Source organism: Biomphalaria glabrata, chromosome 3, assembly GCF_947242115.1.
Source record: "Biomphalaria glabrata chromosome 3, xgBioGlab47.1, whole genome shotgun sequence".
NCBI lineage: Eukaryota > Metazoa > Mollusca > Gastropoda > Planorbidae > Biomphalaria > Biomphalaria glabrata.
Window position 1 is genome coordinate 22,301,268 of NC_074713.1, and position 144,179 is coordinate 22,445,446.

The 144,179-nt window shown below is 34.1% G+C and overlaps 7 protein-coding genes and 1 long non-coding RNA gene across 14 annotated transcripts in view; 4 read left to right on the plus strand and 4 right to left on the minus strand.

Moving 5' to 3' along the window:
* Nucleotides 1-4,579: 4,579 nt before the first annotated feature.
* Nucleotides 4,580-26,593, plus strand: LOC106056886 (uncharacterized). Of its 2 annotated transcripts, none has more exons than XM_013213797.2 (7): nt 4,580-4,823; nt 13,170-13,603; nt 14,204-14,395; nt 22,125-22,268; nt 23,270-23,426; nt 23,574-23,646; nt 23,977-26,593. In XM_013213797.2, exons 2-7 carry the CDS (start codon nt 13,340-13,342, stop codon nt 24,395-24,397), a joined length of 1,251 nt encoding a protein of 416 aa, XP_013069251.2. In that variant the 5' UTR covers nt 4,580-4,823; nt 13,170-13,339; the 3' UTR covers nt 24,398-26,593. The 2 variants fall into 2 exon arrangements, with proteins under 2 accessions (XP_013069251.2, XP_013069252.2); XM_013213798.2 differs by having other exon boundaries at nt 23,574-23,642; nt 23,977-24,098.
* A 407-nt stretch (nt 26,594-27,000) lies between these two features.
* LOC106056850 (2-aminoethylphosphonate--pyruvate transaminase-like) lies at nt 27,001-33,269 on the minus strand. The gene is made up of 8 exons (XM_013213735.2): nt 32,850-33,269; nt 32,462-32,599; nt 31,755-31,855; nt 31,368-31,608; nt 30,879-31,043; nt 30,565-30,724; nt 28,686-28,846; nt 27,001-28,449 (listed from the first exon to the last, which is right to left on the minus strand). The coding sequence occupies exons 1-8, from the start codon at nt 33,028-33,030 to the stop codon at nt 28,298-28,300; spliced, it is 1,299 nt and encodes a 432-aa protein (XP_013069189.1). The 5' UTR covers nt 33,031-33,269; the 3' UTR covers nt 27,001-28,297.
* Nucleotides 33,270-37,524: 4,255 nt separating this feature from the next.
* Nucleotides 37,525-51,961, plus strand: LOC106056851 (uncharacterized). 4 transcript variants are annotated; one of them, XM_056024012.1, is made up of 4 exons: nt 37,525-37,787; nt 47,759-47,853; nt 48,065-48,292; nt 50,064-51,961. In XM_056024012.1, exon 4 carries the CDS (start codon nt 50,071-50,073, stop codon nt 51,175-51,177), a length of 1,107 nt encoding a protein of 368 aa, XP_055879987.1. In that variant the 5' UTR covers nt 37,525-37,787; nt 47,759-47,853; nt 48,065-48,292; nt 50,064-50,070; the 3' UTR covers nt 51,178-51,961. The 4 variants fall into 4 exon arrangements, with proteins under 4 accessions (XP_055879987.1, XP_013069191.2, XP_013069193.2 ...); XM_013213737.2 differs by lacking the exon at nt 48,065-48,292; XM_013213739.2 differs by lacking the exons at nt 47,759-47,853; nt 48,065-48,292 and having other exon boundaries at nt 37,525-37,815.
* A 6,205-nt stretch (nt 51,962-58,166) lies between these two features.
* Nucleotides 58,167-82,884, minus strand: LOC106056827 (serine/threonine-protein phosphatase 4 regulatory subunit 3A-like). 2 transcript variants are annotated; one of them, XM_056024009.1, is made up of 18 exons: nt 82,363-82,884; nt 80,266-80,321; nt 79,968-80,066; nt 79,429-79,881; nt 79,174-79,344; nt 78,406-78,555; nt 73,724-73,768; nt 73,498-73,614; nt 73,351-73,405; nt 70,272-70,348; nt 68,739-68,841; nt 68,401-68,559; nt 67,749-67,918; nt 67,488-67,633; nt 67,026-67,139; nt 65,163-65,356; nt 62,571-62,950; nt 58,167-61,204 (listed from the first exon to the last, which is right to left on the minus strand). In XM_056024009.1, the coding sequence occupies exons 1-18, from the start codon at nt 82,502-82,504 to the stop codon at nt 61,091-61,093; spliced, it is 2,745 nt and encodes a 914-aa protein (XP_055879984.1). In that variant the 5' UTR covers nt 82,505-82,884; the 3' UTR covers nt 58,167-61,090. The 2 variants fall into 2 exon arrangements, with proteins under 2 accessions (XP_055879984.1, XP_055879985.1); XM_056024010.1 differs by lacking the exon at nt 67,026-67,139.
* An 8,960-nt stretch (nt 82,885-91,844) lies between these two features.
* Nucleotides 91,845-115,835, plus strand: LOC106056853 (bromodomain adjacent to zinc finger domain protein 1A-like). 2 transcript variants are annotated; one of them, XM_056024013.1, is made up of 27 exons: nt 91,845-92,396; nt 93,250-93,525; nt 93,804-93,911; nt 94,432-94,536; nt 94,650-94,737; nt 102,814-103,027; nt 103,125-103,306; nt 103,453-103,548; nt 103,642-103,780; nt 104,318-104,473; nt 104,604-104,699; nt 104,789-105,013; nt 105,126-105,291; nt 105,406-105,480; nt 106,017-106,317; nt 106,687-107,061; nt 107,369-107,521; nt 107,635-107,738; nt 108,024-108,139; nt 108,268-108,339; nt 108,616-108,863; nt 109,375-109,502; nt 109,993-110,227; nt 110,935-111,043; nt 111,875-112,042; nt 112,450-112,607; nt 113,049-115,835. In XM_056024013.1, the coding sequence occupies exons 1-27, from the start codon at nt 92,284-92,286 to the stop codon at nt 113,322-113,324; spliced, it is 4,482 nt and encodes a 1,493-aa protein (XP_055879988.1). In that variant the 5' UTR covers nt 91,845-92,283; the 3' UTR covers nt 113,325-115,835. The 2 variants fall into 2 exon arrangements, with proteins under 2 accessions (XP_055879988.1, XP_013069196.2); XM_013213742.2 differs by having other exon boundaries at nt 91,847-92,396; nt 108,613-108,863.
* Nucleotides 115,836-115,912: 77 nt separating this feature from the next.
* LOC106056852 (beclin 1-associated autophagy-related key regulator-like) lies at nt 115,913-125,145 on the minus strand. Its single transcript, XM_013213740.2, has 9 exons — nt 124,822-125,145; nt 124,548-124,610; nt 124,155-124,197; nt 123,566-123,647; nt 122,495-122,876; nt 120,799-120,971; nt 119,927-120,080; nt 119,084-119,251; nt 115,913-118,763 (listed from the first exon to the last, which is right to left on the minus strand). The coding sequence occupies exons 1-9, from the start codon at nt 125,010-125,012 to the stop codon at nt 118,472-118,474; spliced, it is 1,548 nt and encodes a 515-aa protein (XP_013069194.2). The 5' UTR covers nt 125,013-125,145; the 3' UTR covers nt 115,913-118,471.
* Nucleotides 125,146-125,312: 167 nt separating this feature from the next.
* LOC106056854 (DNA annealing helicase and endonuclease ZRANB3-like) overlaps nt 125,313-144,179 on the plus strand; it is a 20,848-nt gene continuing 1,981 nt past the window's right edge. Inside the window, 18 exon segments of the mRNA XM_013213743.2 lie at nt 125,313-125,464; nt 129,438-129,456; nt 129,569-129,747; nt 130,422-130,656; nt 131,267-131,385; nt 132,258-132,303; nt 132,305-132,406; nt 133,565-133,759; nt 135,366-135,533; nt 135,642-135,713; nt 136,378-136,557; nt 137,362-137,520; nt 138,403-139,482; nt 140,197-140,327; nt 141,648-141,765; nt 142,164-142,301; nt 142,976-143,119; nt 143,809-143,912. Of these exon segments, the coding sequence (XP_013069197.2) occupies nt 125,340-125,464; nt 129,438-129,456; nt 129,569-129,747; nt 130,422-130,656; nt 131,267-131,385; nt 132,258-132,303; nt 132,305-132,406; nt 133,565-133,759; nt 135,366-135,533; nt 135,642-135,713; nt 136,378-136,557; nt 137,362-137,520; nt 138,403-139,482; nt 140,197-140,327; nt 141,648-141,765; nt 142,164-142,301; nt 142,976-143,119; nt 143,809-143,912 (3,314 nt within the window). The 5' untranslated portion in view covers nt 125,313-125,339.
* LOC106056855 (uncharacterized) lies at nt 136,551-139,854 on the minus strand. The gene is made up of 3 exons (XR_001215767.2): nt 139,731-139,854; nt 138,034-138,164; nt 136,551-137,223 (listed from the first exon to the last, which is right to left on the minus strand). It is a non-coding gene; the product is annotated as an uncharacterized LOC106056855 (long non-coding RNA).

Sequence of the window (144,179 nt, forward strand, 5' to 3'; positions counted from 1 at the left end):
ATTTTATAGTTGTACTTCCGCATATTTATATAGGTTAGTGCGGGATGGTATAAAAGTGATGTACTACATGCTGTCTTAAAACAGTTGAGTGTGCATTTGACCAGTGGTCAGTACCATATCTGTCTGTGTGACAGCTGAAGATCTTTGTGGTCTGTCGTCTATTTATATTTTTATTCTGTACCTGGGACGGCCTGCTATTATTACTGCTTTTAACTGCTGTTTTAAACTGCTTTTAGCTGCTGCAATTACTCTGCTGAAATAGCTGCTGTTGTAGATCTATTCTAATTCTAGGGAATCTAGTGTTATTTTGTTTCTGCTATTGATAGATCTAGTTTTAAAGTTTTGTTATTGTTTCTGTATATCTATTCTAATTTTAGGGAAGCTAGTGTTGTTTTGTTCCTGTAGTGACTAGTGTAGTGTTACCTTAGTGGCTTAGTTATAGTCTGTTTCTTGCTTTAGCTAGTTAGTAACTAGTTTAGTCTAGATAGTAAGTGTACTAAGGCTAAGATGTTTTAGTTGTAGTTATGGGTTGGTTGGAGAACTAGTATTAGGATATTGTAGATCTAGACTAGTTTATTGTAGTTTGTTTGTCGATCTAGGTCTAGGGTAGTAGTTGTAGTGATTTAGTTAGATAGTTGGTTTGGTTAGTTTGTTAGTGTTTGTAGTGGTGTAGATTTAGAGGGTTTTAGTTAGTTGATGGGTTCAGTAGTAGTGATTAGTCAAGTTAGTGTATATATTATATTTTATTATTGATTTATTTTTGTATGTAAATAAAGTTTCTTTTTGTTTTATTTATCGTAAACTAAAGTTTGTTATCTTGTTTTCATTTAGTTAAGTTAGTATAGTTAGTTGTCTGGTTACTTAGGTGACTCTAGCCCCTTGGTCACCATACCGAGGTGCACAGATTGAGCCCACCCAGTAGCGCAAACATCTGCCTACTGTTGGTAAATTTTAATGTTGAGCAGTAAGAATAGGTCCTTTCCCACTCGCGCCTGCCTGACCTGCTCACATTTTTGGTGTCAGAAGTGGGATCTGTGCTTGAGTGACCAGACTTGTATTTTTTTATTGGGATAGATTAGGTTTGCGTAGGAGTTTAGGCATTGATAGGCGGTATAGATAGTGTTAGTTTAGTTGTTTTTTTTTGGGTATTGTTATTGAGAGGTTAGTAGGCTTTAGTTTTGTTGAGTAGTTACGTAGATGAACAGCGAGGCAGCAGCAGAAGCAAGAATGCAGACGTCTCAGACAGTGATTGTGGTACCAAGGACAGAGATGAGTATCCGGCGCTTCCATGGCGATGGTCCTGCCAGGGAAGTTGAAGAGTTCCTTCAAAATGTTGAGAGAACTTGGAAGTCTCAACACATGGTGCATCCAGAGGAAAAATGTGCCTTCCTCTTTGCACATCTAGGTGAGGCAGTGAAGGCCGAACTTAGGTGTCACCCTCAGACGACAAGGGCATGTCCAGATGCCCTTGTACAAGTTCTACGCTCCACTTATGGAGAAAGGCGGAGCATCAACTGTCTGATTGGGCAACTGTTCAGGATAAGACAGCACCAGTATGAGTCTGTCCGCACCTACTCACACCGTCTCCTTCAGGCATTTGAAGCACTCACAGACAGGCAGAGAGCTCTATCTGAAACTCCATTCAGTGAGTCTATCCTGAGGGACCAGTTTGTAGAAAATCTCAGTGACAGGACCCTAAGGAGAGACCTGCGAGAGAGACTACTCGACAGGCCAGAAACTGAATTCCTGGCGTTAAGAGACATGGCCATTAGGTGGGCCCAGAACGAGGATGTCGCACCGCAAGTCAACGTCACATGCAGTGAGATAAAGATTGAAGGCCAGCTATCTGCGCTCTCCAAGCAAGTGGAGGAGCTTGCAGCCCAGATTGTGCTCCTACAACTTTGGGGACCACAGAACTCTAACTGTCCCCACTGCAACCACCATCAACCTGATCACATTAGCGGCAATGTGAGACAGATTACCTCACAACAGCGCGTGGAGACAAATCGCACTCTTCACCATAAGAGGCCAGCGACGAAGAACAGGAAATGCTACACATGTGGCAAACCTGGCCATCTTGCAAGAAATTGCAGGCTGCAGAACAGGTTCCAAGGTCAGCGAAAGAAGCCAAGGAACCGGGCTCACCAGCAACACCCTTCTAGAAGCAACTGCTCGAATTGTGGAAGCCGGGACCATTTCACCCGGGCTTGCCCTAATGTTGGTGCAGCAGTGAACAACATTCAGGTTGCCTCAGTTGAACAACCACAGGCAGTACAACTGCAACCTGCCCCCAAGCCAACAGAATTGTAGGTTGAGGTGCCATAGAATCCTAGGCGATCCAACACTACACCCGATTCGTTGGTTCGCAGGTGCCATCCTACAGTGGCAGAAATGATGTCGATTCATACAAAAGTTGCCTCGCCTGACACTTCCAGTAATCATGCAGAAGGAGGTAGGGAAACAAATCCTTTCCTACAGTTTCATCCGGTCCAACCAGAATCCACCTTGCTTTCGTTCCTGAGTTGCAGAGGAAAAGAAACGACCTTCTGAACATTGGATGCAGAGTTCTTGTCAAACAGAGAGTCAGAGGCCAGGGTAGAATGTTCATGCAGTATGAACCCTCGTGTTTTGTAATTACTGCAGTACCCAAGTATGCTTCTGGCTGGTACATGGTAGAAGCAGAAGATGGGAGTACATACAGATATGTACGAGAGGAGGAAATGAAGTTCGTTTCCTCCCCTTACTAGCATAATTCGTGCATTTGTTTTTTTGTTTTTTTTTGTTATTTAATATGTTGGTTGCATTCCTATGTATCAAGATGTATTTGTTTGTAGTAACTCTATGAGTACATGTTATCTACATGTGTGTTTAAAAGTTTTTTAAAGCTTAGTAGTTGCTGTACCTATTTGAGAATGTACAGAATCAAGAGTATTTTCTTGTGTTTTTAGCTGATGAAGTGTATTCTCTTTTTTTGCTTTTGTCCTTGTAAAGCAATGTAATTTAATGCATGTCATGGAGATGTATATTTTTGTGTGAAATAGATTTTAGTTTGTATTTTCTTTGATGGTAGAATATGTCAGCAGTATGTATGTAATGCATTTTAAGTAATTTGTTATTATCTTGTTTTGCGGGGACGCAAAAAATTGAAGGCGGGATGAATGTGAGCTTGTTGTGTTCGTACATTGTGTGTATGTGTTTTTGTAGTGTTTTGTTTTTTTCTGTGAATGACCTCAGACTGTACACTGTTGCCATGGTGCAGGTCGTCTCTGTTTCCTGTCGCCTGACCCTGGTCTTTCTGTCTTCACACTGTTTCTCATCTGAAAAGAGAAGACATAAGAATAGAGTGTCACTGACATAGATCTCATCAAGTTCTATTACAATGAGTGTCTCTTATTAGTTGCATTAATGTATTGATGTATAACAACAGTAACCAGTAATTAATACAAAATTCTCCTATTTAAACCTTGCAATCTATAGGCAGATGATGTTATCGTCATCTGTTTCTTTGGCCAACGGTTAACGCTCTAAAAATCTAGTCTTCATCAAGATTCGAAACCAGGACTCCAGGTTCGGAAGCCGAGCGATTAATCACTCAAACTTATTGTAATAGGAAGTGATTACGAGCCAGTAGATAATTTCCCAAATGTTAAGGCTACGTTGTCTTGGATAATGATTTTCATTGACATCATCTTAATTCCTTGTCTGCTTGAACCATTCTCCGAGTTTGGCAGGAATTCGGGTTGCTGAATCTGAAATCGATTCATTGTCATTTTTACGTACATTGGAAGTTTACACGCCTTTTTATCCACTTCAGCACACCGCTAGGACGTCCTCACCAGAACCAAAACTAGCGCTTGAATAAAACAGATTGCAACGCCAGAAGCCATCAAGATGGTTATGGTTTAATTTTTTTTTTATATATAGAAACTCTAGATATATTGCTAGTGCAGATGAAAAATGAAGCAGGCGGTTTGTTTGTTAGTTACTATGCCGCCTACATTTATTTTCTAACCTTGGGGTTTTGGTCGCTGTATTAATTAAAATAATGGACACGCAAGTCTACCTTCAGAAACATGGATTGTCAATTCAAGACTGCGCACTTTAAGGGGAAACATTAAAAACATTCTTAACTAATAGTCACACTGGGCATCATATACCCTAGCTACGCCACTGTTAAGATATTCAACGTCTACAGCAGTTTAATTGTCTGCCAGAAGTTTGGTGCTACAAATCAACGACCGTCCACAACAAGCCGTCATCTCCGGTATTTGTTTATTTTTATAAGAAACATCTGTAACATTTATAAGATCTCCAGGGAGACACCAGTCCAAACATTCAAACAAACAAACAAAAAACTTTGTCTCAAGCTTGGAATTAACGTTAGGATTTCACAATTGAACAATCAACTAAAGCAAATCCAAACATAATTACAATGATGAATCTGAACTACATGTAGTTAAGGTGGAACATATTTCATCTAGGCATTCTAGGCCCTTATGTCTTTAAGACTCTAAGATGATGTTGTCAACTACCGATTTGAAAGTTCTACAAGTTGTCTATTAACTCTCATTTTATATAAGGACAAGACTTGCACAGCTTTGTCAAATGTCATGCATTAAGTAGGGTAAAGTAGAAATTTTTTTTCCACCACACATGTTTTTACAATGTAGACCACTTTGAACACACACATAGAGAAGTGGGAAGCGTTAGTTAGGTGTGGTCAAGGGAGAAAATTCTTCAACAAAGTAAAGAATGAATCAGTCTGTGTCAATACCTATAGGCTTTAGGTAAAGCCTTTCTTTAGCATCAGGTGCTCCGAGAAGGTAAGATAATTATGACCTGATTTTGTGTTCCTCTTATTTTTTGCTTTAAAGAATTATTTTTTTTACAGAAATGCAATCAAATATAAATTCAATAGTGACCACAATTTAAAACATTTGAGTTAATAGGCCTATATATTGACCAATTAGATCTGAAGTAGGCTATATATACACGCCATAGACAACCAATGATTAAAAGTAAAGAATAATAATTACATCTTAGACAACAATGCTGGTAACCATGATATAGCCGAAACCATTTTCAAATAAAATCTATTACTTTTACAGTTTGAAGAGTTATACGAATAACCCTAATCTATATTAGTCTATAAACTATTTAAATTTGACCTAATTAAACATAAGCCTAGGCTACTATTGAGAATATAAAAATAGAAATAGATATCTATTAAAAATCCAATAACTTGATATTTTAGATCTTTCAAAGTTTTGATGTAACGGATACTCTTTTTTTACTTTCTGAAAGAGATAATAGGGGCCTATTATTTTTGTTTAAATTAAACATTCAAGCAGTTTTAAAAAAATAAAAATACACCATTTTTACAACTATTCACTATTAATAATAAAAAAAAACTCACGGGACTATTTACTAAGAGAGATGGACCTAAGCAAACGTTGTTTTTTAATTTAATAAAAATGTCTATTCTAAAATTATATATTTTATGTCATAAAAACTTCTTATAGCCTATTTTAAGCAAAATGTTTACGTTTAGTTTAAAAGAGAAAGAATCTTTTTAGTATAAGTCAAGTGTAATTTAGGCCTAAAACAAAAATTATTAAGCAGTGTTTCATATTATAAACGTGCAGTTCAATATATGCACTAAAGAAAAATCATGGACATTTAAACATTTAAACTTGCTTGAAGTCTTGAATGGAAGTTTAGCAGTTTACAAAACAATTAAATCTATACGACAATCATTCACCCTTATAAAGTTTGAATGTTTCGCCGCTTTTATAAACTTTGAATGTTTTACTGCTAGTGGAATGTTCTACTGCTATTATAAAGTTTGAATGTTTTGCTGCTAATTATTGGTCTGAAATAGTTTGAATTGGTTTGGAGACAAAGACATATTACTTAAATTGAACCAAGTAGACAACAAGGAGATATAGAAGTACAAAAAAAAAGTGGATCCAAAAACTATTAGCAAACATTAAACCAAATAATGCATCTAGATCTGGTAGTATTCCAGCTAGATTACTCAAAGAACTAAGCAATGAGCTAGCACCAGTGTTCAAAATACCTTTTCAGGCATCTCTTAACCAGGGCAGAGTACCAAGGGACTGGAAAGAAGCTAATGTCACCCCCACCCATTTAAAAAAGGAGAAAAATCTGACCCAGGAAACTAGAGACTAGTATCACCAATCAGCATCACATGTAAAATCCTAGAACACATAATATGTAGTAACATCATAAACCACTTAAACACACATAATGTCTTTACTTCATACCAACATGGCTTTAGGAAATATAGATCATGTGGAACACAACTAATAGGACTAATTGATGATTTTTCAAAAGGTTTAGATAATAGTGAGCAAATAGATATGCTATCTTATTAGATTTTTCCTAGGCTTTTGACAAAGTTCACCACCATAGTTTGCTTAAAAAAAAATAATAATTTGGCATTGATGGTCCATTGCATCAGTAGATTAAAGATTTTCTGAAAGGGAGAGAACAAATTGTAGGCTTAATAATAAATGGCTCTAAATCAACACCGATAACAGTAAACTCAGGTGTACCTTAAGGAACAGTCTTAGGTCCACTACTATTTTTAATTTAGGGCCTACATAAATGATTTACCAAATTGCATTAGTTCAGGAACAAATGTCAGATTATTTGCAGACGATTGCATAATATAGCACAATAAAAACAACACAAGATACAGACATTTTACAAAGAAAATTAGATACTTTTTAGAAATGGGAATCAAATTGGAGCATGTCTTTCCACCCAGAAAAATGCCAGTTATTAAGAGTAACAAAAACAAACTAAAACAAATTAATTCCACTTATCTTATTCATGGTAAACCAGTAACACAGACTAAAAACGCAAAATACTTAGGTGTTAGAGGCGGCCCTAACTGTGCGCGGGGCTCTGGGCGAATGCCATATGGTGGCCCAATATGTATGTATGTACCACATCACGCTAACGGGCTCGTGCTCCTCTCACGCTGTTGGCGAAAATGTTGATTCGACTTTACTCTCATCATTGAATTGTTTTTATTTCTTGCGTCTGACTCTTTGTTCATTGAATTTCACATCGTCGTTTAATTTGTAAGCAATTTCCTTTGCTGTGATCAGTGCACCAGAGAAATCGACGTTCCGGTACTTTCTAAAAAAAAGTGCAAGAAGGCCTTTGATTTGCCATATTACCACATCAAGTTGTATGTCAACAGATTGCAAAGTTTTGCTGGCAGTATTCAAAACCATTAAAATATCATAGCATAGGATTAAACCGAGAATAAGCTCGAAACATCCTTATTCAAAGTTCGCTAAACATTCGGCTTCACTTTTCACCAGTAGATTATTTGCATAGTCAGCGACAGTCAACAGTGCCTCTATGAATTCTTTCGTTTAATAGAGTAGAGTTTTATAGCTTTCGAGGCGGCACTCCGACCTTTGTTTATGACAGTGACTTTGTTGTTATAAAAGACAAGGCTAATTCCAAAATTTTCATTTTTCGGAAGACGCAGCAAAACTTTTACATATTTTCTGTATGAGATCAAAAAAAACGCCAGAGCTTGAGAGTTGCATTTAGCCATGTCTCCTACAACAAACGTCACTGCTTGAGAGTTGCATTTAGCCATGTCTTCTACAACAAACGTCACTGCTTGAGAGTTGCATTTAGCCATGTCTCCTACAACAAACGTCACAGCTTGAGAGTTGCATTTAGCCATGTCTCCTACAACAAACGTCACTGCTTGAGAGTTGCATTTAGCCATGTCTCCTGCAACAAACGTCACAGCTTGAGAGTTGCATTTAGCCATGTCTCCTACAACAAACGTCACAGCTTGAGAGTTGCATTTAGCCATGTCTCCTACAACAAACGTCACAGCTTGAGAGTTGCATTTAGCCATGTCTCCTGCAACAAACGTCACAGCTTGAGAGTTGCATTTAGCCATGTCTCCTACAACAAACGTCACAGCTTGAGAGTTGCATTTAGCCATGTCTCCTGCAACAAACGTCAAGGCTTGAGAGTTGCATTTAGCCATGTCTCCTACAACAAACGTCACAGCTTGAGAGTTGCATTTAGCCATGTCTCCTACAACAAACGTCAAGGCTTGAGAGTTGCATTTAGCCATGTCTCCTACAACAAACGTCAAGGCTTGAGAGTTGCATTTAGCGCATGTCTCCTACAACAAACGTCACAGCTTGAGAGTTGCATTTAGCCATGTCTCCTACAACAAACGTCACAGCTTGAGAGTTGCATTTAGCGCATGTCTCCTACAACAAACGTCAGATTATGGCAGCAGCACGGAGTGTAAAATGCTGGACTGCTAATGGAGTAATGTGCCCCTCGTACGTGCTGTCCCTTCATGTTCGCACCAATGTCCTATCCCTGGCTACAACAATAGGAGATGTCCAGACCAAGGTTCCCCATCACGGTGTGAAGAGCCTCTGACAAACTCTTTCCTCATGAGTTGTCAACATCTAGAAATACGATGAAATGTTCTTCACTTTAATGTCTCTATCTGATACGTCCACGTGACGCAATACCAGGGACATCTGCTTCTTGATTGATTTTATCAATAATAGTCCCTTTTATTTCTTATGCCATCAGTTCCATAAACTTGTTTTGAACCCTATGTCCGAAGTAATAGCCGTGAGCCTCGGCGTTCTTAATCAGTCGAAGATGATTAGGTCGCACTTGGCCAGCATCTCAACCAATCCTTAAATTGACCGTTGTTTGGCGCATTAAGTTTAACTGTTCTCCCATGAAATGCTTGTTATTAAGACTGCTCGCCGATGCAGATTTTCTTTTATAATTTGTTCAAGCATCATGTTATCCATTAATGATACCATTGGACATTCTCAGAGCTCAATCCAACCACGCGGACAAACACTAAACGTGATTTACAAAAACATCGTACTGCTCAAGTTTATTACAAAGATGCTACAGTGGCGTAGTTTATTTCAATGACTTTCGCAGATCCGACTTTCGGGAAGGGTTTTAAAAAATTAATGACAAAAATACTTCCGCGGTTTTTTTTTTTTTTTAGCCTCTTGGAATCGGCAAGTCATAAGATACTGTCTTTACCGAAATTGAACGGTATTTGAAACTAAATATCACGCTAAGAGCTAACATAGTAAATCGAATCATATTTAATCATATTGTATCAAAATTATCCTAGTTTATGTGAACTGATCTGGTTTTCGAAGCTGACTATGACAATGGAATCTCCGATCGCGGTCTTCCCTCAGGCGCGGGGCCTGGTTGCCCCACTTGCCACCCCCTAAGGCCGCTACTAGTTATAATAAATGAAAAACTGTCATGGAATCCCCATAATGATGAAACTATCAAAAAAATCAAACAAAGCATTAGGATTTATTAAAAGAAATTTCTATAAATCAAATAAGAACATAAAACTAAAATGTTATTTTACCTTGGTTGGGCCAATAATAAAATATGCATCCTCTGTTTGGGACCCCTCAACTCAAGAAAACATTAAGAAACTGGAACATACACAAAATAGAGCAGCGAGATTCATAACAAACGAATATTCACATTTGATTAGAGTAACACCTTTAGTAAAATCACTAAATTTAGAAAGCCTTCAGGACAGAAGACTCAAAAGTAAAGTAGACATAAAACACTGAACCATTGAACCATAATCTTCAAATACAAAAACAAAATTTAATAAAATACTCTGAAAGACACAAAGATAAAGGCACATTCCTCGTCCCATATGCTATGACAAATGTGTACAAATGCTCCTTGTTCCCTAGTGCTATAGAGCATGGAATGGGTTGCCTGAGCCAGCCATTGGTTAATTGGTTAGGACTAGGTCATTGGTTAATATGCAAGACTAAATGCATGACACTTAGGACGAAATCATCTTCTTTTTTGAAGTAAAGTCTGTATTATATAAGATAAGAAGATAAGAATGTTTCACCGCTACTATAAAATGTGAATGTTTCACCGCTATTATAAACTTTAAATGTTTCACAGCTATTATAAATTTTGAATGTTTTACTGCTATTATAAAGTTTATATGTTTCAACGCTATTGTAAAGTTAAAATGTTTCTCCATTATTATAAAGTTTGAATGTTAGAAAAATGAAAAAAGTATAACTGCCTATACATTAACACGGTTTTGGGGAAAATTTAACCAGTGAGTAAAAATGACTTTGTTTTTCGAAGCACCACAGTTTTTCCAAAGTATCAATGAATTAATGTGATAAAAGTGTTTTTATTTTTAAAAAAGCCTTACAGTTCAAACCCATAACCTCTTTTTAATTTCCTTCACACTTATCTATGCCCCAGCATCCCCACGATCTCTGTAGCATAATTTCTAGACTGCTATTTTTAGTATTCGTTGAGTCTATGAACTCTTGTGTGAGATAATTGGTGGCTCTATCCTATAGCTCTAGCTACATCAATGTGTTATTAACTTAGACAATGAAAAGCTAGTTTGCTCCATAATTGCACCCATTTTAAAATTAAACGTGTAGTTTGTGTTTTAGCTTAAAATGAAGTAAAGAACAAGAACAAGAACAAAAGATTACTTAAAAAAACAAACAAAGCTTATCTAATGTAAAAAAAAAAACACCGCTACTTACTGCCATTTAGGAATCTGAAAATAGCAGGGTTTAGCCACATGAAACAAAATTAATTAATTAGTACTAATTGATTAAATAATTGGTTAATTTTTGGATTGATTCGTGTATTGTCATCGACTATGAATAATTATGCAAAATTTCAACTTGTTCCGAGAATGGGAAGTGGGAGTAAAAATGTGTAAAAACGTAATATGGGGATTAAATCCATATATAAATCCACATCTCTCATTAAGTAGCAGTTTTTCCCTTATTTCGATTACAAACAAAATAATTACCAATAATTAATTCACTAATTAGGTTTGTTGGACTAGTCCGTTTCGTTTCTTTGATTAAAAAGTATTGGGCCGGAAGTCGCTTTTTTCCCTATATATCTTTGTATTTTTCAGTTCTCTTTTTAAATTAAACTGACATTACTATGCTATAATTTTAAGTGTACCTGATAGAGAAAAAAAATTTGCACAAAAATACGGGTAGTTGGGGTATAACCCGATAGAGGCTATAAAAAGAAAAGACATGAAACTAGCGCGTGAAACTACACATTTACAGTACTTTATTTGATGAGTATTTTACCCAAGATCTGTGTTGTTTTTTTAGGACTAGCTTATTTCATGTACCCGGCATTTTCCGATACACAATTTCATACACAAAATAATTGTTAAAAAAATTGTAGTGATTTTAAAGTTTAAATGATTACTTAAAAAGGTGTTACTCTAATCAATATTGAATATTATTTTGTTATGAATGTCACTGTTTATTTTGTGTCTGTTCTAGTTTCTTAAATTTTTCTTGAGTAAAGGGGTCGTTTTTCTCCTAATGGGTATACCTGATTTCTCCAAGCAGCCTTTGTAAAATATTGATCCTAAATAATGTTATGTTTATAAACGAAAAATCGCATGGCTGCATTATGATGAATGTACGTGTTAGTTCAATATATTTTATATTAGGCTACTAGGTAACTATAAATAACCGCATAAATAGACGTAAGTTTAATTTTTTTTTCTGTTAGATAAAGTCATATGGCAAATTTTTGTTTATATCCTAATTCTAAAAAGGAATAATAATAGAATTATACAGTAAAAATAATCACTAAGTTTTTCTTTTAATAGTTTTGAAAGTCTAACTGAGTTTGTGTTTTTGCAGATGTAGGCTACACAAGCTACACTATGAGTCAGTCCATCTCTTCTAATTGTTTAGAAATGAGTGTACAAATGTAGGCTTCTATATTTTTAGCCTGAATTTAAGAAGTTACAAACTTCAAACAACTCATATATTGCCTCTTCCATAAAACTTTGTACTTAAAAAATAAATTTATCCAATGCTCGAAATCCTGTTGTATACTTAGGCCCTATTTAAATCGATCCGGTATCAATGTATTAAGAAGCAATAACCCCGCAAAATACAATTAAATGAAAGAAGATTGAGATATACATATATTTTTGTGACGGTACGCACCGGTACGGGGTATCGGCACCTTTTTTTAATGTCGGGAAAAATGATTACTTTTCTTGTAATTCAACGTTAATTGTTAATTTATTATTAGTTGAAAGTTAGGCAATCTATCACTGAGTACCGAAGCCTCTTTTTTATTTTTACACAAAAAAAAGCACTTTATATACTTTCAGCCGACATGCCGTATTATTAAAAACACCTCTATGTGAACTTCTCAATCATCTAGAGTCTTAGACAGTCATTATTTTAGACTAGATTTAAGTAGAGTCTAGACCTACATTTAGTAGGCCTATTATTATAAAAAATAAAATAATAATCAGTCATTATAGACATCATTCGCAATTTTATTATTAGGTCTAGGCATTGAAAAGTAAATCTATTAATAAACTATAATAGATCTAAGTCTAAGTACTAACTTATTAAATAAGTCATTATAAGTAGAAGTATTATAATGAATATTGTATAGATCTAGATTGACTAGATTATAGATAGATCTATAGATAGATCTCTAGTTTAGTAGATTGAAGTATAGAGTATAGTAAACGTATTACAGTATTATTAGATCTATGTCTTATGTCTATATCTAATAGTTAAAAAACTTTAGTCTTTATTAATATCTAGACTTTTTTTCTAATAAAAACTGACTATAGACATAGCATAGACTAGACTCGGCAATCTAGTGTCAAGATAGAATCTATACTATTAATAGATCTATTCGATTTTTATATATAGATCTAGACTAGAATTAGATTATAGATCTAATTAATATACTAATGGAGAGATGATATGAGGTGTTAGCTAATAGCGTTGCACAAGAAACAAACCTGGGTTTTTCTAAACTCTAATACTTGGTATGTAATAGTAAAACAGCACCTACCTAAATAAATCGTAACTAGCAATCAAAAACCTATATTTATTGTAATATATATAGGTCTGTGGTTGTATTTTATATAGCCTTCGTAACTTCTTCGATAGAGAAATGACTTTTGTAATTTCTTTTACTGAAAATTGGGCTATTCGCGTCTGACACATATATAATTTTTATGTTCAGCAACAAACCCTATTGGTTAATTTTTTTTTCATTGTTTCATGTCTTGTCAGGTAGGCCTACAGTGAATAATTCTTTTAACTTGATCCGAGAATAGGAAATGGGATAAAAAATATGTTCAAACATTTTACCTGACAGACAGACAGGCAGACAGAGTTGATATGAGCTCTGTAATAAGAAATACGCTCATTCATTAACGAAATATCAGCAGTTGTTGTCATCGATGGAAGCACGTGATCACGATCTCTTCACTGCGTGTCGGGAGAGTTTTATTGCAAGGCTCTTCTTCCAGGAAGCCGAGGACGAAACCGATGAAACAAGAGATGAGTCTGACGACAGCGACGACTCGGACGCCACAGATTACAGCCAGCAGAGAGAATTTAATTATAATTGCATTGTTAAATCTATTCTGGCCGGAGTGGTTACCGCGACAGCGATCTTTATGGTGGTGATCATGGCAGCGAATAGAAAATCAAACTCGCCAGAGGTAAGACTAGTTAGAAGTTTATTTAGGTTAGTGACTAAAAAAATCGTGGTTTGGGTATTTAGATAAATGAAGATTAATTTTAGCTCTTCAAGTGTCAAAGGCACAAGGTTGAGGTAGGCCTACTTTTCTTTGGCACTTTTGAATCTCGAATGATAATTTTTTTCTGTGAATGGTCACACAAGAAAATCTCTGGATAAATCTAAAGCTTCCAATGAAATTAAACGAATAAAGAATAATTTAGGCTGAAAAATGATCTATTACTACAATTGTTTTCGTGTATAAATCACCAGCATTCCATACATAAGCATCATGCAGTGGGCCTTTATATAAGCTACATTTAACTAAAAAAAAAATTAAAACAAAAGTTAAGCTTCTAGATTATTTTACAAATCTAAATCCGTTTACTTACCACTATCTTTATGTGATGTCTATTATAAAAAAATGGCATAAAAGGCGCTAACTATTGACAACGGTACGAAGAGACTCCTCCTCCCCTCATCTACTCCTTGCTCACTGACCTACATTTACTTTTGCGATTTCGCGAAGTTAATATCAGAAACTGTTTTATGATTATATTGTTTTTCTCTTTTGTCACAACAGAACAGTTTCATCTCCAGAGATGGGAGCACGTCCCCCAATAGTTTGAACCATCAGTTTCTTGTCCGGGAAGTCAACTCTGAAGGCTATGTGCAGATCTTGGCAGTAAATGAAGAAATAAGCACCTACGTTATCCAGTTTAATCCTGATCTAAACAAATACTACAATGCATTTCTTGTGGTCAATTTTCAAGAGGTGTGTAAAGTAATTGTTGGAGACATTGCATTATTTCGGAAAATGCGTTAGATTAGTATACCCATAACTCATTAGCATAGTCAAGAAATGAATCAACTTAAAACATTAACGTAATTAATTACTGGTTATTATTTTGTTTTATACTCATGGGCGTAGCCAGGGGGGGTTCTTGGGGTTCAAACCCCCCCCCCCCCGAAATGAAATCCCCCCCCCCCCCCGCAGGGGGGGGGGGACGGAATTAAGTGACTGATTTTTGCTTTCATTTTGTTTATTTTAGGTGAGATTTTAATACTAAATCATCACTTACCACAGCACAGCCGAGGCAGTTTTGAGTTAAAAACCCTCTACCAGGGGGTTTTGAGATACAAATCCCTCTACCAAGGGGCTTTGAGTTTAAAAACCCCCTACAGAGGGTTTTGAATTTTAAACCCCATACCCGAGGTTTTTGCAGTTAAATCCCCCTCTTCTATAAAACAAAACAAAAAAAATGCAAACAACAATCCCCAAATTCCAACAGCACAGTTGAGGAAGATTTTGATTTTAAACCCCCCTCCAAAATTTACGATAAACCCCATCTTCAATATAAAAAAAGCAAATTACACACTCAAAATTCTATGAGCGTAGCCAAAGGGGTTTTGAGTTTAAATCCCCCTCCTCCAGATGGCTTTTTCTTTAAAGTTTAAAACCCCTCCAGATGGTTTTGAGTGTAAAATTCCCATACAGAGCGTTTAGAGTTGAAAACCTCTCTCTTCAATATTATTTTAAAGCAAACTACAGTCACCAAATTCTAAGATCGTAGCTAAATGGGGTTTTGAATTAAAAACAAAACAAAAAAACTCCAGAGATTTCTTAGTTTAAAACCCCTCAACAGATGATTTGACGAATAAACTTTCCTTTTCGATATAAAATCTAAAGCGAAATACCGGCATGTAATTACAAGATCGTAGTCAAGAAGGTTAAAGTGTGAATAGCCTTCTGCCGAAATTGAAAATCATTAAATGTGTCTCAACAAAGATGGCTAAGACAGATTTTAGAAGTCAGTCATAGAGATCGGGTCTAAATCAAAGAAATCATATGCCGAACTGGGAGTCGAATCCTTAGTAAGGTTGTGACAGAGCGTCGCATTAGGTTTTGCGGGACATGTTCTCACACAAAATGAATTACGCAAAATAAGAGTTGCGGAAACAGCTTGAAGGAAAATGCGCCGAACGGCGCGAGAGGGTCTAAGTCAGTAAGAATAGCACATTAGGTTTTTGAAATAAAACTTTTTAATAGCAAGATAATGCACTGTAGATACCTTAGAATATGCATTTTGTTGGCTTTCAATACCAGAAATAGTGCTCGGCGGCGGGGCTTCGCCCCGCGCTAGGGGAGCGCTGCGAACTACCCCAGACCCCCTTGCTAGCAAGGGCGGGGAGTCTACAATAAACAATAAACGTCTTCCAAAAGGGTCAGAATGTAATAAAGATTAATTATGTACACACACACACACACATATATATATATATATAATTTTTTCCGCGGGGGGGGGGGGTGTCGGGGGGGGGGGATTCCCCCCCCCCCCCCAAAACCCTCACCGAAAAAAAATCCTGGCTACGCCCATGATACTAATAAGGGAAATTAATAATTCACTATTCACAGATACGGCTTAATAAGTAGGGTTTCATCCCCTTAATAAATAATTGAACACTTTATTTTTCCCACACACATTCTCGGATCAAGTTGAAATTTTCAACAAATATTTATTGTACCAAACAAAACTCAATTTAAAAAATGAACCAATAATTGGTAATTAATTATTTTGTTTGATGTCGATGAAGGGAAAAAAAACCTCCATTATTGAAAGATATAGTTGTATGCGTGGAGTTCTTTCCCTTAGATTAGCTTTGTTTTTAAAAGGCTTTTTAAAATTTTGCTTGTTTTTTCCTATAGTTAATCAATACTTGTGTTTTGTTTAATAAACAATAAATAATCTATATCATCTATATCAGTGGCGTAGCTACCAATGTGCGGGTGGTGCGGGCCGCACAGGGCATCAAGTGGAGAGGGGCACCAAAATTCCCCCAGTGTGTATTAATTTCCTATTTCCCTGAGCGTTTCAGTAAAAACGACTAATTGTATGGACACGAACAAACATAAACTACTGTATTTTAAATATAACGATTTAAAAACTAGTCATGTCGCTATTTTGTTTCATCTCCTTGACTATTTCTTCAATACAATGTAAGCTATAGAACAGTTTAAATCTAATTTACTAGATTTATTTCGGACACACGGTACATGTTGTTACTACACTGATCAATGCTCTGTAATACAAAAAAAAAAGAAGAAGAAGATAGGCCATTTTTTTTTACTTTATTGTTTAGTCCATTAGTTTAATCTAGATATAGAGTCTAGAGGGTGAAAATCTGTTACATATTGCGCATGCTGTTATTGTGTATGAAATAACTGAACAATTAAAATCAACAAAGAAAGATGAGACGGTTATCATTGAATCCAGAAAAAAATGATGAGACCGACATCCTGAATGGTGAAAAAGAATACCGCAGGTTCTAGAGACTAAAGGACAGCACACAAGCATGTCTTTAGTAAACTCCTCAAAAATTCATACTGAAGAAGCTGAACCATCAGACAGTGTAAACAATACAGAAAGCAGGATAATAAACTCTAGACTGAACGACATTGGAGATTGGCCTGATGTCATCACAGATAATATTCGCATACACCTTGCCACTCAAGGATCTGAAACAGTTCAGCGTATGGACAATCAATTCAGAGAGGCGTATAGACATCAAGAATCAACAAAACAAAACAAAAGGCTAGAAAGCTTCCAAAGGCTTGGTTTTTCCGCAAATGTCAAACGGCGAGAAAGTTCTTAGAAAGTGGATGTGTTATTCGCCAAAAAAAGAATCCTTATTTTGCTTCCCCTGCATACTCTTCTCAACAAGATCAAGTACCAAATCTTCATTTAAATCCAAAGATGGATTCAATGATTGGTGGAGGTTATCCCCGAAAATAGAAAAACATGAGACCAGCAGAGCTCACATTCAGTCATCGCTTGCATGGGGGGAGCTTGAAGTTCACCTGAGAGTAGGGAACAGTATTGACAACAAGGCCCAAGATTTGATTATACAAGAGACGAAAACCTGGAGAGACTACCTGAAGAGAATCTTGGACATCATTCGTTTTCTCTCAAAGCAAAATCTGGAACTTCGTGGGCATGGCGAGCGAGCAGAAGAAGTGTTGGAAGGGCAAAATCAAGGCAATTTCTTGGAGTTAGTAAAATTACTATCAAAGTACGATCCACTCTTGAGGGAGCATGTGCTTCTAACTAAGCTTTGTTCCAGACCGAATACATACATGTCTCCACAAATACAAAATGAATGTATTACAATATTGGAGAATCACGTTAAAAACAAATCATACAGGAAGTAAAACAAGCCAAATATTTCTCTATTATTTTTGACAGTACACCTGACATCTCAAAGCTGGATCAAACTTCCCAAATTTTACGGTACGTTGTCATGAATAATGACGGGTGCAAGTTCGTGAGTCTTTTATTGACTTCATCGACACAAAGGACAAGCATGCTGCTGAAATCGCTGAGATGATTCTAGAGAAACTGCGTTCGGATGGCTTAGACATAATGGACTGCAGGGGTCAAGGCTATGATAATGCTGCGGTCATGAAAGGTCAAAACTACGGTGTCCAAAAGCGTATTCTAGAAGTCAATCCCAAAGCACTATTCATTGCCTGCTCAAACCATTCTCTGCTGCTGAAGCTGAAGTCAATTCGGTAACATTTTTTGGTACACTGGACCATTTACACGCCTTTTTCTCAACTTCAACACACCGCTGGGATATCCTCATCAAAATAATCGGAACTAGCCTTAAACGTTTAGTTGGAGCGCCAGAGGAGAAGCCGTCAAGATGGTTAGGGATAAATTTTCTAAAATTATAGAAACTCTGGAGACATTAACTAGCAGAGATGAAAATTCATCGGCTAGATCTGAAGCAGGGAGATTATTAGTTGCTATTCAGTCTTTTAATTTTTTCACCTATCTTGAATTTTGGGCTCTTGTATTAACTGAAATTAATGATACGCAAGTCTACCTTCAAAAACAAGGATTGTCTATTCGAGACTTCTCACTCAAACTAAAAAAAATTAGAGACATTTTTAAGTAGTAATCGAGTGTCCATCGCTGAAGCCAGCATTACCTTTGCCGAAAGCGTGTGCTCAGAACTGAGAATCAGTACAGAACCTCAAAAACGTATGGGCCATAAGGAAAAGATGCCTGGTGAGAAAAGTGACTACTCTGTAATTACACACAAAGAAGAGCTACGAAGGGAAATTTATTCTACCTTGGACAGAATTGTTCAAGAAATAATCACCCGATTCGAGCAACTTCATAATGAAGCAGATAGATATGAATTTTTGTCGCCTTCCCAGCAATTAAATCCTCAGGTCGAAATCAATCTCGATAGTACTCCTAGCGACATTGATAAAAACGAATTTCTGCTGGAGCGAAAGAGGCTTCAACGGTTTGTCAGAGTTTCATCAGAAGCCTCCGCACTTCCAAAACAAGGACCTGTTGAGCTTTTGAATTAAAAAAAAATATCAGCTAGATGATTCAGTCCCGAATATCGTCATCATGATTCGCATATTTTTTACTATTGCGGTAAGCGTCGCTACATGCGAGAGAAGTTTTTTCAAACTTAAACTGATCAAGAATTACTTGCGATCAACAATGACAAATTTACGACTCACTAATTTGGCCATTTTGTCCATTGAACAAGAGCTGGTGTAAAAAATTGATTTCGATAAAATTATTGATACTTTTGCCAGCAAGAAAGCGCGTAAAACTCACTTGTAGTATGTTTAAGTAAAAAGTGATGTTTTGAATTAACAATATTTGATTAATGAATACATATTATTTTGAACAAAAAAGTAAGGTTTTGCAATGTTATTATTTAGTTATCTTTTTTTTTTTTTTGGGGGGGGGGGGATCAAGATGAGGTACCGCACCAGGCATCATATACTCTAGCTACGCCACTGATCTATATATATATTTATATATAAATGTCTTGATGGCTCAACATTTTGGACACGAAGAAGTAAAGGAAAGATCATTCTTTATTTCTGCAAGTCGGACTAGAGTTACCCCACGTATTTTTTTAGTGGCGAAAAAAAAAAGGGGGGGGGAGAACAAGTAATCTACTCTGAATTCACCAGTCACTAAATAGCAGGGCCGGACAACCATGGTGGGGCCCTATGCGAAACGGATTTCGCGGGGCCAAGTTTGGGTAGGGATACGAATAATAAAAGAAAATTAAGAAGTTTGTATTAGAAAATAAATTTGTCTTTGCATTTTATTCATTCTTTACTACGAACAGAATTACTTTACGAGCCTTTCGAGTAGCGATACAGTATATACAGTATATCATAAAAATTATATTTCCTACATAGATCCCGCTCAATAGCAAGAATTACCAATATTTCTACGAGAATTGTTGAGCTCAAGTAATTCTTCATTACTTTGAGGCGCGAGAAACTTCTTTCACCAGATTCCACAATTACGGGTATTGCATAATGCCGGTTTTTTTTTTATCGCGCGTAGGATTGGCGTTTTCCATATTCAATGACATCCCAAAATAACAATTTTTGTCTATATATTTCAGGAGATATGTATGAGTTTTCAAAAGATTTTAATAATTTCCGGAGATTTGCAGGACTTTTTTGTATAATTTGCAATTTCAGATTTCCGGGTAAATCAGGAGGCCGTGGGAAATCTGTTATAAGTTATAAAATGGTTGAATTTAATAAATTACACCTAGAATTAGCGCGGGTCCTATGAAAGTGCGGGGCCCAATGCGTTCGCATAGGTTGCAGTGGCCTTAGCCCTGCAAAATAGCGGCGTATGCTACGCCGTCGGTCTACTAGCTTATATATATATATATATATATATATATATATATATATATTGTCACGTACACTGTATCTATATTTAGCCGCCCAAGGTTACCAGCCAGAACTTCAGTTAGCTCGGGAATTTCCATCACGCAACAAACGTATGTTTTGGGGTGAATGTGTTTGGTTAGAAATATTAATTATTGTACTTTGAGCTGCATTTATTGGTTGGTCTTGCAGTGTAGAGATGTTAGTCACGTGATTACGCTCTAAAGCCCGGGGAAGATTCTAGATTGCGGCAGTCTTGTGTGGAACGTGTTAGAGAATACATGTACAAGAGTTTAGTGTTAGAACTCAATTATATTATTGTGTAGATCATTTATTTTATTCAAGTACATTTAACCATTGTAATTATTTGTGAATAGCTTTTTCAAGTTTTGAATTAAAGTAATTGTTTTAGACGAAGAGAAGTTTCTTCATTGAATATATAATAATATACTTAGATCGTCTTGTCAAACAGTAACTTCTAGATGATCCTCTTATCAACCAGTAACTTCTAGATGATCCTCTTATCAATTAGCAACTTCTAGGGGATCATCTTATCAACTGACGATTTCTGAATCCTCGGCAATTACGATCGTTGATTGTGCTTCAACGTGACATCTTGACATCAAGTTTGATTGTAACATCTAGCACTATTGATGATCGTAACATATATATATATATATATATATATATATATATATATATATATATATATATATATATATATATATATATATATATATATAATTCTCTTCGTGGCCCAACCATGCGGGACACAACGAAAAAGTCATGGAGAGATAACTCTTTTATTTCTGCAAGTCGGACTAGAGTTATCCCAAGTAACTTTCGCGCGACAGAGAGTACGGCTCAGAAAAAAAGAGGGGGGGGGGACAAGTAATCTTTCTCTTTATACATTCTATATATGACTACATTTATGTGTGTATTTTTTTACACACTCCAATATATGGTGTCATTAAAATAGTTGCATGTTTTTTCTGTTGCTTTGTTCTGATTCGCCCCTTCGTATTGCCCTTCGTTTCCTAACCATGGCCACCGCTTCACATATATTTCATGAATGAGGTCTTTTCATGAAGTCGAAATTCCTGCATCAGGTAACTGTTTATTTCTATCAGTCGCATATTTCTGGAAAAATGTCATGGACGAAACTGTTGCTCTCGAACTTCGCAAGATGGCTGTAAGCATTGTTTGCGAACATTGGGAAAACAATGGCGACGCCCTGTCCGTTGTTCTTACTCACAGAAGCAGAGTCATACACTCTGCTCGACAATACGCTGCATACATGAATACTTTATGGTGGCGAGGCTGAAATTGTGGCGATGTCTGGAATACTACCCGCTATCACTATTCACTTCCGAGAACGTCCGCATAACCGTGACCCCTATATCGAAGGTGTCGGCATGACCTTCCTCGAGCTTACACTCCGAGTCAACGACTCTCCTTATCCCTGCTATTTAGCGGTCCTTTGGATCATGGCCATTACGAAGTGGTGTATGCTACGCCGCGGGTCGACTAGTAATAAATAATAAAGAGGAAATAAAAGAGCACTTTCATTTTGTTAATACCTATCCTACCTATATAAAAAGGATAAATAAATTTAACTCAAACTATTAAATACTTATTGCCGTATTTTTAATAAAATATAAGAGCACTTTCATTTTGTTAATACCTATCCTACCTATATAAACTCAAACTATTAAATACTTATTGCCGTCTTTTTATGGCACTGTTATTATAATTGTATTATTATTATTATTAGGAAATAGAAACGGTATTGATTGTTTCTAAATCAAAGAATGACTACGGCACTGATATAGAAGAAAATATCATACTATATTGTGCTGCCTCCAGATTCCAGAGACAGTTTTCTGGAAGTTTCGCCAAAGTTTCTGACATAATGAAGGTAGGAATAAAAAAAACAAAAACAATTAACTATCAATGACATTGTTTGTTTAATACGAGAGATCAATTTGTGTTATGTATGTTAGTGTGTTAAAATTAGACGTTGTCAGGACTGAGTTCTGGTCAGCCTGGGTCTCCTGTTTACTGTAGAGGAGAAGGGGGGCAATTCAGGTTGTTGATTTCAAAACTGTTATTGTTTTGGGGTTATTTTTATTTGGTGAGATGTTTTTGAAAAACATAATGTAACTCATGATAAGGAGTGTGTTTTTTGTTCCTAGTCCAGGACAGTTGGATTTTTTGGATATATATAGTCTAAGTGTAGACTCTAACTATTGTTCTGTATTATAGTGAAAATAATGTAATTAAACATGTTATATGTCGGTAAAGTGGCATTCTGAATCTTATTTATCATTGTATGTGTCATTATGGTATTGTCCAGGACTTGGGTACATTTAGCATGAAAATGAGTCTTGACAGACGTACAATTAGGTGTCTTAATTTTATGTCGTTCAGTTATCTCACCTAACTAGAAATGCCTGACTGAAATTGAATGTATGATTTTGGTTTTAATTATAATTAAAGTTCTTGTGAGATAAAGCTATATGAAGATCCCTTCTATAGTACCGGAAATAAAAAGGAACAAATTATGTTGGGCAGGTCACCTCGAAAGAATGTCAGAGAACAGAGGAGCAAAGATTGTTGACCAACAAAAACCAAAAGGCAGGCGCCCCAAAGGCAGACCACTAGTAAGGTGGCTTGATGATGTAGAGGCTGATCTACAACAGCTAGAGTCCGGGCATGGAGACGTAAAGCCCAAGATAGATCAGAATGGAAAGATGTGCTTGAACAGGCCAGAGCTAGTGCCACTGGGATGGATGATAGATTGACAATTACTTCTGCCAGAATTGTACTTTTGTCTTATAAATTATTTTTTCCTACTAGAATAACACATTTTTTTTTAGATTCAACTATGTGAAGATGTTTTAATTGAATATATCGCAGAGCTCAAAGATCAGTAGGAGAGTCAGTGGTTCTTTGGTTGAACTTGAGAGCAGCTATATTGGAGCACCATACCTACTAAGTAGATTTATGTCAAAAATTGTTAATGGTAGCTGTCAAAGGCTAAGTCAAGTAGATATGTTTTTGTGGAATCAAATGGGTTAGTGAATACGTTGTCCATCTATCTTGCCATTTAAAGTAACCATAAAATATTTGTCTCGGCATATAATGACTTTATCTAAGTCTATCATTTCAAACGTACTTGATCACTGTAAGACTTCAATTCATTACTTGTTCTTTTGAACAGATGACACACTGGCCTGTGGAGACAGAACAGTGGCTCGCACTGATTATGGACACTGTCCGGAACATCTCTGTGAGTAAGTCGATTAGACTGCTATGTATCTTGACATTCTCTTGTACATGCCGGAAATGATGTCACTTGGGTTCAAAAAAAATTAGCATGTGAATGTGAAGGGAGGGTATGAAAATTTCGAAAATGGATGTAGATCTATAGTCTGTAGGTCATTGATAACAATGTGCTACTAAAGATCAATTTAAAAAAAAAAAACTAATAAAAAGAATGCACATTTGATTACGTGTGCCATGAAATTCATAGGTTTTGTAACATGTCTATGAACAAGTTTAGATGGAGCGTTTACAATTTTAAAAAATATGTTAACTATTAATCTCTAAAATCTCTTTCGCAGGAACTATCCAGGAGTGCCAATATCACGAGGCTTAGCTTGTAACAAATTTCGCTCTTGCAATTATGTGATGGCAAACTGTGACCCTTACCTGCCCCATAAACCCCGCAGCTTTGAGAATCGGCCATATTGCGTCTGCAGAAGAACTGCTTCGGACGATGGCGCAAGACTCGAGTGCCCTCATATAGATGACGACGGCGGAGAATGCGAGATTCCCAGACGAAACTTGATGGCAGTGCAATCCGGGCTGCCTTGTCTGTGCATGTATAAGCTAAGAGTTCTCTACCCTTTTTTACATACGCCCAAAGAACAGGGAAGTGACCAGGGATTAGATGATACAGCTGACAGTAACATAATAGACTGGGTTTTCAGAGAGGAAGTAATTACAGCCCCTGCTTTAAAATTTGCACATTGTCCCTGCTGAAAACAAAAAATCTTAATATATATATATCTATTTGTACATTTTTGAATGCTTAAAAGAAAACATCTTTGTTGTACTTAGGTTAAAATTCAAAGCCTTTACCCCTTCATCACATAATGGACCTCATTCACCAATTTAGCCACGCGATTCTCTATCTCTTCTATACAAATTACGTAATACACACAGGCTGTCACGTGACAGTTTTTTTTTTTTCGTTGTTTCACGTGGCTAAATTTTATTTGTTTACGATTGGTGAATGAGGTCCATTGTTTTACTGAGATGCGATTTTAAAAAGGCATATTTTGATAATGATCATCATAGTCAAACATGGCAAAGAAAGAATTCAAACTGGACAGCCACTGTCCTATGAGCCTCTAGCTGTGCATGAAAACGAGTGAAATGACGGGAAACAACCTACTCAGTTTCTTGTGTCAATCTCATGGGGAAACAACCTACTCAGTTTCTTGTGTCAATCTCAGTGATGATTAAGTAAGCATTAGAAAAGATCTAATAGAAGGCAAGAGAGCCGCTGGCCGTCCACTTTTACGTTATACGGATTGTATGCAAACGCGACATGAAGCTCTTCAAAATTGACACTAGCAGCTGGGAAGAGGTGGCACTGGATAGATCCACATGGAGAGAGAGCATAAAGGAAGGGTCACGGATTGCAGATGTCATACACAACAGAAGTTGTAAGAAAGGTGAAAATGCAACGGCGCCTGGTGATTACATATGCCCAACTTGCGATCGCAGCTGTGTATCAAGGATTGGCTTCTTTAGTCACACAAGAAGTTGCAAAGGGAAAAGATCGTCTCTCGAGACGTAAAATGCCACAGAGAAAAGATTAAGAGAAGACCAAGTATCCTATATCACCCTAGAGATAGAGAACACATAAACAGACAAATCAACAAGGAATGATTGTGTAGACTTGGAAGAAGATAAATTCTCGATACAAGGCCTCTTTCTAAAAGTGATCAACCAGCACATACCAGTGGATTGACAGCTAGTTTACTAATTAAAATCTATTGTCAGCACACTTCTAGCGTAGACAAGAACCATACTTGTTTGCTACAATTAGTTGAAGTAATACATATATTGATATATAGGCTACATGCTTGGTACAAGTTTGGATTGAATGTAACATTGATACACTGATGTTTCGGATTTCCACTTGCACTAAAATTTTAACTGTCTTCGAGCCCAATTAAAAATGCACGTTATTATCTACACCTGGGACCTGTTTTAATACGAGGATTTATAGTTTGTAATCAAATTCTATCATTTCTTTCTTAGATTTAAAATAATACACCATACTTTATTTGTTTGAATGTCTTAAAAATACTTCATGAATTCGTTTAGTATCTAAAGGAATTAGTCGTCAGTTTCTGTCACTATATGTGATGAACTACTTTCAAAATGTATGTTTTATGGAATACGACATAGTCCGATGTTTCTCCTTTTAGGTTGATATTTTCATTACAAAGATTATTTCCTGGTGTTTCTAGCTTCAACGAGAGCATGGTGAAGTTGTTTTAGGTAATTAGACCGACTGGGAATATATTCTTTCTTTGCTCCGCATCAAATGCTTTGATTGTTGAGGATGGCATGAATCTGACTTGTTTAGCGGGCTTGGATTACAGGGAGATAGATTGTATAGATATGTGCATTTTGAGCTTCACTGTCTCTGTATGTATTCCATCTCGGAACTATGTTGTCTCATGTTCATGAGAAATATAAATGAATAATTAAAGGCTTGTGATTATTGGTAGTTAGATGTTACAATATCCCAAATGAACTGAGGTGCAGATGACCAGTAGGCTATCTGCACAATGGTTTCCAGATCAGGCAGTTCTCCGTACAGTTTTTCTTCTATAGGGATGTTAAGGGACCAGTGTCTTGTTCGGGCCTCTTGCTGGAGAATGCAGTTTTGAAGGACATGGTCGGCATTCTCCGGTGACACTCCAGAAGGGGCAATTTTCAAAAACGATGTTTTCGGCTTGAGTTTTTTTCTCTAGCATCGCGATCTTGACAGACTTCATACCGTTAACACCGATGATCAAATGATTTCTTGTTGACTTGTACTCAAGCACGTAACAGTCAAAAAGATTTCAATGTCCTGTACAATGAGTTTTGAACTTAGCTTTTTACTGAGTCATGAATTAGTCAATGCTGGGTGTGTCGATCTTAATAAGAGTAAGGATTCCCACATGTCTCATAGGCTGAGTAAAATCCAGTCTCCTTAATGGAGGTAGTCCCAGGACAGGATGCCACAATCATCAAAATGGGACACCTATCAGAACCATTATTTTTTAAATCTCTAATTTAAAATGGGTTTTATGTCAATACTTTATGCCGACTGGTTTTCAAACTTTTTTTTATTGGGATAGCTCTCTTTCAGCATACAATAAAATTTGTGAGATTTTGTTTATTTAAAGGTTGTCTCTCCAATCCCTAGCTGACATACTTCAATGAACTAGACAAGTTTTACATTACACTCCAACATGTTTGCAAATGTAAAGAGTGTCGTCTCAGAATGTTCATATTAAAAATGGGAAATAGCCACTAAATGGGCAATAATATACAAATGCAATGAACAAAACTCAGAGCATTAATAAATTATGTATTTACCCTCATATGCAGATATGGTTTTACCTTTATACATGAATGGAAAAAACAATCTTCATAGTTTGATATAAATAAAGAACATGATACCAAAAATGCAATATTTAAAAAAATGCAATATAATACTGGTCACCAGTGTGAAAATATATAACATTTTTCTAATTACACTTGAAAGTAAATGAATAGAAATCAAGTAAACTCTATAAAGGTCTAAGAATTGTTTTGTTGCTAACAATGTCCCTTCACAGACAACACACATGACCTTTATCTTGTAAAACAGATTTTTTTTTTTTTACACTTTTTCAATAGAATTCAAATCATGACGACTTATCTACATCAATCTTTATATTAATTTAACATACTTTTTCATTAAATCAGTAAGTTAGAGTGATGAAAGTAGCTAGTAAAAGCATTCCAAAATCAAGAAATAAGTCAAAACAGTTAATGAAAGGGAGGACACTAAGCCCTGAAGTAGTTTTGTTGTAAGTACTGTCCAAATTAACTCCACTAGACAGCTATAATTAGATGAAGCTTCAAGCCTACAGTATGTATAAAGCATACAATTAAATGTTATAAAATATACAACAAATATATGAACGCTGACTTTAGACCTTGCCATCATAAAAAGGTCCAACCAGTTGCCTACCGAGGAAGCTATTGTATAAAGACCATTAAATATAATGGAATCTTAGTTTCATTTCACCAAGTCTTCAACCCCTCATTGAATACACACTGATGACAACAAAATTACAAATGAAAAACTCTTAAGCAATAAAATATTACCAAGGGACTACACAGAAATGACTAAATGCAGCAGATCTTAGTAACAAAATGATGCAAATAAATTTTAGTTTCCTTTTTCACTTGATTAAATCATACAAAATACAGACAAATGTAAATTATAGTACACTGGAACAAATCTACATATCAAATAAAATGAAAAACATCAAAAAATTCTTGGTACAGATAAAATCGTTGAAGCAAATTTTCATATGTGGAAAATCGAAAATGACAGTTCGCATGATGACTTAGACATACCTGACAATAATAAAAGAACAGTTTGATTGACAAATATACATAAGAAAACTGTTCCCATCCTTTTACAAACATAAATATTGACTACAGTTAGGAAAAAAATCTTAAATGTTTTAATGAAGAAATGTTTTACAGTTTGAAATGTCAAGGTCATTTCAAGAGAATAACTTATTGTAGCACAGCGACTGGATTTCAAAGTTATTTTATCTATTTATTTGGATCAAGATTGAGCAAAGTTAAATGATGTTAATATTTGATGGGTATACTGATCTTCATGTCATGACACACTTCCCTGACTGCTTTGACCAAAGTTGTCATGTCCTCTGCATGCAGATCTCCAATGGTGCCGATCCTGAAACAGTCTGTGTCTAAGACTTTTCCGGGGTAAATCACCAGATCTATAAAAATAAAAATACATTAGGTAAATTATGTGGGCAGAAAAATTCCCAAATCAAACGTTCCTCTCCTATTTTCTTCTTTTATGTATTAGTCATTTCTCAGTACATCACCTCACAAACCCTTGAGGATGCAGCATTTCTTTGTTGTACTAATAGTGGCTGAAATTATTTCTATGAAAATGGAGGTCAAATTGTTTTTTTTTTACCCTGCAGTCAAAGAGAATAAAGTAAATCACCTTTATCATTGAGCTTGTTATAAAATGTGTTGAAATTGAAATTTGGATCCTTGGGATATAGATAGGATGTGATAATGTATCCTGCAACTTTCTCATCCAGAAGTTCCTTGAAACCAAGCTCATTCATTCCTTTTTGTAATACTGCCCTGTTGTTTTTATATCTGTCAAGTAAAGCAACAACAAACACAAAATAACATTAGCAAAGGCATTGGCAAAGGAAATAATTGCTACAAATTAAAAACTGAAGCAGATCTAACAGGCTATGTACAAAATTATGTTTGCAGATTAAAAAACATAGCAAACATAGCTTACCCTCAACCAAGAAAACACAAAGAGTCCATTTTAACATTTTTTAAAGAATGTTAGAGCAATGAATAGTGAAAAAAATCATCCATCTAATCCCAGTGGAGCTACAACCCCATTTACAATGAGGACCCCCATCCTGCTATAACATGTTTCCATTCATATCTCCAAAGCTTTTTATTTCCATCCTAAAAGTTGTAATAGATCAATTTACATGATTATTATGGGCAATTGGGGCCTCTGCTTCATGGTTTTGACAGTATCATGAATGGCATCTCATTGATTATAATATTGCATTCTAATTGCAAAGTACAACTATAACTTAGCTACCTATCAAGGTAGCCTTGAGCTGAGTTGTTTGCTGAATGCCTAAAGGCAGCAAGGAAACCTCCCAAATACTCTCTCACACCACAGCTCCACAGAAGAGATTCAACCATAGTGCACGGAGTGTGCTATAGCATGACAGATGCTCTATACAAGAGTAACTAACAAAAAAAAAAGTGTAATTATATCAGTTTGGATAAGTCATGTAATTAAATTTGTAATAGATCTAGACTAACAACAATAAAATCAGTGTGATTAGAAATATTTTTAGCAATTTATTTATGTTTAGTGCAATTTCATGCTTTTAGCTTTCTCAATAAGCTATGATCCTATCACTTGTCTGGAACAGTTGGGAAAAGGATGAGGGAATGAAGTGGGTATCTGTGTGCATGGCACCATGATTGCTTTTTAAATGCATAAAAAAAGTTCACTCAGGGCTCAAGCCTCCTAAGTGGACTAATTCAACTTATACCACATCTGTCAAGTATGATTTCTTTCCCTTGTTTGATAAACAAAATAATTAATTACCAATAGTTAATCAAATAATTGTTGGTTTTTTATATTGATTTTTGTTTTATCAGGTAAAAGAAATAATTGTGTGAAATTTCAAACTGATCCAAAATTGGGTGTGGGAGAAATAACATGTACAAACTTTATACCAGACAAAGTGAGTTGATATAAGCTTTGTAAAAAAAAAGTTAATCCAAAAAAATGCATATGTTAAACTTCTAGCAAGTGCAAAGTAAAAATTAAGATGTCAATCTGATAATAACATGTTAAAACTACAACTTTAAACCATCTATGTCTATTCAACATTCAAGTACAATGCAATGATGATTATACTAATGATACCAAATACCATCAAATCAAACTTACTAGACTTCAAGTTTTTTGGATATATGTGCAATATACAAAATAAAAGCTTTTATGGTGCTTAGACTGGGATGAAGTATGCATTCTGAAATTACTACAGATTAAATATCTGACTATGCATGCACAAGTAAAATAGCACATCCATTTATAGAAGTATGTGTAGATGGCTTGGATGCAAACTTTAATCTCAAGCTGAAGTTGCAGTAGAAATTGTTTTATAACATTCCTGAATCTATTCATCCCTAATTAGACAAAAAGTAGCTTTGATTTGGCTACATAACAAATAAAAAATGTTGCTTCAGATCTCAGATAAAAAAAATATTTTTTTGTAAGAGTTAAACAATGTTGCCAAAAGTTAAAAACAGAAGAAACCTTTTACCTTTTAGCTCTTCCTTCAACTCCACCCTCTTGTTCAAATTCAATTAAAGCTTGTTTAAAGGCAAGCATTGAATGTGTAGCAGGAGTGAACCTAAACTGATTGGTCTGGTCCAGTTGCTTCACTTGATCATAAAGGTCAAGAGCTAAACTTCGAGAATTTCCTGAGAGAAAGAAAAAAAAAGAATGCTTACATCTTGGGGTATAAATACATGAATCATTACAGTTTGCTAGTGTACATATATATGTATGTGTGTGTGTATTAAAAAAAAAAAAAGAAAATAGACAAAAATTAACAATGGAAGTTTTCAAATGTACCTTTGCAGTTGTCCATTACACTATTTCTTGCTAAAACAAAAGCAAAACCAGGGACTCCCTGAAGACATTTGTTAGCTGAACTGATCAATACATCTATACAACTTTCTTCAAAGTTTATTGGAACTGCACCAAAACTGCTCACAGCATCAACTAAGTAGATGGACTCTGGGAAGAGATACAAGTTAAAAATAGAAATAATTATACTGCTAGCAGTTTTTCTATTATTTGTTAACTTTAAAGCTTTAAATAAAATTATATTACAGTACTTTTACAACTTGAAATAGCATTATAAGATACAATTACATTTATTTCACCTACAGGAATATCAAGCCATGAGTATCATTTAGAAAAGTGTTTAAATTAAGCCTAGTTTGGATTTACAAAATACTACTATAATATACAAGTTAAAAATAGAAATAATTATAAGAAACTAGTCATTTTAACAGTCACGATGGATAAGCAACAAGTGATGCTTATACTAAAACTAACCTGGTGACAAGCTTTTAACAATATTTCCTACTTCTGCAATGGGATTGAAGACACCAGAGCTTGTCTCACTGTGAACAATTGCCACAAGGTCATACTTGGTTCGTCCACTCAAAGCATCCTCAACAACTTCTGGCTCCACTTGCCTATCTTCTCTAAAGCTCTGAACATCACAACTTATACCAGCGGCAGCACAAATCTTCGACATTCTTTTACCATAAGCTCCATTTTCAATAATCAAAGCCTGGAATATGACAAGCACATCCATATAGACACAAAATAATAATAAGGCTTGTCTTTGAGTAGACACAAAATAAACCATTTATTAATAAAACTATGAAGTGAATTTGATAAACTACATCAGACTTTTGACTTCTAATTCTTCTCTACCTTGGCTCCTTGTCTGGGCAGAACAGTTTGGAAAGACGCATCAACAGCAAATGTTCCACTACCTTGAATAGGGATGCAGCAAAAGTCTTTTTGAGATACACCTGAAATTTTAAAAAAAAATCTAAATTCACTTTCCTTTTGTTAAATGTGACATGTACAAGAAAAACTAAAACAATATTTCATAAAGCCTCCATAAACCCTACTTTATTCAGAATAGGCCACAGAAGAGTTGCATACTATGAAATGATAGAAATAGATTAATCTGAAAATTAGAATCATTGTTACTTAAGAAATACTGCTACTGAATTTCTTGTGTGCACACTTTATCAGCAATGGATTGAACTGAAAAATATAACTTTAATTTTCTATAATTTAAATAGCAGATAAATTGACAAAATATAAAAGAACTACAGTCTACAAATCATTAAAAAAAAAAAAGCCTCTCATTCTTACATCAAATGACATTTGAACCTCTATAAATTATCCAAAGCAAATGAAAAGTTCATTATTTATGTAATCACTTGTATAATGAGGGCAACAACTAATGTCTCAAATCCACTCTTTAAATTTGAATTGAAGTAGATAAGCATAACTTAAGTCACTTAAGTGTCCTGTTTTTTTAGTTGTTCATTTTAAAGCAATTTTAGACTATCAAGACAAGATGCAAGTTATAAAAAGTAATGTCCAAAGAATTATTTATAGCATACCTGCTATTTCTAAAATTTTTGATCTAATAAATTTGATGCATTCTATAAATTCTTTATCACGTGAGCCAACATCTCGTAACATAGCCTGTTTTACACTTAATGTTACACCAAGTGGTCCAGGAGTAAATAATACTTTATCTGAAAAAAAAAAAAGGTAAAACATTTTTATTACAATAGAAAATACATTAAAATTAGACCTTTAGGCCAAGATCTTGACTTAAGAAGGTTCCATCTATATAAGTATAATTCGAGTAGAATATAGTCGAATTTTATAGAATGATAGGCCTATCTTAACTATCTATAATCTAGATCTAGTATAAAGTATAGTAGAATATTGTCGCACTTACACTACAGTCTACAGTATGCACTATATTATTAGTCTAGATACCTTTTGATTGTTTTGGTCGTTGCACAGATGTTGACAACATTCTACTGTGCAGTACATTTTGATGAAAAGATGGTGAATACAGTCTTTTGGATTTTTGAAGCTGGCATTTTAAAGTCATAGACTGAACATGTGGACATCGAAGAGATTGCTTGTATACTCCAACAAACAACTTAGTTGCCATTTTTTAAATTAAATTATTAAGGCTAAGGGTAAGTAAATTAAAACTAAGACTTTTATAGACGTGGCATGTAACAACTAAGATCTAGACATCAGTCGCAGTCACTAGTCCAAAAGAACAACTAGATCTAGATCTAAATGTTGCCAAAGCTGAGCGTCTGTGGGACTGTGCTCTCGTGTTGATTGTGAAACGCGTTCAGCTTAGTTACAATGCAAGAAGGAAAAGACCAAGACATCGGTACAGATTGATCATGTGACTTATCACATGACTTGCCCAACTTTTGATATCGGCTTTTTCTTTCTATTGCTTCTGACAGTGTTATCTGGTGTGCTTGTTGTTCAAAATATATAATCCATCCAATATAAGCAATATATATCAAAGCATATTTCAACCATATGTAATTTATGTTAGATCAAAAATTATGAAACAAGAATATAAACATAATGCTAATTAATCGAGTCGAACACTAAAAAAACGGTATTTTAACTTTATTTTAAGAATACAGCTCTATTAGTTTTCACGGGAAAAAAATGACATGAGCATAGATATAGATTTAATAGATCTAATAACATCTCCCCTTTGCAAGATCCATAATTGATTTTTGCCGACCCCTTATTGGGTCACATCTTTACGACTACGGTACGTAAAATAGTTAAAAGTAGGTTAGATTTATCATATATGCCTAATGCATGCGGAAAGATACCAGATTCTAAATGTTTTTTTGAATATCGTCCATTAATTAAATAACGGTTACAATTCTACGAAACGCCAAAAGACTGCTAATTGAAAAAAAAAACAGTAAATATTTCAACAATAAATGACAATGTACTTTGCCCAATTGGTCAGTATAGTCTTACGAAAATTCCATTATTAGCATTCTTTCCTTCTCAAAGATCTAAGGCAGGAGAAGCAAGTCTAATTTGTAAATGTAAATAGAGTATGTGTGTGTGTTGGGGGGGGGGGGGTTGAGCGGTTTAGGTGTTTCCCACTTGCTGTCCATTCTCCATCGACTTCGCCAAAATAAAAAGTATGGTGGCAATATAGCCTAATTATTGTAGACTAGTATGAGAATGATATCATTTGAAACAATGTCAGTTGATATATTATTCCCCATCCCCATTTATTGTCCTATTTTACTTGGCTATTTGTAGGCCTTCTTCATATTATTATTTTACACAATCTGAAATATTTGCTTGGCATCCCCATCATAAGCAAACTGGAAAATCTGGAGGAAAAATAACAGCTTCCAAGTAGGCCTAAACTTAAAACGTTATTCTTCGTTAGTTGTAGGATTGTATCTGTAATCCTATAATAGGGTTGTAAAAGTTGGACACTGAACGCTGGTGCTAAAAGAAGAAGACAAGCTTTAAAGAGTAGGCCTCAATGTAGCATGGCAAATAAGAGAAACTACTCAATAATTTGAAGAGACAAAAGTTGAGAAGGTTCTAAGTAATCTAAGACATAAGTCATCCTGGTGTAGTGGAGGGAGCATGAAAAAAAAAAAGGGTCGTCCAAAGAAAAGCTGGCTGGACAACGTAAAACAATGGACCGGCCTCTTTTGATATCCTGCTAAGAACAGCTGCTGACCGGGACAAGTGGAGGGATTTGGTTACGTGAACTGTCACAGCACACCCTACGACGAAAGTCAAGGGACAGGTGATGATGATGATGACCCTTCTTTATAGGAACTTGACACACGTTAAGAAAAATGAAGATAGGCTTTGATCTGTCAACATGATATCCTCATTAATTCTATTCCACAAGTAGGGCCTACAGTTGAGGGTCCATTAGTGCCAATGGAAACCTACTTTTTCAAATTGTATCACATGGTTGATAATGTTGATTATTTAGAGTGCTTTCTACCTAAAACTTATCAGACTTTATCTCAGATGTATAGGTTTTTTTTTTCATTCTAGCCTGTAGACCCATCTTCTGTATCCAGTCATAGAGTCTTCTGAATTTTCCTAGAATGCTTTCTCCCAGCATCCCTAAGACGAAAGTCAATGGACAAATGATGGTGATGCAATACTCTAGTTGACTCACACTTTCTTACATACTTTTGAACTATTGGAAAACTACTAAAAATACACGAAATGTCACCCCCTTCCCAAGTCAGGTCCGCCTTCGCAACTCGGCGGTCATCGGGGATCACTCAGCTAGAAACGTCTTTTTCTAGATTGTTTTTTAATGGACCCAGTATCGAGAAAATCAATAAATTAATAAATAGATAGTTCTGTTTCATTTTGTTGGCACATATTTGAGCCGCGATGGTCGAATTGTAGACTAGTGAGCTTGATTATTGAAACGATTGCCTTAGTAAGTATTGAACATTTCAGTCCGCAGTAGGCCTACTAAGGGCTGTCACTTCTGTTAAAGTAAAGAACTAAAGGTCTTGAAAGAAACTTTTTGGAATTGTCATTCTGAACACATTACGTTTGATTACATTGATAGGACAACATTAATCAGAGACGAAGCTTTTTTTAAATTTTATTTGAGGTAAAATATAAAAGAACGATTTTTTTTGACTGACACAGACACAAAAATTCGAATTTGTGTCACTTGGAAATAAATGTAAGGCTTCAGCATCACGATTAACGTAAAAAGCATTGACCCAATCAATTACCCCGACCCTAGCTTTCACGTGATGTAAGCCTATATAGCCTGCACATGTGCCGATGTCTGACTTTTGAGGATTTTGATTTTCCGATTTAAAAAGCACATCATGTTTCTAACTTACTTCAACTCTGCATATAGATCTGCATGCTCTGCGTGTATAACTGAGTGACTTTATCAATGGCCCGATATTGATTGATGATGACATAGAGCTTATCTTCAACTTCAACGAGATTCAACTAACGGCCAGATTTGGAAGGATTACCTTTTCCTCTATGCCCTTTGAACTGAAAAGATTTCGCAATGTTAAGGATAGACTCAAGGTATTCTAAGCCTTCATATAGATCTCTAACTTTTATTCAGCGATTCTCAACTTATTTTGTGTATGTAGAAGAACGCTTAAAGTAGATATCTCATTTCCACACTACGCATGCCCCATTTCACTAATAGGCCCTATAGATTAAAAGCCTTTAAAAACATTTTTTTTCCTCTTTAGAAGTACCGGGTAAAAGTTATCTGCCTTATCCCGCAACGTAATGACAAAGAGGAACTGAGCAGGCCTACATATATGTGAGTTGTAGACCGATACAAGTTGGTCTATAACTGAGTGACTTCCTTTGGCTGGCTTCAAACAAATGTCCTTGTTTAGAATACAAAATAGTACAATTGAGATCAATGTTTCTCAAACTGTTATTAATGACGCTTCCTCTTCCCCCAAAAGTGTTCGCTTACGTCTTCCCCTTAATCAGCTGGGAGGGGCGCGTTTGGGTGAGCGCAGCAGGCTTCCCCATCAGAAAAACGGCGCCAAGCGTTTTCTGGCACTGAGCTTCATAAATTCATTATCCTGGTTTTAAGTAAATGTATCTCGCATAATAGTATTGACCTGTTTGCCTCCTTATTTATTAGACTTAATTTGATCGAGCACTTTTTTAAAAACTAGGATAAATAGTGCGCTCTGATTGAAAACACTTGCATTATTAAAAGTAAATAAAACCACTCGTTACAAAGTTTGTTTTTACGACCTATTACATAACTATTTTGTGCGTATATATATTACATATCTATTGCACAGTTTACAAGACATATAGATAGAAAATAAATAAAATCTACAGTTTTTCTTCATTAACCTATGCATTTTTTAACTTCATTACCTTTGATCCATATTGCGGTCCGCTGTAGTCCATATTAATACATTTGGTTTCCAGGAAGAAGCACTTTGAAAAATTTTAATTTTATTTTTAATTTAATCATTCAACATGTTTATATCATGGTGAGTCGGCATTATGCTTAGAATGGTAGCCTCTAGATACACAGGAAAATTCCAATTTGTAGGATCAAAAAAACATTCTAATGAAGGGTAAAAAAAATATCAGTATTGCAAGCCTTTTCCCTATTTCTCTATTTTCAATCAACAAATCAGCTCTCTTTATCTTAAGATTAAATAATGCACGAGATAATTTGAGTTGAATATACTACATCACTACACACATTGTCTTAGACCTAACCCATTACTCCCTTAGGCCTACGTGTAAGCTTAGATTACGTAAGCCAAAATAAATCAGCGATAATTTGTTTTTAAAAAAGGGAGATAAGTTGTCCGGCATTGGCGTTAGAGCAATGAATACAGAGTCAATTTAATTTATTTTTTCTAAGCCAATTAATTCTTGTAAATTGGCTTTTTTTTTCTTGAAAGAGGGTGATCATCACCTGCCTAAATAAATAAATCAACAACATGATACCACACAGGTTCTGAACTTTACAAAATGACCTTACTATTCTTCTATTATCTGAGGTTCGATCAAACGTTTCAATCGATATTAATGTTGCAAGTTTGGCCTGATCGATCACCAAGTCGTCATTCAATAGCTGTAGCTGGAGTACAGTTGTGTAAATGTTAAAGGGGGAGGAGGGGGTAATCAAAATAGGCTCTACTTGTTGTTATCGAGTCCAAGTGTCGCTGTGTTGGCACTGGCTTTGAGCTCCAAGATTGTTTTTAAATATATCAGAACCAAGACACTCGTTGAACCACAGCTCTTGCTTGACTTTGATGAATTGTTCAATTTATTTGTACAGTACACATAATTTACGTACAATTCATTTCAATTTGTAGTATTTTATGTAAGAATATTGTGTGAATATACTTTAAGGTAAGATGATCTTCAATCAATAGATCAAGTGTGTATGAAATGTACATGATAGAACTGTTAGGCTTACTTTACTAGATCTGATATTATATTTATATATAATTTAAATATATGGGGAGTTTGATAAAACTGAGTGAATCCGAGAAGAAAATATCTACGCTAATGACAATTATCATCGTATAATTAAAGATTACCATTGGGCAGGCCTGTTTTAAATAAATATTCATTAATTCGTGAAAAAGTTATTTGGGATCCCCTCCCATGAGATTAGAAAGGAAATGCGATTCGCCAAACTACCAATTTCAACTACTAATTTTAATTTTTAGTTGCTTTTACATAGCCCATCTTTCATGCTTACAGCTTAATGCACGATGGTCCAATCTCTTTTGTGGACCAGTCGGGGGGGGGGGGTAATCTGGGAGTCAGGAATCAAACTCTAGCCCCCTTGTTAGGTAGGCTCTCAGCCACACAACCCACCACTAAACTACCAATTTAACACTAGCCATTGTAGAGTCACACTATTCCAAACCGTTCCAAACTTGATCTAATTTGAACTTAGGCTGCTGGCAGATGCAATACGTAAAGGTTCGACTGATTGTTTGCATGTCGTTTTTTTAACGGTACCGAGAGGATTGAATTCGCGTTTCCAATGTGGTAGTGCTTCCACATTATATTCAGACATTTATTTAGAGTGTATGTTAGTTTATTGAATTCGCGTTTCCAATGTGGTAATGCTCCCACATTATATTCAGACATTTATTTAGAGTGTATGTTAGTTTATTGAATTAGCGTTTCTGATGTGGTAGTGCTCCCACATTATATTCAGACATTTATTTAGAGTGTATGTTAGTTTATTGAATTCGCGTTTCCAATGTGGTAATGCTCCCACATTATATTCAGACATTTATTTAGAGTGTATGTTAGTTTATTGAATTAGCGTTTCTGATGTGGTAGTGCTCCCACATTATATTCAGACATTTAGAGTGTATGTTAGTTTAAGCTAGAAACGTGTATGTTACAACAATAGAAGCCCTTCCCTTGCACAACCCTTCGTATGTTTAAAATCAACTGAAAAATCAATATTTTTAAAATCATGTTTAATTTGAAATAGTAGCCTACAATACAAAGAAATAGAAGCTGAACTATAAACTGTTACATCTTTAGAATGATAGACTAAAAGATCTACATCTGTACATACTCTATGTCTTGAACGATAGCTACACCTCTCTAATGATAAGCTGTCAGGAATAGCTTCAAATACTTCCAGTCACTAGGACAAAAAATAACACGGGCTTACATGGGGCGGTCTATAAACTCTCAGCACACCTGGAAGCAAAGAGGCCTACTTGACAAACTTGAGACTCAATTCAAACAGTTCGTTCTTATCCGACAATGCCTCGTGCCTCCCCCACTACTCCACACTGTAGGTTCCACGTGGTACACTGCAGTCAATACTGTATCATTTTTAAAAATGTCTACAAGCGTAGGTATGGTCCTACTTGCTGCTCTGTCCACATGCTTGTGTAAACTTAAAGCTTTGACATGCCCCAAGGTTAGACCAACGTAAGATATCAGATCAATTGGGCAGATATACACGTTCTTGCAAATGTCAGACGTTACAGAACAAATAAAGGTAGATTATTAAAAATTACGGATTTAGATTAGAGCCATGATCTTCAGTAAGGGGGCTAATTCGTGGCCTTTCAGTTTTACATCTAGTTAACGCTAAGTAAGAGAACTCTGAAAAACGGACGTCAGTTCCGTTAAAAATAACTGAATGAAATAATAATTGAATCACAAGCCAAAAAAAAAAAAAAAAGGAAAGAACTGCACATTTACGGCATATATCTCAATACTGTAACATTTATTTCCGTTTCTTCACCAAACACAATTAATTAATTAATTAGGCCTACCTCTAATTGATTATTTAATTTTTTTTTTGTTTCATGTGTTGTTATGGACAATGGATAATTGTGCAAAGTTTCAACCTGATCGAAGACTGTGAAGTGGAAGAACTAACGTGTCCACAGTTTTGTAACAGACAAAGTGAGCTGATAAAAGCTTTGTGAAACTACATCCCCTGTTCTAAAATACCCAACCGAATTTCTTGCCTGGGCAATAGTTTCGAGTTGAGAGTGCACTAGCATTTACCCACCGGCTACGCCCGTTAATTTGTTCTCAAGCTATATATTGTTTATTCTGCCATGGGCCCCCTGCCTTTTTAATAATAATAATATTAATGATAATAATATAATGGCCCACAAGTAAACGCTCATCCGGACATTCCTTTGGACAGCAAATTCTAGTATCTATTACGTTGATAACATGAACCACTGTCAATTAAATCTTCTTTCGTGTTTAATTAAATTAATGGCAACATTGTGTGGCGGCATAGTCACGGTTGATGGCTCAATACAATGCTTCGACCCGGCGTGGGAAGCTGGACATTTAAAAAATTCGGATGCGATTAAAATGTTCAGCCTTTCATTCTTACCGAAACCTCGGCAAAACTGAAATAACTGTACACAGATCTCTGTAATATATAGGCCTACGAACTTTGCATACAATATGCGTGTATCTTGATACTAATAGCTGCCTTCTTTTATATCCGGTATTTTGTTTTTTCGTAATATGTGAAGCAGTTTTCTTTTAAGACTCTTGTTTCAAAATCACTTTAATACAGAACGATTCATAACACTAACACTTCAAAAAAAAAGATAAAAGTTAGATCTCTAGAGAAGAGGATGTAAAGGTCGTCTCTTTTTGTGGCCCACGGTTAACGAGGTTGCCATGTGGCCAGCGCAACGACCAACCGCCTTTACTTTTCCCATAGGTACACGTTAGAGCTGACTCAGAAGCGCCCAAAGATTCCGAAATTAAAAATCCCAGTCTTCACTGGGACCACTGGCGGATCCAGGGGGACAGGGGCGGTAGGGGCGATCGCCCCCACCCCAACACTCGACCGTCCCCTCCCTTCAAAAGGGGGGGGGCGGACGAATTTTAGTAAAGAAATCACACAATTTGTAAACGAATTTTTTAGTTATGTTAATAATATATACTAATTATTTATATTTCAACCTATTTTTAGATTATTTCGACCCCCCCTAGTATGTTGGCCGATTTGGTGGGATGGGGAGGTGGCGATTCCATCAATCCCCCCCACCCCCACCATAAACTTTCGAGAGGGGGGGGGGGAGGTCCAATTGATTTGTAGAAATCACAGCTTGTTAACAGAATCAATTAATAAATCAATATAATTAAAACTTCTTATTGATATTTTAACTGATCTTTATATTATGTCGTTCTCCTGTTAGCCGATTGGGTGGGGCGGGGAGGGGGGCGCGAATACATCTACTGCCCTTCCCACCTAAACCCTTTGAGGGGGGGGGGCGGTCCTACTTTTATTTAGAAATCATTGTTTGTGAACAAAATTAGTTGAATTACTATATAATTTTTATATTATATCGCTACACTTCTGGTATCAGCCGATTCAGTGAGGTGGGGGGGGGGGGGAGCGATTGCTTCTACTGCCTTCCCCACTCTGGCGCTCTAAATATCTATATAATATAAGGTACATATTGATGTTTTAATCTATTTGTATATTATGTCACACACAGACTCTGATCTCAAATTTTATCATTAGTAAATATAAAATGAAAAAAAGGTTGTACCAGGTGGGGGGGGGGGGGGCGATTCATGCAATCGCCTTCTGCCTGTCGGACAAACCAATATTTTTTTCTTTTTGTATTTTAGTTAAGAAATTACAAAATGTAAAAAAAAAATAATATGTCACTAATTTAATTTATATATGCTATAAATTAAATTCTTATATCGAGTCGCCCACCCCCTATTCTTTAATGCAAATGCATTCATTTGCAGAAATTATAAAAAGGAGCGAGGATTAACGTTTTCACTCTACCGCCCTCTCCCCTTTCCAGACGAAAACAGGACGTTTTAAAACAGAAAAGTCAAATATAGCGACAGAGTTTATGTAATTGCACACTAATTTATCTTAGTTATTTTGTTTCGGAAAATTTAGAATTCATACGAACTTTTTCATTAGGCCTATAAGAGTAACAATTGATATGAGTTCTGATCTTCATTATTATCTTCCTAGTCACCTTTTTTCCACCCTTTACTCATACTGATATTTTTCTATTAATATATACTTGAATCCTAGAAATGCAAAAAAAAAATAATTAGGGTAGACTCTAATTGACCCACATAATTTCTCCTCCCACTTCCGTAATTTTTAATTTAGAGCTTTGAATTATAGTTTTGCAGCAAAACAAGAGTTACAAACATGCCTATTGAATAAAATATATCAATTACAAATGAGCTTTTTTTTAAAAAAAATATTTTTCGAATATTTTTTTTCGGCGGCGATCCTCACAGCCTTAATCTAAATATTTGAGGTATCTTATCTTTTCAAGGAACACATTGGTTTTATTTGAAATGTAGTAAGGGCCTAAAAATTCCTATTAGAATATTTTTCAAGTAAAACATTATTCAAAAGGTCAATAGGATGAATAATAAGCTGTATATGTCAGGAGAATGCGTTTCTGTAGTGAAGAATGCAAGAAAACGCTTTTGGCGTCGGGGGTCATGGGGACCCCTAGCTGTCAAGAGAAAGGGATCAGCATGGCTGTTACTTTTTCGCCAAAGGTTGAGAAACACTGTTTTTTTTTTTAAATTCTATATTATATATGTATGCTGTATACGCGTTTATGCTTAGGGTTAGGGTTTATTGGGCGGGGTTAAGGTTTGGAAAAATATCGTCCCCCATCCCACTCCAAAGTTCTGGATCCGCTAGTGACTGGGACCCCCCGGTTCGGAAGTCAAGCGCTTTACCACTCAGCCACCGCGCCTCAGAAGAAAAACATAATTGCGTACATTGAAATAAAAAAAACCTTCTAAACGTGTGACAATCACTTTTCATACAAAGTGCTATAGGCTACATGTTACACTATTCATTGGCCTCCTTCAGTCGTAGAACGACTATGGTTCATCACAGAGCACACTTCCTCATGTGGCTGTGGAGCCCTATTTTGGAGAGACACTCCCGTCCACAGATAGCGCAGGTTAAGGTGGCTTTTGCTTCGGTGGTAGAGGAGCTAGCCGTTTTTCGGATTGTGCGTTTTTCTTCCTGAGCTGAGACCATGTACTTTCACTGTCCATAGCTTTCTTGGTCACTGTCTCTCTCCATCTGTTGCGGTCTAGAGCTATGTCTTCCCAATTGTCAGTATTGATGTTCACTGATTTGAGGTCACGTTTTATTACATCTATGTAACGGAGGTGGGGGCGACCAGTTTTTCTTGTGCCAGTCGCGAGTTGACCATAGAGGATGACTTTCGGGATGCGCTTTTCCTCTATCCGGCGAACATGTCCAAGCCAGCGCAAACGGCGTTGTCTGAGGGCTGTAAAGGTGCTGGGAATACCTGATCGCGCAAGGATCTCAGTATTGCACACTTTTTCTTTCCATGTGACATTCAAGATCCTACGGAGACATCTCAAATGGAATGAGTTCAGTTTTCTCTCTTGCTTTGCGTAGGTGGCCCATGATTCACTGCCATACAGCAGTGTACTCATAACGCATGCCTTGTAGACTTCCATTTTGGTCACCGTAGTTAGCTTATGGTTTTCCCAAACTCTTGGTCTGAGTCTAGCGAATGTCGAGGCAGCCTTCCCTATGCGTTTTTTCATCTCCTCTTCTAGAGACAAGTCATCTGTAATTGTGGATCCCAGATAGCAAAATTCGTTTACGGCGTCCACCTTGTTATCGTCTATGAGGATGGAGGGTGGTGCTGTAGCAGGTGGTCCCATAACATTTGTTTTCTTCGTGCTAATAGTCAAGCTATATTCTTTACAGGCCTGAGAGAAGCGGGACATTAGTGACTGAAGTTCCTCTTGCGTGTGTGCCACTACCGCTGCGTCACCCGCGAATAGCATATCTCTTACGAGGGTGGCTCTGATTTTAGTTTTGGCCCTCAGTTTGGCAATATTTAGGAGTTTGCCATCAAATCTGGAATGGAGATAGATGCCTTCAGTGGATTTGTCAAACGCGTTGTGGATTAGCAGTGAAAATAGTATTCCAAAGAGGGTTGGGGCCAGGACACATCCTTGTTTAACTCCGCTGTTTATACTGAAACTTTCAGAGCTGGCACCGTTGAATTGCACTGTATCCATCATATTTTGGTGGAAAGTACTCTATAGGCTACATGTTACTCTATAGGCTACATGTTACTCTATAGACTACATGTTACACTATAGGAGGCTACATGTTACTCTATAGACTAGGTACATGTTACTCTATAGGCTACATGTTACTCTATAGGCTACATGTTACACTATAGAATACATGTTACACTATAGGCTACATGTTACTCTATAGACTAGGTACATGTTACTCTATAGGCTAAATGTTACTCTATAGACTACATGTTACACTATAGGCTACATGTTACTCTATAGACTAGGTACATGTTACTCTATAGGCTACATGTTACTCTATAGGCTACATGTTACACTATAGACTACATGTTACTCTATAGGCTACATGTTACACTATAGGCTACATGTTATATTATAGGCTAAATGATACACCATATGTTACATGTTACACTATAGGCTACATGTTATACTATAGGCTAAATGATACACTATATGCTAAATGTTACACTAATGATATTCATAGGCCCACTAGAAGTAATGTTTATATTGCACCCATGACATTTATCCAGGCTAGGCTCACTGGAAAATAAGTTTATGTAGCACTCATTGCATATATCCAGGGTACTGAAAGAATATATGTTTATATAGACTCATGGCATTTATCCAGAATATTAAAAGAAGATATGTTTATATTGCACCATGACATTTATCCAGGATAGTCTCACTGTAAAATAAGTTTATGTAGCACTCATTGCTTTTATCCAGGATAAACACACTAAAGATATGTTTAGCCTATATTGCACTCATGGCATTTTTTCAGGATACTATAAGAAGATACCGATTACCGAATGAATAGCTCTCTCTTTTGTCTGTTATAAGCCATTTTGTAAGCGCATAGGTCGACATTTTGTTTACCATGAACATTTTAACTAGTTTGACGTCATCAACATCTAGACGTCAACAGCTCTTAGGGGCCTAATAGAAAGGCTAAAAATGACGTCTAGAGTCTAGAATAATCGTAACTACCATAAGCACAGAGACCTAAAAAAAATATTAGAAAACGGAACACGATATCTGGTTCAGGGATTGTTCATCTTCATAAATTTATTCTAGTAAAACTATTACATTTGATGAATAATGCATTTAAATAAAGTATTCACTGTTCATGTGCCTTTGTTTATTGACTCGTGGGTGAAATTAAGGATTCGCAACATTTAGTCACCATAACATGACACATAAATAAGTAACAAGCAACATCTGTTTCGTCGCCTTTGTGACATCTGTAACAATAAGCTGTAGATATTTGAATTACTAAAAATCATTTGCTGTAGACATCTGTAGGAATAGGAAAATGCATGCTTCTGTTGTTATAAATTGAGAGATATGCTTTATACTTATAGGCTTAATATTTTTAAAAAATGTATTTGTAAATAATTGCTTTAATACTATATTTAAAAACAAAACATGGTTACAAAGATAATTTGTGTGGAAACACAAACTCAGAATCGCTCCACGTAGTAGTCCACTCAGGCAGGTTTCAATATATTCGGCATGAATATCAGAAGCTACGAACTACAAACTACAAACTATCAATAATCACAAACCTTCAAATTCTAGCACTGGAGACCATTAATGCCTTCAAGCCCAGTGCCATTTTTGCATAAACTGATGGGTCGGCATCGATAGATTCTGGAAGAGCAAGCTATGGATCCTACATCGAGTTTCTTAGCTCTAGTCTAAATCTTTGGACCATGTGGTAGTGTTTGCAGTTTTGATGCGGAGGCCATGGCAGTCTGTGAAGCCTTAAAAGTCATTGACTCTCAACTCGGCGAGGAACATTTGAGGGCAACACAGATTGTTGTGGTCACTAACTCAAAACCTGTACTACAGGCTTTACAAATCCCTGGACCATGCCCTCCATATCAACACTGTCATCATGGTTTCACACAACATAAAGCAACGCTAAGGCACCCCTGTTTTGCGAGAGACGGACTTAGAGACCACACAAAACTTATAGCGGTTATTCCTCCATCGTGGGCCTAAATAAATTGAATAAAATTACATAACATTGTAGGCCTAAAATGTAATACAATGATATCCACGTTTTAACCTTATTAATATGTAAAAAAAGATAAAGATACAAGCTATAGCCAGTAGGTCTAATATAATGTAAGTAAGTAAGTGAAGTTCTTCTTTCAGACCTTGTGGTCCATAGGGCAGATTGTGTCAAGGTCGTCTGTTTCTGTGGCCTACGGTTAACGAGGGTATCATGTGGCCAGCACAACGACCAACCGCCTTTACTTTTCCCCAACTAATGTCAGGTACCCATTAGAGCTGGGTTGACTCAAAGGCGTCCAAAGATCCCAAAATTAAAAATCCCAGTCTTCACCAGGATTCGAACTTATTATGTTATAAAATTTATACGCCTATGTTGTATTAGGAAACATATGTTTGTGTGTGTGTGTGTGTGTAAATCTATTAAAGTAGGCGTATTAATAAAATAAAAGTGTGTATGCCTATCTAGTGTTTTAACTTTTGTTCCATATTCTGTACCATTCACAAATGAATGGATTGAAAATGGCAAGGTACTTTAAAGGTTGTACCATATAGGACATAGAGTCATAGTATACTGTAGCTCTGTGGTTTTACCAATCTAGATCATGTTGTGCAGTGTTGCCAAGTGGGGCGTTCAATAATTTCGATGCTAATTAAAGTGTATATAGTGTGTTATTGTTGTGTGTAAGCGTGTGTGTGTGTGTGTGTGTGCACGTGTTCACAAAGTAGGACACAGCAAGCTACTGAGAGAAACAAATAGAAAGGATTTTGAAAAATATGTTAATAGGCGCTACAAATTAGAATGTTAAGGTCATTTTGTTTCTTGTATAAGTATTAAGTATAAACGCGACTTTGGAGACTTTATTTTATTTTGTTGACTGACTGATCAAGTGTAGGCTACATTTGTTTAGTTTGTATTTGTTTAGGTGTAAATTTGTTTAAGTGTAATTGTTCAAGGTTCAAGTGTATAAATGTTCAAGTCTAAATTTGTTCAGTTATTTTTTGTTGAAGTGTAAATGTATTCAAGTAGTCTTAATTTGTCCAATATGTATTTGTCCTAGTGTAAATTTGTTCGAAAGAAAATTAGTGTTTAAATGTGCATTTGTTTTAGTGTGTATATAAGCGAGGGAGACAATTAATAATTGTAAAATAAAAAAAAAGAAAATTTCTAAGACTTTATTATAATGCTAAGTAAGACAAGAATGAGAGAAATCATGCTATATGCATCTTTCTATCTATCTATCTATTTATCTATCTATCTATCTATCTATCTATCTATCTATCTATCTATCTATCTATCTGTCTGTCTGTCTGTCTGTCTGTCTGTCTGTCTATCTATCTATCTATCTATCTATCTATCTATCTATCTATCTGTCTGTCTGTCTGTCTGTCTGTCTGTCTGTCTGTCTGTCAGTCTGTATGTATGTCTATCTATCTATCTATCTATCTATCTATCTATCTATCTATCTATCTATCTATCTATCTGTCTATATTTGTGTGTGTGTAAAAATGTAAAATGCGAGTTATGTTTAGTATACACTATACAGGGACAAGAGAAAATGGTTTCGAATGAACACTGCCGCACACAGTAGGCACACACATAAACTATCCCCCCCCTCTCTCTCCCTTCATCTCTCTCTTATGCACACAATGTGGCGATAAAACAATTAGAGACACAACAAGACCCTCCAGGGGATGCTCATATATGCTTTTTATTTACCATTATCAATTTCAATTTCGTTATATAGAGCTCAGCATTCTCAAAGTACAGAGGCTACCTGGCTACGACTTATTTATGACCTAAGACTTACCAAGTTGTTAGTGACCTAAGACTTACCAACTTGTAAGTGACCTAAGACTTACCAAGTTATCAGGGATACAAAAGTTGTTAAGAGCCTTTATTAATCAATTCATTGTCTTTGCATGTCCAAACAGAATTCGTTTGAAATTGGTAAAGAAACTAGATTTAAATTCCAATTACAATTTCTACTACAATTCGAACTCTCTAAATAAAATGTTTAAAAATGTTTTACATGTTTCGAATGTTCCTTCAGAGTTAAAGATCATTTACTTACTACTCCAAACCTCCCGCAGGACGACGGGGAATGGGAGCGGGCCAGATTTGAGTCCGGGACCATCGATGTCTGAACGACAGTCCAGCGCGCAAACCGCACGACCAGGCAGCTCTAGTCCGATAACCAATGACACACACAATACTAATGGAGAAATTATATATAGATCTACTATATTTTTACAAAGCTAATATTGACTAACTCTGTCAGGTTGGTAAAAGTTTGTAGGCCTACATGTTATTTCTCCGACATCCAATCTTGAATCAAGTTCAAATTTTACACAATTATTTCTTTTACCTGACAACACAAGAATCAATAATAATAATAACAAGGTTACAAAAGACAGTTTGTGTGGAAACACAAACTCAAAATCGGCCCCCGAAGAGGTCCACCCAGGCAGTCTTCAATATTTTCAGAAAGAACATCCAAATGAAATTATATCAAAGACAAATGAGAGATAAGAATGGAGAAAGAAGGTTAACAGATCTTGTGTAGTGCCCCAACGGTCCCGCAGATCAAAGGATAGGTGTAAGTGAATGTAAAGTTAGATGTGAACCTGGCCTAACTAGTTTGTGGTCTATAGGGCAGATGATGTAAAGTTCATCTGTTTTTGTGGCCTACGGTTAGCGAGGGTGTCATGTAGCCAGCACAACGACCAACCGCCTATACTTTTCCCCAACTAATGTCAGGTACCCATTAGAGTTGAGTGGACTCAGAGGCGCCCAAAGATTCCAAAGTTGAAAAACCCAGTCTTCACCAGGATTCGAACCCGTGACCCCGTTTCGGAAGCCAAGCGCTTTACCGCTCAGCCACCGCGCCTCCCCTGGCCTAACTGATGTCTTATAATTGATCTAATTGTTTTGAAAAGGCTCAATCGCTTATTCGAATCCTAAAAAATAAAATAATTTCCGCAATAAAAAAAAAATGTTCAGATAAATGAAGTTTATAAGATTACTATTCATTTTAAATTAGGTCAAGCTTATAATGCATACTAATTAGCTTTTTCTCTTTAAAAAACTGCTTGCATAACTGATTTTAAAAATTAGATTTTTCGCTTTCAGAAAAAAAAAAGTAGCCGTTGCATCAGAACTTTGAATGGTCTAAAATATTGTGATGTCGGATTTTTAATATCTTTTCTAGTTTACGAGATCTAAACGGGACGGACGGACAGACGGACAGACATTTCGCACAAAACTAATAGCGTCTTTTCCCCTTTCGGGGGCCGCTAAAAAAGACACAAACAATTAGTTAATAAACTATTGGTAATTAATTATTTTGTTTGGTATCTCAAACAAGAGAAAGAAATTGTAGGCCTACTTGACTGAAGGGGTGGTCAAAAGTAGGGTTGCCTCACTAGCAAAGTGGTTAGCACGTCGGTCCGAGGAGGCGTAAGCTACGAGTACGAATTCTGGTCGTCCCCCTCCCCCCTCCATTTAAAAAAAATGCTTTTCAATAAGCAATTGCTGTAAAAATCCACCCAAATATCCCTTTTCTTTCTTACCCCTCCCCCCCCCCCTTCCATTTTCGCAACCGGTCCAGATAAGTGATAGGATCATAGCATGTGGCGAAAGCTAAAAGCATGAAATAGAGCTAAAAAAAAAAACAATTTGTAAAAATAATATTAATCGCACAGATTTATAGTTGTTGGTCTAGATCTATTACAAATTTAATTACTTGGCTGATCTAAACTATTTGATACACTTACACTTCGTACAAACTTTATGTTTCTCTTGTTTTTAAATACGCTTCCAGTGTTGGTAGCTTGTTGTGTTGGTAGCTTCCAGTGTTGGTAGCTTGTTGTGTTGGCTCGTGTTTAACAACTGCGAACACTGTAGATTTTGTTATTTATAGACACGAGTGAGTGTGAGTGTTCAAATAACGGTAAAAAAAAAAAATACAAATTTCTAATGTATGTTTTAGACTTAATCCTTTAACACTGTAGGCCTACATTTGTGTTAATTTTTGTTTTTAAATGTTACAGGTACCTCATGGAAGTTAACATGCCCACAGCGGATAAAAACGCTTTGATTCAACAACAGCAAGCTCTATTTAAAAAAAACCTGCTAGAAAATAGTTTAAACTATAAGCTTAAGAAACATCAAAGTAATTGCATGAGACTGAAGGAAGAACCAACTCGAACTGTAAGCACTACTTCCACTTCACTTCATCTGTTAGATGACAACCTGGCAACAGTGCAGCACTGGCCAGAGATGCAAAACAAAGACTCTATAGAAAGCAATAGTAAAGACCTTTCAACATGTCATCCATCGTCTGCTGTTTTCGGCCAAACGGAGACATCAGTTGTATTGCCTTCTCAAAGAAATGAAGATGCAATGTTGTGTCAAGATAATGCAACTTTTAAAAGTTACAACCATGCTATAGCAACACATAGGTCTAAATCGAACTTTGAGGACTTGAACATAGACAATTTTGTGGATTCAGTCGATAGAGTTAAAGTTAGAAAAAGAAATGGAGTGTTTGAACCATTTAATAAAAACCACACCAGGAAACAAAAAGTTAGTTACCCACTTTGCAGGAGACAGCCAAGTGGGAGGCATTACAAGACGTTTATTTTGACAGGGGAGACAATTACGGAAATCCAAGTGAAATCGGATGGCAGGAAAAGTAGTGACAAGAGCAAAAGAGTTGACAAACTCATTGATGAAACTGTACATCAGGAAAAAAATGATTTCGTCGACATGGATGACGAGCTCGCCTTTAGGCGTCCCGAATATATTCCGTCCAAGCGTGACATAAATAGTGTTGGCCTGACTTGGCGTTTCCCAGCCATTGATCAGGAAACTACAAAAAGAGAACTTAAAAAGCCAGTCTGGAGCTGGTTGGTGACTCAGGATAACTATTGCAACAAAATTTGTGAGAAAAAAAATCTACAGAATCAAGTTTTAGATCTAAAAGGAAGGCATTCAAAAGATATTCACCCGGTGGCCACTGCCATGAATCGCCAGGGCATCAGCACCACAAGAGTTAAGTGGGCTGTTCCTCCCTGCAGAGCTAGCACTGTGGATGTCTCTAGACTTATCATGGGTCGGCTGGAGCTTATCAAAAGACCAATGACTTGTCTTATAAATGATTGACAAGAGTGATTGACAGTCATGAGTCATGGTCATATGTTTAGGATAGACATTGTGCGTGTGTGCATGAATAGCCTATATAATAGGCGTATAAAATAGTTCTAATCTATACGATGTTTTATTATTACAAATACAAATAGGCCTAATAGTTTTGTCAACATATGCATAAAATGTATGAATCGAGATCTAGACAACATGTAGGTTTCTAAATTTAAGACTGACTGCTTAATTGATCCCTAATTGAAATGTGATTACATGGATTTTTTTTAACTAGGCTACATTAACAAAAAGAACAGACACAAGACTCAGAGATGTCCAATGACACACAGACGTCTTGATCTTTTTTCACGTTCCCAAGGAGTAAAGAATAAAAGAGTTTTTGTTGAGAAAATACAATAAACATGCATTTAGGTAACCTTGTCGGACCAAGGAAAATGACGTTTGGGCCACGAGACCTTCATAAGTTACAATAGTCTACAATAAATAAGACAACACAAAATAAGCTTAAGTTAACTATTAGTTCTCTACGAAGGCGGAAAAGAGATGAGCTGTATGTTAAGCATTAGATGATTAGATTAGGTTGTTCGCTCAAAATTGTAAACTAACAATAGACTGCAAAAAAAAACTTCTATTTTTACAAAGCTCATATCAACTCTTTCTGTCTGGTAAAAAGTTTGTACACCTTATTTCTCCGACAAACAATCTCAGATCAAGCTAAAATTTTGCACAATTATTTCTTTTACTTGACAACACAAGAATTAATTTAAAAAAAACAATTAACCAATTATTTATTTGACTATTGGTTATTAATTATTTTGTTTGATATCTCGAACAAGGAATTGAACTTGACTGAGGTGGTGGTATAAGCTGAAATAGTCCCCTTTATAGGTCGCCACTTTAAACTAAGTTAGAAACAAACAATAGATAACTATACAATCTTCTGTTTTCATACGCATCTCACTAGCAGACTGGTTAGAATGTCGGCTTGAGTCGTGAGTTTGTCCTTTTTTTTTTAAATTTTAATTTTATATACTTAAAAAAAATATTTTAAGTTTACGGTAAAATTCCCCCAGTTATCCCTTTCTTTCTCCCCCCACCCAGTTTTCTCAACTGGTCCAGATAAGTGATAGGATCATATCGTATTTGGAAAGCAAATAGCATGAAATAGCGCTAAACAAAAACAATTGGTAAAAATATTTCTAATCGCTCAGATTTATTATGTCGTGCACAAATTTATTGTTGTTGGTATAGATCTATTACTAACTTAATTTCATAACTGATCCAAACTAATTGATACGAACTACTAGGTACTATAAGGTTTGATGTTTGTTTTTAAATTATTTTTTTTAAATAAGTACTTAAATAGCTCAGTGGCAAACACGTCGGCCTTCCACCGTGTAAGCTAGAGCTCGAATTCAGACTCAAGGAAAGTTTTTAAAATTGCTTTTGAAAAGGCAGCTCGGAATGCTCTAGCAGTGCCACAATTTGGATGACACGTGACCTTGCCAACAAGTTATTGCATATGTTCTCAGATTGCCCCGCACAGCCAAGATGGGACTGATGATACTGCCATAGTCGGTCTTATTTCAGGAGACGAAACTCTGTATCGAAGCTCGATAGAAGAGTTTACAAACCGGTTCACTGACAACTTTCTAGAACTGAATGTCACAAGAACTCAAGAACTTATAATAGATTTCAGAGAAAACAAACAAATGATACACCAACTGCAGATAAACACTACACCGATACACCAAGTGAAGTCATATAAATATCTAGACGTCATTGTTGATAACGAGCTTTCGTGATAAGACCACCTTGAAACTGACAAAGAAAACAGCCCTGCGGCTATTTTTCCTATACAAACTTAGGCTAATAGCTTTAAACTTTACAAGAAGATCCTAGATAATTTTCACTGTGCGACTATGCAAAATCTGCTAACATATGGAATAACTTGTTGGCAATGCAACCTTTCATCGAAACTTTGCGCCGCTTAGAAAAGTTTATTAAAAGAAAACAAGGTTACAAAAGACAGTTTGTGTGGAAACACAAACTCAAAATCGGCCCCCGAAGTAAAATGTTTTACATAATTCGGATAATCCTTCAGAGTTGAAGATAGTTTACTTCCTAGTCCAAACCTCCCGCAGGACGACGGGGGATGGGAGCAGGCAGGGTTTGAACCTTCGATCGTCGATAAATCCAAACGACAGTCCAGCGCGCAAACCGCACGACCAGTGGTCCACCCAGGTAGGCTTCAATATTTTCAGAAAGAAAATCCGAATGAAATTATATCAAAGACAAATGAGAGATAAGAATGGAGAAAGAAGGTTAACAGATCTTGTGTAGTGCCCCAACCGTCCCGCAGATCAAAGGATACGTGAAAGTGAATGTAAAGTTAGATGTGAACCTGGCCTAACTAGTTTGTGGTCTATAGGGCAGATGATGTAAAGTTCATCTGTTTTTGTGGCCTACGGTTAGCGAGGGTGTCATGTAGCCAGCACAACGACCAACCGCCTATACTTTTCCCCAACTAATGTCAGGTACCCATTAGAGTTGAGTGGACTCAGAGGCGCCCAAAGATTCCAAAGTTGAAAAACCCAGTCTTCACCAGGATTCGAACCCGTGACCCCGTTTCGGAAGCCAAGCGCTTTACCGCTCAGCCACCGCGCCTCCCCTGGCCTAACTGATGTCTTATAATTGATCTAATTGTTTTGAAAAGGCTCAATCGCTTATTCGAATCCTAAAAAATAAAATAATTTCCGCAATAAAAAAAAAATGTTCAGATAAATGAAGTTTATAAGATTACTATTCATTTTAAATTAGGTCAAGCTTATAATGCATACTAATTAGCTTTTTCTCTTTAAAAAACTGCTTGCATAACTGATTTTAAAAATTAGATTTTTCGCTTTCAGAAAAAAAAAAGTAGCCGTTGCATCAGAACTTTGAATGGTCTAAAATATTGTGATGTCGGATTTTTAATATCTTTTCTAGTTTACGAGATCTAAACGGGACGGACGGACAGACGGACAGACATTTCGCACAAAACTAATAGCGTCTTTTCCCCTTTCGGGGGCCGCTAAAAAAGACACAAACAATTAGTTAATAAACTATTGGTAATTAATTATTTTGTTTGGTATCTCAAACAAGAGAAAGAAATTGTAGGCCTACTTGACTGAAGGGGTGGTCAAAAGTAGGGTTGCCTCACTAGCAAAGTGGTTAGCACGTCGGTCCGAGGAGGCGTAAGCTACGAGTACGAATTCTGGTCGTCCCCCTCCCCCCTCCATTTAAAAAAAATGCTTTTCAATAAGCAATTGCTGTAAAAATCCACCCAAATATCCCTTTTCTTTCTTACCCCTCCCCCCCCCCCTTCCATTTTCGCAACCGGTCCAGATAAGTGATAGGATCATAGCATGTGGCGAAAGCTAAAAGCATGAAATAGAGCTAAAAAAAAAAACAATTTGTAAAAATAATATTAATCGCACAGATTTATAGTTGTTGGTCTAGATCTATTACAAATTTAATTACTTGGCTGATCTAAACTATTTGATACACTTACACTTCGTACAAACTTTATGTTTCTCTTGTTTTTAAATACGCTTCCAGTGTTGGTAGCTTGTTGTGTTGGCTCGTGTTTAACAACTGCGAACACTGTAGATTTTGTTATTTATAGACACGAGTGAGTGTGAGTGTTCAAATAACGGTAAAAAAAAAAAATACAAATTTCTAATGTATGTTTTAGACTTAATCCTTTAACACTGTAGGCCTACATTTGTGTTAATTTTTGTTTTTAAATGTTACAGGTACCTCATGGAAGTTAACATGCCCACAGCGGATAAAAACGCTTTGATTGTGGCCTACGGTTAACGAGGGTGTCATGTAACCAGCACAACGACCAACCGCCTATGCTTTTCCCCAACTAATGTCAGGTACCCATTAGAGCTGGGTAGACTCAGAAGTTGAAAATCCCAGTCTTCACCAGGATTCGAACCCGGGACCCTCGGTTCGAACTAAATAAGTTAATTGTTTTGAAAAGGCTCAATCTCATATTCGAATCCTGAACAAAAATAAAAAAATTTCCGCTATATAGAAAAAATTCTCACGAAAATGATGTTTATAAGATTACTATTCGTCTTAAATTAGGTCTAACATATAATGCATACTAATTAGCTTTTTCTTATAAAAAAAACTGCTTGCATAATTAATTTTAAAAATTAGAATTTTCGCTTTCAGGAAAAAAAAGTACCCGTTGCATCAGAACTTTGAATGGTCTAAAATATTGTGAAGTCGGATTTTCAATATCTCTTCTAGTTTACGAGATCTAAACGGGACAGACGGACAGACATTTCGCACAAAACTAATAGCGTCTTTTCCCCTTTCGGGGGCCGCTAAAAATCACACGCACAACACTACTATATTTAAATGAACATTTTGAACAAAAATGTCTCGGAAAAATCTTGGAAAATCGGAAAGTCTTGGAAGACAACAGCCCCCCGCCCCATCATAACTACGCCAAGTCGTCGCGAAGTGGGCGACTTCTGTCAATCAAGATTAGAACCGAGCGGTACAAAAACTCGTTAGTTCCTTACTCGGTCAGACTATATCAACGCCAATTGTAGATCAGGAAACATGAAAAGGATCAAGATGTCTTTGTGTAGACGCTCAATGTTGAGTATGTTTTATTTATATGAATGTTTCTGTTGTGTTGTTTTTATTTGAGAAAAGAGTCATTGTAGACACAACAAATTTCCTTAAAGATCAATAAAACAGTCTTAGTCTTATTTGTAACTAGCCATATGTTACCCGCGGGTCTTAATTTGCGTATCACTGTCGAGAGTGTTTTGTAAAAAAAATTAAACGAAATAATAATGTTATAAGTAAAGCGAATGCGAAATGCGTGAATGTAAAAATAGTATGAATGGAGATATCAAAATAGCTAATCGACCTTATAAATCCATTTTTCAAATATAAACATTTGCTTGTAGGCCTACTTAATATTTGATTGAAATATGAAATGAATAGACTTTATTTTGTACCAGTTTATCTGTGGGATCAGGGCATTTGTCTTGGTATAGACTGCTATTGAAGAAAGTATTTTTTTTTAATTCTTATTATGTATAAATTTAATAAGTAGATCTAGACTTTTTAGATCTAGATATCTAGTATGATTTTATTATCAAATCGAACGCGAATATAATTGTTTATATAACACTAGTCGACCCACGGCGTAGCATACGCCGTTATATTGCAGGGCCGGCCTTAGGCCCCTATGTGACCGAGTGGGCCCCACACTTTTAAAGGACCCGCGCTAATTCTAGGTGTAAATTATTACATTAAACCATTTTATAACTTATAACAGAATTCCCGCAGCCTCTTGATTTACCAGGAGCTCCTTGAAATCTCCTGAAATGGCTAAATATACGAAAAAGTCATGGAAATCTCCGGAAATTATTGAAAGCTTTTGAAAACTCAAAAAAAAAAAGTTTAAAAATCCTGAAATATATGGACAAAAATTGTAATTTTGGGGCGTCATTCAAAATGGAAAACGCCAATCCTAGGCGCGATGAAAAAAAATGCGTCATGCAATACCCGTAATTGTGAAATCTGGTGAAAGAAGCTTCTCGCGCCTCAAACTAATGAAGAATTACTTGAGGTCAACAATTTTTGTAGATAGATTGAAATATTTGTTAATTCTTGCTATTGAGCGTGATCTGTGTAGGTAATAAAATTTTTACTGTATGACTTCACTAAACGCAAGGCTCGTAAAGTAGTTATGTACGTAGTAAAGAATGAATAAAATGCAAAGACAAATTCTTTAATTTCACTTATTATCCGTTTCCGTACCCAAACTTTGCCCCGCGAAATCAGTTTCGCATAGGGCCCCACAACGGTTGAGTCCGGCCCTGCTATTTAATGATGGGTGAATACAAAGTAGATTACTTGTTTCCCCCCCCCCCCCCCGCTCTTTTTCGCCGCGAAAACTACGTGGGATAGAAATAAAAAAGAGTGATCTTTCCATGACTTCTTGGTCACAACGGTTATGTCCGGCCCAGCTATTTTGTGACGGGTGAATACTACTTCTTCTCCCCCCCCCCCTTTTCCGTTTTTATTCGTAACTCTATACACCCGACTTGCAGAAATAAGAGAGTGATCTTTCCTTTACTTCTTCTTCTCGTCCAAACTCTTGAGCGACGAAGAGAATTATAAATATGGATAGATTGTTAGTTTAATTATGTAGATCTAAAATCTAAACAATTTGAATGCCTTAGTAGTCTAGTCAATAACTACAAACTTTGAGCTTATTATAGTAGGCCCCTAAATGACTAAAACCTTTGAGCTTGTGTTGACCTAGATACAGCAGTCTAGGCGCTATCATGAATGAAAATGTTTTTGTCAACACGGTTAATGTATATGTGTGCCTATGTTGTCTTTCTAGTTTATTTATACACATGAAACCATTATTTGTATAATTTAAAAAAGTAAGAACAATTATTTTCTCAGGAAAAAAAGCAAGATCGCAGAATCATCATTATTAAGAAATCTATACACCATAATTTTTTTTTTAAATAAGAAAATTGGATTCATGGCCAGACTATATATATATCAATATAGACTTCTTGTGTTAGCAACACATTAGTTACGTGGAAAAGAATACTATGTCGGAATGTCACTTTTAAAAGATATGCTAAGACATGGTGTAAAACTAAATGAAGTTCACCATGGCATTTTTCTTTTGAAATCAGTGTTTGTAGTGTCAAGGGACATGTTGAGATGAACGCCCAGTTAACTGCTAGCATGTTTCAGTGGAATTAAAATCACGCAAAATTAGCATTTAACAAACACGACTAATTGTTCCATTCAATAAGATATGGGCATTTCATGGGAACATTGGCGATAGTTTGAAATCATGTGTTCACTGCAGATGCACATTCAATCCTAAACACATTCTAGTCACGATCATTCACATAGTTACAGCAACAAAAAAATCAAAGACACCATGATAAAGAGACCATTTATTACAACAGATCTTTATACACAACTGACTTGCACAATTTCATACACGTTGGATAGTTTAAAATTTGTCAAAAACACAAGTTCATTCCACTGTTCATATAAAGAATGATAGAACAGAATTTCAATGGCTGTTTGTATGATAAAAAACAAACAAATAACATGTTTTAAATAAGACAAGTCATGTACTCATCATTCTTACATCTCTTTTATCTAACATAGTAACATGAGTTGTTTTTGTGTATACCCTCAACTTCCAAGTAAAATAGAACTCAAACACATGTAGCACATAGGCTGCTTCATCAGACATCCACCAACCTTGACTCTAGTAATACAATCAGACTTCTGACAACCTACTCTGCATGGAACAAGGATTGTCTATTTATGATACAAATCTACAAGTAACAGCTCATTCCAGCACAAACACACACACACTCACACATCTGTTACTAAGACCATTAACACTGCAACTCTGATTCGTTTAATGCTTTTTCACTTTTATTAAAAGTAACAATCTAGAAATATTTTCATATTTACATTTTCCTATGGTATGCTCTCTTGAAATGCAAGTCAAAATGAGATCTTTTTATCTAATGACCAAGCCATTCAATGGGTCAATCTGAGAAATATGGCTGCTTCAATCATCAGTAATGTTCAATAGTCTTTTGCTAACATCTTTTTTTAACAGACTACAAAAATACATTAAAACAAAAACGAATATGCACTACAATTGTCACAGAATGTTCCTATCTTAATTACACAAGACAAGCAATCATTGTTTAGTCAACTAGAAAACAAAACTGATGTACATGTTTCTGGACAGAAGAAGTCAAAGTACAAACATTGGCTCATATCACAAGTCCTACTCCTTTGAAAGGTGGTTTGAAGTCACATGAGCATGGTTGAAACCAGCCTGACAAAACACTTAAAACATGTAATGCTTAGTGATAAAAGGATGAAAACAAATGTATTGTTGGGCTTGGATTGGGAAGCTATTGATTGAACTCCAGCAGTCTTGTGTACTTTATTTAGCTCTGTGAATGTGTCAGGTCAAAACAAACAAAACCTCATGTCACTAGTTTAAAACACAGTTTGCTCTTCCTGTTTGAGAAATCTTACAGAGAGTAACTACCACTAAAAAGAAACCAAAACAAACATCAAATGTCAGCAAAAAGAAACAATAACTGTCTTGTGTTGGATGTGCAAATAGAGTATTAAAACACACTCACAAACACAATGCTGATATACACTGCATTGTGTTATTTGCATAACAAGATACCCTTACACTTTTTTTTTTCCATGGCTGAGCATAACCAGCAGGTCAGGAGTTCTTTATACAATTTCAGTCCAACAAGACTTGGCCAAAGGAGGTAGTGGGGATTGGGAGGGGAAGGGAGAAAGATCACAATCAACTGACAGCATAATTTTAGATACACATTGCTTAAGTTCATAGGATGAATAGAAACGTCTAACATGTGAATCATTACTATATAACTGAATCCAATACATATTAGGTGTTTATTAAAAAAAAATACAGCAATTATATATAAATTAATAACACTGCCAATTTTTAAAATAATTTTTCTTTTGCAGACTATGGAATTCTTTTTTTTTTTCTTCATAGAAACTGTTGCCACTGTACAATAAATAAATGAATACAATATCTTTCATAGAATGTTCCATTGTGTTTACTAGTTAACTAACTCAATGTCAAATCACCTTGTCAACAAGCTAACAAAAACTAGCATCAACTATTTTTTCTGTTCTAGTATAAAAAAAACTTTGGCTTTGGATGGGAAGAGCTCCTCATATCAGAGATGAATTTGAGCACAAACTGCAGGTTTACACCTGTTTCCTAATGCAATGTAAAGAAAAAAGTCCTTCTCCCCTGGACATTCACATCTCCTTTCACAGTAACAAGAATAACGCAATGGAGATGATCATCCCATAAACAATAACATTAAAAATAAATTAAGTTCATTTTTACAACTATAAAAAAAAAACAAAAAAAAAAAAAAAAACACTGCACAGCACTAATAAATTCAATGTGAACATTCATTATGAAGTACAAGTCAAGTGTGAGAATAGGCTTTGAACTTTCTTATTCATACTCAATTGAGTATTTCACCTAATCACTAAAACTAAATAATACAATTGTTGACTATTTACTGAGACTTAGTTTAAGGAACATAGTTTAGGAATTTAAAAAAAAAACAACCTCAGTTTTTGGAGAGAGCTGAACTTTGAAACAAATACAACGCATGATAAAACTGAACAAAACAGGACTGTGACATGTGAAGCAGACAAAGAAAATAACTTGTCAATGATTGAATTCTATCAGCAAAGTTAAAAATGATTTTTTAAAATACATTTGAGCAGTATATGACTCAAAAACTTAGAACAACAATACAAAGTGTATCTAAATAAAATGTCAAAGTTCAAAATGAATTGTTTTTTCAAAACCTGCCAAAAATATTAACCAACTTTAAATTACAATTGGGTGTGTTTGTATTTGGAGACAGGTATGAACCTCTTGTTTGTACATTCACTAAATAAGTTGGTTTGCAAACAGAATTTTAAGTTTCGTTTTGATCTTTGTAGTTAGGGTTTAGCTTTTCATTCACATTAACTTCAAGTAAGCAGATATTTCAATCAAACGCGAATGATTCTACACACAGAGCAAAGTTAAATGAACACAGAAATGAGATATCTGTGAAAAACCAACTTAAAAAAAAAAAAGGAACACACTGCATTTCTGGATGAAACAATTTTGACAGCACTGTTTCATGCACTTTTTTTTTTGATGGTTGTCGTAAAGTTCAGATGGAAGTAACATAGACCAAAAAAAAAAACTTTGTTTCATTAACAAAACAGTTAAGGACCACACTAATGAAAAATGTTTGTATAAATGTTATGTTCCCACTCTGGGTCGTTTCGGAGATGGTGCTATCACATCCTCTTCTTCATCCTCCTCCTCTTCCTCTGAATCCTCATCTGGGTAATCAACCAAACCTTTAAGACCAGGCTGAAAATAGAAAGTGGCACATTTAGATCTGGCACTAAATATTACTACAACAATCTTTAACTATCACAAATTTTCCAACTTAACCACTATCTAAAACTATAAGTATTAGCTATCTTTGCATTTCAAGTCCTTTTCACATTCTTTACTTCTATGAAACTCAATATATATGCTTTTACAAATCCCTGAACAAGAAAAACTAGAGTAGAGCAGAACATCAAGCCAAAAAAGTAAGTTTGTTGGGGGACAGTGTAATTGTGGAAAGAAATCTCTCTCTTACTGTTTCAGTGCATGGGGAAAAGCTAGAACTGATGAGCTAAAGAGCAAAGGTAACAGTATTATTTATTCTTAAGGGCTAATAGAATATATAGGCAGGTAGGGTGGCATTATTAGGTTTTCCAAAAAAAAAACCAACAACCATTTAGATATAATAAAACGGGACCTCAAATCAGTGAACATCAATACTGACCATTGGGAAGACATAGCTCTAGACCCCACCAGATGGAGAAAGCGACAAAGAAAGCTTTGGACAGTGAAAGAAAATGGGTCTCAGCTCAGGAAGAAAAACGTACAATACCAAAAATGGCCAGCTCCTCTACCACCAAAGCAAAAGCCACCTTAACCAATTATATTTGTGGATGGGAGTGTCTCTCCAAAATAGGGCTCCACAGCCACATTAGGAAGTGCGCAAAATTAATCATAATCGTTCTACGACTGAAGGAGGCCAACTATATATATAAATATATATATAATTATATACATATATATTTATATATATATATACATATATATTTATATATATATATATTTATATACATATATATTTATATACATATATATTTATAAGCTTATATAATCTTCCGATTCTTTGTAATTACTTTGCCTGGATTAGAACCAAAGTCAATTTAGTTCTAGTTTTGGCAAAAGAATTAAGTAATGTCTTGAAATTTAATTACAAAATAAAGAGCTTCCAGTAAACAATGTTTTAATCAAGCATATAAAGGCTGACCTAAATGATATTCTTGTGATTTGTAAATGAATAAAACAGAAAAAAATATTATTGTACTATAATAAAACAGAATTATTTAACCTAAAAATGAAATAGGTATATTATTTTCATAATAAATTGTTTGAATGAATAATTTTGACATGAACTTGGTGTATTTATGGTTATTTTTCTTCTTAAGAAATCTCACACTTCCTTTTTTCTGTGTGTTGTCTATTTAAGAAAGACTGAATCAATTGTTCATTCATCAACAGACACTAGAAGATAATGTTCTGTTAATTTTCTTTATTTTATCATGGAACCACATCACAACTTAATGTAAAAAGTCATGGGGGAAAAGAAGGCTTTAAGAGCTATACTTACTGCTTTTGTTGTGACTACATTATTAGAAGGCGGACTATCTGTGATTCTGGATGCTGTGGTGGTAGTGCTAGTAGTGGTTATAGCAGTCAAGGAACCAGCGTTGGACCCAGTAGATCCTTTACTGGCATGCACACTGACAGGAGATACATGAGGCGTCGGACAAAGCCGACCTGGTGAATGAGGCGACGTGGGAGGGCTACATGGTGACTCAGGTGAGTTTGGTGCAGGCGGTGACCCTCCTGGTGAGCCTGGACTATCTGGCATACTTAATAAAGAAGAAAGGGAGGAGTTGCTGCCTGTCTTGATACTGATGTTTATAGCTGACTTTGTACCACTTAGCAGCCTAGGAGGTGTTTCTACATCAAGTTGGTTGTCTTTGGCTATGAAAATAGGAGAAACAAGTTTATTTACGTTAAATAACTTTACCAACTTTAATAAAATATTAAATATATGAAAGTATTAATGTTTATTATGAATACACCTGTGCATTTCTTTTCCAACTCTCTTCAAAATTTTGATTTTAAAACTACAACCATTTGTGAATTAACATTTTTATAACAAGCAAAAAAAAAAAATATCAATTATACTTTTGCAGATATAGTGTTATAAATTCTTTTTTTGTGAGACTTTTTTTTAAACTAATTATTTTATACAGACTTACTTCTTGAAAAATAAAAATGCCCCTTTTAAGATAATTAAAATACTTTATTTTTGGGTGAGCTTCTTTATTTTTGGGTGAGCTTAAAAATTATTTTTCTAGGAGAAAACATATCTAAGTGGATCAGGTGAATTGAAAAAGAACTGGTCAACTAACTCTATTGATATAGCTGTTAAATGAAAGCTTGTTTTGCAATCTATAAGGCAAGCAGGTTAATATGAAACTGTTTCATTGTTTCACCAGACTAAAATACAATAATTTTCAGGGGGCTGGTTAAGATCAACAAACTGGGATGAAAAGGTTAATTCATTACACATTTGTGTTTTTAATAATTATATTCAAGTGTTATCAAACAAAAAAGTTTATTTAAAACAGAAATTCTTAAAGAACATGTGTGATGATGTTTTTTTTCTTTATTACTAGAAACACTTTTTTTTAATTACCAATATCACATTTTAAGGAAAACTCCTGCTCAAATGTATTTTATTTTGAATTAAAATTCAGATTACAAGATTTTAAAATGTATGGTGAGTGGAAGATAACTCTGGAAGTATAAGGCTAGAAAATCATACAAAGATTCATTTATGATGGATATTTGTTAAAAAAAAAAAAAAAAAAAAATTAATAATAATCATTGAGATACCCATGCACATGTAAGAAGATTTGACCCCCAGTGATGGGAAGAGACTTGTTAAAGTTGTAAAAACATTTTCTATACCCGCAATTTTGAACTGGCATGTTACAGCAACTTAGATAAGAAGGTATTGTTTGTAAATTTAGATGGGAGAACTTGACAGCTTTTCTTATTTTTTTGCACTTGGCATCTAGTTTTGTATCTGGTCAATGCCATCTGAACATTCAATAATACATTAATTGATTAACGTTTTTACTGGTATTGTAACAATTTCTCAATAAAACAACTATAATGAATACATGTGTTTTAACATGCTACAAAAGTATGAGCTACACTGTTTGTTTCACTGGACATTAAACTGTACATAAATGAAAAGGAATTTTACTCTGGGTCCACTAACAATGCAAAAAGCAAAGGTGAGAAAGTTGTTGAATCTACGCTGAATTCTAAGACTTAATATTTCAAAGTTTAGATCTAAATCTACAGAGATTTTAATCAGTCTAGATAAATAAGATGTCCGTATCTAGATTCTTGAATATGAATACTTTTGATCTAGATCTTGATCAAAAGGATGAAAGGTTGGCTGCTATGCGCTTTACCTTTACACTGTGGTTATGATGACCCCTCCCTTAAAAAATTTCTGATATTTTTCTGTCAGAGAAATATCAGGAAAAAAAAAAAAAAGATCAGAAAAAAAAAAAAATTCTGAAAATTCCCATCACTGGACGCATTCACTTAATGGAATGAACTATCATACTGTTTTGTTTTTTTTTAAATACCAAAAAATTATTTTAAAATATTTTTTTAAAAAATAGCCAAGATGTTATTTTGTAATTTAAAGCAGATATATTTAAATAAAAGCAGGAGTTTTCTTTCTATATGTTAAAAAATAGTTTTAATAGATAAAATAATTATAATGAACAAATAAGTAGAATATGTACGTTTTACTTGACTTTTTTAAAAACTTATTTGAGGAAAAAAAGATTTTAAAAAATTGAATTAATGTTATAAACAAGAATATTTAAAACAGGTTTAGCAGGAAAGAAAAGAAGTCCTACACAAGAAATGCGACATAGGTAAGCCATATTTTCTGGAACATTTAAGTGCACCCAAAGCACCACCAAAATGTAGCCTGACGGCAGCTGACATCTTTGCTACACTAGCTGAAAATGGCAACGTCTAATTTGTAAGCAGCAAGATAATTGTGAAATGGAAGAAAACTACTACTTAACCTAAATAAGTAACAATAAATAATAAAGCTTTTTACATAAACCTAAAAGTATCATTTTTTTGGTCTTACTTTTCTTATTCTCCCAAAGTTTATGTATATGCTCTAGGTCGGAGTCTATTTTGTTCTTAAGAAGTTCTGAAACCTGAGGTGTGCTATCATTTTCCTCATTCTCATCATCTTGGCTAAACCACATCTCTTCATCTTCATCTGGTGCTCTAGCATCTCTTCGGAATCTATTATTGCGTACTATTGAGGCTGCATGACTAAAGTAAACAAAATGAGTGATAGATTTAAGCATTATACAAGCTAAGCAAATTATCGTAAAATTATGATCAAATAAAAGATAAAACAAAGATTTTAAAGGGTGAATACATGTTTTTAAAAATGCATTTAAAATCTGGATAATAAACAAGTTAAGCAATTTAAACTGTTAATAAACTGTTAAAGGTTATACAAATCCTGAATATATAGACATGGCTAAATAAATAAAATTGACTCAACTGTAATATGAAATATTTAGAAAAAAATCTAATATAATCTAAACATTTTTATTATCTTAGACAAAATCTTCTAAGTAGGGTATTTTATTCCTAAGCATTGACTAACTAGTAAAAATGTGTCCATTCACAATAATGTGTGTTACTTAAAATTTAACCTCAGGAACACTCTACTTCAATAGAATTTTTAAAAAAACAACAACTTATGCAGGCTAAATTTTCTGAAAGGCATGTAATTTTAAGTATATGATTTAAGTCTATCAAATGATGCACTGAATTGGAAGCTCATTTAAATGACACCTAGTATGAAAAAAAAAGTTAATTTGAACAAACAAAACAAAACAAGCAAGCCAAAAGGTAAATTATATTGCTCAAAATCAAGAAAATGTGACAAGTGCACTGCACATCAGGAACTTGGCAAACTACCAGGTTAAATACCATCAGACCTGCCAATGGAAAATCTGTTTAGTGTGTATTCTAAATAGTATGTGCTACAGGGTTCATACAGACATCAAAGAGTATAACTCATATAATTCTTTAATCTGACATCCAAAGGCTTATTAAAATATTCACTATAAGGTTATGATTAGAAGTTTGCCAGAATAGACAGTTAAGAACACAAAGAGAAAAAAAACATAAAAATACTTTAAAAAAAAAAAAAAGCTTGTATGAAGTGCAATTGTATCAATCAGTTTGGATCAGTCATGTAATTAAATCGGTAATAAATCTAGACCAACAACAATATATCTGTGTAATTAATATTATTTTAACCAATTGTTTTGTTTAGTGGTTTTGTTTAGGGCTATGTTTATAAAGGGGACTAATTCAGTACTATTTCCTTCTCTTGTTCAAGATACCAAAAAATATTTTTTTAAAATTAGCAATAGTTAATTAACTAATTGTTAGTTTTTTTAATTGATACTTGTGTTGTCTGGTAAAAGACATAATTGTGCTAAATTTCAGCTTGATCTGAGATCGTTTGTCAGAGAAATAATTTGTACAAACTTTTTACAAGACAGACAAACAGAGTGAGTTGATTTAAGCTTTGTAAAAAGACTGCTGATGTGTTTTCCTAGTAGAGAAAATAAAAGAATGTCAGAAAAAAAAACATTTTTAATTTTACTTAATGCTACCTAGTCATATACTGAACATATGTAGTATTCAATATTAGAGTGTAATGAATGTTATGGGTATTTTCAGTCCAGACAAGTAAACAATATTAGTAATGTTCCAAAACATTTGAGAAACCCAGATATCATCATCATCTTCACTAACTTTTCTGGTCCTGGTCATTTATTTTTACCAACATCTTTCCAAAACCTTCGAATAACTGTATGAACCCTGCATGTGTATTAAATGTGTTTTAATAGTTTCATGGAACAGGGAATCTGAAATTCATTGACAGATCTGAAGTAGCCAAAGTGAAACCATATACCGATCACTATTTTCTTCATCAGCGTCTTCTATTTCTGGCAACACCTGAAAATCTGACCACTTTCTCTTCCCTGAGGTTTTTTTCAGTTTAATTGGTGAAACTTTTTTAAGTGAGCTATTAGAAAAAAAAAATAGAGAACACAAGTGTCAACAACCAACCACAGCAAGAAATTACTCAAATGTTTAACAGCTTAATAGCCAAGCTCACTGTTTAAGCTTTTCAAATGTATACCAGCTTTCTAGTCAGCTCACCATTTAAGCTTTTCAGATGTATACCAGCTGTTTAGCCAGATCAGTGTTTAAGTTTATCTAAGATATACCAGCTTTTTAGCCAGATCAAGTGTTTAAGCTTATCAAAGGTATACCAGCTTTTTAGTCAGATCAGTGTTTAAACATCAGGATTTTTATTTAGAACAAAAGGAAATACTCATTATAAACATGGATAAAAATGTTAAACACTGACCTTTCAAACGAATGTTTATCTCGACTTCTGTCCCTTTGTTGGTCATATCGAATCTTTAATGTTTCAAAAGTTTTGACATATTTAATTCCTTCTAAATCTTTCTGGAAAGTCTCTACAATGTATGTGCTTAATGACTTGATGTCCTCCTAATAATAAGCAGATTATGTTTAACCTATTAGTGACATATCTAACAACATTTTCTTCAAAATGCCTAAATAAAAGCCTTCCAAAAATGTCTCAATTACAAACAAAACAACTTACAACTTTGATAAATTCAAAAAGCTCAATCATAGCCGAATTTATCAGATTATAACGATCCCCATTTGCAAGAAAAGCATCCACTATTGGTCTAAATAGATTTTCTTTTATGATGTATCTATTGTAAAATTCTTCTTTCAATCCTATTATCTTCCGACAAAATCTTAAGGCACCTGAAAAAAAAAAAAATGCTAATTAGAATTTTAAAAGTTCTCTCTACAAATAGCTGAACATGTAAGATTCTTAAAATTGTTCATATATATTTTTTATTCAACTATAAGAATGTCTGTGCTCTTATACCTCATCACATTGGCAGAAAACTAGCATTTAGTAAAACACATTGTCATCTTAAAATATGTGATTTTTATTTTAATTAATGAAAGAAATTATGTTTGCAATTAAAATTATCTTTTTTTTAACATGCACAAAAGGAGTAAAACTGTTAGAATAGTTTCTCTCAAGACTAGGCTAATGTGTAACTTAGTTATTACACAAATTATTCAAGAGATGATTTATTACTTCCCTCTTACAACATCTTTTTTTTTGTATAATTAATATAAATTTCAAGATCAATAGAGTAAACTAATAAACTTTTCTTGAAAAGGCAACAATCAACAGTCATAAGAACATACACAATAAGTCAACTTTTACTCACATAGAACAAGGAAAGAGTGCCTGGATTTTAATAGCACTAGCACTCTTCGCAAAACATCTTTTGTAATAATGTAGTTTTTTATGTGGTAAGTATGGTGCTCCACACAGAATGTAAGCAATTCCAAAATAAGTCCCAAAAGCTGTGCACTTTGGTAGTCATCTGTAAAATATTTGAACAGTTCAAGGCTTATGGCAAAGTTATCTAAATATTTATCAATAAATAAAGTTACAGAAAAAGTAGAAATAAAGCAATCATTAAAATCATTAAAGTACAGTATAACTTTCTAATGTAATTTTTTTTTTTTTAACTTTTAAAGAAATATTTGTTGAAAAAATTACCCCTGCTTGGTTTATTATCTGCTGTGTTTGCAAATAAAGGTGCTGTTAGCACATGCATACTGTGTTTGTAGAAAAAACTTAAGAACTCAGATTTTTCAGTTTTCTGTATATATATAAAAAAAAAACATAAAAGTTTCACTCAATTTTTATCAATGAAAACTTAAGCCCTAACTCTCACACAGACTCACTCAACATTAATTCTCAATTTTCCCATTTCCAAACTTTCTCAAAATTAATATTGTTATGCCTCTCTCTTCTTTACTTTTTTAACCCTCCTTCTTTGGACCTTGGAATAACTAATGCCCTTTCACACTCAACGACAAAGAGATATTTTCAAGTTAACTCTCACAATGTACATTTATTTTGATTCACTTCAAGTTTTAATATTTATTATTATGATTTCATTTCTTATTCCTGTTTTTTTAACTTTAGCAGACCTACCCATCTAAAAAAAAATCTATAGATTTAACACTGATGGTTAAAATGTGTATTTTTTGGCACCTGACTGTGTAACACATGCACAATTTATTTTTGTTCAAAGTGTTTATATATTTTCAATTATTATTGGCCATCAAATTGTCACTATAGACTTAAATTTACATCCAGATCTGAGCTTAGACTAGATCGATTCTAAAAGAGTCTATTTAAATATTTAATTTTTAATAGATTTAGAATTTAGTTCTATATACAAGCTACCATCCGCTACAATACAAATTTCCATAGACTACAAGGACAGACCTAGATTAAAGATTCTAAATCTAGATCTAATTAATTATGTAGGTCTAGACGTACTAGACATAACAAATCTAGAACTCTAGATCTAGAATGTAGAGGATCTATCTACAAGGTCTAATCTATATCTAGATTTAGACTCATGTCTAAATGTTTTGTATCTAGTGCTTCTATATTTTCAAAAATTAAAATGAACTCTGGAGACTAAGGAAAATGTCAATGATTTTTTTGCATCCAAAGTTCTTTTGGGTTTTAAAATAATAATTTATTTCTAATAAACTTTTAAAATAAGTTGTGTAGCGTAGATCTAGATATTCTTTGTAATTGTCCTAAGAATTGAGTGTAAGACTCATGGAATTCTAGCCCTACAGAAGCTTGCCTCCATCGGCCTGTCTAAACAAACTTCTGTATAGATCTAAATCTAGATGCTAGATGTATTGTACTACTGCACCACTCATAGCACTCTCATTTTCTTCAGGCCAAGTGAACGATTAGGGCATAATGTCTTCACTCCACCTTTACTGTTTATTTTTTCAACATATAATGTCTTAGTATGACCCCCACGAATACTTGCAAGTTAGCTTAGAGATGAGCGAAATAAGGGGTGTATTTGGGGGAAGTTAGTTTTGGTCTGGTAACTATACACTCTAAAGCCATTACAATTTCTCTTCAGTTTGCAAGAAATAGCCATACACAATTTTTCCAAGTAGAAAAGCTAGTCAACCTATAAAACACCATCTAATATCATGATAACAATAGTGCCTTGTTTACCAAATCGTAAAATAAATAGATGCAACTTACACTAGCTGTAGCCAGCATGTTTTCTGGATCCAGAAGAAGACGCAAGATTCCTATTAACTGCACTGCTCCTCCTAATTCTAAAAATAAGAAAAACATTTTGTTTTTTTCATCTTGTTAATAATTTTTTTAAAATTAATTTAGTATGACAAATTTTTGCAACTAATATTTGGAAACATCAATAAACATTGGTGTGAATGTACATTTTGTTTTTTTAGTTATAATGTTTTGTTTGGTGTAATGCACAAATTGTAAGACAAATTTCCTTAGGGACAATAAAGATTATTATTATTATTCAGGGTTAGTAGCACTTTTCCATGACAAAATTTTAGGAGATTTTAGGAGGTTTTTTAAGGATGAAATGTATGATGTGTGTGTGTGTCCTACCCATTTGTGTGATACACAGTAAAACATGCACAAAACTAAGCATTTATCAAATCAATTATTGTTATTTGATTTTAAAAATAATAAATATCTTGCCAATATGTCCACAGAAAATGTAATGAAAGTTATCTTTTAATCAAGTAACAACTTGACTGTCATCCCAAAACCTCAAACAACCATTTTTTTTTTCAAAGATTTATTTAAAAACATTACAAATGGTTACTTTTCCATTTTTTTTTTAAATAAGAAACATTCTTAGAGATGCCTTCATAATGTGTATTCTCTGTGATGGAAATGTACATTATTAGTTCATATATGTATCTTATAGATACTAGAGTCATGGTGTGCATTTGAGGTAATGTTTTATTCTTTTATTAGCTAACTTAAATCCTTCTCATAAACAGAGCCAGTAATATATAGGGCAATATAGGTCTATTTGAATTTTGACATTTGCTTACTAAAAAATGGCTTTTGGATTGGGGGGGGGGGGGGGGGGAATTCGACCTATTCGCGTTTTTTTTTCCTAGCAGATTCTTTTTCAAGCTTATAGTTTCCCTGGCTTTTACCAGTGAAATAATTTTTACGGACTATTCACAACTGCATGCGAAATATTTTCGTTAAATCTACAGTGGATCTAGACTCTTGATCTAAGTCACTAAAATGCGCGGATTTTTTCAAGGCTGTGAGAGAATTATCTTCACTGAATTTACTGTAGATCTAGACTCTAGATCTAAGTCACTAAAATTCGCGGACTTTTCAGTACTGTGAGAGAAATATCTTCACTATATACCTATATTCTAGTGATTTAGCATAAATCTAGAGTCTAGATCAAAGTCGAGAAAATTACAGGACTTTTCACTGCTGTGTGAATATTCACTAAATTTAAATCTAGATCTAGACTCTAAAGCTAATTCGCTAAAATTCGCGGACTTTAACTCTAAGTCACTAAATTTTGCGGACTTTTCGCGGCTGTGTGTGAATTATCTTCACTAGATTCTAGTGATTTCGAGTAAATCTAGAGTCTAGATATAAGTCACTAAAATTCGCGGACTTTTCGCGGCTGTGTGCGAATTATCTTCACTAGATTCTAGTGATTTCGAGTAAATCTAGAGTCTAGATATAAGTCACTAAAATTCGCGGACTTTTCGCGGCTGTGTGCGAATTATCTTCACTGAACATACCGTAGATCTAGTGTCTAGATCTAAGTCACTAAAATTTGCGGACTTTTCGCGGCAGTATGCGAATTATCTTCGCTGGATATACGTAGATCTAGAGTCTAGATCTAAGTCACTAAATTTGCGGGCTTTTCACGGCAGTATGCGAATTATCTTCGCTGGATATACGTAGATCTAGAGTCTAGATCTAAGTCACTAAATTTGCGGGCTTTTCACTTCTTTGTGCTAATTATCTCCACTAGATTCTAAGTGATTTAGCGTAAATCTAGAATCTAGCGTATTTCTAGAGTAATCTAGACATTAGATGTATCGAGATCATTAAATTGACTAAAATTCACTAATTTTTCAGGTTAGATGCAAATTATCTTCACTAGATCTAACTTAGATCTAAATCTTAATCTAGATAGGCCTACTATTACTAGATACTAGCTAGATCTAGAAGATTTACCGACTTTCCACGCGAAGTCACTCTTACACTTACAACAAGAAGATTTTAGGTGAGGGAGGGCCTGGAGAGGTGCAGCCTACAAATTAGTCTGGTAATTGCTCTAATTATAGACAATAGTCACTACAGACTATATCTAGCGCGTCTTTAGTGGTAACAATAAATGGAAACAAACATTTCTACGCTGACTTCAGAAAAAAAAATGCCAGGTGAAATGCTTGCTTGAACCAAGGCCATCTTCAATCACGAGGTCGCGCTTCAAAAGTGGGTGAAAGGCGGTGTAGACGCGTCACTGGTCAGCTCATTAACACAGTCAGTCCGTAAGGTCATGCGATCAGAATGCATAGTTACGCTGTTGTTGTTTTTTTCCCCGCATTTTTAGCAAGAAATAAGCAAAATTATATTTAAAAAAAAAAATTGGGTAAAAATTTAAGGAGAGTGGACAAAATTTTAGGAGACTATCGGCAATTTTTAGGAGAATTTTAGGATTTTAGGAGACTTTTCATTTTTTAGGAGATTTTAGGAGTTTTTAGGAGCGCTACGAACCCTGTATTATTATAATCTATGACCATTAAATTTCTGAGTAGTGTTAGAAGAAAAAAAGAAATTAAAAAATTAATAAACAAATTAATAAATCTTTTAAAAAAATAATATAAGACAGTTTCTGATATTGAGTAATATCTTTTGTAAAGTAAAATGTCAAAATACATTAAAATACTGAAAACTTATATTAAAAACATAGACTAGTTTTCATTTGTTTAAATTATAGTTTTTATATCCTATCATATTTTGTGGTGCTATTGATAATAAATGGTAAAGAACATGGCTCCTTCAAACACCATAAAGTTTTTTTTTTTGAGAAATCCTGCTAGACAAATCTTATTTAAGTGTCTAAAAAAGTAGTCATGTGCTAGGTGAGCCACTAAAGAAGAACCGATGATTACTTTTATAACTATTAATTCTATTTATTATAAAAAGGTCATTTTAGTAGACTTAGAGAATGCTTAAAAAAAAATATATTTCTAATATAATGATCTAGTAGAGTCTCTAGTTATGTTTAATAATTTGGTGCACTAACCTGGATCTGTGTCATTGATCATCTGCTCAATGACTAAGTTGATTAAAAGATCCTCCTGTACAAATATAGAACAAAAAAAATTTATACTTAGGACTAGAAAAGAGAAAAACCCATTACAAAGAGTCGAATAGCTTTCAAGGTACTTACATCATCAACACTTATACTTTCATGTAGAATAAATTCACGAACCATGGACGGACTAAATTCAACAATGTATGAAAAGATGTCAATAGCAGCCAATTTCATTTTTTCATCATCTAATCCCTGGTAAAAAGAGTTCAAAATATTTAAGTGATACAATCAAGCATAATGAATTTTCAGAAAAAGATTTATTTAAATAATGCACAATCTAGAAGTCTGATATGTTGCTTACCAGAATAATTTCAATTGAAGACAAGATTCCCAAATTTGATAATGTCTGGGGGGAAAAAAAAGGTAAAATGTAAACACACAGCAGAACATCATAATATAAATGTTCAAAAATACATTCAATAAATTTAAATTTTACTAGCTCTTTGAGAATATTTAGTCAATCCCCCAAGCTTCAAATTTTTTTACAAGAAAAAAGTAAAGTATGGCAGAAAACAGATTTTCCATTGAGTTGATAGTTCATTATCTCTTTATATAGGCCATCCGTAGCATATTTGGTTATACTGAGGTATAGATCTATGTTTGTATAAGCTTCATTTGTAGAAATTCGTTTTTATAAAGATTTGATGCGTTTGTGAATGTCCCCAAGTATCAATATGACGACGGACAGGTTTTACTTATGGATTTATGTGATCCCGTTTGAAAAGGTAAGAAACATATTATTTTTATAATTATATGAAAAAAAATTGCTTACTTACGATTAAAAAATGGTTATTGTAAATGATTAAGAAAAAAAAACGTAAACAAAAAGATTTGTTTGCCTTAGAATTAAAAATAAATAGCCTCGATGACATTCAGCCATATTGTTCGTCGTCAGATCTCGTTTTAAGATATTTAATTATTTCCACTTAAATATTTCATATCTAGATTACTAAAGACATAATTTTAATTTAAGGAATCCTTATTCATTCATTTTAGTACTTAAAAATTATATATTTAAAAAAAACTTTTTTTTGAGCACGTTTTTTTTAACCAATTGGAAATTCGTCGTTGGAAATGGACGTGATACGCTTTTTTAAAAACTTGATTTTCAATCATTCAAGCTGAATCGCCTAGGCTGCAGCAACTATGAAATGCTATCTCAGTCTAAAGTAGCCAAAAAACATGATATTTTGAAATATTATCAACTATTTTGGTAAATATTTTACTTTAATATTAGTCAGTTGCAGATGTGAGATTGTTAGAGATGAGATCGAGGTCGACATTAGCGCACACGTGTTTACAATGGATCCTATGGAGAACACACAGTAACACTAATCTAGATCTAGTTTCCAGAAATATATGTCTAGATCTAATAGTTTCTAACTTATATCTACGTCTTAATTAATCAAAGCAAACATATTATGGATCAAATTAGATTGATTAGAATCTAGATCTATAATCTATGACTATAAAGAGCCTTGTGTTTGTTGTAAAATGTTTTACATGTTTCGGATGTTCCTTCAGAGTTGAAGATAGTTTACTTCCTAGTCCAAACCTCCCGCAGGACGACGGGGGATGGGAGCGGGCAGGGTTTGAACCCTCGACCGTTGATAAATCCGAACGACAGTCCAGCGCACAAACCGCACGACCAGGCAGCCTTTCACTCTACTAGTACTAGACCAAAACGTGTGTAGTGTGTAGATATGTAATACTCTAGATCTAGTTTACCAAACAAATCAAATCTAGTTCAATCAATGTCTTAAGTCTTAAAACGTAAAAATTAATAATCATTTAATTAATTCTGGAAATAATTGTGTACATTAGAATTGGATCTACTAGACTAGATTAAACTAGACTTCATTAAGACCTCGTACTCGCTGTACTGTCTTTCTTCAATTATCTAGACCTAGTAGATCTACCACATACTGTGACATTTTTAAAAAATTTTAATCAATTTAATGTAGATCGAGATCTAATCTAGTAAATTCTAGTTTAATTGATTTGTGATTACTAGATCTAGATTCAAGATCAAGATCTAGTCTGGTCTAGATTACTCTAGATTCTAGATCTACACATTTAGTCCTTGATCCAAAGAATTAAAAGCATTACAGTAATTAGACACTTATTAAATCTAATACATATAGAATGATGTTTTTAGATGTTTATAAGTATGAAAAGTGTTGTTCTTTATCTTTTGTCAGAAATAGAATAGATACTGATAATTAATAAACAATATCGTGCCTTAATTAATCCACCCTTCCTTGACTGTGTATTAGAATAATTAGATCTGTTGCAGATCTCTGAAATATCTTGATAATATTTCTATTATTAGATCTATAGATTTAGATCTAGATCTATAGTCTCTATATTATTCTATAAAGTCAATAAAGTCGAATACGAAGATCTAAATCATGCTATCACTATCATGGCTATCTAGGGCACAATCAAACATTCAACATTCATAGCATTGTTTTATTTACATTTAGACTAGTTACATTCTTAAAAGTTATATATAATAATCTATTAAATCCAGATCTAGATCTTTTGTAGTCTAAAATGTACTTTAAACATCAGTTAGATCTAGATCATCTAGCTTCTAAATGTAGCACAGACTCACTTTGAAGCTTTCTGATATGCATAGTAATCTTGCATTCTTAATATCATTATGATATGTAATACCATCCAAGATCTAGCTATTTACTAGACATAAGTTTTTTTTTAATAAATAACATTCTTATTTAGACTATATCTACAATGTATATCTATCTAAAATGGATAAATATAAATAATATGTCATGATATAAGAAAAAAAATTTGACTTTTTTTTTTAGAAGGGTGGGACGGGTAGGGGGCTTAGTTATTAGTCATAAATATTAAAAATAAATGTTAATTCTTTTTCTTGTAATCTTCTATAAGTATACTTACCTTGTGACACATTCTTCTTTTAATATTTTTTGTTGTTTTGTGAAATACATGGATTAAAAGACATATCTTCTGTGAGGGATGGATTTTTCATGTCGAGAGGTAAGTGCAGACCTGCCTACCAAAAAAAATCCAAATGTGTAACGCTGATGGTCAAAATGCGTATTTTGGAACCAGAATGCGTAACACTTACGAGATCCACTACTTTGTCATATATATATATATATATATATAATATTAGATCTAGACCTAGATGTCATGTTTAAATCTACAATCTAAATCTAGATCAATACGACAATAGAGATGATATCTAGACTAGATCTATGTCTATATAATGAATATAATCTACTCTAGATCTGGGCTCGAGAGTGTTACCGAAGCCGTGGATCCGCTACAAACGTAGGTCTACTCCAAACTTTCGTAGGCCTACTTTCGTAAGCCTACCTTCATCCTTGATCTATTCTATACTAAGACTAAGAATCTAGTCTAGATCCAGACTAGATGGTAGTAGATGTTATCGATCTAGATCTAATCAATCTAAATCATACTACAACTAAATTGGATCTAGATTGTTGAGTAATGTAGAGAATCATGACTAACCTAATGACTAGCTAGATCTATTCCTGTATAACAAGCTTTCTAGATCTAGAATCCAGATCTAGACTAGATATCTACAATGTCACTCAATGTGTTTTGAATCGATAGCACTTCGATATTTTTTTCTATACAAATGAATACGGGAATCAGGGATTCAACATAATTAATTTCTACTAATGAACTTACAAAAAAAAAAGTCACGTTGGTGTATCAGCTAACTGACGGTACCAACCCGCCACTCCCTCACTCTCGCGTTCTTCATTTCTAGACTAAATCTAATTGCTTTTAAGAACCAATCAACGTATAGATCTGGACACAATGTGTTCCCCCACCTTTTCTGTCCCCCTCCCCCCCCCCCCCCCCGGCCAACAAAACGGCTTAGCGTGACCTCCGTGACCGCTCGTAAGCTAGTCAAGAGAGGGGGGAAAAAAGGAAATGAAAAGCGTAACACGACGGGTTCAATGCGTATTTGCGTACTGACGGTCATTTTTGGGAGATTTTGCGTAACGAATACGCATTTTGCGTAACGGTAGGCAGGTCTGTAAGTGTGATTGACCTATTTTTTTATGGGTAAATAATTGTCTGGTGCTTATGATTTATTTTTTTTAATTCCTCTATTCTTGGGCATTAAAATTGATATATAATATGTCAAAACTTTAACTGGTTTTGTTATTAAGCATGATGATAAGGTATAATTTGCAACTTTTTTTTTTATGTGAGGGTGGGGTCTGGTTATGCTCAATTAACAGGCATAAATGTTTAAAAAAAAATTTTTTTTTTCAAATGTTCTATAAATATTCTTTACTTTGTGACACATTTTTCTGATAATAATATTGTGAATTTCATGGATTATTGGACATATCTTCTATGAGTGATGGATTTTTCATTTTTAGGAGCAAGTGTGTTTGACCCAATTTTTTAATGTTAAATAATTGTCTGCTGCTTCTGATTTTTTTTGAATTCCTCTATTCCTGGGCAATAAAAATGATATATAATATGTCAATAAAAGCCATTTTGAAATTTATAAAAAAAATAGCCCTAAAAGTAGAATGTTGAGAGCTCTATCTGTTCTATCTGTTTTCCGCCCTATCCCTTTCAGACATTTTGATCTATAAGGAAGATGAAAGCTCAACTGTTTATGTGGCCCACAATTAATGAGAAAACTGTTTGTAGAAAAATTACAATCTTAATTGACCTTCACAAAGTGTCTGGTTTCAACTGATGTTGTCTCATATATTCAGAAAAAAAAAAAAAATTAAATATATGTCTGGATATTTAAGTAAAAGGATTATTACTGGTTCATTTATGAGATGTGTGCAAATTTGTAATAATTATTTCAAGTATCTTAACACTGGGTAGGTGTTTGCTTGGACAAAGTCTACAGATTCAAAGGTATGCATATATGGCAAACATCACATTACTTTATAACAGAAAGAAGTAATGAAAATTAAAATCTGAAAATACCTTATAAAAAGACTCTCTATTTGGCTGCTGCAATGTTTGAGAAAATGTACAAAATTCTTTGAGGAATAAAACCAAATCTCTTCTGTGGTTGTCATCTGTTTCTTCACCAGTCAGTTGAGCAAACAATGTTGTTAGAAATTTGACATCATCCTGAACACCAGGATATGGATATTTGCAAATTAAACATTTGTGTCTACATTGCTTCTAAAGGTGTATGGTGACCATTTACAATAAAAGCTTTAAAGTGATAATATCATCTATTTCTACTTTTAACTGCTATTCATATTTTAACTTTATTATACCTGCCTTTTTCAACATTTTTTTTTCACACACAAGTATCAATAAATAGACAATAATTACCCCCCCCCCTTTCTTTTTTTGCTGCTAAGTGTCACTATCTAAATCCTTTAAATTATCTGTTAACACAGCCAGGTTGAAAAACGCTGATTTAAGCTAATTAAAAGATGCAATAATATCTATTTTAAATTTAAATTCATACACCAAATTATTTTTTTAAATTTCAAATGGACACTGACATAGAAAGATTTAACATAACTATTCCACTTCTTTTACCTCTATACACCATGAGAAAGTGTCATTGATTATTATCTTAATATTTATTTGATCTCTATTATTATTTATTAAGGAAAAAAAGTCTCTTAAAAGGAGGAACAGGAGAAATTAAAGGTCAAGAAACTTCAGATCCAATACAAAACATACAAATTAAATGCAAAAAGTTACATCCTATGTTTATTATCACATAATTACCTGAATCATACTGACTATTTCCACTTTGTTAAAGAAAATAAACGAAGAAAGAGATGAAAGCATGTTTTCTTCAAATACAGATGGTGTGGGTAATATGACATCCTGAATGTACTGTACTCTGTATGTTTGGTGAATTTTGGTCTCCAGTTCTGAATTGGTCATAGGTACAACCTAGCAAAGCAACAAATAAGTAAATACTTCAATAATATATTTTTTTAATTAGTTTATCAATTTTTAAAAAATTAGTAAGCTCACCTCTTTAAACTTGGCTGTGTTTCGTAAATATTCCCTGTGTTTGGTCGGTGTGGGTGACGTTGGATCATACTCCAGGATACCAATAATGTCAAATATAATATCATCCGAAAACATGATCTCAAACAAAGCATTTTTGTTGAGTAGGAATATACTTTTGAAAATTTCATACAAATGATGAAGTCCATCAATGTTTTCCAAATCTTCACACATATGAAATAAATCCACAAGTTTGCGAATATAACTCTCAGCTTCTATTGCCACTGCAAGTTTTTCCCGTCGGATGGGAGATGGCAAGACAGATGAAAATAGCTCAGCTATTTCTTCAAGTTTACTCGTTTCACAAGGAGGAAGTTCTATTGGTGGAGCAGCATCTGGCATATCATCAAATCTTTCATCTTCAGACTCCTCAACAACATCCTGTGTTATATCAACACTTGGATCTTTTCCTTGAACCTGAGAATAATTCACAAATGATAAACTTTTTTTTTTAAATCTTTCCTTTTATCAATATAAAATGTATATTTTTAGTCAATATTTACCTGACATATTTTCTCCCATATTTCATCACAACCAGCTTTTTCTTGAAAACTGAGTGCAAGATCATAATTGTCTGCCTCAGACCAGACTATAAGTGTTTCCTAAATATATTAAAATTTTTATTTTGAGTCTTGGTGGCATTTCTTAACAGATTTAACTTGTTATAATATAAATACATGAAAATTTAACATTTTAAACTTATTACATAACAAAATATTTCTAAATATACACACTCTGAAATAATAATCCAATCATCAAGAAATAAAAAAACTAATGGCATAAAATAAAAGAAAAACAAACCTGTTGCTTTTGGTAAGCCGTATCTTGTTGTATTTTAGACTCAAGTAGAATAGATCCTGACAAAAAAAATTCATGAATAAATGATTAAGATTTTAATTAGCTTGTCATACATTTAACAAAAAAATATATAGACAGCTTCTAAAGTTTTAAGCCCATATTTATTATTTTCTATATACAGTGGTAAACAAAGAGTAGAAAATACGGCTAGAAGGCACAAATGTGCCATAAGCTTAAATCCAATTAATGGCATATTATATTTGATATTCATGAGTAAGTCAATTTAACAAAATAACTGTACAATCTGATCACTATTACTTTTAAACTTTAAAAACCTATAAGAAAAACTGCAAATAAAGTTAAATTATTTCTACTTTGTCAGACCCATACCTTCTAGTGATTGGAATCAAAAACAAGTTCAAGCCTTTATAAAAGTAACAATGGGGTTGCAAGTACAGAATTTAGACTGTTGCAAGAATAATCTATGCACTACAGCCAACTCCTAATTTAATTTACAAAGTATATGAAGTGATTTGACAAATAAATAGTCAATATAAATCAAAGGCTATTAGACATATATATTTGACATGATAAGCAAACTAAAACAAAGTAAGGTAAACTTCCTTATGTTTAATATGAATACAACATTTTGCTACAAAAACAGCTTTTGAGTTAAATAACTGAATTCTAGATTGCTAATGTATTGGAGGAGCTACTATTTCTTACAATGCAACAGTTTGAGTTTTAATACAGCTGAAACCTCTCAACTAAGAAAATGACAGCAAAAAGCACTAAAAATCAACCAGAAAATAAAATTAAAAAAACATGAAGGTTTATCAAGAAAAGCAGTTCAATTGAAGAATGAAGTACACGACATGACTTACTACTCTAATGTTTATGCTAACAAAATAAACAAAATGTATGCTTTTTATGTGAAAGACGCTACCTATGCAAAGGTGTAACAAAGAGTACAAAATGAAAAAAAAAATTGAATACAATTTGTTAAATACAATAAAATAACAAGAACTTTTTGCAGACATGAAGGATAAAATGAAAACTAAATTTTGACATATTATTGTTTAATTTCAACCTTCAATTTCAAGATCTATATCAATTTTTGATCTAACACTATGACAATAATACAAAGGGTAAACAAGTGATATGAATCAATAATAAGAATAAGAAAAAACAAAAGTGATAAGTCTAGTTACTCTAGACAATTTAAAATTATTTTATAATCCATTTTATAGGCAGGAAATGAAGACAATATAAATTCTAGTTTTATTGTAACTTTGTATGTAAATGTAATACAATGTGACAGTGATTCCAGTAAATGTTATAAAAGAATCTAATGTTTACAATGTCACAAAAAGGGTAGCTAGGGCTAGATCTACTTGATCTAGAATTGTATAAATAATCTAGAATCTACATCTAGATCTATCATAAATGAATTTTATATTTATGTGCATAGTGGTATAGTTGCCAGCCATAGTACTAGATAAAGATTTAAAAAATTAGTAGATCTTTATCTAGATCTATATTCTATTGACAGTCTCTAGTATTCTATAGTCACTACTATAGTACTATAGTATACTACACTGTACTATACTTTAATATAGTATATATAGAATATAGATCTAGCAACTAAACTATACTATAGTGAATAGTGTAACTATACTACTAGACTCTATAGCAATCTAGATTCTAGATAGATCATGAATGATAGTTGATACCCTCCTACTACAAAAGTCTACATCCTCTAGATTCTCCTCCTGGTCTAGAGTCTTTTGTAAGTGCAGATCTAGAATCAAGATCTATATTGAACTATATTGTTTAGCCTAATTAGCCGGGAATTAGCCTAATAAGTTTTAAGCATTCTATTTCTAATTCAACTTAACTAGACTGAGACTCTAGTCAACTCAAGTCTATTATGGAACAAAAGCCTACTACTACTAGTACTAGTCTCTAGATCTAACTAAGTCTAATACTAATATTATTATGAAGATGAAAGTACAAAAGGCAAAAGTTACATGATATATTCTAGAATCTAAAGCATTAGATCTATATTACATCTAATTAAGAGATAATATTTTAGCTCACCATCTGTCTCTGATCGTACAAGTAAGGACATTCCTCTCAGTCTTTCCACATAAGCTGATGAGACATGTCCTGTACCTCTGTCATCCCACTGTCGATCTTCATTTAACATATAAAGCTTTACTCGTCGCCTAGTATCAGCCATGTTAAATGAATATTTACTTTTTATTTACGTATTGGTAAAAATCTACACAAATTACTTGAACAGCCAATTAGCACACGAGTAGACAGTACTAGAATCTGCAACATTCAAAACCAAAACACAGGATTTTGAAAAGCGTAGGCTAGCTTAGCTGGACGAAAAGTGCATGGACCCCGATACTTCTTCATGCCGTACGACCCAAACTACTGAGCTGTATTATTAACTTCATGATATATGTTGACATAATTTTTTACTTATAATATGGCATCTCGTATGTGTTAGATAAAGCAAAACAATCTATGTCGGCTAAAAGTGTACTGTGTCAACATTGGTTGCGACTATAAAAGGCCGCCATATTGAATGATTGATAATCGAAATGTGGGGTTGCCTTTCGCTGTTTCACGGTTTCCCAGATAAAAAAACTATAATCTCTTGGCGAAACAAATAAATTCAGCAAACATGAACAAATGGCTCATTGCATCCATATGGTTGTGAAAGACACCGAATGATGAGGCTGAAAGAAGAATTCAAACATTTCACAGTAAATGCTACACAAAAGTGCTGGGTATCAGATATCAGGAAAAGAAGACAAATGAGTTTGTACTATTAAAAGTCAACACTCTGGCTGGCAAACAGGAGGAATTCAACAGGCCAACTGTGAAGAGATGACAGATGAGCTTGTTTGGTTATATTGTAGATATAAGATTTGACTCACTGTCTACAATTGATGGAGCACGAAGAAAGGGTCGTCCAAAGAAAAGCTGGCAGGAAAATATAAATGCATTGATCAGCCTTTCTCTTGATATCCTATTAAGAACAGCTGGTGATCCGGAAAAATCGAGGGCTTTGGTTACGCGAACCCCGGGTACGCTATTCATTTGAGGAAGTGATCATGCTAAATGAATAGCAAAACAAAACTCCTTTGGGAGTGTCCAAGATAATCCATGCACCGTTCCTCAAGGGACCGTTACACAAATGGCAAGTCCTGCACGGTTAGCTTGGTACATAGGAAAATGGCGGAGGTTCCCGGTGTACTCGGCCTTCGGCCATGCATTCTAGTCCATGCGCCCGGAGTGCCAGATATATTATTATTATTATTATTATTATAGCTTTTTTATATAGCGCTACTTTCATGCTTATAGCATGCTCAGAGCGCTTTTGGTCCAATCTCATTTGTGGAAATAGCAATGCTTTTCATAGGCACTGAATTGGATCTCTTCCAGACAGAACGGTTGTTCAAGCAGGCTTACATGCCTAGAGCTCGAAGAGCCTTCGGCTCAGCTTTTTTTGGACAATCAAACGGTTACGCGACCTATCATATTACGCCTACGACGAAAGTCAAGAGACGGATGAGAAATACGGTGGACCTCTTTACATGTTATGACCTCCTTCAGTTGCGAAGCGACAATGGATCATCTCACGGAAATGAGATGAATGCCTGGGCATTAGCTGTGGTCGGAATAATGTCGCCCACAAATCAGCCCCCTCCCCTTTTTTCCCGCAGCTGATGTAGGCTATCCAAAGGCGCGGCAAGTACCGATACAGTTTGGGGTCAGCGGCGTCGCAGGCTCTTACAGGATGTAGCACTGAGTGCAGTAGACTGCCTAAGGGTCGCCGGCTTCAGGATTTTCCTCAGGGCTGACTACCAAAGTCTTTCACATGATTGGGTATAGCTGCAAGGTGTCAGTGAATAACGAGCCCCTCCTGTCGGAAGCTTACTGATTTAGTCACCAGTTACTCGCTTTCGCCCCTTCTCCTGTTAGGGAAAACAGTTTCACCGGACTCAATATATGACCACAAGGGCCAGGTTTGGACTGATTGTCAAAGACTATTTGAGACGCTTGCTATTAGGAAGCATTTTATAGGTAGTGAATTGTTTATATCCATTAACACTTCCGGCAATGACAACTTGCCGAACCAATTCACATAGCACAGTATCAAATGACGCGTCACTTTTAAGTGAAGTTGATAATCGTCTGGCTATGGCCTGTAGCGCTTTTGGGCGCCTCCAAGCGAAAGTGTGCCGGAATCAATCGCTCCGCCTGTCTCCAAAAATCAGTGTCTACCAAGCAGTGGTTAAATCTTTTAACCCATTCTATATGGATCTGAGGGTTCTATACAGAAAGCAACTAATAAAATATGCTTCTTGAAGGCTTTCACTTAAGATGTCTGCGCTCTATCATGAACATACGAAGGCAAGACCGCACCATAAATAGCGACGCTCTTGCGAATGCCGTTATGGATAGTATAGGGGGCTGCTACTTATAGTTCAAAAGCTACGCATGGGGGACGACTGTATGCCAAAGAAAAAATATTTTTTTGTGAGATAAAAGGTAATCGGTATAATTTACAGAGGTGCCCTGCGGAAATGCTTTAAGGTTCAGCTTAGGCGCCAGTTCGCTTTAATTGACATCGAAGAGAACTCCTGGCAGTAGGCGGCTCCCGAACGAGACAGCTGGAGGTTTCTTACAGAGGCTGTCGATGACAGACGGAGACAGAGAAAAGAGACAACGTTTAAAATTATGTATGCGCTGGATGTGGCAAAGCTGGGACTGCGTGGTCTAATAGGGCTTACCGTACTCCTCATTAATTTTCGGACTCGAAGAAAAACCTTATTATTATAATATGGGATGTCGACTCGTTCTTGGTGCTAGATCTATTAGTATATCACACATTCTCACTATGACATAATAATAGCTTACTATAGTTTACTTCATACAATAATTCATGACCGGAATTCGATGAAAATGAGGAACCAGCCAAACCCAAACGACGTATAGGCCTATAGGCCTACTATAAAGGCTTTCGGTCTCTATAGAAATTAGGCTATCTCAACACCAGTGGTGCCAAACCTTTTTTTGTCACGGGACGCATCGCTACTAAAAAATGGCAAGTCCTATGGAAATGAGCGTCTGCGGCTAGGACAGGAGCATGAATTTCGACGGGCTGGATAGCACCGCGGTCCTATTTTTGGCATCCATCATGATTAAAGTAGCCTAATCTGTAGGCTATTAATTGTTTAGCCAGAATAAAAATGAGCCTAATAGGGCCTATATGGCGTCGCAAGACATAAATTTGGTGTGGGCTAGGAATACTTGCGAGGCCCTCTAGTGGAGTGGTTCTCCATCTGTGTTCCCAAGGGTCATCGAAACGATCGAAAGATGAAAACTGTATAGATTTACATAACTTCTTCGCTAGCCAGTTTATCCGATTGGATAATTTAATCAATAATCAACTTGTCCCTCTCCGCTGTTTAATATTTATGTCTATAAACGAAATATTCTATGATGACCTAACTTGTCCCTCTCCACTGTTTAATATTTATGTCTATAAACGAAATATTCTATGATGACCTAACTTGTCCCTCTCCACTGTTTAATATTTATGTCTATAAACGAAATATTCTATGATGACCTAACTTGTCCCTCTCCACTGTTTAATATTTATGTCTATAAACGAAATATTCTATGATGACCTAACTTGTCCCTCTCCACTGTTTAATATTTATGTCTATAAACGAAATATTCTATGATGACCTAACTTGTCCCTCTCCACTGTTTAATATTTATGTCTATAAACGAAATAGGCCTATTCTATGATGACCTAAGCCATTTGGATATTCCCGACTGGATATTGAACTATTTAAGTAATTGAACCCTTTTGCGCGTGAACAAACTCAGATCCCTAAATCACATAAGAATTCATAGGCCTACAAATGGAGGAGCAGTTGTTTTTTTAAATATTCACAAATGAGGAACTTAAATCATTGTTTGAACAAGGGTACCACAAATTCTGGTTACAAAAACATATTCCAAATTTATACCCCTCATTATGGGTCATTGTAAAGAAGTTGTTAACTGCTTTCCCGTCTTCTTATTTGGTACATGCGGCTTCAGAACGAAACAGCTGGAGGTCACTTACAAAAGCCGCGGGATACTCATTTGAGACCAAAAGAAAATCCACTGCCAAGGACAGACGTAGACGGCGAAAAAAAAATCGGAATCGACCACCGACCAACAATGGTTATGCCTGCGCAGGATGGGCCAAAATATGTAGCTGGGGATGAAACTCATCATAAATACAAAAAAAAAACCCATCTCGAAATTAGTGTCCGTTGGGACGGGCATAAACACACACGCATATAATGTTAGGCCTACATTTTGTTTTAAACAAACATTTTAATTTCAATCAACATTTCTTCTAAAAAAAGTGTTTTTTTTTTTAAATATAATATGCATTTATCATTATAGCGTTTTCACTAAGCGGCCCGTGGTCCAGTTTTAACTATATTAATGGGTCCCGCCGCATGGGCGTAGCCAGGGGGGGGGGGTTGGGAGTTCAAACCCCCCCCCCCGAAATGAAATCCCCACCCCTTTCGGGGTGGGGGGGGGGGAGTCGGAATTTAGTGACTGATTTTTTGCTTTGATTTTGTTTATTTTAGGTGAGATTTTAATACTAAACCATCACTTGCCCAAGCACAACCAAAGGGGTTTTGAGTTTAAAACCCCCTACCAGGGGGTTTTGAGTTTAAAACCCCCTACCAGGGGGGTTCGAGTTTAAAAACCCCTACCGGGGGGGGGGTTCGAGTTTAAAACCCCTACCAGAGGGGTTCGAGTTAAAAAAAAACCTACTAGGGGTTTTGAGTTTAAAACCCCCTACCAGGGGTTTTGAGTTTTAAACCCCCTACCTGGGGTTTTTGCAGTTAACTCCCCCTCTTCTATAAAACAAAACAAAAAAAAAATGCAAACGAAAATCCCCTAATTCCAAGAGCACAGTTAAGGAAGATTTTGATTTTAAAACCCCGTCTAAAATTTACGATAAACCCCCTCTTTAATATAAAAAAAAAAAAGCAGCTAATTACTCACTCAAAATGTTATGAGCGTGGCTAAATTGTTTTGACTCAGTTTTGAGTTTAAACCCCACTTCAGCGGGGTTTGAAGGTAAAAAATATCTCTTTAATAATAAAAACAAAGCAAATTATACACTAAAAATGTTATGAGTGTAGTCAAAGGGGTTTTGAGTTTAAACTCCCCTCCAGTGGGGTTTGAGGATAAATTTAAATACATCTTCAGTGTAAGAAAAAAAAGCAAATTACGCACCCAAAATGCTATGAACGTTGCCGAAAGGGGTTTTGAGTTTAAACCCCCATTCAGAGGGGTTTGGTGCTAAAAATACATCTTCAATATAAAAAAAAAAAGCAAATTAAAAACTAAAATTATTTGAGCGTAGCCAAGCCAATCGGGGGTTTTGAGTTTACACCCCTCTTCTACAGATGGCTTTTTTTTTAAAGTTTATAACCCCTCCAGATGGTTTTGAGTTTAAGATCCCCCTACAGAGCATTTTGAGGTGGAAAACCCCCAACAGAAGATTTTGACGTTAAAACTTCTCTTTTCGATATAAAATCTAAAGCAAACTACAGTCACTTAATTCCAAGAGCGTATTCAAGAGAGGTTACACATTTTTACCAGTGGCAGGGCTCCATTAAAAAACTGCAGTGAATAGTCATCTACCGAAATCGAAAAACACTAAATGTAGCTCAACAAAAATGGCTAAGACAGATTTTAGGAGTCAGTTATAGAGATCGGGTCTAAATCAAGGAAATCCTATGCCGAACTGGGAGTCGACCCCTTAGTAAGATTGTGAGAGAACGACGCATGAGGTTTGCGGGACATGTTCTCCGACAAAATGAATTAAGCATAAGAAGAGTTGAAATGATATCCTAGTACAACTTGACGCCACTCATTCATGGAGTCCTCATAGTAGGTGGGAAGAGGCTTCAGACATTACCAGTGACAGATTTTTATGGAAACAGCTTGATGTCAAATGCGCCGAACGACGAGGGAGGGTCTAAGTCAGTAAGAATAGCACATTAGGTTTTTGAAATAGAACTTTTTAATAGCAGGAAAATGCACTGTAGATACCTCAGAATATGCATTTTGTTGGTTTTCAATATCAGAAATAGTGCTTGGCGGCGGGGCTTCGCCCCGCGCTGGGGCAGCTGCTAGCGCTCCCCCAGACCCCATTGCTAGTAAAGGCGGAGAATCTACAATTTTTCCACTAACTCATGGAAGAACCTATTCTAGGGCACAATAAACGTCTTCCGAAAGAATGAAGGGTCGGAATGTAATAAAGATTTTGTACGCACACACACACACACAAATAGATATAATTTTTTTTTCGCCGGGGGGGGGGGGTCCATAAAGTTTTAGTTTGAGTTTTTCGACAGTGGATAGCAGGCCATCTATCCTGTTTCTAATTTCTTCTTTTGGGATGCGGTCTTGTATGTGATACCTAGGATCCTTCGAAGGCATCTCAATTCCATTGCTAGTATCCTAGCTCTTCTTTAGTTCTGGAATTAGCATCCAAGATTCGCAAACCATAATATGGACCATGACCAAGGAGCGCATCAGTCTGATTTTAGTGTTTTGAGTTTTGCAAGTGCTTGTTTTGCAGGGCTTTCATCACTAATACTATTTTTGAGCGAAGAATAGGATATGAGTCGATGTTAGATACTGCAGAAACGTTAAGTAATTCTGGATATCCTGAGATTTCAGTTATAGCCTACAACTCTGAACAGTATTCAGCCCATCTTCTTATCACATCTTTTTCCTCAGTCAAACAGGTCACTCAAACATCTATTGTTTTTGTCTTGTATTGTGGTTGTTCTTCCATGATTTGATTTGTGAGGTCCTTTACCAGCTAGTACGCTTTTCAGTTATTGTTTAAGTAAACCAGCTACACAAAATAACAAGAAAAATTCTTAAAAAAACAAAAACAAAGCTTATCTAAAGGGGAAGAACTCCGTCTTTAAAATTATATCTACCAATAATTAATTGACTAATTAAGAATTTTTGTTTATTGATTCGTATTTTGTTAGGTACAATAAATAATTGTATCAACCTGACCTGAGTATGCGTAAGGGAGAAATAAAGTTAACCATATTTGTGAATTGTGAATACTGAAGAATTGGTTTCTCTTGTTGCTATTAAACAAAATAATTAATTAACAGTAATAAATTGTCAAATTGGTTACTTTTTTTAAAAATTAATGCCTGTCTTGTCTATATCAATAAATAATTGTGCGAATTTTCAATAACGCATGGGCGTAGCCAGGATTTTTTCGGGGGGGGGGTGACCCGGCGCCTTCGACATTGGGGTCACGGTTGACCCCACCTCGGCCATATGTGTGTGTGTGTACATAATTAATATTTGTTACATTCTGACCCTTCATTCTTTCGGAAGACGTTCATTGTAACCTAAAATAGGTTCCTCCTGGAATTAATGCACTATTGTCGGTATTTAAAACAAAAAATTGCATATTTTGAGGTATCTTCTGTGCATTATCCTCCTAATAAAAAATTTTAGTTCAAAAACCTAATCTGCTATTCTTACTTACTTAGGACTTAGATCCTCCCGCGCCGTTCAGCGCATTGGCCAGCAAGCTGTCTCTACAAAATCTGTCACTGGCAATGTCTCTTCACACCTGGTGTCCACTGCTCCTGAGGTCCTCCGTGAAAGTGTGGCGCCAAGTTATACTAGGCTTTTCCTGTTTACGCTTTCCTCACAATGGCATCTATGTCATCGCAACTCTTGGTATGCGTAATTCATTTTGTCAGAGAACATGTCCCGCAAACCTCATGCGACGCTCTGCTTCTGTCACAACCTCACTAAGTGCTCGACTCCCAGTTTAGCATAGGATTTCCTTGATTGAGGCCCGATCTCTATAACTAACTCCTGAAATCCGTCTTAGTCATCTTTATTGAATCACATTTAGTCTTTTTTTCAATTTCGGAAGATGACTTCCATGCTATTCACTGCACTTTATTAATGGCTACACTCTTGGAATTTGGTGACTGGAGTTTGCTTTAGTTTTTATATCGAAAAGGGAAGTATTATCGCCAAAACCATCTGTTGGTGGTTTTAAACTAAAACTTTTTGGAGTTTTTTTTTAAACAAGCTCAAAACCCCCCTTAGCTACGCTCATAGAATTGTGTGAATGTAGTTTGCTTTAGAATAATATTGAACATGGGGTTTTCAACCTCAAAACTGCATGTATGGGAATTTTAAACTCAAAACCATCTGGAGGGGTTTTAAACTTTAAAGGAGTTTAAACACAAAACCCCCCTTGGCTATACGCTCATATAATTTTGAGTGAGTAATTTGTTTTTTTATATCGAAGAGGTGGTTTTTAGCTACAAAACCGGCTGGAGGGGGTTTTAAACTCAAAACCCTCTGTTTTAAACTCAAAACCCTCTGGATGGGGTCTTAATTTAAAGCCCTCTGGAGGGAGGAGGGTTTAAACACAAACTCCTCTTGGCTACGCTCATATAATCTAGTGACTGATGTATGCTTTAGTCTTATACTGAAGAAGGGGTTTTATCATACAAAAAAAAATTCGGATGGGGCTTTCGTTTGCATTATTTTTTTTATTTTATATAAGAGGGAGGTTTATTCGCAAAACCCACTGGAAAGGGATTTTAAGCTCACCCCCTCCCCGGCTGCGCTGGGAAATTTTTAAATGATATATACATAATTATAGTTTAATATTTAAATCTCATCTAAAATAAACATTATCAAAGCAAAAAATCAGTCACAAATTTCCACACTTCCTTAAAAAAGTTATTTAATTTTTGTTTTGTTTTTGTTTTTAGATTCATTACAGGTCCAATAAGGTAATAAAAAAAATATTAAAAAATCAAATATGTAAACTAGGTATCCAATACGGCCACCGCAAGGCTAAAATATTTTATAGTAGGCCTACTTGCAGAAAAAAACTATAACTTTTTTTAAAAACTAAGTAGGCCTATTTTCAAAAAAAAAAAAAAATTGGCAGTCTGTTAGAACTAATGCTGCAGTGGCTCAGCTAAAATAAATCATGTGTACTAATTTTAATGAATATTTTAATATTATTATTTTGTTTAATTTACTTAAGTAATTAAGTAAGTAAAATTTGTTTGCAAAGGCGTGAACGTCCATGTATATAAATATATAAGATGTATACAACTATACAGCTGGGGCTGCGCAGCCACGGGAAATACTGCACTCCTAACTAATCTTCGGACTCGAAGACAAGCCTTATTATTATTATACAAATATAACTATATATGATCATTCACGCCAATTGTCAGCACGCAATTAATTAAATTTCAGTCTGTATTATATAAGATAAGAAGATAAGATAATAATAATAATTATAAAATCTTTTTGTTGAAGTTGAAATAACAAAATACTGTTATTTTAATTTCCGTTCGATATTTGGACGTCATAGAAAATATAGCCAATGACAAGTCGTTTATTTTTAGACTAGTCTTAGAGAGAGGAGTTTTCCGATTGCTTATTCTTCATACAAAAACTTATTAAAAAATATTAAAAATGCTCATTATTGTTTAATAATAATGAAACATAATGTAAACTGTATATTGAAATGCCTAATATACATTACTTTAATTTTAAACAATTATTTATTCGATTTTAATAGTATATTTCGAATACTTCTAAGCCCACCCCACACTTCAGAAAAAAGCTATAATGAAACTTGGACTCGTAGTGTGTTCACGCTGGCTTGCATTATGACCTCTTTGTGACGGAGAGACAGCATTAGAGATGTACATATCAAAGTTTTACTAAAATGCTCGAACAAATCTAGAATTTTCTTATGGACGATTACATATTTCTGTTTATACTAATGTTGTATGATATTGTTAGTCAAAGAACTGAAGTATAATACATTCATTCGTGTGTTAAAAGCCTTTGTGTTTCCCTCCAAAACATTTATCAAGCAACATGCCGCTCCTTCGTAAGCAACCATTTCACAGACAGAAAATACCACAGGATCTCGATCCGGAGGAAGAGGTTTTTCATTGCAAAATAACAAATGAAATTTTCAGGGATTACAAGTAAGTTTATCTTCATTTATTTAACATGCGCTTCAGGTACTCTTCAAAAGAGATGTTTACATAATATAAGATTTCTATATCTACTTTTCTTATAATGTTAAATTAAATGTTATATTTTGACATACATTTACATGAATTTTCATGAAATGATGAATTAGATCTGATCTAGATAGATAGACAGCTGAAAGTGAAATGGCTCTGGACATAACAGTAAGACGAGGAAGCATCCTCCATTAATCATTAAACTCTCTGACTCTAGGACACTCTAGGTCTAGAATAGTCTAGATCAGAAGATTATAATATCTTGATGTAGATCTAGACTCTAGACTTATTAGATCTAGATCAGTAGATTTGAATAATTTGATTTTGAGAAGATCTATTAGACTAGGTATACATCTACCCTACTACTACTACTAGGGTAACTAGTGCTACTAGATTACTAGAATCTAGATCTAGTACAAGCCCTAGTCACTAGTCCTGCTAGATCATGAGATTGTCACTAGATTTAAATACTAAACGTCTAAAGACAAAGAGACTAAGAGTGACTATTTTTAATACTATATATATCTAGATCTTAAAAAAAAATCTTACTAGATTCAATATAAAATCTAGAATATCTAGTAACTGTACTATACGTTATTAATTTTTATACTCTAGACTCTAGACATAGAAGATAGATTATATCTCTAGATCTAGATTACAACCTATGTATAATTTATAGAATCATACTAGATCTGAGCTAACTATTTCTTATGAGTTACACTGAGTTACACATATAGATTTATATTCTATATTATATAGTAACTAGATATCTAAATCTAAAAGTGTCAGCTAGATATTTTTTACTCTCCAGTGCTTTCTTTGAGAGGATTATTCTGTGCAACAGTCTGGTATGGTCATGTGCACTCACAGGAAAGTCTGGCATGACCTTTCAAGAAGCTACAGAATGTGAAAACAGAGCAAAGAAAAACTTATCAACTTTTCAGGACAGTTTGAAGAAGCCATTACTCTATCTGGCATCACTAACACAAAGAAGTAGATTGAATGATCTTAATGATGACGTTTTCGTCTTTGCCAAAGACCGTTTTTTCATTGGTGAAACTCTTGAGTACATTTCTGGAAGCCAAAGGTAACATTGTTAATTTTAAGTTCTTGAACTGCATGTAATATTTTACTTCACCCATATGGGCAATATGGAAATAAAACAATGCACAAATATCAAGATTTAAATACTAAGAGAGCTATGATCTAATCTCTTTTGTGGGGTGTGGGGGTTTAAAGAAACAGAATAAATATGTAAACTTAGATAACTGTAGGTCATAAAATCGTAGACCAATACACTGAGTCATGATAGACAGCTATACTATAAGTTCTCACATATTATTGTTGTTTATTTATTTTTTACAGAAAAGCATGCAGAGTTATTGGTGTTAACCCTCCACAAGAATCAAATGGGGATGTTATTGTTATTGATGATTCAGAGGATTCTAACTCTACAATATCAGAATCTAAAAGGTTTACTAGCTTTTTGCCTTTTTTTTCCCCCTTAACAGCATTATTTATACATGTGTGTGTGTGTGTTTTAGAGTTTTATCTATACCTAGAGACCCTAGAAGTTTAGCTTGAGGCCCCATGTCCTCAGTTTCCATCTGTCATCAGCAAGGACTTGCTGCACCTAGGTGACTAGGCTTTTATATTGTATTTGTTTGTACTAGTGTGTGGAACAAGATTTGTTTGAGATTTCTAAGTGTCACTAGCCTGGGTGTCTGAATGTTTGATAAATGTTTAGATATTTCCTTTATTTATTAGCTGATAATTGGAAAGGGGAAGGACTGTGTTATATGTATTAGCTTTGAAAATGCAGTTGCGAAAAACTGTAATTTAAAAAAAAAAAGTATTCGCCTTATATATATATTTAACTTAGAATACATCTACAACCTCTTAACATGATATTTTGAACTTGACATTTTTAAATGACAATTTATCTCATGATTCCAACAATAACACACTGTTTTTTTGTTTGTTTTTTTTTCAGTCAGAAAAAGAAAAAAAATGCTGGAAGTGATCCTGTGAAGTTCGAGTACATAATAAGAATTGTGGGATCTTCTGACATTGAAACAGTTCAAGCTGTGACCTTATGGTAAGGTAGAAGAATACTGGCTAGCTCAAACTTAACAAAAATGTTGTGCAGCTTAAAAAAAAAGGTCATTAAGTATTTTTATTGTAATATGTTGATTATTAATTTATATTCAGTCGAAAAAAAGGATTATATACAAGAGACAGAAGTAAGCTCTTCTTGAAGCAGCACTGCTCACCAGTCAATGGAATCTGGAAAGTTAAGGTAAGAATTGTCTTACATTTCTATAGTAGGATTGAATGTAGTTAAACATGAAAGCATTTCCAATATTTTTACACTATAAATTATCTACTCCAGTGGTGGGCAACCATATATATATATAATAAGGCTAGTCTTTGAGTCCGAAGATTAGTGAGGAATGCAGTATTTCCCGTGGCTGTGCAGTCCCAGCTGTGACCTACATATTTTGCCACACCCAGGGCAACTATAACCATTGTCCACAGATGGTCGATTTAGATTTTCTTTTCGACACCCCCCCCCCCCCCCCTGCGTTTGTCGTCGGCAGCAGATTTTCTCTTGGTCTCAAATGTGTATCCCGCAGCCTTCGTGAGTGACCTCCAGCTGTCTTGTTCTAAGGCCGCATGCAACCAGGTGCTTTCTTCTATGTCAGCCAAGGAAAGTTGACGCCTAAGCTGGTCTTTGAAGCATTTCCATGGGGCGCCTCTGTTACGTCAAACACCTTTTAACTCACCAAAAAAGACTGCCTTTGGCATATGTTCGTCTCTCATACGGGATACATGCCCTACCCAGCGCAACTGTCAGACCAAAAGAAGTCCCTTTATACTGTCCATACCGGTGTTCGCAAGGACATCGCTGTTTGTAGTGCGGTCTTGCCACCGCATATCCATGATGGAGCACAAGCATCTTTGGTGGAAGCGCTCAAGAAGTCTTAGATGTTTCCTGTATAGTGTCCATGTTTCAGAGCCATACAGAAGGATTGCGAGAACCACCGCCTGGTAGACACTGATTTTTGTAGGCAGGCGGAGCGATCTGTTCCGACAAACTCTCGCCTGAAGGCGTCCAAAAGCGCTACTGGCCCTGGCCAGACGGTTGTCAACTGCCCTTGAAAGTGAGGCGTCATTTGACACTATACTACCTAGATATGTGAAGTGGTCTACCACATTAAGGGGCTGTCCGTTTACAGTGATCCTTGGGGCTGAGTATGTATGAAAGAGGCGGCAGCGTATGCATATTCGTTTACCGTATTCTGGAGGTCATGTTCATTGTGAGCTAGCAGGGCGCAATCATCGGCATAGAGAAGCTCCGTTATGACCATCTCTTTTATTTTTGTATGGGATAGTAGATGTCGAAGATTGAACACATTGCCGTCAGAACGAAACCGGATATAGATGCCTTCGTGCAATCGTTGTCTCATATGACCCAGCATTACACCAAAGAAGATAGCGAATAGAGTAGGAGCAAATACACAGCCCTGCTTCACGCCATTTTCTATTGGGAAGTGATCAGAAAGGGCACCATTGTGTCTGATCTGGCCTCATTTGTTTAGTTTTCACAAAAAGAAGATGCTTGTTCATATGATTTTGTACACGAATAATGTGAAAGTTTAGCAGCAAAGTTTTTTAAGTGTGTAAATACAGCTTCTGGCATGCATAAAATTTTTAACCATTTCACTAGAAATAGTTTCTATTGGGAAATTTAATAAGTCTAATTTTAAATTAGACTTTAGTTCTACTAATACTACTAATAATAACTAATAGTGTTATACTATATAGTTAGTTATACACGTAAATATATTAAATTGTATAGACATAAACATAGATCTAGACTAGATCTAGGTCTATATTTTGAATAAACCATTGTCACTGTTATTTGTAAATTAGCTTTCATTTTAGACTTAACTTAGGCATTGTAAACTTTAAACTAGATTTAGACTAGACCTTTAAAAACTAAAACCGAACAACAGCCATCTTGAAATTACTCTGGCTATTTATCCTGATAATTACTAAATACACACTAGCTGAACACAGATCTAGATCTCCCTCAGTCAACACTAAACTTAAAAAGGGAAACAACAGTCATTATCAATCATCACACTATAGATCAATGTAACTTCAAAAATAATCTAACATACACATCCATAACATTAAAGAAACTTACCCATCACAAATGGAAGTTCTCAATTAGACACAGCCGAAATAAATACCTATCACTCTTAATATTAATAGTAGGAGGTGTAGAATAAAATCCAGGGCCTAGATCTAAAGATAGATGCAACATCTGCCAAAAAAGTATGCACTATGAAACAGAAAGCCATTCAATGTGACACCTATGATGAATGGTACCACGCATCATGTCTCCATATGAATACACCTGTGTATTATGCCTTAGGCAACAAAGACACTGCGTGGCACTGTGTACCGTGTGGGTTACCTCAGGTTACATAAGGACTGTTTGATTCCTTTGAGGCAGACACTTCTAACCCAGACAACATCCTAAACACCATCCCAAACCAAACTCACCAACCACTAGCCAGATCCACTTCACCAATACAACACCCTCATTAAACAAACCTACTAAAGAAGTAATACCAAAATATCTTAAAACCTTAGTAATAAATTTTCAAAGCATTAGGAACAAAACAGCAGACTTAGAAATTTTATTAGAATGTGAGAAACCAGACATAATTGCAGGAACAGAAACTTGGCTACATCCTGAAATTTATAATGCAGAAATTTTCAATAGTAATTATGAAGTGTTTAGAAAAGATAGGGCTGATAATCATGGAGGAGTTCTATTAGCAATAAAAAAAAACACTCTTATAGCAGAAGAAATTACCTTACTAAACTTTACTTAACTCAAAAAATATAGAATCAACATTTTGTAAAATTAATACCACCTCAACATCCCTAATAATAGGCAGTATTTACAGACCACCAAATTCTAGTTTAGAATACATACAGGAACTATGTAATCAATTTACTACACTTAAAGAGACAAATAAAAATGTAGTTTTTTGGATTATGGGGGATTTCAACCTACCTGATATAAATAGGAAAACACTAACCATAGATAAACACCAAAACCTTAAGGAGATAAATGAGCTTTTCATAGAAACTTTACACAACTTAAGTTTAGATCAAATCATTAAAAAGCCAACTAGATTAAACAACACATTAGATCTCTTCTTAACCAACAGACCTGGATTAGTAGTAGATTATGATAGTATCCCTGGTCTATCAGACCATGAGATCAAAAAAATACACAGTCAGATAAAAGCAGTAGCCAATATAAAACCCAAAAGAAAAATCTTACTCTGGAACAAATGTAACCTAACACAACTACACCAAGCTGCATTAAACTTTCAACAAACATTCTTATTCGAAAAAGACATTAACCAACCAGTCGATGACCTCTGGAATTTCATAAAAACTATCTTAAAAACATTATAGAAAATCATATACCAACTAAATACACATCAAACAAAATAAATAAATGCTGGTTTAATAATAGATTAAAGAAGCTTTGTAAACGGAAGGAAAACCTATATAGAAAATTTAAAAAACTAAGGCAAGAAAGAATTTATAAAAAGTACATAAAAATTAAACATCTAACCCAAAAAGTAAGCAGACAGCTGCAGAGTGAATACATAAACAATGTAATTTCTACGAAACAACAGGCATAGCGCCATTAAAAAGAGAAGACAACTTAACACATAATGATAATGAAACTAAAGCTAACATCCTAAACAAATACTTTGCATCATCATTCTCAGCCCCAGGAGACAGAGACATATTACTTAATTTGAACAAGTAGACAACATAGTAGATATAGTAGTACAAGAAAAGGGAATCCAAAAACTATTAGCCAACATCAAACCGAATAGAGCATCTGGACCTGATGGTATTCCAGCTAGATTAAAGAACTAAGCAATAAGCTAGCACCGGTGTTCAGAATACTTTTTCAGCCATATCTTAACCAGAGCAGAGTACCAAGGGACTGGAAAGACCCAGGAAACTACAGACCAGTATCACTTACTGACATCACATGTAAAATCCTAGAGCACATAATATGTAGCAACATCATAAACCACTTAATAATAATAATTTTATTTATAAATCGCTGTTAACAAACATTACAGACACGACAGCTAAAATGACAGTTAATCTAAAAAAGTTTTAAACAGATAGGTCTTAATGTTCTTCTTAAAAGTGGTGTAGCATGTTGTCTGTCTGAGATCAATGGGGAGTGAGTTCCAAACCTTTGGTCCGTGAACTGAAAAAGCCCGCAGACCGTAGCTTTTGAGGGAGAAACGTGGCACTACTAAAAGCGTTGAGTCCATTGAGCGCAGGGCTCTCTGGGGGACATATGGAGTAATCAGTTCGCTAAGGTACAAGGGCATCTCGTTGTTATATATACACTGATGACAAAGTGTGGCAACCTTGTAATCGATTCTAACTTTCACAGGAAGCCAATGGAGCGTGTGCAAGAGTGTAATAGCAGAATCTCGACTAGTTTTTTTTTTAGGACTTTTGAGCGGCATTGTTCTGTATTCGCTGCACTTAGACAAACATAATGTCCTTACTCCATACCAACATGGCTTTAGAAAATATAGATCATGTGAAACACAACTAATAGGACTAATTGATGATTTTTCAAAAGGTTTAGATAACAGTGAGCAAATAGATGCTATCTTACTAGATTTTTCCAAAGCTTTTGACAAAGTTCACCACCATAGTTTGCTTAAAAAATTAAAATATTTTGGCATTGTTGATCCATTACATCAGTGGATTAAAGATTTTCTGATAGGGAGAGAACAAACTGTAATAATAAATGGCTCTAAATCAACACCAATAACAGTAAACTCAGGCGTACGTCAAGGAACAGTCTTAGGTCCACTACTATTTTTAATTTACATAAACGATTTACCATATTGCATTAGTTCAGGAACAAAATCAGATTATTCGCAGACGATTGTGTAATATATAGAACAATAAAAACAACACAAGATACAGAAATTTTACAAAGAGAATTAGATGAATTACAGAAATGGGAATCAAATTGGAGCATGTCTTTCCAACCAGAAAAATGTCAGTTATTAAGAGTAACAAAAAAACTAAAACAAATTAATTCCACTTATCTTATTCATGGTAAACCAGTAACACAGACTAAAAACGCAAAATACCTAGGTGTTATAATAAATGAAAAACTATCATGGAATCCCCATATTGATGAAGCTATCAAAAAATCAAACAAAGCATTAGGGTTTATTAAAAGAAATTTCTATAAATCAAATAAGAACATAAAACTAAAATTTTATTTAACCTTGGTTAGGCCAATAATAGAATATGCATCCTCTGTTTGGGACCCCTCAAGGCAAGAAAACATTAAGAAACTGGAACAGACACAAAATAGAGCAGTGAGATTCATGACAAACGAATATTCACATTTGACTAGAGTAAAATCACTAAATCTAGAAAGCCTTCAGGATAGAAGACTCAAAAGTAAAGTAGTAATTATACATAAAACACTGAACCATAATCTTCAAATACAAAAACAAAATTTAATAAAATACTCAGAAAGGCACATTCCTCATCCCATATGCTAGGACAGGGTTGGGCAAATTACGGCCCGCTGGCCACATGCGGCCCGCCGAAGTGTTTTATGGGGCCCGCGAAAACCTAAATAAATCAAGTGTGACCACACATTACACATATAAAATTGCAAATATATTAAAAATAAATCATTGTAAATATGTATAGAAATTGTTGAAACTTTTGATTCTTATCACTTATAATGAAGAGGCTAAAGAAACATTGTCTCTAAACGTCCTTATAAAAAGTTTAAAGTAAACAAACATTTTATTTAATAGCAATATTTCGATAAATTCAGAAAAAGACATAAGCCCAGGCCAGTATTTATTCAATGCTATGAAGAACTGTGTTGAAAGAGTTGGGTTGGCTTGTACAAGATGGCAAGGGTAACAACTGATGGAGCTTTGACTCAGAAAAACAACCTTTTTAATAAAATAAAGAAAATATCCCAACAATAAACTAGTAACTTGAAAGTTTACAAAAAGCTACACTAAATTGACACCTATTGCGACTTTCATAGATTGCGATAGCATAATATGCACAGGGCCGTCCGTCCCCAGGGTCGTCCCTAGGCATAGTCAAAGTATGCAGCTTCTAAGGTCCGTGATTGGTGGGGACCTCGCAAAGGAAATATGCTTTGATTTATAGAGAAGGAAAACAGCGAAACTTGAATTCAATGTTATTGTTTGAAGTACACTAGGTCTTTAATAAATTGCATAATTTTAGTTTTTTCTCTTTCTTTTGTATTTTTATATTTTATTCGGGGCCTCCAAGTATCCAAGGCCGGCCCCGACTGACAGTTCTGAAAAGTATGTGATGATTTGGAATTAAAATATTCTGATATTCGGTAACACAGTAGTATTTGTTGGCCAATCATTAGATCAACATGAAATCTCAAGGAAGAAAATTTTAGGTTCCTTGATGGACATTGACTGTGACTTTGTTACTAATATTTCTAATAAAGAGTTGAAGACAGACTTCATGTTTATCATCGGAAGCATTGCAATTTGTGGTTTGCACATGAAATGCATGTGCATCTTAAATCTTTTCAAACAGAACTATTCCATTTCTTGATGCCAGCAAGAGAAATTAAGGCTTTATCATTTTACCTTAGCTGAAAGGTGAAACTATTTCTAGTGAATGGTTGAAAAGTACAAGACTTATTTGGATTCCTTGATTGTGGAATTTTAAAACAAATTTTATGACGTCAAGAACTTGAAACCAGTTTTCAATAGCCTCAGTTCACCATTTAATGCAGAAGCTGACTCAGCTCCAGATGACATAGAAAGAGAAGTTATAGTCAGTTCCTTCACAGGAGTTTTATAGGTGCCAGAAGCTGTATATCCACACTTTAAGAAACTTAAACTTTCACATTTTAAGCAACCACATTCATCTTTGAAAAAGCTTTTCTTTTTATTTGAAAATTATCACGTGTTAGAACAGGTCGATGCTTATTGAAGTTAATTTGACAGTAGTCTCAAGAAAAGCAACAACTAGTAAGCTAGTTCCATGGTTCCGGAATATTATGCTCGAGAGTAAACAGTTAATTACTTCATATTAAGTACTACTATACATTTGTGTTGAAATGATGGATAGTTCAAGAAATTGTTAACTCTTGTTTTAATTCCTCATATATATATATGAGGCCCGCCTGGTCCCCAAATTTCATTAATGCGGCCCTCGGTTGAAAAAGGTTGCCCACCCCTGTGCTAGGACAAATTTGTACAAAAGCTCCTTCTTCCCTAGTGCTATTAGAGCATCGAAAGGGTTGCCTGAGCTAGCCAGGAAAACCAGTGACTTGGCAGAATTTAAGTCATTGGTTAATATGCATGACTGAATGCATGACACTTAGGACGTAATCATCTTCTTTTTTGAAGTAACGTCTGTATTATATAAGATAAGATAGTTTCAATTTTCAGCAAAAAACCTGTTTTCACTTGCTTGCCTGGATAAATGGGAAAGCTTTGTTTGAAAAGATTTTACTTGCACTTACATTTCATATTGAAACTATCCACTCAACAGTCATTATGAAAATTATGAAATATCTGCCTTCCACTCTTTATTAGAAATATTAGCAACAAAGTCACAGATTTTATATTCTCATTACCTTACCCATGCTAAGCCAGTGGTTGCATCGGAATATTTTGTTTCTAACTCTTTAAGTACTTTTCAGAACTGCCTGTGGTTAAGACCCTAGCTCTGATAAGTTTGATTACTGAAATGTGGACATGTAATATTTATTGATGTTTGTGCGAATTTTCCCGTTTAGAATTTATGGTTGGGATATTCTATATTAAAAAAACAACATGTTTTTCTCCAAGATAGAGATCTATCTATTGTTACACTTGCCATCTTGTTCCAAGCATACCCAACGCTAATCACAGTTTTTCAAAGCATTGAATAATACTGGCCTGAGATTGTGTCTTTGGCTGAATGTATTGAAGTATACCCAATAAAGATATCCTCCGTTTACTTGAAACTTTTTATAATGAGACAATGTCAAATATTTATATAGTTATTTAAAATTAGTTTTAACATATTTTTATTTTTATATGCTTATTTTCGGGGGCACACCTGATTTCTGTAGATTTTCGCTTAAAATAAACCGGCGGGCCGCAATTTACCCATCCCTTATCTACTCTATTAAAATATCTAAATGTCCACCTAATCTTAAGAACATTCAAGTGAACTGAACACATTTTCAATATGAATTCTTCCTTTGTTTTAGGATTCCCTCTATAAGAAACTTGGATTAAATTCTGCAAAGTTTGAAGACTTTTATGCAGGCCCTCCTCCTAATTTTCAAAAGACTGTTTTGAAAAGAAAAAGTAACTCTAAGAAATCACTTGAGCCAGTTGATTCAGAGGTAGATTTAGAAGACAGTATTGAACACTCAAGCAGCAAAATGAGGAAAAACAACAAAGGTCAAAGAGTTAGTTCAGGTAACGTCAGCAATGTAGACATCAGAGTCTTAATATTTTTAGTTGGCAGTCTCTTGTAAGAGTTATGTATTTATATTAATATTTATTAACATTTTAGAACCCCAGGTGGAATATGTTCCTCAACCAACTCCAGAAGACAGAGCCTTAATGAAAGAAAAAATGAAGCAGAATAAAATAGATGAAAAGAAAAAAATGCTCGAAGAAAAGGAAGCCAAAAAAGAAGAAATGCGCCGTCATATCGAAGCAGAAAAACTTAGGCGAAAGGAAGAAAAAGAAAAGGTAAATTATATATGTAGCAATATGTGACTATAACAGTTTAGTTGTTATTTGAACTTCAAAAGTTTTTTAATTCAAAGAACTGAATTTCATTTTCCACAACAAACAAAAAAGTAATTCCTAATTTTTTTCTCTTAAAAATTGTTCAGGAACGAGTTAAAAAGATAGAAGAAAAGAGAAAAGAGTTGGAGCTCTATAGGGAGTGGTCTAAACCTAGAGATGACCTCGAATGTGATGACCTGAAGGTAGTCAATACATTTTTTGTATTTTAATATTATTACCACTTGATTTGGCTTTCTCACAGTCCCATAACTTGTTACTATTGTTTGACTCTGTAGGAGATGCCAGAATTTATTCTTGTCAGGACCAGGGTGCCAATGGAGCTATTTGGAGATGCTGTTATGATACTGGAGTTTGCGCACATTTTCAAGACAATTTTTGATTTCAGGCAGTTTTTCCCAAAAGGATTTACATGGGGTAGGTACTGCCATTGGGCTATAATTTGTTTTCTACAAAAAAATTTTTTAGTTTTCAAAATAGGTTTTGCAAAATACACGATGACAACCTAGAAAGTGTATATAAAGCAATGTTTCAACTCACTGTGGCCAACATTTTACTAGGATGTTGTATGGCCAGCACAGGAACTCTTTGCCTTTACTCTTCACATACAAATTTCTGGCAGCCAGCAGGTTAGGTCTCTGAAATTCTGAGAAAAAACATTTTTTCTTAGTTACTTTTCCTTAATGAAGATTTAATCGAAACATGTTTATTTCCAACAAACACAGTAAAAAAATGTAAAACTATTGTTGTACTGCAAGCAAAAGTTTTGAAAAATATTAGACCCTCATTTTATATTTTAGTTCATAAAGCCAGAAATCAGCTTTATCTTACTTCCATTAAATATACAATAAAATACCATCTGTATCAAATTGAAATAATTCAATATGAAGAACAAATCTGTTGCTATATATTGTTGATATTCATTAACAGGAGAGACTTACTTTTATTCACCAGGAATGATTGAGTCTGCATTGTTAGATCATGAACCTGATGGCCCACTGTGTGACCTTTTACAGATGTTGTTGTGTGCTTTGTTTAATTTACAAGAAGAAGAAGCTGATGAGTATCAAGAGCTGGAGAAAGAAAAGAAAGACGACAGTACCAAAAACAGTAAATCTTGACAAAATTAAATAATCTAATCCAATATTGGTTCCCCTCACTTGTATTTTCAATATCTACATCTTTATTATATTTTTTATCTTCCCTTTATGAATGTGTTTTTTTGTTGTTTTTGTTTTAGATGAAGAAAAAGATGATGATATGGAAGAAGAACTAACTACTAATGAAGTCATTCGTACAGCAACTATTATGGCCCAGTTTTCTATGAATACATTAGGTAAACAAATAGCAGAAACTTCTGATTTTAATGAAACTATTCTTTGTCTAAGTTTTTGTGTTTGATCATGAAATTTCATTCTTATCTAGGTATGCCATTACGTGATACACTTTTGGATCAGTTTACGCTGTCTGAAATTGTCCGAATTCATCTTTTGTCTTCTGGTGCTAAGGCTAGTAACAAGAATGCAAGGTTCCGTTATCAGCAGAGAGGAGGCTACACATGTCATGATGACCCAGGGCTAGAACTGAAATTGAGTGACCCTGGATTAGTTAAATCCTTGGCCACAGTGAATGTTTTTGATTTGTCTCCATGTAAGTACTCAATCTTTGTCCTGAGTAGAAACTACTATCATATGTTTTCCATTCAATAATGATACATTATTTCTTAGACAATATTAAAAAGTACCTAATGTTTATATTACAGTCGATAAGGCCAAGATTATTAACACCTTAATACAACAGATTCTCACATTTGCAATGGTTCGTGATATGATAGAAGAAAATGGTGAAAAGTTGCGTCTCAAGAAGTATGATCTGAAGCAGTTGCAGTGGGCAGAGCAAAGAAGGGAGAGAGAAGAGCAGGCTAACAGGTAGTCATCGATCTTAATAGCTGAACTGTCTGGCTGACCAAGTATTTATCTCACTACTGAATACTAACATTTCACAACTGAAATTGTTACATTTTGTTCCAACTTTTATTATAGATACAAGAAAATGATAGAAGAGAAAGCTAAAGAGCAAGCCCGTAGATTGCAGCATCTAATTTCTGAACAGTCAAGGTATTGTTGTAACCCTTCTTGTGTTTTTTGTTATGAAACCTCTGTATAACTTCATTGATTGTTGACAAGAATACAGAAATAGATTTAGAATAATCTTGGCAACCAATAAGAAAAAAAAGACTTTGGGGGAATAAAAAGAAAAAATAATAGGTACATTTAGACATTCAAAAGTTTGAAAGCAAGAGTAGTGGTTTGATTAATATACTTCTCTCATTCTGACAGCTTTTTATAAAAAAAAAAAAAAAGATTTTTCTAAATTGCTGTCAGTTGTACATAATTTCATGTACTTTTTTTTTTTAAGCTTTAAGGGATTAAACTTAATAATTTTGTGATTTTAATAACATGACAGATTTTTTATAATAATGCACTTATACATTAGAGCTTTTAATAATTGTGTATTATGAACACTGCACTCATCCTGATCTTTGGAATCGAAGCCATTGCTATTATTATTATCATTTTTATTATTTTTTTATTTATTATTATTATTAATATTTATAAAAAAACTCTTATTGTTGTGTTAATGTTGATTGTAGCTCCACTGCTGAAACTCCTTCAATTGAATGTTTTGAAGACAAAACTCCAGAACAAAAGGAGCTGGAAAAGCAGAAAGAACACGAAATGGATGCCAGAAAAAAAAGTGAATTTGCCAAGAAAGAATATGACAGTCTTTTAGAAATATTGGAGCTTCAAAAAATGGTGTCAATCTACCCTATTGGGAGAGACCGTCTTTATAGGAGATATTATTTCTTTTCTTCTCTCAGTGGATTATTTATTGAGGATCACGAGTTGAATGTACCAGCAGCCATGATGAAACCACAGCCCCCGGTATCAAAAGTAAATCATTCATTTTTAATTTGCTTAAATTCAAATTATTTTAATCAGTTGTTTTTTTCTTGGCATAATATATAAATTAAAAAAAAAAAAATCTTGTTTTATAAAATAAGATAAATATTGTACTAATTAAGCTTTTCATGTTTTGACCTAAAATACTACCTGTACTTTTACGTATCATTTATAAAAACAAAAATAACAACAAACAAAGATTGTTAATTTCAGTTGCGTTACACAATTCTTCCACTATATATAATTTTTTTTAAGTGCTATATCATTTTAAGATGTATTAGCTCTTAATTATATGGTTGCAATATGTGTCTATATTTTAAAAAAAATAATATTGAACCTATTATATTATTTTTCCTTTAGGAAGAAAAAGAAAACAATAAAAGGACAAATAGTGATGAGTGTATAGTGATCAGTGATGCCGAGTCTGACACCAGTGATAAAAAAAATATGGATGAAAAGGATGTTAAAGAAGAGAAAATGGAGGTCACAGAGGATCTTAAATTGGAAAATAGTGAAACTGAAAAGCAATCCCATAAGCCCATTTGGAAATTCTTAGACACTCCTGAACATTTAGATGCTTTGATAGCCTGCTTAAACACAAGAGGCTTCAGAGAATGTTCCTTGAGAACGTCTTTGATGGAGTTGAAACCAGTCTTGTCACATGCACTGCAAGATTGTCCCACTGATATACTCTGTCTGCCTGAAGATGGGGGTGAAGAAAAGGCTAGAATACAGGTGATATTGCATGTTTTGATTGGTAACAGTAATTTGAATTCCATTTTAAAGAAAGGATGCAATTTATAGAAATGTTGATTTTTTGTTCCCATGCCAAAAGAAATATTGCGAAAACAAACATCATATTCATTCAAAATTTTGCTTTCTTTTCTTTACACCCTCACATCATAGTTTTGCAAACACATTGTACGCTTAAGATAATAAATATATTGTAGTTTGTTTATTATGTTTATTATAGTTTATTCGGACAAAAAAAGTAAATATTTGTAAAAAAAAATTCACTGACAAAACTAAACATTTTTTTAAGGCGCTTGCCATGACTAGAGGAATCTCCAGCAAGAAAGCAGCACAGGATGCTCTCATTGTGGACAAAGCAGAAGTAACAATGGAACTCAACCTTCGTGATGCTCTGCTTGACATGGAAGATAGAATTCATGTTGGAGGACTTGGTACCATTAAGGTAATGAATTTAATGTCTTTTCATGTTGTCTAAACAAATGCAATTTAAAAAACGTAATTATAAATATGCTTCCATTGTTCTAGAACTTAAGAAAACTGTTGCACATGTTGTAGGTGAAGAACAGGTCGGCCTGGAGAGAAGCTATCTTACATAAGAGCTATGACTGTCAAACAGATGATCCCCTTTTTGCATCATCAGGAAAAGTCTTAGTAAATGGGTAAGTTTTAAGGTTTATCTTGTATAGATTTGAATACAACCAACAATTTTTTTTTTTAGTTATTCTTAGGGTATCACTTATGTGTTAACTGCTGTTGATTTCTTTCGTTAAATAATCTTTTGTTGACAGCTACTTTATTCTATCACCTAATAATGAGTCTTGAAGGGTTATCATTACTTCAATGTCTACATGATCCCAACATGTTCCTCTTTTGATGTTTATTTGATACAAAGTTACACATTTATTCTTTAATGCTTAGCTATTGCTTTTTTTTTTTTTGTCAAGTGGGGAATGTGTTCTCACAGAAAATGCAGACTCTGAGTCAGCATCTCGTGAACTTGCGAAGGCTTTGGTTCAGATTGCCAGAGGTGTGGACTCAAGGTGTTTGAAGGAACCTTTAAGTAAGTTTTGTTTAGAAACTATTGCACTTTAGTAACAGAAAGAAATTATTTGCAATCACATTGTGAACTAAAATTGTAAAATAAAAAAGTGTTGTAATCATGCTTATTATTTTGTTTACATTTTACAGAAGAGGATGATCAGAAGAAAAAGAAACAACCAAAAGAAAAAAAAAAGAAAGAGGAAGATGAAACTTTAGAAGGTTGATAGTAGGCCCAGACTTCTGGCCTTTAGATTAAATGCTAACTTTTAAAAAATTCATATTCTAGATAACCACAAAGGCACAATAGTGGCTACATAATTCCCTTAAATGTGTCTCACAACCTTGACACCTAAACAATAAATCATTAGAATATTTATTTTTAGAACAAAATAATTTTTACTCAAAACAAATTAGTTTTCATTAATTTTAGAAGAGCATTTCAATTGGTAGTCATATATAGTTATTCCTTTTTTTCTTTAATTGTTCAAATAGCAGAAGAAATCTCTGCAACAAGAAGTGGCAGAAATTTATTTGAACGCTGGGAGGATTCATTACTGTCAGCCACCAGCTTGTCTCAGGTTTACCTTCACCTGGCTACTCTGGACAAGAGCATTGTGTGGGCCAAGTCTACTCTGGAGACTAGGTGCAAGTTGTGTAGGAGAAAAGGGGACCCAGATAAGATGTTACTGTGTGATGGTTGTGACAGGGGACATCACATGTACTGCCTGAAGCCTCCAATGGATGTAAGTTTACTTTTTTTCCCACTCACAATGGTTATAAAATCACCTATTTCTAAAGACAAAGACCATTTACAGCAAACAATTTTATTTAGCACTAATAACCTGATAAGGAGGCATGGTGGCTGAGTGGTAAAGTGCTTGGCTTTCTAGGTTTGAATCCTGCTGAAGACTGGGATTTTTAATTTCTGGATCTTCGGACGCCTCAGCTCTAATGGTACCTGACATTAGTTGGGGAAAGTAAAGGTGGTTGGTCATTTTGCTGGCCACTTGACACCCTCGTTAACCTTTGACCATAGAAACAGATGACCTTTACATCAATGTCTGAAAGGGGAGCTTTACTTTTTTTTTAATAACTTGATTGAGCTAATTAATCAAAAAAAAAAAAAAAGACCAGCATGATTATAAGATGTGATTTTAAGTATTAGTCATATTCTGTAAAACAAGTGATCTATTTTTCATTTAATAAAATAGAATTTAGAGTGTTTCAAGATAATATTAAATACTCTATTTTCAGACTGTTCCAAGTGGTGACTGGTTCTGTTCTGAATGTAGACCAAAACAAACACCCAAAAGTCCAGTACGAAAAGGCAGAAGGAAAACATTTTCAGAAGTTGATGAAGAACCGTCAGAAGGAGAGGAATAGTAAGAAAACAAGAGTTTCATCCATTCTTTAATTATTAACAATTTGTATTTTTATCATAAATGTAAAGATAATGAATAATAGAAATAGTTTACATTCTTTTGTTTTGTTTTGTTATCTTGATTTTAAATGACAATATGCCAGAGCCAATTTTTTTTTTCTGGGTGGGGTGGTGCTTAAAAGCATTTATCATCATGATAACTATCTAATCGAAATTCTGTTGGAAGGGTAAAGCTTTGTGTACTAGATTTGTACTTGTTTGATTGGTTCATTTAGCAAAGAAATCAATGATTTTTATTCCATGGAAAATTGGCTTTTGATTATACTTAAAAAAGTTAAAAAAAAAACAACTAACGAAACATTCTTCCTTTGTTGAGACAAAATGAAAGTTTGATCATCAAGGTCTGAGAAAGATAATTTTCAAAATGTTTGTGAAAAACTAAAGCCAGCATGATGTACAGTAATAATTAGTATCTTGGTCTTTCGTTACAGCAGTGAGAATGAAGAAGATACCACACAGCAAGATGATGACAATGAGGAAGATGAAGAAAACGATTCCCAGGACAGCACTGTCCAGTCTGATACAGAGGAAGATGTCAATGATGAACTTAATGAAAACCCAGAGGAGGATGTGTGTGTGGGGTGTAAGACTCCAGGAATGTTGATATGTTGTGACTGCTGCCCCAGGGCCTATCACTTGCATTGTGCTAAACCTCCTTTGAAAAAGGTAAGATCAAATTTTAAAGATGATAGAATAATGTGATAGTTTTGGTAAGTGCAAGACTCATCCTATCCTTGATGGTTTCTTCACACAGCATTTATTGGGAGCTCTTATACACTCATTGGGACTAAATAGACTTAGAGGTCTTTTTGATAACCTATAACTGTCTTATTAACTTGAATTAGAATCTAAATTTCTACAAAGCTTATATCAACACACTCTACTTGTCTGTTTAGTAAAAAGTTTGTACATGTTATTTCTCCCACACCCAGTCTTGGATCAAGTTGAAATTGTGCACAATTATTTCTTGTAACTGATAAAACAAAAATCAATAAAAAAAAAGACAAACAATTAATTAATTGGCAATTACTTATTTTGTTTGGTACATGGGAAAGAAATTGTACCTAACAGATGTGGTTATAAGTTAAATAAGTCCCCGTTATACTCTGTGTCGAGAGGTGTCGCTAAAAAGTTGGAAACTAATAATTAATAACTATATAACATTCTTTTTTTCATAAGCACTTCACTGGCACAGTGGTTAGCTTGAGGAGGTTTCTATTCCCTAAATTCAAACTTTTAAAAGACAAATAGTTATTTATTGTAATACTTGGCATAATGATTGAGATGTCATAAACATTGATTAGATATGTGTGAAATTGTATATTATAGTTATTTTTTATTTATACATATCTAACTGTATCTATTTTCTTTAGGTTCCTAAAGGAAAATGGATGTGTCAAATATGCATGGGCATTGAAAGAACTGGTAAAATTAAAATAAGCAGTGGTAGGGGAGGTAAAATGAAAGGCAACAGAACTAAGGGTAAGTTGTTTTTTTTGTTTTTTGTAGACTTTTGCTCAATTCTTTAATTTTTTTAAAAATTAAGGACATTACTTGACATTGCATATTATTACGAAATAAATTAGCATCTCTCAATCTGTGAGGTTTGCCGCCTAGTCATGCTAATAAGGGTTTGGAGGCTGTCTTTTTTTTTCTCTGGAAGAAAAAAATCTTGTATTTGCCTTGTAGTTATTTGAATAATCAAGTAATTCATTGGCCTCCTTCAGTCGTAGAACGACTATGGTTCATCTCAGAGCACACTGTGGAGCCCTATTTTGAAGAGACACTCCCGTCCACAGATAGCGCAGGTTAAGGTGGCTTTTGCTTCTGCTAAAAACTACATTATTACCAGTGTTTAGAAATTGACATTGTTTCATCAACTATTTTAGCAAGTGGCATTTGCATCAAAATTGTTTCAGTTGTTCTTTTGAGGGAAACATTTTAATATGTCTTCACCAATGTGATTCTAATCTACCTGTCTTTTTTATATCAAAATGGTTACATTTCTCACAAGTGAATTCCCATTGTTCTGTAGATATCTTTTGCATGAGCCTAAACAGAAGGATGAACAGTCAAGCTCATTTCAAGCTCTACTGCCTTGAATGTCTTTTACTCTTCAGTTGTGACCTATCTCACCCCTCCTTAATTTAACTTGCATTATTGTAGCTCAAAATGCAAGAAAATACTTGGCTAGACTTTTATAGACTAAGGGATTGGGGGGTGGGGAGGAAACAAGTTAAATTTGTTTGTTTTGTTGGGGTAGAGTACATCACACAATGCTTTCAATTGTACTATCTTGTATTTTGAATAAAGAAAAAAAATCAGCTAATGGAAGTCATCCAGGTTCAAGAAAGGAAAGTCCAAGAGACAGCCCCATGTTAGGCAGGCCTAAAAAACATCAATCGCCATCACTAACACCGAAACAACCCAAGATGAAGAAAAGCAAATCACATTCAAGATTCTCTTTAGATTCAGCAGATGGTAAGACTTAAATATCAGAATAATTTTTCTTTGTAACTTATGTGTATGTAATTTAAAAGCAGTATTTGTTTTTTTTACGAGGGAAATAATTGAGATAAACATGTTAACAAGTTTGGACCTATTTTATTTTGTAGAAAAATAAACCTAATGAATTAATTTGGTGTTTGTGTCAAAGTTTTGAGATGAAATCATGAGTTCCATGTTTTTATTTGATTCCCAACAAATGTTGGAGAATAGTTAAATCTAAAATAATTGTTTTGTTTAACACTTGGTGAAAGCTGAAATTATTTTGTGGAGACTTCACAAACATTCAACCAACATATTTACATACTTAATATAATAAATTTCTCTTTATGTACAAAGGTTGATTTGTTATGATAATTTTCTGTTTAATTCTTTAATTCTAGACAATAACCCTATCATACGACTCATGAAACCTATAAATCCAAGTTCCAAAAGGGCCAATAACCATCAGCAACAAATGAAGGCAGCAGAGGAATTGATCAACGAACTGATAAAACATGAGGATGCCTGGCCATTTTTGAAACCTGTTGATAAGAAGCTGGTAAAATATTTTAAAATGTTAAAAAAAATTAACTTATGATTAACTTTAAATAATCCATCATCTGCACTCTAAGTAAGTGCTACTTTCACTACTTTTTACTTTTTTTGTATAAAACTTTAACTTATAATTTGCGATTTGAGATAAATAAAAAAAATTGCAATAAGATATTTTAATAGAAGAGCTGCAATAGGGCAGGTAAATTTCCTTATGGATAAAAATTATTATTATTATTATTAAATAGAAAGTTGCCATGGAGAGGCAAACAGAAGAGTTATGGGACAGGCAAATAGAAGATTTGCATTATGGCAGGCAAATAGAAACAATTTAGCTCATTGAAATTTGTGTACACAACATACAAAGTTTAAGCTGTAGCTTTGATATCTTTGTATGTTTTTGTTTTCAAAACTTTTGTTGAATCTGTTTTGATCATTTTTATTTCAGGTTCCTGATTATTATAGTGTCATTAAAAAGCCCATGGACTTTGGCACTATCCGGAATAAAATACATGCATTTAAATACCAGAAGCCCTCTGAAATGCTTGATGATGTTCGCCAAATTTTTGACAACTGCATAGAGTATAACAATAGAAACAGTCCAGAATATAAAGCTTACTTCCGGCTCTCAAAACATTTTGACAAACGCTTGAAGGAAATGTCATTGGCTGAGGACGTTTTAGACTCTTCAAAACTTCAAAACAGAGGACGTGTATCAGTGTGATCTTCAAATGAGATGATTGTGAAATCAACAACTGATGACTATAACAAGAGCAAGCATGGTGTATTTGTACTGAAACTAGGTTAGTAACATTGGATGAAATAGGTTGAAAGTAGTTGTAATGAGAAATATAAACATTTGATGATGTGCTTTCCATTAGAATATTTATTGACTCAATGTTCTTACTAAATTAATGAATTAGTACAATATCTGTTAGTGAAATATGTGATTATTTCAACACCTTGTATGTTAATTGTTTTTAATCAACCATAATTTTGGTTATTTGAACACTAGGATGTAGTTTTGTTTTGACTTTGCCTTTATAAGTGTTGGCTACCATACTCCCGGTTGAAGGAGACTTGATTACAATAAATTGACAAAGCAAAATGAAATATACACATATTTCTACATGATTTGTGGAGTTTTCTTTGGTCTGGTGAGTTGAAAGGCTGCTATGATCACCAAGTGATTAACAACAACGTTTGAATGTAAATATGTGTTTTAGTAAGAAACATTGAATGGATCATTTTATTGTCTTGTCCTATGACTTAATGTACATATATGTATATAGATATTGAGCAGAAGGTTTCAAAACATTGACTTTGGAACTTTGTATGGTAAATAAAACATTCCCAGAGAACAGTTTAGTATTAAAAAGAATTATCAAATTTTCTACACATTTTAATTTATTCCTCATCATCATATTAGAAATCTACAAGTTAGCCTTGTACCTGAGTGGGTTGGTATTGATCTGGACAGGTTTTTAGGAAATCACTGTAATGCTCTCAGCTCTTAAACAAAACTTGTATAAGGCACAATCTTTACTGGGGGCTGTTGATACTAAGTTTTGTTCTGGCAATATATATATATATATATATATATATATATATATATATATGAAATAAAACAAACTTCAAGTGTTGCTTTGGCAATGAACAGAAACCATTAACACTCTGTGTGCATTCTGAACATTGTTTTCCATTTTTTGAAGTTGTTAAATTTCTACTCATCTAGAATCAGCTACTAGCTTTGAAGAAAAGCACTTTAATTCGACTAAAATCTGCTTCTAAAGCAAATTATATACAGTTTCTAATATTAAGACAGGAAATTTTGTTAGTTTTTATAATCAGACAAGGTAATGATATATATATATATATTTAAATATACTTATATATCTATATATAATGATTTGTATTGAATTCATTTGTATGAACAGGCATAAAAACAATTTTTTCTTGTTGGAAACTAGAACTGATCTTTAAATAATTTGTAATGAATTTTATATCTCCATATTTTTAAAGAATATTTCAATTAATAATAACTAAATGTAGTGTGATTATTCTTAGTGATTAAGAATGAAAATGTTATACATATTTCTTCTAATGTGTGTGTGATGTATACTGAAATAATTTAAGAAAAAGGAATATTTTTTCTTTAAAAATAGATTAAAAAAACAACAACCAACCAACAATTAGTTGTATACTCCGTCCAAGTCTAGTTTCCTGGATTTGTATTAGATGTGTTTCAAAGTTGTACTTCATACACTAAATAGAAAATATTTGGTCATCTTTTGTTATTAGCTTAGCATGTACTTGTTTTGTACCAGGTTTTTTGGAATCTTGGGTTTAGTTTTTTAAATAAAGTTGTCAGAAAGCTGATTGTGAAGGGCAAGGATTTGGCAGGAGACACAACTGGTTTCACACCAAACTGAACATAAGAGTAATCATTTGAAGTCTGCCTAACTCACTCCTTTGTAGAATGAGGATGTGTTGTTTATAATACATAATTTCGTAGCACAACTAATATATATACAGACAAGTTATGCACAAGTCTGGACTAAAAAGTAATATATATATGTACTGAGATGACATGTTTGTATTGTAATAATAATGACTGCCCTATTTCCAATAGCAGCATTGAAATTTGATTGAGCTAAGCATTCATTTGTAATTCTCCCTTATAAATGTCTAACTAGTTCTGTAATGTGTCTTTAAAGACATGGGAGGTGATTGATTCAGGTAATATTATTCCTGATAATCTATAGATTGAATCATAATCCTTCAGTTTTATTTCATTAGCACTGAAACTTCATTTAGTTTCACCTTTAGTTTAAATTTGTGAAACTTCTCTTCGCCCTATGCTATTATACAATGAACACTCAATATACACTTAGCACTATGAGCAAGGGAAGCCTTTAAAGATCAGTCATTACAGCTTGTAAGTGCTATTACAATAAAGAATGTTCAAACAAAGATTTTGTTTTACCCAAATTTGAATAAAAAATGTATTTTAGTTAAATCGGGTTAAGATATTTTCACCTTTCTTGAGTGAATCTGGTTTATTACACTTCTCTTTGTTTTTCTATACAGATATTTTGATTCTATACTGTCTACAAAGTTTGAAAGTCAAGTAATGTGCATGAGTGGAGTGATGTTGTACTGAATGACTGTTTGTAAGGAGTGAATGATATTTTATATTTTTCTTTAAGGAAATAAAAGAATTTCTCAAAACTTTTGTACAGTCTATGTTCATTGAATTAGTATTTAACTTACCTAATGGTACATCTTATTGTATTAATGACATACTAATGATTGAAATATTTGTAAGAATTTATTGATGATAAATAAAAACAAAAAGTCAAAATGTCTACAGAGTAATACAAAGGTTTTCCTCAAAACTATAGAAAGAAGCTGTACACAGTTTGAACATATGTTGATAGAACAGCACCGGAGGGATGTAATAGTGTCATACAATTTCAGAGAAGTCATTCCTTGACGGAAACTAATAAAACACACATTTGAAAGGCATTGGCATCATATTATATACAGTTTCTAATTACAGGTCTATGTACAAATATTTGTAATTGTGGTTTAGTTTCTTTTTTTTTCATTATCAATAAACCTTTGATTATAGGCATGTAACTTACAAAAAAGAAAAATTACACCTTTGTTCAAAAACATACTTTAAAGAATCACCTCAAGTACTATTTTTGTTATGTTAGGTACCAGTACTTACATGTTTATTAGTGTATGTACAACAGCCAAAATGAAATAGTATATACAAACCCTCAGACTGGAGGTAGCAGTCTTTGTGGCATTAAAAGTAGGTTCCAATTCAAGATGTAAGTAGAACATATGATTTTTTACAAGTTTTTCAAGTGAATATAATTTAGAATACATTGCACAATGTTCTGCTTTCCATGTCCCATGGCCAGTTAATAGAAGGATCTTGAGTTTAATATTGTCAATTTTAGTGCATTTGTCCCTAATCTTTCACACCTTTTAAAAACTTTCTTTTTTTTTTAAAATAAAAAGCAACAAAACCTAATGCCATTACATTAGGGAACTTTGTATTGATCAGTAATGGTACATAATGCCCACAAAAACAGAAGTAATGAGAACAAAGACTGACATGGTTCTGGCAAACATAATGGTCAAATAACACCTATTAAATGTACTCTTTTTTAAGCTATAGTTCACTGTTCTGTCTCAGATTTCTTGACTTTTATAGTCCAACCACATTAAATAATGAATTCATTTTATTAACACTGCCTACACAAAATACACCAGTTGGCATGAACTATAGCTAAAACATTTTCAACATCTTGCAGGTGGCTTAAGAAAAAAAAAGTCTGCATGCCTTATAGTTGACAATCCTTAGCAGCAATTCTAAGGTGAGCTGCAAAAAAGAAAGTGTTCTCAAGTCAACATATCAAGAGCTCTCTAATGACTAGGAAGGAGTAGCACATCACTACTTGTGATTTGGATCAGTCAGCGTTGTCTCAGACCATGAAGATAGCCAATAGCAAAGAAAAAAAAAGCAAGGCAAGAAATTACTGCTGCATTATCTTCATTAGTTCTTGTGCTTTGAATGTCATCAGTTTTTCAAAGTGAATATTGAATCCACAGCCATCTTATGAGTTCATAGGAAATGAGATTATGCTAATCTTTGTACTATGAAGAAGGGGCTCCATAGCTTCATCTAATCAAATAACAAGAACTTTTTATTTCATTTTTTTAAAGTGCGAAACATTTTCTTGATTGGGGCCCAAAGTTCTTGCTTTCCTTCATGAAGCATTTATTTTAAAAAAGATAATTTTAATGACATAAACATGAAAAGACCTAAATCGTAATGACAGGTGTGTTCACTGGTTAAAGTATGCACTCAATTATTTCATTGGAATGTTGACAAAAATAAATAAATTTCACATTTTTTTTATGTCTTCACATTTATCCAATGTAGTTTGAAATTCTGGCCTATAATAAATATGGCAGTTTTTAATAATACCATCTGTTATGAAGGAATACATTATGGCAGCTACAATTTTAAATAATATTTTCCACCACCTATAAAAAAATGACATTGTTTAAATTACATTACAGATATGAAGTAGCTGAAATCTATGTCAAATATGCATATGTTATACATAAACATGCAAACATTTGGGAAATGTAAACATAATTTTTAATTTATTAATATAACAGAATAGTTATTGCAACTATAATTTAATGCACATAATTAAAATAAAATCTCTCATGGTACTGTTCTTAAAAAAGGAACCTGGCCAAGGCGTTCCCATCTTTCTTTGTCTCTATATATAGGTGTCTTGTGCACTGAGTAGTAGGAAAGTAGCTTCTCCTAAGAAAGCATAAAATCACCAATGCAGCTTCTTTTTATCAAAAGATCACTTGTCAACTATTAAGCTTGAAGAAAACCTAATCGTAGTGTGTTGCAGTCACATCACTAGGACAAACTGGGTTGCAATTGATCAACAATTGGCTTACCAATGTAAGATTTATCAAAAGTATTGCACTCATGCAGGACACAACAAAGGAGTTGAACAGTTAGGGCTAATTAGCAAACTGATATCAGGCTGACTAGTTCAAAATTACATTTCTGTATCTTAACTTTTACAATTTCAATAACTTTTCCATGTAGATTTATAATTTAACAAATACCACTTCAAACACTAATAAATACCAAGTCATACAGTCAGTATACATATTTTGTATTTTCTGTATAAGTTTATAAGTACCAATATGAAATATCTTTGAAATCAGTTTCTTCACAAAATGATATTGGTTAACATGTCTTCTCAGCTTTTAAAGCCCATTGAATATTATCTAGTGTGTTGGTAAATTCATATCAAATTATTTCTTTGAGTAATAAGAACTGAACCATCCAGTCCATCCTGTCAAACTTGCTGCTGCTTTAGTTGCAGTGTTGTAAATCATTCCTGCAGTGGATGTGTTGTTGTCAAGGGGTGATGAGTAGCCCATATTGATGGTGTCATAGCTGGGCAGACTTGAAGGTACACGCTCCCAGTCTCGAGACAATTCCACATCTGCTGAGGCAGGGTCAAGGTCTTCTTCACTTTCATATTCCAGAGAGCAGAGGTCGACAGCTACAGGCAGTTCATAATCTGGCACAAAAGGTCCACACCTTGGTAGATATTAAAAAGAAAAAAAATTATTCAATGAAAAGAATTGTAAAATAAAGATAATAAATAACTAGATCAATACCGGTAGTTTGTTTTTCAAAATTATTTTTCAAAAATTATTTTAAGGTTAATAAATAAAATCAAAAAAAGCTTATTTCAATTTAACAACAAAAGTAGATAACCCTAATTGTAAGAATTATTCTTCCTTAGTTATATTTGGGAGTGTCCTTACAAGAATGAGTGGATTATAAAACTCCCAGTTTTATTTACTTCTAATGCACAAATGGCTCAAGTCTCCTGTACAAAATATGAACACAGATACCTGCCAAGTGTGGGACACTGTACAATAGCAAGCACATTGTGAAGAGAGAGATTATTTAGCAATTTTTCAGGGTCAACATTCTGACTATATGCAAGGTGAAGAATGTTTTGATGCAGGCGCCAGACAAAATTGCAAAAATCTGACTCGTTCATATTGTCTTTGAGCTCTCTGTTAGAACATACACAAAAAAAAAAACAAAAAACAATATGAGCTAATTAAATTGCAGAATGTGGAAGCTAATTGTAAAACATTTTTTTTTACAGTTATACATTAATAAACTACAAGAGACAAGATTTCATATATTCAGGAATTTTATAAGTAGATTTGAATAACCTGGTTTTGATAGGTATTAATGATAAAACTTGTTAATAGTAATTCCCATAGCTTCTTCAAAGCTTTATTAAATACACTCAAACTAGATGAGAACATTTCTTTATGTTCTCTCTGTCAACAAAATCAGGATACTAGGACAGTTCTATCTTAATAAAGTTAATAATAAAGTAAGTTAGTGAAATATCATGAAATTGAAACAAAAATCAGGCTATGAAGCTCTGACAAGGATATAAAAAATTAGTTAGAGTAATGTCATGAAATTGAAACAAAAATCAGGATACTAGGACAGTTCTATCATGCTTTGGATATATGAAGTAAATTAGTGTAATGTCATGAAATTGAGATACAATTTGACAGCAGTAAGTTTATAAGTCTATTTTCTAATACTATATACTTTTATAACAGGTTATGCATTTTTAAACATGTCAACAACTCACAAAGCATGAAAAATGTTTCAAAATATCAATAATTATGATTTTAACTTATTCAATAACATAGATCAATTCTTACTTTAAGGAACACTTTCTGGGTAGATGAACATCTAAAACATTGGCAGCCAATGTGATGAACATAGTTGTATAAGTTAGTGCAGACTGAACACCATAGCTTGGGTTTCCAACTGGAATCTTTACTGGGTTGTCTAAGGCATACCTATTCAACATTACTATTTGAAAAAATAAATAGCAAAGAACATGAGCAAAAGCTTCATTTATTTTAAAAGTAGTATTTGATGATAGCTAGATCTGTAGATATAGAACTATTTGTTGCTTTTTAAATATATGATATTGTCAGGACTGAGTGATGGTCAGTCTGATTTCTGAGGATTAATTTTGCATAAATAATAATATCTATATAGATCTTTGGGGGGGGGGGGGTGGTGGCAGAGAGGTAAAGCACTTTTCTCTGAACCATGGAGTCTCAAGTTTGAACCCTGGTGAAACTTTAGGATTTTTAAGACGGAGTCTACCCAATTTTAATGGGTAATTGACTTGCACTGGGGAAGTAAAGGCAGTTGGTCATTGTGCCAGTCAAATGGTACCCTCATTGAAACATTGGTCATAGAAACAGATGAGCTTTACATCACCAGGCCCTATAGATTGCAAAGGTCTGAAAGGGGAAACTTTTACTCTTTACTGCATATATTTATTTAGACTGTAGTATAAAAACACTGCCTTTATTAGATCAATCTGAGTTGCTTATTAGATCATTGTATTAGATTTATTTAATAATGAACATTCTATTTAATAATGAATTTGATCTGAACTAAATTAGATATGGTTATTGTGAGCTGAACTATTGCTTTATAGTAGTTGTGGAATGGGTTAAGGAGGGAAGTAAACAAATAAAAATATTTTTGCTAAAATAAAAAAAAAGAAATTTACCAAATAGACTTATAGCAGAGGAAGCCCCACTGTAATCTGCTAAAGTTGAACCAACAATGGTGCAGTGATTCTCCCCTTTATGGTCACCATGGACCCAGCGGCCTCCTATAAATGCAGTTTCACAGGCATCTTTAAGGGCTGTAGCCATGCTCATTTCTAGGGGATCAGAGTCACTAGACAAAAAAACAAACAAAAAATTACTTTAAAAAAAAAAAAGGAATATATCCCATGAACCAGGAGATGTAATATCTAACTTTACCATGTAATAAATAACAAGAGGACCTTTGCTTTACCAAATTATTATCAGTAATGATCCTAAGCTAACACAAGATGAAATTTTGATAAATTATAGCTAAGTCATCTATATACCATTATAGGAGAGAGTGCAAACCTATCATTACACCACACTACTGTACTGTACACAACTGTATTACCAGTACTGGCTCTGAGAAAGTAAGGCCAAAATCCACAAATGATGACTTAATTTTAAGTATTTTTCAGACTTTTGTTAAACAGTCTTATATTTAGGTCATTTAACAAAAAAAAAAAAAAAAACCCATTGAAATAGTCATTCCATTACAACAATGATTTTAACCTAGGCCCTTATTTTGGGCATTTGAATGCTGAATTACTGGCAGAACTGCACAGCCTACAACAGCATATGTGAAGCTCACAACAATTAGGAAAGCAAAGGCTCCTTTGTCATGGTGACATTCCAGTATGCATGCAAATCTTTGACTCTACAGCATAAGAGAGGATGATCCTAGCCATGGGATTGAGATGTTACAGGAAGATTCTAGGAATCACATACAAAGACCATATTACAAACATGGAAATCCATGATGCCCTTATGACCACTGTCAAACAATGCAAGATAAGACTTTAAGGCCAAATAACAGGATTCTTAGGAATCACATAGACTTTTCTACATGAAGAGTACCATGGAAAAGAAGGTGAGGACATTGTTTGAAGTAGTATTTAATGAGATTATAACTTTTGTTTAAAATAGAATTCTTAAAAATAATGAGTTGGATGAGGTTGATGAGATTCGATGAGTGTATTTATGCCCCGCTCAATGACCACTAATTTCTAGTCGGTTTCCTTTTATTTGCGAGGAGGTTCATTACAGCACAGAATCCACATTGTACCAAATAAGAAGGGAAAGCAGTCAGCAACTGCTTTACAATGACCCATAGTACAGGTTATTAAAAATGGAATATGTTTTTGTATCCAGAATTTGTGGTCTCTTTGTTCAAACATTGGTTTCAGTTCCTGTTTGTGAATATTTCAGTAAGGTACTTTTGCATTAGTATGGATTCATCTGTGTTTGGTATCTGAGTTTGTCCACACACAAAAAAGCCAGGAATGTTTTCTATCTTAGATATAGGAAATCATATAAAATTGACATATTAAACAGTAGTATTCAAATTATCCAATCGGATAAACTGGCTTTTAGCAAAGAAGTTATTTTAATTGTATACAATTTTAACATTTCTTCTGACCCCTTGGGCCTGCGTATCACAGTTTGAGAACCACTGGACTAAGGGACTTGTGAAGGTGAATGCTATATAAAAAAAAATGTCCAGAATTTAAGTATAGAGGTCTGAAAAAAGCATGCAAGGGAGTGCTTTTAACTATCTAGTCACTGGACTATATTAGTGTTTTTCAAATCACTTAAGTAAAAAATAATAATTACCCAAATACTTCATTTATTGGAAAAATCCTATGAGATAAAGTCTCAAGAAAAAAGGATCTCCTGTAAGCTAAATACTGGTGGTAGAGCTCTAGTTCTTTCATCAGTATGGGAACAGACTTTGGGTCAATGCAGGTACCATCCTTCAAATCCCTCTGTTGAGATTGTGGTGTCTTTGCTGCCAGCTGTATCAGTTGTTTGACATCACAGTCTTTGTTGAACTCAACACATTTCAGCTCTTCAAGATTAGGGAGCCGCTGAGTGGGAAGCTCTGACAAGGATAAAACCTTCTGTTTTTGGTTTTTGATGACAGTAGCATGATCCTGCTCTAAGACTGCTTGAGCTTGTCTCCTTCTCTTCTTGCTTTTATATAATTCAATTTTTTCTGAAACATACAATTTAAACTTGAGATGTAAAAACTTTAAAAAGTATTTCAGAAACCTAAATATTTAGAAATTAGGACTTAGTGCATAGGACCAGATGTGGAGAAGGGATGATGTGGTTATCATAATGAATGACATTTACTCATTGGTGCTGAATGAATTGAAAAAGGTCTCCAATCAACAATACAAATCTCAGTTACTCAAATAAATAAACAAGTGACCTTAAAATATCTGTACTCATATAAAAATATGAATTGTGTTAAAAAGATTGTCAAATCGAATAATATTGGCATGAATATGTGTCTACACAGCCAATGTTTGGATTCTAATTAAGCCAATCCTAAGACATTTCATTTTTTTTTTTAAATGATGAATTAAAAAAATTAAATAATTGCAAAGTGAAGTGGGATGTGTGGTTGAGTGGCTGCCTGAAACGTAAGCATATGTTTGAATTCCAATGTAGGCAAAAAAAATTTATATTGGGATTTGATTGGAGCTGATTTGTGTTAGATGAGCACCCAAAGGCAGCACAGAAACTTTCTCAAATCCCTCCACACACATCTCCAGAAAAAAGAGATAGAAGCAGAGTGCATGGAGCATGCAATAAGTGTACAAGATGTTTTTTTAAAAAGTTAATACCAAAATGAAATTTTTAAAGTAGTTCTACCTCAATTCATTGAAATATATTTACCTGCTTCACATTTTGCTTTAGTCTCTTTAATGGCCTTTTTTAAACAAGATATTTTTTTCTTCAGTAGCTCTATATCAGTTTTCTAGAAAAGAAATACATTTATTAAAGCCTTCTCCTGTAAGATGCAATTTTATGGGTGAACTTAGGTCAGTGTTATTAGTACCAGTATCTTAACTTTTAAACCAAGAACTCACATTAATATTTATCCTACATAGACAAAGTAATTTTAACTTAACAGCAATATAAAGATATAGGTTCTGGTATCAAGGAAAAGAAACTATATTAGTTAAAGAACTACAGATATTTATAAATATAAATCCACACATATATATATATATATATATATATATATACATATACACTAGACCAGGGGTTCTCAACCTGTGGGTCGCGAGCCCCTCGTGGGTCGATTGACCATTTGCCAGGGGTCGTTTAAGACCATCGAAAATATGGATTGTTATTGTCTACTCTTCTATTGCTGTATGTGTGTGTTGGGGGGTCGCGACAGAGTGTGGAATTGTAAAAGGGTCACTGAGCTTAAAAGGTTGAGAACCGCTGTACTAGACCAAAGCTATATTTACATTCTCACCTTTGCATTTGTCTTCTCAAAGTTCTCTATTTCATATTCAAACCTATGATTAAAAAATTAAACATATATTTAAAACTTTATACATGCAGACTTCCAACTGCCTTAAGCATTTGTTTTAACTCATCACTGCTATTAAAGCATAACATGACACAGAAACATATAAATGAATCGGGTGTGATTTGACCTTTTATACTAGGCTACTGTCTATAGTTTGTTCCAACTATAGTTATAATTATATTATTGACTATAGCATCAAACCAATGTGATATTGCGGTCTTAACTAAAACTCGGTAGATCTAGATGTATATATAAATAATCTAGATCACAGACTAAATAACTTTTTTAAAAATTTAAATTATCAATCATGCGACTCAGCTGTTAGTGAAGTGTTACCTTTTACATAAAGCTTCCCTTTCTTTCTTTTTCGCGATCCATTCCAATTTTTTCTGACTGAATCTGAAACAAAAATACTATAATCTAAATCCAGATTCATAAAGTTAAAGAGACTATGAAAAAATATGTAGATCTTTCTAAATAACTGTATAATATAAATATAATATGTCCTTGACCTAAAATGTTTCAAAGAAGTCCACAAAATGATGACATCAGTAATTAAAAGCTAAATTGGGTATATAAAAATATAGAGTTAAAAAAGTTAAATATAAACCTTTGTCCGTCTTTTCTTTGTGTATGGGTAAAGTCTCCAGAATTCACACAGCTGTCACATAGTAGACCGCCTCTACTCTCACAACATAAAGGACACTTTTCAAATGCGACAGGAACAATTTTACCCTCTCTGATGGCCTCTAGCAAGTGTATCTTGTAGTCGTAGCAAGTCTGAGATATACTGGCGGCCATAACAAATTTGTGTTTACGACGGAGAACTATGGGATATCCACGAGATTGGTTAGAAACGTAAATAAACAGGGCGAGGCTTTTTTTTTTAATTGTGCAAAGGGAAAATAATACATCTAAAGAGCCTCTACTATTAAAAGATGTAGTTTAATACATTAAAACATAATTAAATTATAATTTGATAAAGAAAGTCCTTTCACTACGCATATAAAATTATATAAGAGAGCATAATAATCATTCTATTTTTAGCCTAAAGAAATCGGTCAAAGTTCAAAGTTAGTTTATAAAAACTGTAACAGGATATTCTACAATACTATACTTAACTAGAAAATGGATGTGCCGCGTAAATATGAATATAATGAAAATGTTTTATCAAAATTACCTAGAAAACTTTATGAAAAGCTTATGCCGTTTCAAAAAGAAGGGGTGGAATTTGCCATTGGAAAAAATGGTTGGTAAGTTATGAAGAATCCGTGAAATGTGATGTTATTGACATCTACTGATCTAGTACTACTAGCTAGATTGCCTAGGCTAGGGCTAGGGCTAGATAGTAGATCATAGAATGATTAAGAATGATAAGAATAATAAGATTATAGATCTACTTTAAGTTTAAGTCTAAGTCTTTACTTTTTAAGTACTTACTGACTTACTCATGCTGAGACTTAGTTACTCGTCACTTACTTTTTTTTTTTTTACTCATTTACTCACTTACTCACACTTAGTTACTGTCATAAGAATTTGTTACATTTCACATTGTACTTGAGTCCTTGACTGAAGTGATGGTATACCCTTTATATTTCGCCACTTTAAACTAAGATTGAAACAAAAAATAGATAAACATACCTCACTACTCATAGCAAGAGTGGTTAGTATGTTGGCTTGAGGAGGCTTGAGCCATGAGTTCAAATTCAGTTTACTATTTTTTTTATAAATGCTTTTAAAAAGCGATTATGTTAAAATTCCTCCAGATATCCCTATCTTCCCCCCCCTCCCCCATTTTTTCCAACTGGTCCAGATAAGTGATGGGATCATAGTAGGGTATTATTACTATTAGTGTTGAGAAAGCTAAAAGCATGAAATAGTGCTAAACAAAGACAATTGGTAAAAAAATATTTCTTATCGCAGATTTATTGTTGTTGGTCTAGATCTATTACAAATGTAATTATATGACTGATCCAAACCAATTGATACAATTACACTTCGTATAAGCTTTGTTTTTTTTTTTAAAGTATTTTATTTTTTTCTTGTTTGATGCTTTTTTTCAGGGTATTTTCAGGGTATTTTCTAAATGTTAATAGACTTTTGTGACAAATAAAAAAGTTTTATTACACACTTTTGATTTTCTTCTTCTTCCTTGTTTGCATTTTTATGTTGGAGCGTTCAGATGACTAGACCAATATATGAGATGAACTGCGCATTGGTTTCCAAATCAGGGAGCTCTCCATATAGTTTTCTTTCTATTGGGGTGTTTTAGGGCCAGTGTCTTGTACGTGCCTCTTGGTAGAGAGAGCAGTTTTGAAAGACATGGTCAGCATTCTCTGGTGACACTCCACATGGGCAGATTTCACTGGTTCCAATTTTGAGCTTCCGGTACATATGTTGTCTAATTCTGTTGTGTCCGGTCCTGAGTCAAAAGATTAGACGTTGATCTTGTCAAGATAGCTTATAATAGGCATCATATTTCTTGTGATTCGGATGAGAGCTTGTCCATTTCTCATTTATTTTATTTACTATTAGTTTCTTCATTTCTTCCGGATAGAGTGCAAGGTTTAATTGTGAGTTTGTTCTCCCACTCTTGGGGAGTGTGTCAGCCTTCTCATTTCCTTCTAGTGTTGGTATCCATTGAATAACCATTTTTTTGCTGTTGTTGTTGAGCTTTATAAGTGCTGTCCTGAGTAGTTTTATATTGGAGGATTCAGAGTTTTCCGAGCTTTGGAGTATTGTTTTTGCATCATTAGAAAGACAATCTGACTGTGTGGGGTACTTGTATGATTTGCTAGCATGGTAGCAGCTAGTTCTAATGGTTTCCTTTCTGCTCTGTGGCTGTCAGAGAGCTCTCCAGTTGCAATGGATTTTTCTAGTTTTTCTCCATTGGGCCATTCGATGAATATTCCAGCTCATTTGTGGTGGCTTTATGAGATGAGCCATCTGTGTAAACTCTGATCCATAGATTGCTAGGATAATGAGTTTGTAGAAAAGAGTTCACTATTTCCTTGAGCTCTGTTGGAATGTAGTCAGATTTTTGGGTTATATTTTCAATATTGTCTCTTATAGTACATAACATGGCATAGTTATTATATATAGCATAATTATGAGTCATATTTTAAAACAATTTCCTAGGAAACTTAACAATCATTTCACCATCATCTTCTACTTTTTATTCTGATTTTACAGAGATTCAAATATTTCATCTAACATTTTATTTGAATTTACTCTGTTGTTTCATTATGTTTACTTAAAGTGCACAGAATTTTATATCTAGAAATCCTATCTCCTGGTCATATGGTATGTGCTTCTGACTCGGACAAGGGACAAAATTTCGAACCCCTCCGTCCACTGTTGCTCTGCATTACAGGCAATTGTTTAAAAAAATATATATTTATGCTTGGTTTAACTTACTTTCTGTCACGGTTTAGTTTTTAATTTTCTTAACTCTTTCAGTGTGAATTATTTTGATAGAAAAAATGGAGTTTTCCAGAACGAACACAAATTTTCAAGTGGGGGGGGGGGGGGGGGAGTTACTAAAACAACTATAACTTTTTTATTTTATTAAATAATCTAACATTTTTTATTTATTTTTTTAAAAGGAAAATGAATGGCTACAAAAGTATAGTAAATTAAATTAATTATTCAAACAAAAATTTTTTTCATCAATTTTAAACTGAGTACGGTAAAAGAAACTGTTTAAAAAATTCATAAAAAATATACTAAAAGATCTAACCTTTTAATTAACATTTAATCCATAAAAATTAAAAAATCACAATACTTAACACATTCAATGACTTTAAATTTCATAAAAGATGAACAAATGCACTAAGAAATTGTATTATTTACATTTTTCAGGTCCCGGTAAATAAACTAGAAAAGAGGAACCATTAACATAATGTTGTCTATTTTTTCCTGATTTGTTGGTATTGCATCAAATTTACTATCAAAAAAAAAGAACAATCACTCCGACATCCGGGAAATTAAAAAAAAAAAGAGAAACAACAAGTTTAACATAAAAAAATAAATATTATAAACCAAATTACTCGCTGAGAAGTGAAATAAATATTATAAACCAAATTAATCGCTGAGAGTAACGCCGCACTGACCAGCGCAAGCAAAGTTACTCACTGAGAATAACGCCACACTGAAAGAGTTAAGGGAGCATAGGCTCAGAACCATACCATAAAGACATATATAACTTATTTTTTTCCCCTTGTTTTTGGTGTCCAATCATTTCATACCTGGTCACTTCATCCCCAGTTAATTCATACCCAATTAAATATTTTTTTGTCCCCCTACCCTTTTCATTATTATGGAGAATATTCTATTTAAATAAGTACTAAAATGCTAGATCTATGGGCGTGTTTTCAGTTATTTTGCTTCTATTTGTAAAATGTTTTACATGTTTCCAATGCTCCCTCAAATGTTTTGAAGACAATTACATCCTAGTCCAAACCTCCTGCAGGATGACTGTGAATGTCAACAGGAAGGGTTCGAATACTGGACTACTTATTTTCCTATGCATACATACCACCTGACATTATCATCAAAGGCAAAGGTGTTGCTGAAGTAGTGGAAATCTTTTGAGAGATAATATAAGTAGAATAATTATGATCGTGCCACTAATAACTTTTCTCTTGGTTGTCATCTTTCACTTTATCTTAATTTGTCAAGTGCTCTTTCTTGAACATTGAGATCACGTTTTATTCCAATAAACACTGACTTCACCCATCCTCTGGAGCTGATTCTGATTTTTCAAATATATATTTATATACTTATTGATATTATAAGCTCATTGTTATTTGGTGTTGCCTACTCTGCAATCAAGCTTGGAGCAAATCTACAATAGCTTGAAAAATCTATAAGTCTTTAGTAAATATAAAATGGTGCAGCATTTGTTTATGAAGTTAAATTAAACTTAGGCACATGATAGAAGGAAACAAAAAATGACCTCAACAAAAGATAACCAATCCTGTGACAGCTCTCTTCATTTGCCCATTGTTTATTCTTTTCTCCATTGATTCTAATTGAAATGATATTGTAAAATAATTACTTGAAAGTTAAGTTGAGTTACATTTTTTCTGATTTCATAATTTTTATAGATCTTGGATTTAAAAGACACCTAAAATTATATATATAGTATAATTTGTTTCTGATACAATATAACTGAATAGATGCCAAAATTAAAAAATGTAAAAAAAAAAACTTTATTTATTTCAGTTGTCTCATAGCTGATGAGGTAAATAATTTGTATTTGTTTTGTTGATTCCTAATTATATAGTCAGAAAATATTAGTGATATATTTTAAAATGTTAAAAAGATTATTCATTCATGAATCAATCATCAAACAGATGGGTCTTGGCAAAACTCTTCAAGCAATATCAGTGGCATACTATTACAGAGATGAATGGCCTCTTCTAATCATTGTACCATCATCATTGAAATTCTGTTGGATTGAAGAGCTTGAAAAGTGGTTACCAGATGTTTTACCACATCATATAAACTTAGTTCATTGTGGATCTGATGCAAGGTTAGTTCTTTGTTATTATTTGTTAAAAAGTTCTTTATAAAACTAAACATAAATATAATTTACAATGACTTAACTAGTTACTTAAAATTTGGCTTTGGTGGCTGAGTTGTATCTTTTCCTATCTTATAAATTGAAAAAAAAAAGAATTTAATTACATCCTACACATATCCATGTGTTAATCTAGTAATCTAGTTCTGTATGCTAATCAGAGACTAAAACTCTGCCAAGCAATCGGTTTTTCTGTCTGATTCAGGCACTATGGAAGAAGGAGCATTTGTATGAATTTGTTCTAACATATGGAATCTGTCTGCCAGTGATATTTTATGCCTCAAGAGATTGTCTTTTCCCTTTGCAACTTCTCATCTGACTAACACAGGTCCACATAGAATCAACATATACTGCAGCGTAATTAGCCTTTTTTTTTCTACTTTTGGTGTGTTTACCATCTGAGATCAAGGAATTCTCCTTTATGCTTGCCCTCTGTGGACCTAACCTATGTTTTTTTGCTCCAAACTGTTGTCAATCTTGATAAGCTTAATGTCTGGCTTACATACAACTCATGAAATAAGAAATGTGCTAATGTGCTAGGTTATTTTAATCAATGGAAATACATTTCCCTGTAGCTTTAATTATACATTTTCAAATTAATCTTTTTTATATATGAATATGCACAGTGGGATAGCCAACAGTTTGATAACCATTGTCACATATGGTTTACTGAGACTGCCATCCAGCAAAGTTTTGAGAGAGGCCATTGAGTCCTGCAAGTTTAAAGTTGTCATCTGCGATGAGTCACATTATTTGAAAAATCATAAAAGTTTGTCCTGTAAAGTCATTATTCCACTCATCAAGTCTGCAGAAAGAAGAATATTACTTTCTGGTACGCCTGCACTGGCTAAACCTGTTGAGGTGGGAAGTCTTATAGTATTTTTGTTGTTTATTGTTAGAAAGATCTAGTCATAATAATCTGATAAATGGAGAATATAAAATGACTTTTTTAAAAAAGATATCTGAATCATTACATCTTGGCTAGTTACATTTGGTTATAGCATTCTGCCCATAAGAAAGACCTGTATAGATTTATTAGAATACAGTAAAAAAAAAAAAGCGTATAATCTTTTGTATGATAATCCTGAGATTTGAAATCGACAGTAAAAAAAATTCAATCCCCCATCAATATGTAAAAGACTAAAAAAAATTATCATTAATTGTGACATACTAGTATGTCTATGTTATTCTTATCATATATTCATTCCCCTACAACCAGATATATTTTTTGTTTTAATATCCTTGATATGAAGTGTAGTTAGTGGGTGAAATTACCACTACTTTAGTATTGCTGGGATGGGAAAAAGGTTTATTATAGGGGGAGTAATCAATGTTTGAATTTTTATTTTGTTCCTAATTTTTGTTTCAGTACTTTTTTTGAAAACAAAATTACATCTAAATTATTATGTTCAAGAATATAACATACAACAGCCCATGGTTTGAACATTTACTTTTGGTTTTATCTATCTAGCTGTACTCTCAAATTGATGCTATATGTCCGAAAAAGTTTGGAACCTTCTGGCAGTTTGCAGACAGATACTGTGATGCTCACACTGTGTTTTATGGAAAGTTCAGAAAGAGGAAAATTGAGTGAGTTTATGTATAGTATTAACATCTTGCTGTAGCTGAACAAAATAGATTTACTAATGGCTTTTTGCAACATAAACATAATTACTTTTAGTATCCCTTTTAGACCTTTTGATCTATGGGGCAGATCATGTTAAGATCATCTGTTTCTTTGGCCAATGGTTCATGAGAGTGTCATGTGGCCAGCACAACGACCAACTGTCTTAACTTTCCCCAACTAATGTCTGGTACCCATTAGAGCTGGGTGGACTCACCAAAATTTGAACCCGCGACCTCTTGGTTTTGAAGCCATGTGCTTTAACACTCACCACCATGCCCCGATAAACTTGTAGAGAAAATAGTAATTTGAAGTGATCCAACTAATATGCACACATTCTTCTGTTTGAGTCCTGATGGATTCATCCTGAGTAGAATTATAGTAAAGGACTGGGCTATGTGGCTGATTGGCAAAAACTGCTTGGCCACCTATCAAGGGGCTTGAATTCGAATCTTGACTTGCGCACAGTTGTGTTTGCTTGGTGCTTAAAGGCAGCACAGAAACCTCTAAGATACCCCATCCCCCCACTGGTCCACAAAAGAGATTGGAGCATAGCGCACTAAAAATGCTATAAGCTTGAATGTTGTGATATACAAATAAAAAAATGAGTTTCCTTTAGATTTTAATGGGTACTTTATTAGCTGGAGAAAAAAAGGGCTATTGGTGATAGGGCTAGTTAAACCATATCCTAATCACAGAAACAGGTAAACTTAATTCTGTCTGTATTGTAGAGAGAATCTAAGCTTTAGATATTTATTATTAATTGGTTTTAGACAATGTAGGAAAATAGAAATGAGTATAAATAACTTTAGATTTTGGTTTCATCTTTATGATGCAGTGGGGCTAGCAACTTAGAAGAGCTACAAAAGAAACTGACAGATCTATATGTTAATGATCAGAAGAGAAAAGTCAGAGGTTTTGACAGAGCTTCCTCCAAAACAGAGGCAGAGGATTTTATTTGAATTGAAAGCATCTGCATTGAAAAAGGTTAGCTATATGAATATATTTTTACAAAGCTTATATCAACTCACGCCGTCTGTCTGTCTGTCTGGTACAATTTTTGTACACCTTATTTCTCCCACACCCAATCTCTAATTAAGTTTGCACAATTATTTCTTGTACCGTAAAAAACAAGAATCAATTTAAAAAATTAACCAATTAGTTAATAATTATTGGTAATTAGTCATTTTCTTTGGTATTGAACAAGGGAAAGAAATTGTACAGATGAATTAGTCCCCTTTAGTGTAGAGAATTAGGTAAATCTATTTCTCTTCTATTAGAGAATATCTAGACTAAACAGTGGATTTTAGTCTACATTTTCTATGTAATTTCTAGTAGAACTAGATTTTATTTCTAGATTTATTGGAAATCTACTTCTAGAGAGAAGTAGTAGGTGGTGCTTAACTATAGTAAATATGGTGTTCTAAAGTAAAAAAACAACTTAAGTTTTCTTTCACACCTCACAATGTATAAGGCAGATAATGTAAAGGGTGTCATGAGGGCAGCAAATAACCAGCTGCCTTTACCTTTCCCCAACTATTGTCAGGTACCTAAACTTAGTGATAGCAGTGAAAGATTCAAACTTCATAATAGCAGTAAATTATTCAAACTTTATAATAGCTGTGAATTATTCAAACTTTATAGTAGCAGGGAAACATTAAAACTTTATAGTAGCAGTGAAATATTCAAACTTTATAATAGAAGTAAAACATTAAAACCACTAAAACATTCAAACTTTATAGTAGCAGTAAAACATTAAAACTTAATAATAGAAGTAAAACATGATTCAAACTTTATAGTAGCATTGAAACATTTAAACTTTGTAATAGCAATAGAACATTTAATTTTTACAATAGTGGTAAAACAATTATACTTTGTAATATGGCTGAATCATTCTAACCTTATGATAGCGGTGAAACATTAAAACTTTATATAAGTTGTGAAATATTCAAACTTCATAAGAGCCATTAGACATGCAAACTTTATAATAGCTGTGAAATATTCAAACTTTAAAATAGCAGTAAAACAATTCAAAGTTTATTATTACTTTTTATTTATTGTTTTACATTTTCTTGAAGCATGTACTTGATCCATTTTTTTTAATCACAATGTTTCAAATACTATTTAATTTCTATTCCTAATCAGGAAATACTGGATAAATTTTCAGAGTTGAGGAAACAAATCCACCAAGGAAATAAAGAAGTTCAAAGCATTTTTCAGGCTGCAGAGGCACAAGAGTTAGTAAGAGACAACAGTTTTGACAAGGAAGGCAACTCCAAACAAGAGTTGAGCATATTCAGTCAAATTTCAAATCTCTATAAACTCAGTGGTGATGCCAAAGTAAGATATTTAACACTGGACCAACATACCCAATAACTTTTTGTATGTAAATTCAGTTATTAATAAGATCAAAATAATTATAATAATATTTTGATTTCTATAACAAACACAGTGTTGGCTCAAGGGTCTATTTTAACAAACACAGTGTTTGGTTAAGGGTCTATTTTAACAAGCACAGTGTTGGCTCAAGGAACATCAGGAACACCACATCATTGTGGTCCTAAAACAATTGTTTGTTTATTTGATTTACATGTTTTGGATTAAGATTATTTCAAGCTATTCCAAATCTGCAGGACGATGGGGGTAATAGCAGACAGGGTAAAAAACCCATCAGGATGACAGCCTAAAGAACATACCACACGGCTTGCATGAATATGCCTTGTTTCAAAGCATGGCCTGCTTTAATTTGTGTAACAATTAAATATTTATTTAACATTTATACACATAACAAACCTACAACCTTGTTCATTGAAAAATAATTTTAAATAAATGTGCAAACAAATGTTTTGAAAGGGTCTACAACACAATGTACAAGATATTTAGCATAAAACAATATTAAAAGTTCTTACTAAATTCTGTTTGAAGAAATTATCCATTCTGATGGACTGCACTTAACAAATTTCAAAATCATCACAATTATCAAATGCAGAAAGTGGGACTGCCTTCATTTCCCTTATGTATGAAATAGTGGCACAAAATTTCAATGCATTTTCTAGCATTCTGCATTGTCAGCTCATTAGAAGCATCATCATCACTTTCCCGGTTTCCCAATGCTGTCAAGTGATTCTCTGCATTTTGAGCATCAATTGCTGCTTTGTAATTTTTTTGTTATAGCATTAAAACTCGTCAAAGGATAAAATTTTGTTGAAATTTTCATTTTTGATCAGCATGTAACATCTCTAAATGCTTAAAGCAGCAGTGAGAAAAATAGCTTTTATGTAGTGCAACCTTCATGCTTAAAGCATGCTCATTGTGCTATGGCCCAATCTCTTGGATGGGATATGGGGTATCTGGGAGAATTTTTCCTTGCTGCCTTCAGGCACTCAGTAAACACAACTCATCTTGAGTCTGGATTCGAACTTGAGCTACCTTGATACGTAGCCTAGTGTTTTTTGCTGATCAGCCACACATTTCACTCTGGTCACTGCAGCATTGGGTTTTACTTAACTACAGCTATTGTTAATCACCATTCTTATAAAAGTCCATATTACTTTACATATCTGGGCAGCATTGTGTCCAATGATGCATTAGTGTCAAAAGAAATAGATAACCATCTTACTGATGCAAATATCAGTTTTTCAGAAGTCTTTAAACCAGGGTTTAATCTCTCAACAAAAATTCATCTCAAAAACCTTTTGTATGGTTATTAGACCTCAGTTCTATATAGAAAAGGTCTAATGCTGTTATAACATCTTCATCACATATGACAAAATATGTAGGTCTTGCATGGGTCTGCCTTGCAAAGCATGTGAAATACTGCACTCTTCCTTAATCTTCTAAGGCTATGACTTATAGCTCTGTTCACTGATTCTTTCTACTGTAGTCTCAGATATTTTTATTTGTAATTACTTCTAATGAACTCACTTATTATTTCTGTTGAATATAGATTGGACCAGTTAGAGAATACATTGAGATGCTCTGTGACTCAGATGATCTCAAATTTTTGGTTTTCGCATACCACCATGACATGATGAATGGAATAGAACAAGCTCTTTGGGAGAAAAATGTCAAATTTGTTCGAATAGATGGCACTACAAAAAGTGTGGACAGGCAGGTTGGTCAACAGTGATGGATGAGCTTGTAGAATGTTTACAAAGTTGGTACTTATAAGGATACTTTGATTCACATGTTGATGTTAGACTTCAATGGAATCTTGTTTCAGCAATGCGTGTCACAGTTTCAGTCAGACCCGGACACTCGTGTGGCTATATTGAGTATACTTGCTGCTGGTGTGGTGAGTTGACTTTAGATCATTTAGAACTTAATTTGTGTAATCTGTTCAAAAAATTGTTTACATTGACCTTATATAATTGTTGAGCATGGGTTACATACATTTAGTTAAGCCCACTTCACAAACTAGAGACATAGTTAGTATTATATATATTTGGATCTTAGTCTTGTTGTAAATCTACCCCTGACAGTTTATTTCAGTTGTGCTAACAATAGTTAATTTCTAGTTTATTTTTATGATATTCCTTGTTTATAAAGTTTCATACATTCCTTCAGAAATGTAGATAATACTTGCTTTAATCCGATCAGAGCATATAGTTGCCTTCATGCTCCGCTGTCAGATTCTATTCTGGGCTATTCCACTCAGTTGGGTCCATGTACATCCTGCCATCTTTCCTTCTTATTCCACTGATGTCCTCCATGTTTGCTTTGGTAAGATGTAGATAACAAATCCAGACAAATAAGTAGGGTTCAAACTCAGACCACTGTTGATATGTGAAGACAGTTGCAAATCCATGCTACACATCCAAGCAGTTCTTCAAGTATTAAGCTTGAACATTTTTTCCCCACATTCATTGAGTAACCAAAAAAAAACCCAACATGTTTCTAACAAATTTATCTGCATTGGGAGAAGTCTTACAGTAAATAAAGTATGTTTCTCTTTTCAGGGTCTCACTTTTACTGCAGCTAAATTGGTTGTATTTGCTGAGTTGTATTGGACTCCAGGTGTAATGATGCAGTGTGAAGATCGAGCTCACCGTATCGGACAAACATGTAGCTTACCCGTGCATTACCTGGTTGCCAAGGGAACCATGGACGAGTGGGTCTGGGCAGCTGTTTGTAAAAAGGTTTGTATTAATGCATTACAGTTTATTTGCATCTCTCATAATACTCCACTAGCTTCAGTTTAGTTGATATGATGTAACATTGTATAAGTAGGATACACATTTATTGGCTAAGCCATTTAAAGTATCAAAAACAGTTATACTAAAATTTGCTGACTGTTGCAAACAATATTCTGAATTCTACTCAATACGTTCAAGCAATCACATCTTCATGGAAATGAGGTATAAGCCTTAAGACTTGCCCCATATTGCAATATATCTATATTGCACTTGTTACATGAGATAATTTACAATGTCTAGAATCCTGAAATAAAATGCTTCATTTGCAAACATTGTTGGTGCACCACATGGTAGAAGGAAGTAAAGTTTCTCTTTCAAAACTTGCAATCTATGGAGCAAATGATGTAAATGTCATTTGTTTCTTTGGACATGGTTCATGAAGGTTTTAGGTGGCCAGCACAATGACCCTCCGCCCTTACTTTTCAAAAATAATGTCAGGTACCTGGTTTGGTGGACTCAGGGGTGCCCAAAAAAGTATCAAATCCCATTCTTTACTAAGATTCAAACCTGAGGCCACTTGGTTCAGAAGTGCTTAACCACCATACCCTTATGGTAGAAAAACAATTGTTTTTTTGTTTTTTGTTTCCTTAACCTCTTTTTCACCACACCCTGAAAAAAAAAAGAAATTTCTGAGAAACACTTTATTGTAATCTTTAAAGCTTATTAAAATGATTTATTTTATAAAAAAGAATTAATTAAAGGTCTTTGATCAGCATACAATTAAAAATATTTTTGTGTACATATCAGACAGTGGTAACAAGCACTGCCTTGACTGGACGGAGGAAACAGATAGAGCTCACTGATGGAAACAAAGATCAAATAGATCTTTTGTCCAATGCTGAAATGTGGGAGCCCAAAGCAGATGACAGCCAACTGAACATTTCTGACATAGTTCGAAATTCTAGAGTAAAAAGATTTTCTTTTACATTATGTTATTGACTCTGTAGTGAGGTTATTTATTGACATTTAACTATTTGTATGTTATTAAACAAAACTTTTTTTTGCAGACATGAATTTGAATTTTATGAATTATTTAAGAGTTATTTCGAAAGTGATCCAAATGTTTTCCAAATATGTAATTTTATATCAAGCAAAATATTTTTAAAATATGCATAAAAAAACACAAAGTTTATCTAAGGTGAAGAACTCCACATTTAGAGCCATATATATATATATATATATATATATATATCACTATTGAAAGATTTATTTCCCCTTTTTATGTTAAACAAAATTAATTAATTACTTCTATTTCATTAACTAATTGGTTCATGTTTTGATCGATTCATGTTTTGTTAGGAACAATGAATAAATGTGCAAAGTTTCAACTTCATTCAACATTGGGAAGTGGGAGAAATGATGTGTTCAAAATTTGTACGACAGAGTGGGTTGATATAAGCTTTGTAAAAATATACTTACAATTTATTTTGAGACACATACTCTTCATTAGTTTCAAACAATGCTCTCGATTCTTTATGCTCTCAATCCTTCTTATTCTCAATTGTTGTTTTCAGTTCTTGTTCTAAATATCTATGTCCATTGTTGTTTTTCTTTAACACCATGACAAATAATAAGAAGCTATCAATTAGGATGTTATGTTTTGATAATGCTACATTTAAAAGTGTTCAAAACAAAAATAAAAAACAAGACAATTTTTAAAAACTAATTAACCAAATAATTTAGATTGCAGAAAAATTGTCAGAAAGCATTTATTTTTTTGAATTATTTACATTTTTAAGATAGTTCAAATCAGTTATCTATCTTTGTTTTATTTTTTTTCTTTTACAGCAAGCTGATCAAAGTTCAATTTTGGAATTTTTCACTCCAACAAAACAATGTGATTTAAAACCTCCTACAAAGAAAAGAAAACTTTCGGAAATGGATACACACCAGACATCGAAATTTTCAAAACAGATTTTAAAAACTGACAATGGCAAATTAGATTTACAGAGCAAAGGGCACACATCTTCAGATGTAGTTGTCATTAGTGATGATGATGATAATGACTTTACTATTAAATCATTAAAAAACAAATTTACTTATAAAAAGAAGAAAATGAATAATTTACATGCTGATGGGAATGTAGAAGCTCATAAGAAGCATTTAAATGATCAAACAGTGAAAATGGATTTAGAAAATGAATGTAGAAAAAATGATCACAAATCTCAGAACAAGCAAAACATAATGGATCATGTCTGCCAACCTCAAGACTGTGTTATTTCTTTGTCTATAAAGCAGCAAGCAGGAGGAAAGAAAGCTTTAGTGAATGAGAAGAATGATGAACTTTTTTCTGGTGATGGTGAGGTTCAGGAGGATAACAGCAACACACCCTGGTCCTGTAAGGTGTGTACCTTTAACAATCACATTGCTTTATCCCTGTGTGAAATGTGTAGCACCCCGAAAAAACACAAAGCTCCTCCCATGAGTAAAAAGTTAAATGGATGTGGTAAAAGATCTCCATCACATTCAAAGAAGCTGGAATCATTCCTAAATGGATCATCAATTACTGAGCCCTTAATAAAAGATTCTCATGAAAATAAAGAAACAGTAACTTGTGAAAATACCAACTACACAGCCATTAAATCCTCAAAGTCATCTGATGATTCTGAATCATCTATCAAAGAAGAAGAATTGTTTGATGATATTGATGAAGAAAAATCCTTGGAAAAGTCTCTGACAGAATCTCTTGAACATTGTTATAAATCATTTACTGAAAAAAGTCATGATCTTCCAAACAGAGTTAGTCCCCATATCAATACATCAAGCAATAAAACAGAACAGCTACAGAATCAGCCTTGTAATGATATTTGTAAGAGTCTGATGTTTAGCTGTAGTCTTTACACTGGACGTATCTATGTTTACAATCAGGTGATTTTTTTTTCCACTCTTTAATTTCACTTAGAAAACATCTGTAATGATAGTCTGCTTATACTATCCTTAGAAATGTATGAAATTGAGTCAAATGTTTTTGTAGAGACATTTCAGTGACCATTACATTGTTGAGCATAAAATTTAATGATAAATTGTTAGATAAATAAATAAATAAATATATATATATATATAATATAATGGAGGTTCAATTTCAAGATTTGGGTCCACCCAGCTCTAATGGGTACCTGATGGGTGGATGCCTGGTCCTGAGGTACTTGTGGATGACCCGGGTTCATACTCTGCCTGCTGCTATCCCCTGTTGTACTGCTGGAAGTTTGAACTAGGAAGTAAATTATCTTCAACCTTGAAGGAACATCCGAAACATGTAAAACATATTAACAAATAATAGTTGGGGAAAAGTAAATGTGGTTGGACATTGTGCTGGCCACATTACACCCTCATTAACAATGGGCACAGAAAGACCTTTATATCTTCTGCCCTATAGATTGCAAGGTCTGAAAGGGAAACTTGTACATATATAAAATACCTTAACAAAATTAATTAAAAACAACAAATTAATTTTTTAAAAATATATTTTGCTCGTAGCTAGGAATCTATTTTTCTAGTTTCATGCTGTCATGGTTGATGATATATTTATCTGCATATTATATTCATTTGTTGTTTTTTTTTCTAATGTATTTCCGCAAAAAGGATGGTCTTTCATTAGAAGCAAGTTTTCTTCCTATTGATATTGAACTTGGAAATTTATCTGAACTCCCATCAATACTACAGCTATCTCCAAACTTGAAACTGCTTCAGAAATTTGTCAGGGAATGGTCAAGGCAAGTATGAACTGCTGATGTACTGCTACTTAAAATGTCAACTATTTGTGTCTGTAAGTTAGTCGTTTAAGACTGAATGTCCCATGAGGCAACCAGCATTTTCTAAATGCTCTCATGCTGCCAGTTCAGCATTTTCCCAGTCAATTCAGAATTGTAGTTTTTTTTGCACATTAAACCTCAGGTGATCAAAAGTTGTCACTTTCTCATTTTGTGCCACCCTGAGATTAGTATATGTTTAAACAATGTCATGCTCATCTGCACAGTTTGGTATTTTCTATTATTTAATGTTTCGATATTGTTTATTGTTTACATACTATGTTTTCCTTGTCTATGTGTGGGAGGCTGCCTTTGGATTTTGTAGGCCTTATGTTCTTTTGGTCATTTTTTTCAAAGATTCTTTTGAAACATTAGTTTTCTCTGTTCACTATCAATGTGTTAGTATTTAGTTCAAGAGCGTGTGATCTTTATCTGTTATAGGAGTGGACTAGTCTCAGTGTTGTTCTAGGCTAAGCCAGACTACTTTATCCAAGCCTATCTAATGACTGTTTTGGGCCAGTGTGATGGTCGTCGTTTAATGCTAGTGTACATGGTCATGATTATGTTACCTCAAGATGTGGAATAATGATTTTTGTTTATGTTGATTACTATCATCACAATGTAAATGTAATGCTAGTAATTTATCTTTGTATGATTTATGTCAGAATCATTTCATTGTAAATACTCATTTTGAATTCAAATAGTTAAGACGTTGGCCTCTTTTGTTCACACATATTTTAAATGTAATGTTTGAGCAAAAGGTTGAGATGTATACTGATATAACTGTTTTTCAAATTGTTTTTGACTACCCTTAACAAACCTGACAAAGGACATGCCTTTTCATCAAACCTGTTGCTGTTGTGTTAATTATATCATTTCCAATAGAGTAATTGATATATGCAATTTTGTTCAGTTGCTTTGACAGAACACATTCATTGTTTATCAATTAATTGGCAAACTAGAGGATTGGAGGTATAAGACTTGTGAAGGCAGTTTTTTTTTAGCAACAGGAAGATCAATGGTCTTCATGGTCCCAAAATTTTTTGTAAAGCCTGCATTATTTACACCAATTCATCTTTGATCATCTTCAAGCAGCACATTTTAAACAATAATAACAAAATATATTGTAAAGTATTTTTGCCTTTTAACTTTAAATCTTTGACTCAGTCTAGAAATAATCTTTAAAATCTCAGCTTGCTTGTTTTAGTTTCTATTAGACATTAGTAAAATTTTTAAGTATAGATACTAGACATTCAATATTTCTCATCGACTGTATAAAATCAGCTTAACAGAAACCAAGAGACGCTTAATTGCCAAAAATGGACTTAAGTTTATCAGTCCATTGGCTACATACAACAAGGTCAGGACAGTTAAAGGCAGTAAACAGCGATATCTCACTAAGGTATTCATCTCTTGCTAGTTTAAATATTATCTAATGCTTATTAAAATTGACCATTATGAAAACAATAACAACAAAACACCTTGGCAATAATTCAATTAAAAACCATCTAGAACTATGTTTTATGCTCAATATATCTACAAGAGAAGTATAGCATAGACAAGACTTTTAGAACTACTAGTGTTGGACTTATCAGGTTTTTGTGCACTGTAAGATGTGTGCAAAAATTATTTTAGCAATTGTTACATTCTGCAATTTTTAGTCATGCTATGAACATTCTGCTAATTATTAATGTGTTTTCAACTTCTTTCATTTTGTATTTAACTTTTGTGATTCTTCACTCAATACTAAGATCAGGGTCACTGTATGCTTTAATTGTAAAAATATTTTTGAATACACAGGGAGATATTATGGAGTCAGCTCTGTACAAGGCAAAGGCTGTTCAAGGATCTATTAGATTTATAAGTAAAGAGCCTACAGTGTCTTCTGCTATAGCTCAAGAATCTTCAGGCAATGAATCACTGCAAGGTTTAGCTCAGGTGAGCCAAACAGCAACCACCTCAGCTCCCTGGATGATGAAGGTGGTCATCATTGAGCCATGATGGACAAACAATATATATTTACTTTAGATAATACTGAACAGAAGAAAATAGTGTTTTTTTCTCTCCAGTTTTTTTTATATTTAAAAAAAAAAAATTATTGACTATTAATCTCTCATCAAGCCACATTACATTCCCTCAACCTTTCTCTCTACATTTATTCACATCTTGTGGATCACACAAGTTCAAGAACGTGTCATTTCAGTTGTTCCTGGATACTATTCAGAATGGACTTGTCATTTACAAATTCAGCTAATTTAGAGCCTTAGAATTAGGTTTCAGTTTTGATAATATTGTCTACATGATAAAAACGCATTACATAAAACATACAGCTTTGCCTCTTTGAGTTAATTCTGATACACCTCTTCCACCTGTGTGGAATTTCTAGACTTTGTATGGGAAATTTTTTGGGAGAGTTCTCACATCTCTTCACTTGTCTTCATGTAATGTTTACATTTTTGCTTCTTTTTCTGGCATGTTTGCAGTTTTGTAGATCTCTTTTTGTACCATTTCTTGTTTGATCTTTTCTTGTTTCAGTGTAGTCTCCTGTTGTCTTTACTGAATAAATGTCTTTTATGATTTTCCATTTATTGTAAAACATTTCATGTCCTCAGACTGTAACAGAAGATGGTCTACCTCTGTGTCTTCATTGCCAGAAACCTTACAGCAATCCTCTCCTTATGTCAAAGACTGTATCCAACCCAGAGAATGCTTGGCAGTTGAGGCTCTGTTCGTATCCTTGTATGGATAAATATTGGGTACATTAAACTGAATTAAAATATTTTGTTTATTTGAAAGAGTAATTTTTTAACTTATTCAAAGGGAATAATACATTGAAATATATCCAACAATTAGTTACAATAAGTTTGACTCTACCCAGAAAAAAATTGTTGTTTCTAATCAGTTTAAAACTTAATTGATGAAATAGTCACAGGTGAACATAAAAATAGTATGAAAATATGAAAAAGAAAACAAAAAGACAATGATTGGTGGAAGTATTGTCCTCCATAACTCCTCTCTTTACCAAGAGGCCTGTACAAGACACTGGCCCCAAAACACCCCAATAGAAAGAAAACTGGAGAGCTCCCTGATTTGGAAACCACTGCGCAGTTCATCTCATGTATTGGTCTAGTCATCTGAATGCTCCAACATAAAAATGAGAACGAAGAAGAAGGTGAAAGTATCAGGGTAAAAAAAAAAGAATATTAAAATAAAAAAGAATGAATATATCTTGTGTCTATTCTTCCATTTTTTTTTTTCAAACCCATATATCTCAAATAGTTTTGATGTGCTGCCCATTTAATGTTCCTGGGCACTTCATTAATTGAAATATTGCATTCCTCATTAATCTTCGGACTCGAAGACAAGCCCTATTATTATTATTTCTTTATATACCCTTATTTTTGTTTCAATTTTATATAAATATGTTTTCTGTATTTTTCTACAGACACTGACTAAAGCCAGCTATTGCAGGGACCAGATCTATGAAATTGAAAAAGGTGTTTGCAAACTTTGTCAGTTTGATGCAGATAATTTCTATAACAGAATAAGGTAAAACTTGACACATTTATTTTTTACTTAAGCTACACAGTTAAAGACAGTTCAGTCAAAAGCTCAGAAGGTCAATGAGCATAAGAGAGGGAATCCTGCAGTAGGTTTGGGTTAGGACATTTCTGAAGAAGCCTCAAACAAAACAATGTCACTCAATCTGCTCTTTACAATGTACTGCAAGGATAGTCTAATAAACAATTCTAAATCCATTCTGATGACCATGGCTTTAAGTGTAATAGTGAATGGATTTAACAGAAACAAGTTAAA

Excerpts from the sequence above, each read along its gene's own strand:
- LOC106056851 (XM_013213739.2), top strand. The coding sequence starts at position 50,071 with ATGGAAGTTAACATGCCCACAGCGGATAAAAACGCTTTGATTCAACAA.
- LOC106056853 (XM_013213742.2), top strand. The coding sequence starts at position 92,284 with ATGCCGCTCCTTCGTAAGCAACCATTTCACAGACAGAAAATACCACAG. Across the intron at positions 93,526-93,803 it reads TACATTTCTGGAAGCCAAAG|AAAAGCATGCAGAGTTATTG; the intron begins GTAACATTGTTA and ends TATTTTTTACAG. Across the intron at positions 107,739-108,023 it reads GGAAAAGTCTTAGTAAATGG|TGGGGAATGTGTTCTCACAG; the intron begins GTAAGTTTTAAG and ends TTTTTTGTCAAG.
- LOC106056850 (XM_013213735.2), bottom strand. The coding sequence starts at position 33,030 with ATGGCAACTAAGTTGTTTGTTGGAGTATACAAGCAATCTCTTCGATGT. Across the intron at positions 31,044-31,367 it reads TGTTAAAAGCTTGTCACCAG|AGTCCATCTACTTAGTTGAT; the intron begins GTTAGTTTTAGT and ends ATCTCTTCCCAG. Across the intron at positions 30,725-30,878 it reads TGTAATGGACAACTGCAAAG|GAAATTCTCGAAGTTTAGCT; the intron begins GTACATTTGAAA and ends TCTTTCTCTCAG.
- LOC106056886 (XM_013213797.2), top strand. The coding sequence starts at position 13,340 with ATGGAAGCACGTGATCACGATCTCTTCACTGCGTGTCGGGAGAGTTTT. Across the intron at positions 14,396-22,124 it reads TTGTGGTCAATTTTCAAGAG|GAAATAGAAACGGTATTGAT; the intron begins GTGTGTAAAGTA and ends TATTATTATTAG. Across the intron at positions 23,647-23,976 it reads TGTCCGGAACATCTCTGTGA|GAACTATCCAGGAGTGCCAA; the intron begins GTAAGTCGATTA and ends TCTCTTTCGCAG.
- LOC106056852 (XM_013213740.2), bottom strand. The coding sequence starts at position 125,012 with ATGGCCGCCAGTATATCTCAGACTTGCTACGACTACAAGATACACTTG. Across the intron at positions 120,081-120,798 it reads CTCTGCTATAAGTCTATTTG|TAATGTTGAATAGGTATGCC; the intron begins GTAAATTTCTTT and ends TTTTTCAAATAG. Across the intron at positions 118,764-119,083 it reads CAGTGTCCCACACTTGGCAG|GTGTGGACCTTTTGTGCCAG; the intron begins GTATCTGTGTTC and ends ATATCTACCAAG.
- LOC106056827 (XM_056024009.1), bottom strand. The coding sequence starts at position 82,504 with ATGGCTGATACTAGGCGACGAGTAAAGCTTTATATGTTAAATGAAGAT. Across the intron at positions 68,842-70,271 it reads ACATGCTGGCTACAGCTAGT|AAAACTGAAAAATCTGAGTT; the intron begins GTAAGTTGCATC and ends ATATATATACAG. Across the intron at positions 67,634-67,748 it reads TTTTTGAATTTATCAAAGTT|GAGGACATCAAGTCATTAAG; the intron begins GTAAGTTGTTTT and ends GCTTATTATTAG.